The sequence below is a fragment of the Oncorhynchus gorbuscha genome, linkage group LG23, assembly GCF_021184085.1.
Source record: "Oncorhynchus gorbuscha isolate QuinsamMale2020 ecotype Even-year linkage group LG23, OgorEven_v1.0, whole genome shotgun sequence".
In the NCBI taxonomy this organism is placed as follows: Eukaryota; Metazoa; Chordata; class Actinopteri; order Salmoniformes; family Salmonidae; genus Oncorhynchus; species Oncorhynchus gorbuscha.
The window spans coordinates 18,784,257-18,924,468 of record NC_060195.1 but is presented as its reverse complement, the minus strand read 5'-3'; the positions used below and the strand labels follow the sequence as shown (position 1 = coordinate 18,924,468).

The 140,212-nt window shown below is 45.4% G+C and overlaps 10 protein-coding genes and 1 long non-coding RNA gene across 21 annotated transcripts; 3 read left to right on the top strand and 8 right to left on the bottom strand.

Moving 5' to 3' along the window:
- Positions 1-11,218: 11,218 nt before the first annotated feature.
- LOC124010380 lies at positions 11,219-18,505 on the bottom strand. Its single transcript, XR_006834423.1, has 3 exons — positions 18,253-18,505; positions 17,498-17,759; positions 11,219-11,340 (listed from the first exon to the last, which is right to left on the bottom strand). It is a non-coding gene; the product is annotated as an uncharacterized LOC124010380 (long non-coding RNA).
- Positions 18,506-21,169: 2,664 nt separating this feature from the next.
- On the top strand, positions 21,170-30,624 carry LOC124011116 (protein RD3-like). 3 transcript variants are annotated; one of them, XM_046324154.1, is made up of 6 exons: positions 21,170-21,336; positions 23,267-23,375; positions 24,694-24,801; positions 25,153-25,268; positions 25,445-25,749; positions 29,905-30,624. In XM_046324154.1, the coding sequence occupies exons 5-6, from the start codon at positions 25,445-25,447 to the stop codon at positions 30,269-30,271; spliced, it is 672 nt and encodes a 223-aa protein (XP_046180110.1). In that variant the 5' UTR covers positions 21,170-21,336; positions 23,267-23,375; positions 24,694-24,801; positions 25,153-25,268; the 3' UTR covers positions 30,272-30,624. The 3 variants fall into 3 exon arrangements, with proteins under 3 accessions (XP_046180110.1, XP_046180109.1, XP_046180111.1); XM_046324153.1 differs by lacking the exon at positions 25,153-25,268 and having other exon boundaries at positions 21,172-21,336; positions 24,694-25,121; XM_046324155.1 differs by lacking the exons at positions 21,170-21,336; positions 23,267-23,375; positions 24,694-24,801 and having other exon boundaries at positions 25,140-25,268.
- A 147-nt stretch (positions 30,625-30,771) lies between these two features.
- LOC124011115 (syntaxin-5-like) lies at positions 30,772-35,819 on the bottom strand. 2 transcript variants are annotated; one of them, XM_046324151.1, is made up of 11 exons: positions 35,684-35,819; positions 34,948-35,183; positions 34,757-34,827; positions 34,036-34,091; positions 33,860-33,930; positions 33,531-33,647; positions 33,358-33,414; positions 33,053-33,137; positions 32,817-32,923; positions 32,624-32,745; positions 30,772-32,509 (listed from the first exon to the last, which is right to left on the bottom strand). In XM_046324151.1, the coding sequence occupies exons 2-11, from the start codon at positions 35,008-35,010 to the stop codon at positions 32,350-32,352; spliced, it is 909 nt and encodes a 302-aa protein (XP_046180107.1). In that variant the 5' UTR covers positions 35,011-35,183; positions 35,684-35,819; the 3' UTR covers positions 30,772-32,349. The 2 variants fall into 2 exon arrangements, with proteins under 2 accessions (XP_046180107.1, XP_046180108.1); XM_046324152.1 differs by having other exon boundaries at positions 34,948-35,178; positions 35,684-35,801.
- A 12,960-nt stretch (positions 35,820-48,779) lies between these two features.
- LOC124011504 (snake venom vascular endothelial growth factor toxin VR-1'-like) lies at positions 48,780-79,305 on the bottom strand. Of its 6 annotated transcripts, XM_046324941.1 has the most exons (12): positions 78,379-78,795; positions 62,488-62,648; positions 61,529-61,613; positions 60,911-60,986; positions 57,692-60,728; positions 54,526-54,571; positions 54,135-54,331; positions 53,598-53,671; positions 53,323-53,355; positions 52,399-52,470; positions 50,086-50,271; positions 48,780-49,891 (listed from the first exon to the last, which is right to left on the bottom strand). In XM_046324941.1, the coding sequence occupies exons 5-12, from the start codon at positions 57,767-57,769 to the stop codon at positions 49,870-49,872; spliced, it is 708 nt and encodes a 235-aa protein (XP_046180897.1). In that variant the 5' UTR covers positions 57,770-60,728; positions 60,911-60,986; positions 61,529-61,613; positions 62,488-62,648; positions 78,379-78,795; the 3' UTR covers positions 48,780-49,869. The 6 variants fall into 6 exon arrangements, with proteins under 6 accessions (XP_046180897.1, XP_046180900.1, XP_046180899.1 ...); XM_046324944.1 differs by lacking the exons at positions 61,529-61,613; positions 78,379-78,795 and adding an exon at positions 78,828-79,305; XM_046324943.1 differs by lacking the exon at positions 61,529-61,613 and having other exon boundaries at positions 62,488-62,644; positions 78,379-78,796.
- nudt22 (nudix (nucleoside diphosphate linked moiety X)-type motif 22) lies at positions 78,094-86,068 on the top strand. Of its 3 annotated transcripts, XR_006834591.1 has the most exons (8): positions 78,094-78,503; positions 79,457-79,553; positions 79,679-80,417; positions 80,626-80,742; positions 80,906-81,003; positions 81,129-81,222; positions 81,407-82,189; positions 85,890-86,068. XR_006834591.1 is itself a non-coding variant. In XM_046324937.1 (7 exons), the coding sequence occupies exons 1-7, from the start codon at positions 78,383-78,385 to the stop codon at positions 81,521-81,523; spliced, it is 1,383 nt and encodes a 460-aa protein (XP_046180893.1). In that variant the 5' UTR covers positions 78,094-78,382; the 3' UTR covers positions 81,524-82,276. The 3 variants fall into 3 exon arrangements, 2 of the variants coding, with proteins under 2 accessions (XP_046180893.1, XP_046180894.1); XM_046324937.1 differs by lacking the exon at positions 85,890-86,068 and having other exon boundaries at positions 81,407-82,276; XM_046324938.1 differs by lacking the exons at positions 78,094-78,503; positions 85,890-86,068 and adding an exon at positions 78,819-79,106 and having other exon boundaries at positions 81,407-82,276.
- On the bottom strand, positions 81,328-92,805 carry LOC124011501 (heterogeneous nuclear ribonucleoprotein U-like protein 2). Its single transcript, XM_046324936.1, has 12 exons — positions 91,722-92,805; positions 91,225-91,360; positions 91,031-91,110; positions 90,690-90,935; positions 90,416-90,528; positions 89,957-90,223; positions 89,379-89,501; positions 85,949-86,050; positions 85,524-85,692; positions 84,949-85,269; positions 84,730-84,812; positions 81,328-82,051 (listed from the first exon to the last, which is right to left on the bottom strand). The coding sequence occupies exons 1-12, from the start codon at positions 92,632-92,634 to the stop codon at positions 81,935-81,937; spliced, it is 2,670 nt and encodes an 889-aa protein (XP_046180892.1). The 5' UTR covers positions 92,635-92,805; the 3' UTR covers positions 81,328-81,934.
- Positions 92,806-93,115: 310 nt separating this feature from the next.
- LOC124011503 (transmembrane protein 179-like) lies at positions 93,116-96,445 on the bottom strand. Its single transcript, XM_046324939.1, has 4 exons — positions 95,920-96,445; positions 95,446-95,583; positions 95,166-95,244; positions 93,116-94,631 (listed from the first exon to the last, which is right to left on the bottom strand). The coding sequence occupies exons 1-4, from the start codon at positions 96,240-96,242 to the stop codon at positions 94,407-94,409; spliced, it is 765 nt and encodes a 254-aa protein (XP_046180895.1). The 5' UTR covers positions 96,243-96,445; the 3' UTR covers positions 93,116-94,406.
- A 611-nt stretch (positions 96,446-97,056) lies between these two features.
- Positions 97,057-99,389, top strand: LOC124011215 (tetratricopeptide repeat protein 9C-like). The gene is made up of 4 exons (XM_046324348.1): positions 97,057-97,211; positions 97,965-98,314; positions 98,448-98,630; positions 98,847-99,389. Exons 2-4 carry the CDS (start codon positions 97,969-97,971, stop codon positions 98,987-98,989), a joined length of 672 nt encoding a protein of 223 aa, XP_046180304.1. The 5' UTR covers positions 97,057-97,211; positions 97,965-97,968; the 3' UTR covers positions 98,990-99,389.
- Positions 99,390-101,124: 1,735 nt separating this feature from the next.
- Positions 101,125-104,513, bottom strand: LOC124010632 (probable serine/threonine-protein kinase DDB_G0282963). Its single transcript, XM_046323302.1, has 4 exons — positions 104,137-104,513; positions 101,911-103,588; positions 101,328-101,808; positions 101,125-101,166 (listed from the first exon to the last, which is right to left on the bottom strand). The coding sequence occupies exons 2-4, from the start codon at positions 103,575-103,577 to the stop codon at positions 101,125-101,127; spliced, it is 2,190 nt and encodes a 729-aa protein (XP_046179258.1). The 5' UTR covers positions 103,578-103,588; positions 104,137-104,513.
- On the bottom strand, positions 103,627-111,394 carry LOC124010631. The gene is made up of 4 exons (XM_046323301.1): positions 110,980-111,394; positions 104,862-105,090; positions 104,137-104,403; positions 103,627-103,634 (listed from the first exon to the last, which is right to left on the bottom strand). Exons 1-4 carry the CDS (start codon positions 111,283-111,285, stop codon positions 103,627-103,629), a joined length of 810 nt encoding a protein of 269 aa, XP_046179257.1. The 5' UTR covers positions 111,286-111,394.
- Positions 111,395-127,028: 15,634 nt separating this feature from the next.
- Positions 127,029-138,189, bottom strand: LOC124011383 (EH domain-containing protein 1-like). Its single transcript, XM_046324701.1, has 7 exons — positions 138,061-138,189; positions 137,315-137,739; positions 134,061-134,158; positions 132,591-132,832; positions 130,253-130,423; positions 129,682-129,846; positions 127,029-127,944 (listed from the first exon to the last, which is right to left on the bottom strand). Exons 2-7 carry the CDS (start codon positions 137,701-137,703, stop codon positions 127,405-127,407), a joined length of 1,605 nt encoding a protein of 534 aa, XP_046180657.1. The 5' UTR covers positions 137,704-137,739; positions 138,061-138,189; the 3' UTR covers positions 127,029-127,404.
- Positions 138,190-140,212: the final 2,023 nt, after the last annotated feature.

Genomic DNA, 140,212 nt, shown 5'->3' with positions numbered 1-140,212 from the left:
CTCTCTTTCCTTTCCTCCTTCTCTCACTCCCCTCTCCCTGTCCTCTCTCCCCTCTCTTTCCTTTCCTCCTTATCTCTCTCCCCTCTCCCTGTCCTCTCTCCCCTCTCCCTGTCCTCTCTCTCCCTCTCTTTCCTTTCCTCCTTCTCTCTCTCCCCTCTCCCTGTCCTCTCTCCCCTCTCCCTGTCCTCTCTCTCCCTCTCTTTCCTTTCCTCCTTCTCTCTCTCCCCTCTCCCTGTCCTCTCTCCCCTCTCCCTGTCCTCTCTGTCCCTCTCCCTGTCCTCTCTCTCCCTCTCTTTCCTTTCCTCCTTCTCTCTCTCCCCTCTCTCTGTCCTCTCTCTCCCTCTCCCTGTCCTCTCTCTCCCTCTCCCTGTCCTCTCCCCCCTCTCCCTGTCCTCTCTCTCCCTCTCTTTCCTTTCCTCCTTCTCTCTCTCCCCTCTCCCTGTCCTCTCTCTCCCTCTCTTTCCTTTCCTCCTTCTCTCTCTCCCCTCTCCCTGTCCTCTCCCCCTCTCCCTGTCCTCTCTCTCCCTTTCTTTCCTTTCCTCCTTCTCTCTCCCCCTCTCCCTGTCCTCTCTTTCCCTCTCTTTCCTTTCCTCCTTCTCTCTTTCCCCCTCTCCCTGTCCTCTCCCCCTCTCCCTGTCCTCTCACCCCTCTCCCTGTCCTCTCCCCCTCTCCCTGTCCTCTCTCTCCCTCTCTTTCCTTTCCTCCTTCTCTCTTTCCCCCTCTCCCTGTCCTCTCCCTACTCTCCCTGTCCTCTCACCCCTCTCCCTGTCCTCTCCCCCTCTCCCTGTCCTCTCTCTCCCTCTCTTTCCTTTCCTCCTTCTCTCTTTCCCCCTCTCCCTGTCCTCTCTCCCCTCTCCCTGTCCTCTCCCCCTCTCCCTGTCCTCTCCCCATCTCCCCCTCTCCCTGTCCTCTCTCTCCCTCTCTTTCCTTTCCTCCTTCTCTCTCTCCCCTCTCCCTGTCCTCTCTCTTCCTCTCTTTCCTTTCCTCCTTCTCTCACTCCCCTCTCCCTGTCCTCTCTCCCCTCTCTTTCCTTTCCTCCTTATCTCTCTCCCCTCTCCCTGTCCTCTCTCCCCTCTCCCTGTCCTCTCTCTCCCTCTCTTTCCTTTCCTCCTTCTCTCTCTCCCCCTCTCCCTGTCCTCTCTCCCCTCTCCCTGTCCTCTCTCTCCCTCTCTTTCCTTTCCTCCTTCTCTCTCTCCCCTCTCCCTGTCCTCTCTCCCCTCTCCCTGTCCTCTCTGTCCCTCTCCCTGTCCTCTCTCTCCCTCTCTTTCCTTTCCTCCTTCTCTCTCTCCCCTCTCTCTGTCCTCTCTCTCCCTCTCCCTGTCCTCTCTCTCCCTCTCCCTGTCCTCTCCCCCTCTCCCTGTCCTCTCTCTCCCTCTCTTTCCTTTCCTCCTTCTCTCTCTCCCCTCTCCCTGTCCTCTCTCTCCCTCTCTTTCCTTTCCTCCTTCTCTCTCTCCCCTCTCCCTGTCCTCTCCCCCTCTCCCTGTCCTCTCTCTCCCTTTCTTTCCTTTCCTCCTTCTCTCTCCCCCTCTCCCTGTCCTCTCTTTCCCTCTCTTTCCTTTCCTCCTTCTCTCTTTCCCCCTCTCCCTGTCCTCTCCCCCTCTCCCTGTCCTCTCACCCCTCTCCCTGTCCTCTCCCCCTCTCCCTGTCCTCTCTCTCCCTCTCTTTCCTTTCCTCCTTCTCTCTTTCCCCCTCTCCCTGTCCTCTCCCCACTCTCCCTGTCCTCTCACCCCTCTCCCTGTCCTCTCCCCCTCTCCCTGTCCTCTCTCTCCCTCTCTTTCCTTTCCTCCTTCTCTCTTTCCCCCTCTCCCTGTCCTCTCCCCCTCTCCCTGTCCTCTCTCTCCCTCCCTTTCCTTTCCTCCTTCTCTCACTTCCCCCCTCTCCCTGTCCTCTCCATCTCTCCTGACTTTTATCTCAAGTTCAGCCAGTGCCTCCTTCAACCTCCCGTCTCTGCTCTCTCCTCTAACTCCCCCCTCCTCTCCTTCTCTCTGGAGGTCTCAGCCTGGGATGCGTGTTTGCGGCTGAGCTGCTTGAGCCTGGTCCTGGCCTCATCCTTAACATCCTGCAGCTCTGAACGCAGCTCTCTGTTCTCCCTCTGTAGGTCTCCCTCAGCCCCGGTGGTCTGGGCTCGGGGTTTGGAGTGGCTGGACAGGGTCTCGCTCTCGTAGTCTGTGTCGGAGCCAGCGGGGCTGGTGAGGTGGGGACTGTGGTCTGTGTCAGAAAGAGAGCTCTGTGTGCTGAGTGAGTTTTTGTCTTTGGTGGAAAGAAGAAATGATCAACAAAATGACTTATTATCGTTCAAACTGCCATGTTAATTCAACAAAATGTTAATCATTTGGATAATCAACCAAATAGCCGGGTGTAATACCGCTGAAAGTCAACAGGTGACAGCAGTAACAAGAATAACAGCTTGTGCAGCTCAAAGGAAATGAGTGACAACAGTTTGGTGTAGGAATGATGTCACTCTTTTGTTAAGTCAAACACATCCTGTTCAAATTTCCTAACATTGAACAGACAACAGCACTGTCTATCGTCTCTAGTCATAAAGGATAAACAACCCATTATCAACAACAGTCCTCTTTCCTCCCGCCTCCTCGCCTTCTATTTCTTTGATGCATCTGAGGGCCTCTGCCAGCTCCTCAGCCAGCTTCTTCACCTCCTCCTCCAGTCCTGTCTCTCTCCTCCTGTTCTGCTCCAGTGTTACATTCAGCCCCTCCCTCTCACACAGTGACTCCTATAGGACAGCAACAGGAGAGAAACAGCACATATTCATGAAGTCAATAACTATGTAATAACTATGCAATATCAACTACATAAACGTTTAATAACCAACCTATTCTTTATATAACAGCAGACAATTCTATAGCAAAAACCTATGGACTAAATGATTCAGTGATTTCATAATGTGGCCACAGCCTAGTTCATGCATATTAGATTGACATGTCCAGACCAAGAACACAAGAGTCTGTCCGTCTGTAGCTCATAATTGTATGTGTCACTTCCGGGTTGGAGCGAGCGGTCGCATCGTCACTTCGCTCCTCAGGTAGTATAACTTTTTCATTACATTTCATTACATTTCATTATAGCACAACGGTTTGTTTTGTCTAATCTTAGCAATTTTAGCAATTTAGCAATTTCTTCTTAGCTAGCTACATAGCCGTCTTTGTATCAAAGATAATTGCGTAATTATCGTATTTCGCCGTAATTATCGTATTTCGCCGTCCTAACGTAGTCTTCACTAGCCAGCTAGCTAACGCCCACCGATTAGCTGCACTGTAGAACTATTACACTCAACTGGTTGGTGGTTGAAGATTTCCCTCTAGTGGTGTGGGGGCTGTGCTTTGGCAAAGTGGGTGGGGTTATATCCTTCCTGTTTGGCCCTGTCCGGGGGTGTCCTCGGATGGGGCCACAGTGTCTCCTGACCCCTCCTGTCTCAGCCTCCAGTATTTATGCTGCAGTAGTTTATGTGTCGGGGGGCTAGGGTCAGTTTGTTTATCTGGAGTACTTCTCCTGTCCTATTCGGTGTCCTGTGTAAATCTAAGTGTGCGTTCTCTAATTCTCTCCTTCTCTCTTTCTTTCTCTCTCTCGGAGGACCTGAGCCCTAGAACCATGCCCCAGGACTACCTGACATGATGACTCCTTGCTGTCCCCAGTCCACCTGGCCATGCTGCTGCTCCAGTTTCAACTGGCCTGGGCCCTAGGACCATGTCCCAGGACTACCTGACATGAGGACTCCTTGCTGTCCCCAGTCCACCTGGCCATGCTCCTGCTCCAGTTTCAACTGTTCTGCCTTACTATTATTCAACCATGCTGGTCATTTATGAACATTTGAACATCTTGGCCACGTTCTGTTATAATCTCCACCTGGCACAGCCAGAAGAGGACTGGCCACCCCACATATGCTCTCTCTAATTCTCTCTTTCTTTCTCTCTCTCGGAGGACCTGAGCCCTAGGACCGTGCCCCAGGACTACCTGACATGATGGCTCCTTGCTGTCCCCAGTCCATCTGACTGTGCTGCTGCTCCAGTTTCAACTGTTCTGCCTTATTATTATTTGACCATGCTGGTCATTTATGAACATTTGAACATCTTGGTCATGTTCTGTTATAATCTCTACCCGGCACAGCCAGAAGAGGACTGGCCACCCCACATAGCCCGGTTCCTCTCTAGGTTTCTTCCTAGGTTTTGGCCTTTCTAGGGAGTTTTTCCTAGCCACCGTGCTTTTACACCTGCATTGTTTGCTGTTTGGGGTTTTAGGCTGGGTTTCTGTACAGCACTTTGAGATATCAGCTGATGTACGAAGGGCTATATAAATAAATTTGATTTGATTTGATTTGATTTGATTTGATTTGATTTTGATTTGAACGACTTGATTAGTGTAGTGTTAGCTAGCTACATAGCTACATAGCTGTCTTTGCTGTCTTCGTATCCAAGATAATTGTGTAGTTTAGAGTGTGTGGTCTTAGAGTGATTATCTTAATTTACCGAGGTTAGCTAGCCAGCTATTTGTCGTCCTTAACGTAGGAGACTCTGCTAGCTAGCCAACAGCTAGCCAACAGCTAGCCAACAGCTAGCCGACAGCTAGCCAACAGCTAGCCAACGTCTACCGAATAGACTCACAACCCGGTCGCATTCACAGGTAGTATCACATTTTCATCTCATTTCATTACAGTACAACGGTTTGATTTGTTTGATCGTAGCTAGCTACAGAGCTAGCTACATAGCCGTCTTTGTATCAAAGATAATTGTGTAGTCTAGAGCGATTTTCTAGGTTAGCTAGCCAGCTATTGTCGTTCTTTTAACGCAACGTAACGTAAACAACACTGCTAACTAGCCAGCTAGCCCCCGAATAGCAGCACTGTCAAAACTATTACACTCAACGGAACGACTTGATTAGTGTAGTGTCAACAACGCACCCACTGCCAGCTAGCCTACTTCAGCAGTACTGTATCATTTTAATCATTTTAGTCAATAAGATTCTTGCTACGTAAGCTTAACTTTCTGAACATTCGAGACGTGTAGTCCACTTGTCATTCCAATCTCCTTTGCATTAGCGTAGCCTCTTCTGTAGCCTGTCAACTATGTGTCTGTCTATCCCTGTTCTCTCCTCTCTGCACAGACCATACAAACGCTCCACACCGCGTGGCCGCGGCCACCTAATCTGGTGGTCCCAGCGCGCACGACCCACGTGGAGTTCCAGGTCTCTGGTAGCCTCTGGAACTGCCGATCTGCGGCCAACAAGGCAGAGTTCATCTCAGCCTATGCCTCCCTCCAGTCCCTCGACTTCTTGGCACTGACGGAAACATGGATCACCACAGACAACACTGCTACTCCTACTGCTCTCTCTTCGTCCGCCCACGTGTTCTCGCACACCCCGAGAGCTTCTGGTCAGCGGGGTGGTGGCACCGGGATCCTCATCTCTCCCAAGTGGTCATTCTCTCTTTCTCCCCTTACCCATCTGTCTATCGCCTCCTTTGAATTCCATGCTGTCACAGTTACCAGCCCTTTCAAGCTTAACATCCTTATCATTTATCGCCCTCCAGGTTCCCTCGGAGAGTTCATCAATGAGCTTGATGCCTTGATAAGCTCCTTTCCTGAGGACGGCTCACCTCTCACAGTTCTGGGCGACTTTAACCTCCCCACGTCTACCTTTGACTCATTCCTCTCTGCCTCCTTCTTTCCACTCCTCTCCTCTTTTGACCTCACCCTCTCACCTTCCCCCCCTACTCACAAGGCAGGCAATACGCTCGACCTCATCTTTACTAGATACTGTTCTTCCACTAACCTCATTGCAACTCCCCTCCAAGTCTCCGACCACTACCTTGTATCCTTTTCCCTCTCGCTCTCATCCAACACCTCCCACACTGCCCCTACTCGGATGGTATCGCGCCGTCCCAACCTTCGCTCTCTCTCCCCCGCTACTCTCTCCTCTTCCATCCTATCATCTCTTCCCTCTGCTCAAACCTTCTCCAACCTATCTCCTGATTCTGCCTCCTCAACCCTCCTCTCCTCCCTCTCTGCATCCTTTGACTCTCTATGTCCCCTATCCTCCAGGCCGGCTCGGTCCTCCCCTCCCGCTCCGTGGCTCGATGACTCATTGCGAGCTCACAGAACAGGGCTCCGGGCAGCCGAGCGGAAATGGAGGAAAACTTGCCTCCCTGCGGACCTGGCATCCTTTCACTCCCTCCTCTCTACATTTTCCTCCTCTGTCTCTGCTGCTAAAGCCACTTTCTACCACTCTAAATTCCAAGCATCTGCCTCTAACCCTAGGAAGCTCTTTGCCACCTTCTCCTCCCTCCTGAATCCTCCTCCCCCTCCCCCTCCTCCCTCTCTGCAGATGACTTCGTCAACCATTTTGAAAAGAAGGTCGACGACATCCGATCCTCGTTTGCTAAGTCAAACGACACCGCTGGTTCTGCTCACACTGCCCTACCCTGTGCTCTGACCTCTTTCTCCCCTCTCTCTCCAGATGAAATCTCGCGTCTTGTGACGGCCGGCCGCCCAACAACCTGCCTGCTTGACCCTATCCCCTCCTCTCTTCTCCAGACCATTTCCGGAGACCTTCTCCCTTACCTCACCTCGCTCATCAACTCATCCCTGACCGCTGGCTATGTCCCTTCCGTCTTCAAGAGAGCGAGAGTTGCACCCCTTCTGAAAAAACCTACACTCGATCCCTCCGATGTCAACAATTACAGACCAGTATCCCTTCTTTCTTTTCTCTCCAAAACTCTTGAACGTGCCGACCTTGGCCAGCTCTCCCGCTATCTCTCTCTGAATGACCTTCTTGATCCAAATCAGTCAGGTTTCAAGACTAGTCATTCAACTGAGACTGCTCTCCTCTGTATCACGGAGGCGCTCCGCACTGCTAAAGCTAACTCTCTCTCCTCTGCTCTCATCCTTCTAGATCTATCGGCTGCCTTCGATACTGTGAACCATCAGATCCTCTTCTCCACCCTCTCTGAGTTGGGCATCTCCGGCATCTGGATTGCGTCCTACCTGACAGGTCGCTCCTACCAGGTGGCGTGGCGAGAATCTGTCTCCTCACCACGCGCTCTCACCACTGGTGTCCCCCAGGGCTCTGTTCTAGGCCCTCTCCTATTCTCGCTATACACCAAGTCACTTGGCTCTGTCATAACCTCACATGGTCTCTCCTATCATTGCTATGCAGACGACACACAATTAATCTTCTCCTTTCCCCCTTCTGATGACCAGGTGGCGAATCGCATCTCTGCATGTCTGGCAGACATATCAGTGTGGATGACGGATCACCACCTCAAGCTGAACCTCGGCAAGACGGAGCTGCTCTTCCTCCCGGGGAAGGACTGCCCGTTCCATGACCTCGCCATCACGGTTGACAACTCCATTGTGTCCTCCTCCCAAAGCGCTAAGAACCTTGGCGTGATCCTGGACAACACCCTGTCGTTCTCAACCAACATCAAGGCGGTGGCCCGTTCCTGTAGGTTCATGCTCTACAACATCCGCAGAGTACGACCCTGCCTCACACAGGAAGCGACGCAGGTCCTAATCCAGGCACTTGTCATCTCCCGTCTGGATTACTGCAACTCGCTGTTGGCTGGGCTCCCTGCCTGTGCCATTAAACCCCTTCAACTCATCCAGAACGCCGCAGCCCGTCTGGTGTTCAACCTTTCCAAGTTCTCTCACGTCACCCCGCTCCTCCTTTCTCTCCACTGGCTTCCAGTTGAAGCTCGCATCTGCTACAAGACCATGGTGCTTGCCTACGGAGCTGTGAGGGGAACGGCACCTCAGTACCTCCAGGCTCTGATCAGGCCCTACACCCAAACAAGGGCACTGCGTTCATAATATAATAATATAATATATAATATATCTAATAATAATAATATAATAATATATAATAATAATATATGCCATTTAGCAGACGCTTTTATCCAAAGCGACTTACAGTCATGTGTGCATACATTCTACGTATGGGTGGTCCCGGGGGATCGAACCTACTACCCTGGCGTTACAAGCGCCATGCTCTACCAACTGATCTACAGAAGGACCACCTCTGGCCTGCTCGCCTCCCTACCACTGAGGAAGTACAACTCCTGCTCAGCCCAGTCAAAACTGTTCGCTGCTCTGGCCCCCCAATGGTGGAACAAACTCCCTCACGACGCCAGGACAGCGGAGTCAATCACCACCTTCCGGAGACACCTGAAACCTCACCTCTTTAAGGAATACCTAGGATAGGATAAGTAATCCCTCTCACCCCCCCCCCCCCCCTTTAAGATTTAGATGCACTATTGTAAAGTGACTGTTCCACTGGATGTCATAAGGTGAATGCACCAATTTGTAAGTCGCTCTGGATAAGAGCGTCTGCTAAATGACTTAAATGTTAAATGTTAAATGTTATGTGTATACCGTTAGTTTGGTTTGTGTTTGGGCCTCTTTCTTCTGGCTGTCCTTCAGTTCCCCCTCAGTCCATTTGACTTTCTCTTTCAAAGCGTCTGTATCCCTCTCCAGCGCCTGCTTCTGAAGGGTCAGCTGGTAGAGAGACAGGAATAGTCCCCCATCATGGAGGAAGGAAGTACTCACTAAGGATAAGGTGGGGACCGGGGAGGACTATGAGAAGATCACATATAAAAGGGACTCTTGAGAAAAAGGGAAGGGTGGGAGGGGAGTAGAGGCAGAAAGCAACAAACAGGGTCTCTGTCTCCCTCTCTATCTAAAGGACAGGTCCTGTCCTAAACATCCGTCTGATGAATCAGCCACGCCACATGCAGTTACCTACACAGCAGAGACAGAAGGGGAAACTAGCACACCCATCAGATACATATTAAACATGATCAAATATTTTTTGCTTACATGAGGTAACACATTCAAACATTTGGATGCACTTCCATGCCATGAATAAAAACAACAGATGAAATCCCCTACAAATTGATCAACCAATTTGAGGTTAATCAATTTGTGCAATGTCATTGTTTTCGCATGCACTGGTCTTAAAGCAACTATTCCCTGTTCATCTCCATGCTGTGAACACAAAGCCCTGAAGTCACAGACCTTCCAGCTTGGTACGTTTAACTCTCAAAGTGGCCACTTTAAAAGCAACGTGAAAGCATATTAAAAAGCTTATCAGTAATTAAACATGATGTCAATCTGATTTGAGGCAGCTAGCGAAACCATATGTACTGTAGCTCTATTGTGTTCAGTGTCTACTGGAGAGAAAGGAAGAGAATGGACGCTTCCCAAATGGCATCCTATTCCCCATCTATGGGTCCTGGTCAAAAGTAGTGCACTATAAGAGGAATAGGGTGCCATTTGGGATGAAACCAATGAATGCCTTATCAGATTGAACTAGATTAGATACAGTGTATTTGAAAGTATTCAGACTTTTCCCACATTTTAAAAAAACTTTACAGCCTTATTCTAAAATGGATTATATATATTTTTTCCCATCATCAATCTGCACACAATACCCCAAAATGGCACCTTAGAAAATCAAATAAAAATAAAAAGTTATTACATTGGAGCAAATTCATTAAAGAGAAAAAACTGAAATATGACATTTACATAATCATTCAGACCCTTTACTCAGGACTTTGTTGAAGCACCTTTGGCTGCTTCGAGTCTTGTTGGGTATGACACAACCAGTTTGGCACACCTGTATTTGGGAAGTGTCTCCCATCCTTCTATGCCGATCCTCTCGAGCTCTGTCAGGTTGGTTGGGGAGCATCGCTGCACAGCTATTTTCAGGTCTCTCCAGAGATGGTCATTCAGAGACTTGTCCCGAAGCCACTCCTACATTGCCTTGGCTGTGTGCTTAGGGTCGTTGTCCTGTTGGAAGGTGAACCTTCGCCCCAGCAGGTTTTCATCAAGGATCTCTCTATACTTTGCTCCGTTCATCTTTCCCTCGATCCTAACTAGTCTCCCAGTCCCTGCCGCTGACAAACATGCCCACAGCATGATGCTGCCACCACTACGCTTCAGCGTAGGGATGGTGTCAGATTTCCTCCAGACATGACACTTGGCATTCATGCCAAATGGTTGAATCTTGGTTTCATCAGACCAGAGAATCTTGTTTCTCATGGTCTGAAGGTCTTTAGATGCCTTTTGGCAAACTACAAGCTGGCTGTCATGTGCCTTTTACTGAGGAATGGCTTCCATCTGGCCACTCTACCATAAAGGCCCGATTGGTGGAGTGCTGCAGAGATGGTTGTCCTTCTGGAAGGATCTTCCATCTCCACAGAGGAACTCTGGAGCTCTGTCAGAGTGACCACGGCTTCTTGGTCACCTCCCTGACCAAGGCCCTTCTCTCCTGATTGCTCAGTTTGGCTGGGTGGCCAGCTCTAGGAAGAGTCTTGGTGGTTCCAAACTTCTTCCATTTAAGAATGATGGAGGACACTGTGTTCTTGGGGGTCGTCAATGCTACAGAAATGTTTTGGTACCCTTCCCCAGATCTGTGCCTCGACACCATCCTGTCTCGGAGCTCTATAGACAATTCCTTTGACCTCATGGCTTGGTTTTGCTCTGACATGCACTGTCAACTGTGGGACCTTACATAGACAGGTGTGTGCCTTTCCAGATCATGTTCAACCAATTTAATTTACTACAGGTGGAATCCAATCAAGTTGTAGAAACATCTCAAGGATGATCAATGAAAACAGGATGTATCCGATCTCAATTTCAAGTCTCATAGCAAAGGGTCTGAATTTAAGTATTTCTGTTTTTTATTGTTAATACATTTGCTAATCTGTCTAAAAACCTGTTTTTGCTTTGTCATTATAGGGTATTTTGTGTAGATTGATGAGGGAAAACATTTAGAATAAGGCTGTAACATTTTAAAACGTGTGAAAAGGGAATGGGTCTGAAAACTTTGAATGCTCTGTCTTTATTGAACATATTTGTCTTACTTTTTAAACTCTGCATTGTTGGGAACAGGCTTGTAAGTGCGCATGTAAACAATATTTTTATTTAGATTTTTATTTAGATACACTATTGTAAAGTGGCTGTTCCACTGGATGTCATAAGGTGAATGCACCAATTTGTAAGTCGCTCTGGATAAGAGCGTCTGCTAAATGACTTAAATGTAAATGTAAAAATCACACCTGGGTGTGTAGCTACATGGAGATATAAGACACCCCCCCCACCCACACCCTTTGGTTGTCCTTCTCCAGATCATCTAACGCACAGTGGAGGGGTGCATGCAACCCTCAGACACACCCACCCCCTCCTCACCCTCTGGTGTTGCTTGTCCAGGTCTCTGGTGTTGCTTGTCCAGGTCTCTGGTGTTGCTTGTCCAGGTCTCTGGTGCGTTGCTGTTCTGTGCCTGACATTTCAGTTCCTCCTGCAGCTGCTTCACACGCTGCTCCAACGACTGGGCCTGGAGAGGAGACACACAGTATAACTGAATGTGTGATAGATGTGACTGTGTCCCTCTGCCTTGCTGTCACACTCGTGTCTGTGTTTGGCAGTCACTCCCGCTGTGTGTTTCATACAGTGTGTGTGCATCCATACCCGATCACTCCCCTGTGAGATGCGCATGTGAGCGAGCCTCAGTTCGTCCTTGGCCCTCTGTAGACTCTGTTCTCTGGAGGTCAGAGAACAGAATAATTTTGCACGCCCAATTTTTCATTTGTTAAAAAATTGTGAAATATCCAATAAATGTCGTTCCACTTCATGATTGTGTCCCACTTGTTGTTGATTCTTCACAAAAAAATACAGTTTTATATCTTTATGTTTGAAGCCTGAAATGTGGCAAAAGGTCGCAAAGTTCAAGGGGGCCGAATACTTTCGCAAGGCACTGTACACCTGTTCTGAAAGGGCCCAGAGTCTGCAACACCACTAATCAAGGGTCACCACCAAGAAAGCGGCACTATGAAGACCAAGGAGCTCTCCAACAGATCAGGGTTGGGTTATAAAACAATAAGAAACTTTGAACATCCGACAGAGTACCATTAAATCCATTATTTAAAAAAAATGGAAAGAATATGGCACCACAACAAACCTGCCAAGAGAGAGCCGCCCACCAAAATGAATGGACCAGTGTCAAAGGAATTTTTCTGCTTTACCAAATGAGGAGAGTTACAAACTACACACCAGTCAGAGTTACACTTAAACTACATCTTTTTTAATAAGAGCTTTGTAATAGCCTTTTTATCTTTCAATGATGTGTCTTCTCTAATGAACCATTGAAAAGTACCAACAGAAAAGTATAAAGGTCTTTAATAGCCAAGATACAGCCCTCTCAACTTACACTGATGAACCACCGATTTTAGGAACAGTTCACAAAGGTTAACATTTGTATGAAAGATATCTATAAAACACAGCAGACAGTTACTGCCGTGTCAACAGCTCTCATTGTAAAGACCAGTGTCTGGCCACCTCACTCCAAAAGGGAACCGTCTCTCCCTGATACGGCATAGAACAGAACCATTAGCTCATGTTATCTGGAATGCTCTTTAGGCTTTATTACCCAAAGACATCGTAAATCTCCTCTGTCAGTGCTATCTCATAGAGGCCCATCCTCAGTGGAACACGCACACATAATACTCTATTCTGTCGAATGTAACAACTATTATAATGTAATACAAGCATTAAACATAATCTTGCAATTTTCCACGACACCAGGCAAGGAGGGCATTAATCAGAAAGACAACAAAGAGACCAAAGATAATACTGAAGGAGCTGCAAGGCTTCAGAGTGGAGATTGGAGTATCTGTCCATAGGACCACCTTAAGCCGTATACTCCACAGAGCTGGGCTTTACGGAAGAGTGGCCAGAAAAAAATAAACAAACATGTTTGATGTTCGCCAAAAGGCATGTGGGAGACTCCCCAAACATATGAAAGAAGGTACTCTGGTCAGATGAGACTAAAATTGAGCTTTTTGCCCATCAAGGAAAACCCTGTCTGGTGCAAACCCAACACCTCTCATCAACCTGAGAACATCATCTCACAGTGAACACAGTGAAGCATGCTGGTGGCAGCATCATGCTGTGGGGATGTTTTTCAACGGCAGGGACTGGAAAACTGGTCAGAATTGAAGGAACGATGGATGGCGCTAAATACAGGGAAATTCTTGAGGGAAACCTGTTTCAGTCTTCCAGAGATTTGAGACTGGGACGGAGGTTCACCTTCCAGCAGGACAATGACCCTAAGCATACTGCTAAAGCAACACTCGAATGGTTTTAGGGGAAACATTTAAATGTCTTGGAATGGCCTAGTCAAAGCCCAGACCTCAATCCAGTTGAGAATCTGTGGTATGACTTACAGATTGCTGTACACCAGCGGAACCCATCCTACTTGAAGGAGCTCGAGCAGTTTTGCCTTGAAGAATGGACAAAAATCCCTGTGGCTAGATGTGCCAAACTTGCAGCTGTAATTGCTGCAAAAGGTGGCTCTACAAAGTATTTACTTTGGGGGTGAAAACTTATGTACGCTCAAGTTAGGTTTTTTGTCTTATTTCTTGTTTGTTTCACAATCAAAAATATTTTCCATCTTCAAAGTGGTTGGCATGTTGTGTAAATCAAATGATACAAACCCCCCAAAATCCATTTGAATTCAAGGTTGTAAGACAACAAAATAGGAAACATTCCAAAAGGGCTGAATACTTTCACCCTCCACTGTAACTATCTCAGCTCTGCAGATGTTCTACCATAGAGACAGCATCAATAGATGACTTATTCTGGTGTTGCCCCATGTAGCTTGTTCACAGGTTCAAGAAAAGCAACAAACAAATGTTTTATTTAGTTAAAATGAACCCTACAAATAGCAATAGTCAATTGATCAACAATATAATAATACTATTAGTAAAAATATTGATCTTTAACTTACAAGTTGTAGATACTATGCGATTAAACCGGTTCAGAATTTATGTGAAACAGCACAGTTGGAAAAAAATATGTCCCACGGAAATCAGAAGAGGGCAGGTTTATAGAGATAGGTGGGATGGACAGAGTAGCTGAGGGGTGGGTTTATAGAGACAGGTGGGATGGACAGAGTAGCTGAGGGGTGGGTTATGGAGATAGGTGGGGTGGACAGAGTAGCTGAGGGGTGGGTTATGGAGATAGGTGGGATGGACAGAGTAGCTGAGGGGTGGGTTTATAGAGATAGGTGGGATGGACAGAGTAGCTGAGGGGTGGGTTTATAGAGATAGGTGGGATGGACAGAGTAGCTGAGGGGTGGGTTATGGAGATAGGTGGGATGGACAGAGTAGCTGAGGGGTGGGTTATGGAGATAGGTGCAATGGACTGAGTAGCTGAGGGTTGGGTTTACGGAGATAGGTGGGATGGACAGAGTAGCTGAGGGGTGGGTTTATAGAGATAGGTGGGATGGACAGAGAAGCTGAGGGGTGGGTTATGGAGATAGGTGGGATGGACAGAGTAGCTGAGGGGTGGGTTTATAGAGATAGGTGGGATGGACAGAGTAGCTGAGGGGTGGGTTATGGAGATAGGTGGGATGGACAGAGTAGCTGAGGGGTGGGTTATGGAGATAGGTGGAATGGACTGAGTAGCTGAGGGGATGCTCTAAAAGCTCATGTTCTGCAATATTTATGACTGAAAACATAATGTATATCAAAATGTCAAATGACTTTATTCTTGCTATGTAACTACTGTAAAAAATACAAATACAAATAAAAGGGCCATGTTCATAACATGTGTGTAGACTGTACGTGTAGCAACAAAAGAATAAGCTGTAAAAACAATGTTTATTTTGTTCTCTGAACAGTGGTGGTGGATGGGCCAAAAACAACAACACCACTGTAGCAACTGTTGGTGATTGTGGAAGTAGGACAATACATACAGATGTCCTTAGGGGAGTCGGTCAACTGTTGGTGATTGTGGAAGTAGGACAATACATACAGATGTCCTTAGGGGAGTCGGTCAACTGTTGGTGATTGTGAAAGTAGGACAATACATACAGATGTCCTTAGGGGTCAGTCGGTCAACTGTTGGTGATTGTGAAAGTAGGACAATACATACAGATGTCCTTAGGGGAGTCGGTCAACTGTTGGTGATTGTGAAAGTAGGACAATACATACAGATGTCCTTAGGGGAGTCGGTCAACTGTTGGTGATTGTGAAAGTAGGACAATACATACAGATGTCCTTAGGGGAGTCGGTCAACTGTTGGTGATTGTGAAAGTAGGACAATACATACAGATGTCCTTAGGGGAGTCGGTCAACTGTTGGTGATTGTGAAAGTAGGACAATACATACAGATGTCCTAAGGGGAGTCGGTCAACTGTCAATGCACTATCAGCTCTGTTTCCCAAATTACTTTGGGGTTTCACAATTCCAATGGATTCCAAGTCATGTGAAATCCATGTTGAGCTAATTTCACAGTACATTTGAGCAGTCTTGTCTCTGTTGAAGAACGCAGTGTCTGTACTGAAAGGCCAGTAATTCAATGTGTCTGGAGCCATACAGGATGACACAAAGCCCATCACTGCAGCCAGCTGTCAGCCGACCAGCAGTTAAGACAATGGGGGGTATTCAGGCTAAACACACTCTCTTTGACTCACACCTAAAGCAAACATTGGACTGTGTCTCCCTCTGCCCTCCTGCTGTCAAAAGGAAGCTAGCTGTCTTCACTGGTTGAACTTTAACTGCATCCTTCCTGCTCCAAACCAGCACTCAAAAAACAAATACAACCCATATATTATTGCCCTACTAAGGGAAACAAATACAACCCATATATTATTGCCCTACTAAGGGAAACAAATACAACCCATATATTATTGCCATACTAAGGGAAACAAATACAACCCATATATTATTGCCCTACTAAGGGAAACAAATACAACCCATATATTATTGCCATACTAAGGGAAACAAATACAACCCATATATTATTGCCCTACTAAGGGAAACAAATACAACCCATATATTATTGCCATACTAAGGGAAACAAATACAACCCATATATTATTGCCCTACTAAGGGAAACAAATACAACCCATATATTATTGCCCTACTAAGTGAAACAAATACAACCCATATATTATTGCCCTAATAATGGGAACAAATGCAACCCATATATTATTGCCCTACTAAGGGAAACAAATACAACCCATATATTATTGCCCTACTAAGGGAAACAAATACAACCCATATATTATTGCCCTACTAAGGGAAACAAATACAATCCATATATTATTGCCCTACTAAGGGAAACAAATACAACCCATATATTATTGCCCTACTAAGGGAAACAAATACAACCCATATATTATTGCCCTACTAATGGGAACAAATACAACCCATATATTATTGCCCTACTAATGGGAACAAATACAACCCATATATTATTGCCCTACTAATGGAAACAAATACAACCCATATATTATTGCCCTACTAAGGGAAACAAATACAACCCATATATTATTGCCCTACTAAGGGAAACAAATACAACCCATATATTATTGCCCTACTAATGGGAACAAATACAACCCATATATTATTGCCCTACTAATGGGAACAAATACAACCCATATATTATTGCCCTACTAATGGAAACAAATACAACCCATATATTATTGCCCTACTAAGGGAAACAAATACAACCCATATATTACTAAGGGAAACAAATACAACCCATATATTATTGCCCTACTAAGGGAAACAAATACAAGCCATATATTATTGCCCTACTAAGGGAAACAAATACAACCCATATATTATTGCCCTACTAATGGGAACAAATACAACCCATATATTATTGCCCTACTAAGGGAAACAAATACAACCCATATATTATTGCCCTACTAAGGGAAACAAATACAACCCATATATTATTGCCCTACTAAGGGAAACAAATACAACCCATATATTATTGCCCTACTAAGGCAAACAAATACAACCCATATATTATTGCCCTACTAATGGAAACAAATACAACCCATATATTATTGCCCTACTAATGGGAACAAATACAACCCATATATTATTGCCCTACTAATGGAAACAAATACAACCCATATATTATTGCCCTACTAATGGGAACAAATACAACCCATATATTATTGCCCTACTAATGGAAACAAATACAACCCATATATTATTGCCCTACTAATGGGAACAAATACAACCCATATATTATTGCCCTACTAATGGGAACAAATACAACCCATATATTATTGCCCTACTAATGGAAACAAACACAACCCATATATTATTGCCCTACTAATGGAAACAAATACAACCCATATATTATTGCCCTACTAATGGGAACAAATACAACCCATATATTATTGCCTTACTAATGGAAACAAATACAACCCATATATTATTGCCCTACTAATGGAAACAAATACAACCCATATATTATTGCCCTACTAATGGGAACAAATCCTCAGATCATTGGAAATACTAGAGAGAGATTTGAAGTCAGACTTCAGAATGTATCAAATATATGATATTGGGACATACAGTATATGATAAACCAAGGTGCTTGGAGTGGAGTGTGACATCAGAACACATGAACTGAGTTGCCACTGAACTGGCAATAAGTGATAACAAAGGTGACAAACTGACACGTACTGTCTGTCTCTCTCCCGATGTCCTCCAACATCCCACAACCCCCAGCATCCTGTCCTCGTCTGATGACATTGCTGGAGGGGAGAGGGAGAGATGGAGGAGGAGCGAATTAAGGCTTTTGGTCGTCCCGTTCCCACAGAAACACAGCCGAGGGAGTGGAGGAGTCTGATTGGTGGGACGGACACCGGTGGGGCGTGCCCTTGGCTTGTTGTTGTGGGAACATGGGCGTGGGCGAGACGCCAGGGTCTGAGAACTTGAGCTGTTGCTGAAGGTGGGATGAAAAAGGTGGGATGAGAAAAGAGGAATGAAAACAAGTGCAGCTACAACACTGGGTTATAGAACTGGGAACACATATGGTAGGATGACAGAGAATACAGTGTGGTCAGAACATGTGTGGCTGGTTGTGCTGAGAAGGCCTCAGTTTTAGGTATTGAACTCACTCTGACGTGTAATGCTTTATTGTCCCTCTCGCCTCTGTATCCCTGCCTCCCACCTACAGTTATTCTAACATGTTCAAAGTGCACATCAGAATTCGGTAAAAAGGACAGAACATCATTGCATCCTCGACTTGCATGTTCTGTTAATATGAATTGCCATATTATAACCCTTATTTCTGTCATTCAGAGCACCGTGGGTGGAAGCCCTAATCAGGTTACTGGACCAAATGCATATGGGTCCAGTAAATAAAAATGCTGCATGTCAAATGTCCGGTAAATTAAAATGTTGCATGTCAAATGTCCATAGCTGCTGCTACTCACCTTTTCACATCCTTTTTGAGGGTGTGTGTGAGAGTTCGTGCCAAGCCCAGCTGTCCCTCCAGTGATCACACCTGGGTGTGTTTCACTTGGAGATCCTGAGAGAGACGCTCCCGCACACAGACACCTACCTGCACCTCCTCACGAGCCCCCTGTAACTCCCTCTGTACACACTGCAGCTCCCCGCGCACCTCCTCATACTGAAGAAGAGAGGAGAGGTAGAGAGCAGATGGGCAAACAGAAGAGGGGAGTGAAGAGGAGAGAGAGAGGTAAAGGAGACGGGCTGACGGAGAGAGGAGGAGAAAGGAAAGGAGAGATGGAGAGGAGAGAGGAGAGAGGAGAGGTAAAGGAGACGGGCAGACAGAGAGAGGATAATAATAATAATAATAATATATGCCATTTAGCAGACGCTTTTATCCAAAGCGACTTACAGTCATGTGTGCATACATTCTACGTATGGGTGGTCCCGGGGATCGAACCCACTACCCTGGCGTTACAAGCGCCATGCTCTACCAACTGAGCTACACAGGACCACACTTGAGAGGAGAAAGGAAAGGAGAGATGGAGAGGAGAGAGGAGAGGTAAAGGAGACGGGCAGACAGAGAGAGGAGGAGAAAGGAAAGGAGAGATGGAGAGGAGAGAGGAGAGGTAAAGGAGATGGGCAGACAGAGAGAGGAGGAGAAAGGAAAGGAGAGATGGAGAGGAGAGGTAAAGGAGACGGGCAGACAGAGAGAGGAGGAGAAAGGAAAGGAGAGATGAAGAGGAGAGAGGAGAGGTAAAGGAGACGGGCTGACAGAGAGAGGAGAAGAAAGGAAAGGAGAGATGGAGAGGAGAGAGGAGAGAGGAGAGAGGAGAGGTAAAGGAGATGGGCTGACAGAGAGAGGAGGAGAAAGGAAAGGAGAGATGGAGAGGAGAGAGGAGAGGTAAAGGAGACGGGCAGACAGAGAGAGGAGGAGAAAGGAAAGGAGAGATGGAGAGGTAAAGGAGACGGGCAGACAGAGAGAAGAGAGGTAAAGGAGACGGGCAGACAGAGAGAGGAGAAGAAAGGAAAGGAGAGATGGAGAGGAGAGAGGAGAGGTAAAGGAGACAGGCAGACAGAGAGAGGAGAAGAAAGGAAAGGAGAGATGGAGAGGAGAGAGGAGAGGTAAAGGAGACGGGCAGACAGAGAGAGGAGAAGAAAGGAAAGGAGAGATGGAGAGGAGAGAGGAGAGGTAAAGGAGACGGGCAGACAGAGAGAGAGGAGAAGAAAGGAAAGGAGAGATGGAGAGGAGAGAGGAGAGGTAAAGGAGACGGGCAGACGGAGAGAGGAGCAGAAAGGAAAGGAGAGATGGAGAGGAGAGAGGAGAGAGGAGAGGTAAATGAGACGGGCAGACAGAGAGAGGAGAAGAAAGGAAAGGAGAGATGGAGAGGAGAGAGAGAGGTAAAGGAGACGGGCAGACGGAGAGAGGAGGACAAAGGAAAGGAGAGATGGAGAGGAGAGAGAGAGGTAAAGGAGTGTGGCAGACAGAGAGAGGGTAGATATCAGCTCAATAATGTCAGGAAACCAGGAAATAACCATTTAAAGAATACACCAGAAAAACACCATTTACTTCCTGACATAGTAGTAGTACACACTAGTCTAGGTGCCAGTCTGTTCTTGCTTTAACCAACTTGGCATGACAACAACATAGCATTTGGCTAAAAGCAACAACAGACAGGTGTTTAGGCTATAGCATGAGAGGAAAAGCATGTTAAGAGTATTAAACCAGCTGAGCAAAGTACTGTATTGTTGTTGTTTTACAGCTCAATATCCTTTCTCTACAGTAATCATCACCTAACTCAGATCACAACTTTGTCTGCCTCGTGAACTGAACACAATACCTTAACTTAACATAGGCCTCGTACCTTGATAGTCTGTTTGTTGAGGGAGGTCTGCGTGCTGTCCAGCTGCAGCTGTTTCTGCTGTCTCTCTCTGTTCAGCCTCTCCTGCTGGACCTGCAGCTCCTTGACCTTCTGCAGGGCCCGGCCAGGCAGGCCCACTGTCCAGTCCTCCTCTGCCCAGCTCATCCCCTCCCGATCAGGGTAGATTTCTCAGACACCAGGGTTGGTACACTGAGAGTAAGACCAATATGCCCCAGGAAGTTAAGGCTGGAATAGAAAGAGACAGTGATGTTGAATAAAGTAGAAAATAGGACAAAGAAACATCTGTCTGCGTGCTGTCCAGCTGCAGCTGTTTCTGCTGTCTCTCTCTGTTCAGCCTCTCCTGCTGGACCTGCAGCTCCTTGACCTTCTGCAGGGCCCGGCCAGGCAGGCCCACTGTCCAGTCCTCCTCTGCCCAGCTCATCCCCTCCCGATCAGGGTAGATTTCTCAGACACCAGGGTTGGTACACTGGAGAACCAGCCTGGTAAGACCAATATGCCCCAGGAAGTTAAGGCTGGAATAGAAAGAGACAGTGATGTTGAATAAAGTAGAAAAAATAGGACAAAGAAACATCTGAACATGTTTCAATCTATCTCACAGCTGGCCTTAGTTTCAACCGCGTAACCAAGCTTGTCAGTTTCCACCAGCACATTAACACAACACAGACAGCCTTCTTCAGGGACAAGATACTTTTCAGGAGGCATGCTGGATTCAAATCCAACTTAAATGAGTGTTTAGTCTTATGTTTATTGTTCTACACAACACCGTGTGCATGTTTTCACTTTTGGAGGAGCCTAAGGTTGAGACAGCTCCTCTGGCTTATGTATGGCAGGCATTGCAAAAACTATTGTTTCAGTCTTTCTCTAGTGTGACAACAATCACATTGTGGTTAGAATGAAAGGTATGCCAAGTAACGTGCTGTTTTTAAACCTTCCTTCATTCTAGGTAGAGGCCATAGTGCAATTCACAGCTCAAAGTTCAAAACTGTTTACAGTATTTAGATACAACTGATCATAGCAACAAAGTTACTTGGAAATACTGCTTGACAATAAATAATAACGTGTTTAGGAGACAGCAGCGGCAATGTCCCTCAGACGAACAAGACAGGAAAATATTCAGAATCGGTCTCTAGCCAGGATTGTCACGCTCGTCTTCAACCACCACTTGGATGAAATCAGGACTGTGGAGTAAGACAATATTGTTGTCTGTTTGATTCACTGAAACACACCATGTAACACTCAATGGCATTGTTTTGAATATTCAAATAGTAAGCTAGCTAGCTAGTATCAATGTATCTTTACTTTAGCTAGATATGTAATGACAGTAGAAAGAAAGGACAAAACGTTAGCCACCTAGACAGTATTGACAATCCTACAATGGGTTATCTTGCCAGCCAGCTAGTTAAAATTAGCCAATCCAGACGAACCATTAGACAGGTAGACATGAGTTACCATTTACAGTGGGGCAAAAAAGTATTTAGTCAGCCACCAATTGTGCAAGTTCTCCCACTTAAAAATATGAGAGAGGCCTGTAATTTTCATCATAGATACACTTCAACTATGACAGACAAAATGAGGGAAAAAATCCAGAAAATCACATTGTAGGATTTTTAATGAATGGTGGAAAATAAGTATTTGGTCACCTACAAACAAGCAAGATTTCTGGCTCTCACACACCTCTTCTTTTTAAGAGGCTCCTCTGTCCTCCACTCGTTACCTGTATTAATGGCACCTGTTTGAACTTTTTATCAGTATAAAAGACACCTGTCCACAACCTCAAACAGTCACACTCCAAACTCCACTATGGCCAAGACCAAAGAGCTGTCAAAGGACACCAGAAACAAAATTGTAGACCTGCACCAGGCTGGGAAGACTGAATCTGCAATAGGTAAGCAGCTTAGTTTGAAGAAATCAACTGTGGGAGTAATTATTAGGAAATGGAAGACATACAAGACCACTGATAATCTCCCTCGATCTGGGGCTCCACGCAAGATCTCACCCCATGGGGTCAAAATGATCACAAGAACGGTGAGCAAAAATCCCAGGACCACACGGGGGGACCTAGTGAATGACCTGCAGAGAGCTGGGACCAAAGTAACAAAGCCTACCATCAGTAACACACTACGGCGCCAGGGACTCAAACCCTGCAGTTCCAGACGTGTCCCCCTGCTTAAGCCAGTACATGTCCAGGCCCGTCTGAAGTTTGCTAGAGAGCATTTGGATGATCCAGAAGAAGATTGAGAGAATGTCATATGGTCAGATGAAACCAAAATAGAACTTTTTGGTAAAAACTCAACTCGTCGTGTTTAGAGGACAAAGAATGCTGCGTTGCATCCAAAGAACACCATACCTACTGTGAAGCATGGGGGTGGAAACATCATGCTTTGGGGCTGTTTTTCTGCAAAGGGACCAGGACGACTGATCCGTGTAAAGGAAAGAATGAATGGGGCCATGTATCGTGAGATTTTGAGTGAAAACCTCCTTCCATCAGCAAGGGCATTGAAGATGAAACGTGGCTGGGACTTTCAGCATGACAATGGTCCCAAACACAACGAAGGAGTGGCTTTGTAAGAAGCATTTCAAGGTCCTGGAGTGGCCTTGCCAGTCTCCAGATCTCAACCCCATAGAAAATCTTTGGAGGGAGTTGAAAGTCTGTGTTGCCCAGCAACAGCCCCAAAACATCACTGCTCTAGAGGAGATCTGCATGGAGGAATGGGCCAAAATACCAGCAACAGTGTGTGACAAATCTTGTGAAGACTTACAGAAAACGTTTGACCTCTGTCATTGCCAATAAAGGGTATATAACAAAGTATTGAGATAAACTTTTGTTATTGACCAAATACTTATTTTCCACCATAATTTGCAAATAAATTCATTAAAAATCCTCCAATGTGATTTTGGGGATTTTTTTTCTTCTCATTTTGTCTGTCCATAGTTTAAGTGTACCTATGATGAAAATTACAGGCCTCTCTCATCTTTTTAAGAGGGAGAACTTGCACAATTGTTGGCTGACTAAATACTTTTTTGCCCCACTATATGTCCAGATCCAGTTTATACTGATGTAAAATCAAAATGCTCCAACGCCACGTCAGATCCACTCACATTTGTTCCTTCACAGGTGGCAGCAGAATATAGGTTTAATGGAAGTATTTCTGCAGCAGCGTGACTGGTGATGGCTTCAAAATCTGCTAGCGTTTCAACTCAACAACTGCATGCTAAAAAAAAATGTGAGTCTCGTGCAGCCCAAGCCAACAAAAACTATTTGACACGAGGCGGCGGTCAGTGACGTGTGGTCAGAATGGAGGAGGAAATTAAGACCTCTTGGATGACACCTAGCGATGAAAGATTGTACTGTATGATGACACTATAAATAGAAAGAAAGATTTTCAAGAGGGGGTTTTAAGCTTTTCCTTAGTCTTCGACCACAAGTTATTATATTATCAATCATTTCAGACATTATAATCATTGCAGAAAATATGAAGAGATCCTTCATTATCTCTGGATACAGATTCTGTCCATGTTATGTCATATTATAATATTAGGCCCACTGACGAGTTTGTGAAACAGATACATATTGATAAATTGCCACGGTCAAGGACAACACATTTTTGAACATTTGATATGAAGACACATGCATCTGAAAGAAATGTTCAGACTATAACAATCATGTCCCGATTACATAACATGACTGTGTCATCCAGTATATGCCATCTGAGTGATGCTCCCCCCTACCCCCATCCACCCACCCATCCAACTCAGTCTCACTCATTAGTAGGCTACAGCAATCTCATCCACCAGCCGTCACTCTCTCTTCCTCACTCTTTCTTTCTCTCTCTTCCTCTCTCTGTCCCCCCCTTTTTTCTCTCTCTCTCTTTCGCTCTCCCTCCTTTTCTGCTTCTCTCTCTCTCTCTCTCTCTCTCTCTCTCTCTCTCTCTCTCTCTCTCTCTCTCTCTCTCTCTCTCTCTCTCTCTCTCTCTCTCTCTCTCTCTCTCTCTCTCTCTCTCTCTCTCTCTCTCTCTCTCTCTCTCTCTCTCTCTCTCTCTCTCTCTATATATACACATATATATACACATATGGGGATATGGTTACTTCTCTAACCCCCCTTGGTTTCCACACTACTCAGCATTGAGGCGGCTTTACCTCATGCGCAGACCTAATCTCAGATTACGCTCAAATCCAGACGACGATACCTGGAACTGCATCGGAGTTATTAGGACGATGATCATGATCTAAATATAATAGTTTTTGATGTTACTATTTTGTCACTAATGAGGTAGTTTTCCTATATGTGCCTAGGTCTTCCAGGAAGAGTAGAAATACCTTGCCAATGTCACACTCAGCTCACTATCGGTCTAGGGGTTCTATAAACATTTATCTGAGGTTTATCATTTCAATTTAATCAAATGCAAGTATCATTGACAAAACCCACACCATTCCTTTACCAACCAGCATCTAAGTAGAGTCATTAATCAGGATTCCTCGCTGAAGATATTGCTTGTGTTTTACTGTATATTTAAGGTCCAGTGTCTCTGTTTTGATTCACAGATGACAGAACAAAACTGCTGCTACCCCCTGCTGCTACGCTGCTCTAGTTGGCTGACTGGATATGTACAGACTGACACGTCTAGCAACACTTCCATGTGTGCTTATGAGGTTAGTCCTGTTGTGAGGTAAAATACCTGTCAATCACTCTGTATTTTAATACAGGATTACATTCATTGTCAATCCCGAACAAACACACACACCTATCTGCCACGGACCTTCGAGGTAGCAAGGTGGTCAGTTATCAGTGTGAAAGAGCTTAGATTTTTAGATTTTCTGTTTAACAGTACATTTTTTCCAGTTGCATACCAAAGACAACAGAAACATATTTTTATACTGTGAAATGATGTCATTGTCTGCATATTGATAAGAAGAGGATTTGTAACAAACAAAGAGACTATTCAATAATTGACTCATAGAATTTTGTAAAGGTAAGCTATCAAACTTCTGTTTTGACTACAGGTAAATGTACTTTTACATGGTGTCTTGAAAAGGGCAGGACATCTTAAGACAAAAATACGTTGTTGCAGTGATTCTAATTACCTGTAGTTGCAGTTCTCTCAATCAAGCATCCCCAGGTATGTTTCTTTACCGAATGAAGCACTTATCTGATTAAGATTTAAGAACACATTTAAACAATTAAGATGCATAAAACATTTACTTCAAAAATGTTTCGTATTAATATCCTGTATCGTATAGCATGAATTTGCAGCATGAAAACAGTTTCAAGAACATGTATTGGTCCCATCCCTAGATGTTCCCCTGGTCAGCAGTGTTTTCTCTGGAGCCGAAGGTGCCTGGACAGCGTACGGCAGAAGAACTAGTCACCAACACTCTGATGCTGGAGCTGGGTGCCATGGTGAAGCGCACCGAACGTATCCGCCTGGAGAGGGTGACACAAGAGGGCCGGCGCCGACGCAGCTCCTCCTCTGCTGATTATAGATGGCTGGCCACTGCCCCCACCCACCAACCCTACGAGCTGACCCCCCGAGATCTGATAGAGCTGCAGGACCTGTGTGAAAGGGTGCCACCATCTCAGTGTGGCCCTGTCATTGTTAGGTGGGACTTTGTACCTTATTAGTGTCAGAGAGGTGTATGTACAAATCAAATTGTATTTGTCACATCAAATCAAATTGTATTTGTCACATGCGCCAAATACAACAGGTGTAGACCTTACAGTGAAACACTTACTTACAAGCCCTAAACCAACAGGTGTAGACCTTACAGTGAAACACTTACTTACAAGCCCTAAACCAACAGGTGTAGACCTTACAGTGAAACACTTACAAGCCCTAAACCAACAGGTGTAGACCTTACAGTGAAACACTTACTTACAAGCCCTAAACCAACAGGTGTAGACCTTACAGTGAAACACTTACTTACAAGCCCTAAACCAACAGGTGTAGACCTTACAGTGAAACACTTACTTACAAGCCCTAAACCAACAGGTGTAGACCTTACAGTGAAACACTTACTTACAAGCCCTAAACCAACAGGTGTAGACAAAACACTTACTTACCCTAAACCAACAGGTGTAGACCTTACAGTGAAACACTTACTTACAAGCCCTAAACCAACAGGTGTAGACCTTACAGTGAAACACTTACTTACAAGCCCTAAACCAACAGGTGTAGACCTTACAGTGAAACACTTACTTACAAGCCCTAAACCAACAGGTGTAGACCTTACAGTGAAACACTTACTTACAAGCCCTAAACCAACAGGTGTAGACCTTACAGTGAAACACTTACTTACAAGCCCTAAACCAACAGGTGTAGACCTTACAGTGAAACACTTACTTACAAGCCCTAAACCAACAGGTGACCTACAGTGAAACACTTACACAAGCCCTAAACCAACAGGTGTAGACCTTACAGTGAAACACTTACTTACAAACCAACAGCCCTAAACCAACAGGTGTAGACCTTACAGTGAAACACTTACTTACAAGCCCTAAACCAACAGGTGTAGACCTTACAGTGAAACACTTACTTACAAGCCCTAAACCAACAGGTGTAGACCTTACAGTGAAACACTTACTTACAAGCCCTAAACCAACAGGTGTAGACCTTACAGTGAAACACTTACTTACAAGCCCTAAACCAACAATGCAGTTAAGAAAAATAAGTGTTAAGAAAGTATTTAAAATAAACTGCAGTAAAAAAGAAAGAAAGAAAGAAAGAAAGAAAGAAAGAAAGAAAAATAGAAAATAGCAAATAATTAAGGAGCAACAATAAAATAACAGTAGCGAGGCGATATACAGGTGGTACCGGTACAGAGTCAATGTGGAGGTTATATACAGGGGGTACTGGTACAGAGTCAATGTGGAGGTTATATACAGGTGGTACCGGTACAGAGTCAATGTGGAGGCTATATACAGGTGGTACCGGTACAGAGTCAATGTGGAGGCTATATACAGGTGGTACCGGTACAGAGTCAATGTGGAGGCTATATACAGGTGGTACCGGTACAGAGTCAATGTGGAGGCTATATACAGGGGGTAGCGGTACAGAGTCAATGTGGAGGCTATATACAGGTGGTAAGTCGCTCTGGATAAGAGCGTCTGCTAAATGACTTAAATGTAAATGTAAATGGGTACCGGTACAGAGTCAATGTGGAGGCTATATAGAGGGGGTACCGGTACAGAGTCAATGTGGAGGCTACATACAGGTGGTACCGCTACAGAGTCAATGTGGAGGCTATATACAGGGGGTTCTGGTACAGATTCAATGTGGAGGCTATATACAGGGGGTTCCGGTACAAAGTCAATGTGGAGGCTATATACAGGGGGTTCCGGTACAGAGTCAATGTGGAGGCTATATACAGGGGGTTCCGGTACAAAGTCAATGTGGAGGCTATATACAGGGGGTACCGGTACAGAGTCAATGTGGAGGCTATATACAGGGGGTTCCGGTACAAAGTCAACCTGGAGGCTATATACAGGGGTTCCGGTACAAAGTCAATGTGGAGGCTATATACAGGGGGTACCGGTACAGAGTCAATGTGGAGGCTATATACAGGGGGTTCCGGTACAGAGTCAATGTGGAGGCTATATACAGGGGGTTCCGGTACAAAGTCAATGTGGAGGCTATATACAGGGGGTTCCGGTACAGAGTCAATGTGGAGGCTACATACAGGGGGTACCGGTACAGAGTCAATGTGGAAGGCTATATACAGGGGTTCCGGTACAGAGTCAATGTGGAGGCTATATACAGGGGGTTCCGGTACAGAGTCAACGTGGAGACTATATACAGGGGGTTCCGGTACAGAGTCAATGTGCATCGGTTAGTCCAGGTAATATGTACATGTAGGTAGAAGTATAGTGACTATGCATAGAAAGAAGAATAAATTAGCATAAAAATGGGGGTGGGGGGGGTTCAATGCAAATAGTCTGGGTAGCCATTTGATTAGCTGTTCAGGAGTATTATGGCTTGGGGGTAGAAGCTGTTTAGAAGCCTTTTGGACCTAGACTTGGTGCTCCGGTACCACTTGCCTTGCGGAAGCAGAGATAACAGTCTATTTTTAGGGCCTTCCTCTGACACTGCCTGGTATAGAGGTTCTGGATGGCAGGAAGCTTGGCCCCAGTGATGTACTGGGGTGTACGCACTACCCTATGTACTGCCTTGCGGTCAGAGGCCAAGCAGTTGCCATACCAGGCATTGATACAACCAGTCTGGATGCTCTCAATGGTGCATCTGTAGAACTTTTTGAGGATCTGAGGACCAATGCCAAATCTTTTCAGTCTTCTGAGGGGGAATAGGCGTTGTTGTGCCCTCTTCACGACTGTCTTGGTGTGTTAGTTTGTTAGTTTGTTGGTGATGTGGACACCAAGGAACTTGAACCTCTCAACCTGCTCCACTACAGCCCCATCGATGAGAATGGGGAATTGCTCGGTCCTCCTTTTCCTGTAGTCCACAATCACCTCCATTGTCTTGATCACATTGAAGGAGAGGTGGTTATCCTGGCACCACACTGCCAGGTCTCTGACCTCCTCCCTATAGGCTCATCGTTGTCGGTGATCAGGCCTACCACTGTTGCGTCGTCGGCAAACTTAATAATGGTGTTGGAGTCGTGCTTGGCCATGCAGTCATGGGTGAACAGGTTAGTTCAGGAGGGGACTGAGCACGCACCCCTGAGGGGCCCCCGTGTTGAGGATCAGCGTGGCGGATGCGTTGTTACCTACCCTTACCACCTGGGGGCGGCCCGTCAGGAAGTCCAGAATCCAGTTGCAGAGGGAGGTGTTTAGTCCGAGGGTCCTTAGCTTATTGATGAGCTTTGAGATCACTATGGTGTTGAACACTGAGCTGTAGTCAATGAATAGCATTCTCACATAGGGGTACCTTTTGTCCAGGTGGGAAAGGGCAGTGTGGAGTGCAATAGAGATCGCATCATCTGTGGATCTGTTGGGGCAGTTTGCAAATTGGAGTGGGTCTAGGGTTTCTGGGATAATGGTGTTGATGTGAGCCATGACCAGCCTTTCAAAGCACTTCATGTCTACAGACGTGAGTGCTACTGGTTGGTAGTCATTTAGGCAGGTTACCTTGGTGTTCTTGGGCACAGGGACTATGGTGGTCTGCTTGAAACATGTTGGTATTACAGACTCGGTCAGGAACAGGTTGAAAATGTCAGTGAAGACACTTGCCAGTTGGCCAGAGCATGCTCAGGGTACAAGTCCTGGTAATCCATCTGGCCCCGCGGCCTTGTGAATGTTGACCTGTTTAAAGGTCTTACTAACATCGGCTACGGAGAGCGTGATCACACAGTTGTCAGGAAAAGCTGATGCTCTCATGCATGCTTCAGTGTTGCTTGCCTCGAAGCGAGTATAGAAGTTATTTAGCTCGTCTGGTAGGCTTGTATCACTGGGCAGCTCATGGCTGTGCTTCCCTTTGTAGTTCGTAATTGTTTGCAAGCCCTGCCACATCCGACGAACATCGGAGTCGGTGTAGTACGATTCAATCTTAGTCCTGTAGACGCTTTGCCTGTTTGATGAGTCATCGGAGGGCATAGCGGGATCAATGCCATACTTCTCAATGCCATGGGAAGAATTCCGGAACATATTCCAGTCTGTGCTAGAAAAACAGTCCTGTAGTTTAGCATCTGCGTCATTTGTCCACTTATCCTGAATGTCTCAGGTAGATAGGTCCTCAACAGGTCCACCTTTATCTCTCTATCAACATCAAACAAACTCCTTTTTTACCTTTGTCCTCTACCCAGGTTCAGGAATCTGGTGACAAAGACCGAGCCGGAAGTTTACGAGGTGGCTCGTCTGTTCCGCACGGTTCTACATGACTGTGTGGAGGGAGAAGAGGAGAACGAGGAGATGAGGATGAGGTCAGCCGGCTGGGACAAACAACGCAGCAAGAGCCTCTCCTTTGTAACCTTCCGCTCCAAGTTACGCCCCGCACCCTTCAGGGGCGGGGGCCTGTGCGGGTCGCGCGGCAACCTGCAGGAGGAGTCAAGCTGGTACGAGGAAGAGGTGGAGGAGCAGGAGGGAGCAGCGAATGTGGCGAGAGCGGCCAGGAAGGGGAGGAGCATGAGCATGCCTGATATCGCCCCCACCGAACAGAGTGCGCTTGGCTGAGAAAGGGAGGGACAACTGCTGATGTAAAAAGGGCTTTATAAATACATCTGATTGATTGAGGAAGGGAGGAATGGGGCAAAGAAAGGAATGTCGAGAAGTCAAATATGTCTCAAGGTGAGACATGCAACATTGACAGCTCACACCTCAGCAGATTTCCACTTACTCTTTAGACAAAAAGATGCAGCTGTATTAAACATCTACTAGATTGGAAATGCAAGCTTAGCCAGCAGATGTATGCCATAATATTTCAAACATTGTTTTTATTGTGAATTACATCTTCTGAACGTGTGAACACTTGAAATGCAAAATTAACTTGATTTTGAATGCATAAAATAAAACCTTATTTTTCAACAGATCCTTGATAATGAGTTTGTGTGGATTCAATACAATGAGTCCATTACTACTACTGTTCCAGTCCTTTGGTTGTGATTCTTACTCTATAAGTTAATTATATTAACCTTCTATAATACTCTTACTCAGTAAAGAATTAGAGTCCTTTGTACTTCCCCATAGTTATTTTTTAATATGCACTTATTTCCAATATATTAGCACTTTATACACTGTAGAAGTCAAGGCATTTGGCAAAAAAAAGGGAAGAAATAGGAGTGTTTCCTTATTAACAAAGTTCTGGTCGTTAAATAATGGCCTGTCCTCAGAGACGCCTGTCCCCAGAGACGCCTGTCCCCAGAGACGCCTGTCCCCAGAGACGCCTGTCCCCAGAGACGCCTGTCCCCAGAGACGCCTGTCCCCAGAGACGCCTGTCCTCAGAGACGCCTGTCCTCAGAGAGAGAGGAAGAGGACAGTCTCCAATAAAGCAGTAAGGTCCAAACTGGCCAGTTGCAGAGAGGATTGATAGAGTCACTTCACTAGTGTACATTCAGCCCTTCATACTGCGTCAGAACCATCAACATGTCACCTGTTAATAACAGCTGTTATAACCTGTTAATAAGGGTTTCTCTCAAGTGACAATACAAAGTAATGACATATGGTGCCATTTGAGACTCATCCGATTCCCTATTTAGTGCACTACTTTTGTCCAGGGCCCATAAAGCTCTGATCAAAGTAGTGCACTGTATAGGAAGTGGCATTTGGGACACACAACAGGTAACAGTATTCAAAGTGACCCCAGCTGACTTGCTGGCAGGTAAAGCAGATAATCTAAACTGTTCATTCTGCAATAACAGTGTTATGTAACTTGTTATAAAGTGTTTGGGTCGGACTCGTCACATTGTGTTTATGATTGGATCTATGAAGGGAATGTCCTCTTCAGGTTAAACCACCTTTAAACCTCCTGTATTTCATAAAACAACAGCTCATACCACAGGTGTCTTGTCACATTTCTTTGAAATTGAAAGTACCCATTTGTCAAATAAGGAAGCGTGAAAGTCCCCAAGCAAAACAAAAAATGTTTTCACTCATGCGTGGTGTGAATGATAGAGCGAGAAGTGCTTAAAGTCCCTCTCTTTAATAAGAGGATAATAATGAGGAACAAAAACTAGAATACATCATTACAATATGAGAAAGAAAACTCCAGTATTTTGTGTGCTCACAGACAGGAAGTTAATGAGTAAGCCCTTCCTGTCTTTCCACCAATCAACATTACGAGGCATAAAATCAAATGAACCAAAAACCAAAACTAGTTTGCAGAATCAAACCATTAAATAGCAATTTTTGATTAAATGTTTTATGATGATTTAGTCTCTAAAGTAATGAAGAACAGAATGACAAGAATTCTGGTCATACTATAAAGTGTTTCAATACCATATCCTTTTCATTACAGGTATTTCCTTAATCTCCGTGGGGGGAGAACTACTATAATTTGTTGGTCTGCTGAACCTCAAGTCCCAAACCGTCCAATAACACTCCATTCCCACTGTTGCTGTGGCAACCCCTCATCTCAGTCCAAGCTTTCCCATTGTCTTATTTCAGACAGCATGACCCCGCCTGAACTATTGCTCGACTACTGTTTTATAGGAGTGACAACCTATCAGAAGAGACACTAGGAGTGACACAACCTCAGACTTCCCCCTTCCTTCTCTTCTTCATGATTCCCTTCTTTCTCTGTCGTTTCTCCCTGGTCAGGCAAGGAAGACCACAAAGACGATGAAGAAGACGATGAGGACGAGGAAAATCTTGACCATAAGCCAGCGGTTGGAGGACACAGACTGGAAGTACTTTAGGATCTCTGTGTGAGCCATGTCCACATTGAGCTGAGTGTCCTCCACGTTAGCATCAATCCTACAGGAGAGGACAGGAACAAACACATAGGGCTTTAGATAAAGATCTGGCAGTGCTCAAGCATCTCAAAGTTCCTCCTCTGTTCCCCCCCCCACGTCTCTCTCCATCCCTCACCTCTGAACCGTCTCCTCCTGCTCCTTCACCATGTGCGCCAGCTGCTGGAAGATGGAACCCAGCTCTACGATGGTGCTCTCAATGTTCTGCATGGTGTCTGCACGGCTCTGGATGTATGAGTCCTGCACCACAGAGAAACAGCATTATAGTAACACTGACAGACACAATACAGGTGATAATAAAGTGTTTGTACCTGCTCATCAATGAGCTGGAGCTGTAGAGGGTTAGACTGGTTGTCCATGTTGATGGCCACCTCACCCCCCATACTCCTGGACTCATCCTGCATCAACACTGAACTCTCTGGCAGAGGAGATGGTCAGTTGATAGAAAATAAAAGTTTGGTGATTGAAATTCCAAGAGACATTTGTGAAGTTATCTGGTGTAGGAATGAGAGGTTGAAGGTGAGATAAACATGGTGTTCTATCTTACTGAAGTTGTTGGCGAGGAGAGGAGAAGAAGAGGAGACAGGAGGCTGAGAGAACTGTTCTCTCCTGCTCTTCTGCTGCTTCAGGTTCTAGGGACAGAGTATCATGTTTACTGTACATTTTTATTGTTTATTATCTACTTCACTTGCTTTGGCAATGTTAACATGTGTTTCCCACGCCAATAAATCCCTTCAATCAAATTGAAAGAGAACGAAAGAGAAAGAACGACAAACTCAACCTAGCGTTATTAGAATTCTTCAGGTTCAGTGGCAGAAAGTTCCAGGGGCTGGAAGTTCCAGTGAATCTTACCTCTGTTCTTACTTCTAGAACCGACTTGAAGTCATTGGACATGGATGCCAGTTTGGACTGCAACAAAACAAAAACCTGGTTGTTGATTATTAAAGCCTCAGGTTTCATATGGCTACATCATTTTACTCATCCACATCATTTACATAATGCAGTAGAAGCACTGGCAGTCAGACCTGCAGGGAGACGACGATGGTGTTGGAATGGGTCTGGATGTGTCTGCCGCTGGGAGCTCCGCGTGAACGAATCAGATCCTGCAGCTGGGCAATTTGCTTGTTCAGGCTGTTAATGTCCTGAGAGGGGAATAGTGGGAGACATACAGAAGAGAGTCAAACAGGGCACAAAACAGTTAAACATAGACTGCGCCCACTAAAACAGACAAGTTTGCCTCTGACTAGAGATTTCACCTGACTGACTGGTCATCATGTTTGCCATTTATAGTTAATGACGAGAGACAGCCGACTGTTTTTATGGTATCTGTGTCAACGCAAAAACAAAATCTCACCTGCTTGATGATGTAGGTTAACTCTTCAATCTCCACTGCCTTGTCATCAAATAGAGATTTTCTTTTAGCCACTAAAAAGGTCAAAACAGTCATATATCAAGAAATTTGACAAAACAAGTTACTCAAAATTGTTATTCATGAGAAATGTTAAAACATAAATATTGCTATATACTTACATATAGTGAGTTTCTCTAGTTTAGCAAACGTATTACTCAAGTCTTTTCCTATTCTCCTGGAAGGATTCAAAACAGGAGATTGGCATCAGTCATAGGCCAAAACATGTAAACAGTGAAAGGAATCTGCTAACGCATGTACATAGCTGCATGAAGGTGCAGGTACTTTACCCCGCACCTTAGAGACTTCTGCCCTATGTACATTGTCATGGAACACATACTGTTTTACCCACTTCATATGTATATACTGTATTCTAGTCAAGGCTCATCCTATATAACTACTCCTGTACACACTTTTTTTATTCATATACTGTCCATACACACCATTGTATGCATAAATATATATTTATATTCCGGAATCTGACCTTGGTCATTCTGATATTTCTTATTTTTGAGATGTGTGTTTTGTATTGTTAGGTATTACTCCACTGTTGGAGCTAGAAACATAAGCATTTCACGGGACCTGCCATAACATCTGCTAAATATGTCTATGCAACCAATACAATTTGATTTGTAAGATAACAGAAAAGAACAGACTGCATTCCAAAGAGATCACACTGAGCTACAATGTGATCAAAACACCATGGAGAAACTAACAGCAACAACTGGCCATTTACTAAACTTCAAACCAGACACACAAGTGTCAGCGACACCTCTGAGAACATGGGTTGTGCACTGTAAATGAGTTGGCTGGCTCTTTGGGTGAGATTGGTGGCGGACTCACTTGGCCATGAGGGTGAAGTCACTGCGTTGCTTGAGAGCACTAAGTGCCGGCTTGGTGGGCTGAACACCATTCTGCAGAACGAGAGAGAAGCATGAAAATAGTGATCATTGTTCCAGATTACATGAGGGAAAATGCATAATAAATTTGGCTACTTCAACATCACTGCCCTTGGGTCTCCCATACCTACATACCTGTCTGGTCTGTAGGGATTTGCAAGCGGACTGAAACTCATTGGTGCGATCCCTGCACGTCATCCTGGTGCAGGTATATCACCAGGAAGGGTCTGAATGATCTTGGTAGTGTCCTGGAGACGGTCCGTGCTCCGTGGAAAGTCGCTACACCTCCTGACGTCAACTCCTAACAGCGAGGCGTCGATCCGTGTCCATTGATGTTCACATATACAGAAATCAATGTACACACATCTGTACTGATAGGAGGAACAGAAACTAACTCAAGTAAAGTGACATTTTGCTAGGTGGTCACCGATGCCCCGCGCTGCCTAAATAACTTATCTAGTTAGATATTTACCAATACTACGTCTCGGTTTTATTTAGCAATTCAGCTCCCCCCCCCCATAATAGCTAGCTAGTAGCAAGTTAGCTAATGTTAGCATCGACAACATTACCACTGAAACAGAAACAAATGTTACCAGACACGAGCATGACAGTAATACCATATCAAATTATTGCTAAGATTAGCTAGAAAAAAAACTGTTGTCATTTACATGTTCTTAGGCATTGAGCTATTTCGTTACTCCAAGCTAACGTTATTTAAAGAGGCGACTCCATCACAGCTGATGATGTTTTGCTAACCCTAGCGACGTGGCTTGAATGTTTTCTTTGAAGAACGAAAACTTTATCTCATAACCACTCAAATCAAACGTATATATCTAGTTTTACTCGATAAACGTTATACAATTCAACTTACTATTCTCGAACTTCCACAAGACTTCACAGATATATCGATGTTTTTAGCAAGCCGAGTCTGATGGAATGAAAGTTTGAATCCGGGTCATTTCCGGATGCTGACGTCATTGCCACGTCCACCACTGCTTCAGCCCCAGCCAAAATACACCACCAGATGTCGCCATATGTTATGTTTTGTAAACAGATATGTCAACTAATGCAGTATTCAAGCCAACTTGCTGTTTTATTATTGTTTCTTCTAGGTTTAAAGGCGGTTGACATACAATACATTTTGCGTTACTGCCACCGACTAGGGTATAAAATCCCTTATACTTGGCTTGGAAAAAAAAAAAATAAATCATAAACAAATACCTTACCATCTAACCCACCCAATTCCACTACTTAAACCTATCTACTCCTACCTCAGGCAAAGGACCTGGAAGAACGGCAAACCACAACTCTACACCCTGTAACTCTTCTGATATGAAAACTCGTACACCCAAATACTTCTCTGCAGGTGCCTCTACAACCTTTATTTTCTGTGACTTACATTTCATCCAATCTTACTGATGCGGCAGGTAGCCTAGTGTTTAGAGCGTTGGAACAGTAACGAATGTTTGCTGGATCAAATCCCCAAGCTGACAAGGTCAAAATCTGTTGTTCTGCCCCTGAACAAGGCAGTTAAAACTTCTTCAGGATCGGAGGGTCCCCCACCGGACGGTTGAGCTAACGCAGGCTAATGCGATTAGCACGAGGTGGTAAGTGTAACAGTATAGCTTCCATCCCACTCCTCGCCCCTACCTGGGCTCGAACCAGAGACCCTCTCCCCATATAACAACTGCCTCCCACGAAGCATCTTTACCCATCGCTCCACAAAAGCCACGGCCCTTGCAGAGCAAGGGGAACAACTACTTCAAGGTCTCAGAGCGAGTGACGTCACCGATTGAAATGCTATTAGCACGCACCCCTCTAACTAGCTAGCCATTTCACATCGGTTACATAAGTAATAATACAATTTCCCAGGACAGACATATCTGATTTTGGCAGAAAGCTTAAATTCTTGTTCATCTAACTGCACAGTCAGATTTGGGTATGTCATTTTAGGTGAACATTTAAGGGGCAGATCCTCCCCGGTAGGCAGTCATTGTAAATAATACTTTGCTCTTAACTAACTTTCCTAATTAAATAAGGTTCCATTTTTTGTTGTTGTTAAATACATCACTAATTTCCCTATCCCTCTACTGGCATAGACCTACTACTCACACAAATCCTCTCAGGATCCCTCCCTTTTGACCCATCTTCCTCTACTTTCTTCACTGCCTCAGCATACGACACCCTCTGTACTACTCTGCACTAACCCTGGTAACCATCTTCTCTTGGACCAGACACTTCTGATCCCCAGCCCCATGGGCACTCCTACAATTAACACATACAGCTTCTTTCCCTAATAGAACACTTCCCTTTGTCTCATGCCCTTCTACACACTTCTCACACCTAGGAACCTCACCCCTACACACTAATGCCACATGCCCAGAAGCTTGACACTTGGAACAACGTAATGGATTCGGTACAAAAGCTCAGAGGATAACTGAAATATCCTAACATCACTTTGTGGGGCAAACACAAACAATTATCACAAGACCTCTTCGGGTTACCTTCACCAATTCCACAGCACCCAACTCCCTTTTCACCCACCTTGTAACCACATACAGTGCATTTGGAAAGTATTCAGACCCCTTGACTTCTTCCACATTTTGTTACATTACAGCCTTATTCTAAAATGTATTAAAATATTTATTTTTCCTCACCAATCAACACACGGACAAAGCAAGAACAAGTTTTTAGATTTTTTTGCAAATGCATTAAATATTAAAAACCAAAATACATGATTTACGTACCAATTCAGACCCTTGCTATGAGACTCAAAATTGAGCTCAGGTGCATCCTGTTTCCATTGATCATCCTTGAGATATTTCTACAACTTTGAGTCAGTCTGTGGTAAATTCAATTGATTGGACATGATTTGGAAAGGCACACACCTGTCTATGTAAGGTCCCACAGTTGACAGTGCATGTCAGAGCAAAAACCAAGCCATGAGGTCAAAGGAATTGTCCGTAGAGCTCCGAGACAGGATTGTGTTGAGGCACAGAACTGGGGAAGGGTACCAAAAACTGTCTGCAGCATTGAAGGTCCCCAAAAACACAGTGGCCTCCATCATTCTTAAATGGAAGAAGTTTGGAACCACCAAAACACTTCCTAGAGCTGACCGCCCGGGCCAAACTGAGCAATCGGGGGAGAAGGGCCATGGTCATGGAGGTGACCAAGAACCCAATGATCAGTCTGTGGAGATGGGAGAACCTTCCAGAAGGACAACCATCTCTGTAGCATTCCACCAATTAGGCCTTTATGATAGAGAGGCCAGACAGAAGCCACTCCTCAGTAAAAGGCACGACAGCCCACTTTGAGTTTGCCAAAAGGCATCTAAAGGAGAAACAAGATTCTCTGGTCGGATGAAACCAAGATTGAACTCCTTGGCCTGAATACCAAGCATCACATCTGGAGGAAACCTGACACCATCCCTACGGTAAAGCATGGTGTTGGCAGCATCATGCTGTGGAGATGTTTTTCAGAGGGTGGGACTGGGAGACCAGTCAGGATCGAGGAAAAGATGAATGGAGCAATGTACAGGGAGATCCTTGATGAAAACCTGCTGAAGATTGCCAACGACCTCAGACTGGGGCGAATGTTCACCTTCCAACATGACAACAACCCTAGGCACACAGCCAAGACAATGCAGGAGTGGCTTCAAGACAAGTCTCTGAATGTCCTTGAGTGGCCGAGCCAGAACCCAGACTTGAACCCATTCGAACATCTCTGGAGAGACCTGACAATAGCTGTGCAGTGACGCTCCCCATCCAACCTGACAGAGCTTTAGAGGATCTGCAGAGGAGAATGGGAGAAACTCCCCAAACACAGGTGTGCCAAGCTTGTAGTGTCATAACCATGAGGACTCAAGGCTGTAATCACTGCCAAAGGTGCTTCAACAGTAAAAGGGTCTGAAAACTTATGTAAATGTGATACCATTTTTTCATTTTTTGTAAATTAGCAAACATTTCTAAAAACCTGTTTTTGCTTTGTCATTATGGGTTACTGTGTATAGATTGATGAGGGAAAACAACTATTTAATCCATCTTTGAATAAGCCTGTAGCGAAACAAAATGTGGAATAAGTCAAGGGGTCTGAATACATACCAAATGTGCTGTATGGATCAGACAAAGGCAGGGATCCACTTTCTCAAACTCTCACTCCGACCATCACAGACTCATCTTTATCCTGACCAACTGTGCAAAGCCTCGGGCTTCGGGAACTTCCACACACCTGCCATCTTGGATAATTCACTTCGAGAACTTCAGTACACCTGCCACCTTGGATAATTCACTTCGAGAACTTCAGTACACCTGCCACCTTGGATAATTCACTTCGAGAACTTCAGTACACCTGCCACCTTGGATAATTCACTTCGAGAACTTCAGTACACCTGCCACCTTGGATAATTCACTTAGAGAACTTCAGTACACCTGCCACCTTGGATAATTCACTTCGAGAACTTCAGTACACCTGCCACCTTGGATAATTCACTTCGAGAACTTCAGTACACCTGCCACCTTGGATAATTCACTTCGAGAACTTCAGTACACCTGCCACCTTGGATAATTCACTTCGAGAACTTCAGTACACCTGCCACCTTGGATAATTCACCCTCATTCACTTTTATTTCTCCTCCAGATGTAGATCTGGCGTATGGCTTACTCTGCTTACACTTTCCTCCATTCTTCTTCGACAAACCATCTACCTCCCTCACTCTCTCCCTCTTCGACTCCTTTTCCCCTCCATTCCTCCTCCGTTTTCCAAGTATGTCTCTTTATGATAATATTGCACTTACTAACATACATCTCCTTCTTGCCCTCAAGGGACTAGACTGTATTCATTTGAAACCTGCTTCATACGGGAAAACATTTCAGTAATTGAAAATTAAATATTATGAACCAGTTAAATGTAACACTATGGTGAAAGGAAAGATATGTGAAGATAGTGTGGCCCTTACAGAGTATAGTGAAGATAACAGTGAATACCAAACTCCAGAATGTGAGAGGGGAAGGGAGGGAGACAAACAGAGGGAAGGCGATATAGCTACACAGATGAATACCGGTAGGGAGATAACATACAGGACTTGCTCAGATCTCATTCTATACCTACTGGCTCCCACATCTTTACCTCAACAAGAGCTGGCATGTTCAGACCACAACTATGTCCTCACCTATCTTCTCCCCTGCACCTCTCCTATACCCTCTCCTTTCTTTCCCTAAAACCTAGACTCTCCGCCCACCTCAACCCTTTCTGTGATAAAAGCCTATGTTCTCTGATAATGCAGGGGAAAAAACTAAACAATATCTGTGCATTTGAGTACATTAATATTGTAAATACATTTTAAAATATCACCCTACTAGAATCTGTAATTCATCTTCTATTGGCTTTTATGTTCTCTAAAATGATTCTTTTTAAACAATGAGTCAAAGCAGCACAGCGATGCATGTTTCCGTAACAGATAACACTGATTGTATTTTCTTTTGTTCACCAAAGTCACAGGGGACTTAAAACATCATTCATCTTCCTGTCAGAGAGACATGGTTGGCCATAGTCAACACACAGAATATACACACATTGTAGGCCTACAATGACATGCACTCTCTCTCCCTCTCCCACACACAGATACCATCTAACAACACACACAGTTCAGATACTGTCAACTACCTGCTTCAACACAGCTGCTGCTACAAAAGCAGAGGAAAACAAGCCTGAAGTTTATCATTAGAAAAATATAGCACTACTCCACACAGAGAAAATGGGAAAAATACAGGAAACCACTTTCACAGAGAGAGACAGAGAAAGACAGAGAAAGAGAGGGGGGTGAAATAGGGAGTGAAGGATAGAGAGAGAGAGAGAGAGAGAGAGAGAGAGAGAGAGAGAGAGAGAGAGAGAGAGAGAGAGAGAGAGAGAGAGAGAGAGAGAGAGAGAGAGAGAGAGAGAGAGAGAGAGAGAGAGAGAGAGAGGAGAGGAGAGGAGAGGAGAGGAGAGGAGAGGAGAGGAGAGGAGAGGAGAGGAGAGGAGAGGAGAGGAGAGGAGAGGAGAGAGGGGGAGTGAAGGATAGTGAAGGATAGAGAGAGAGCAAAAGCAATGTCTTCTCATTATTTGTTGATTTCAAAAAAGCTTTTGACTCAATTTGGTATGAGAGTCTGCTATACAAATTGATGGAAAGTGGTGTTGGGGAGAAATATACAACATTATACATCACACACATTTCTTTCCACATGGCCATGGGGTGAGACAGGGATGCAGCTTAAGCCCCACCCTCTTCAACATATATATCAACAAATTGGCGAGAGCACTAAATCTGCAGCACCCAGCCTCACCCTACTAGAATCTGAAGTCAAATGACTACTGTTTGCTAATGATCTGGTGCTTCTATCCCCAACCAAGGAGAGCCTACAGCAGCACCTAGATCTTCTGCACAGATTATGTCAGACCTGGGCCCTGACAGTAAATCTCAGTAAGACAAAAATAATGGTGTTCCAAATGGTCCAGTTACCAGGACCACAAATAAAAATTCCATCTAGACACCGTTGCCCTAGAGAACAAAAAACACTATACATACCTGGGCCTAAACATCAGCGCCACGGTTAACTTCCACAAAGCTCTGAACAATCTGATAGACAAGGCAAGAAGGGCCTTCTATGCCATCAAAAGGAAGATAAAATACTTGAATCAGTTAAGGAACCCATTGCCCTTTACGGTTGTGAGGTCTGCGGTCCACTCACCAACCAGGAGTTCAGGAGTTCACAAAATGGGACAAACATGAAATTGAGACTCTGCATGCACAATTCTGCAAAAATATCCTCTGTGTACAACGTAAAACACCAAATAATGCAAGTAGAGCCGAATTAGGTTGAAAACCGCTAATTATCAAAATTCTACAACCACCTAAAATGAAGCGATTCCCAAACCTTGCATAACAAAGCAATCACCTAGAGAGATTAAGCTGGAGAAAAGTCCCCTAAACAAGCCCCACAGAGCCCCAGGACAGCAACACAATTAGACCCAACCAAATCATGAGAAAAATACAATTACTTAACACTGTCATGACGTTGCCCTCTTTGGGTACAGCAAGCCCCATCCTCCTCTTCCTGCCTCCCTCTTTCCTCCTTCAACTAGGCTGCTGTGGTCAGAGAGAGGTCGTAGATTCCTGAGGATCTCCTCATGGCCACACAGTATAGAGATAGAGTAAAGTTTCATAGAGAACAAAGGAATTTCTTCCACCTCACAGAACTTGAGGTCTGAACAACGTTTACGTTCCGGAGAAGGTTTAAATGATCGGTGAAGAATCCAGCTATGAACTGGTCCGTTTGTTACAACTTGGGGAAGCTCATGGGAGACGGTGCGGCCACATTACCATAACGCTGTTTATATAATAGCCTCAGATATGAGGTTTACATCTAATTGTTGTATAAGATGAATGAGTGAGTATGATACTGTTTGTAAAATTGTGTCATGTGATTTTGGACTGTTTAATGAAGGAAACTCCAATTCCCTTTTGAGTTGAACTAAATCAGAGGACCGCCCATGAGCCCAGTTAGGGTCAGACATCCTGGGACAGCCCCTTTTCTGCAATTCCGAATAAAAACCCAATCTTGAGAATTCCTCAACCAGACCATGTTTCTCTCAATCAAGGGAGTACAAAGGTTGCAGACCATTGCTGAATCTTTTAAACTTGTGGTTAAACTCTTAGACTATCGATACCGACAGTGATATTCATTACTAGTCTGCAGCTAGGAATTCGGTATCATTGAACGCGAAGAACGACAACCGCTGAAACATTCATTCTATAACAAAACTAATTAATGTTACTCTGAACGATCCATCCTAACCACAGAGAGAGAGAGAGAGAGAGGACGAAAACTGTCCAACAGAAACTAACTTTTCAACAGCGATCAAGACGACACACTGAGCATAAATATATATATTGATTGCAATTGTTCCCGAATGAGTGAGCGTTCATGTGCAAAGGATTAGCATTTCAATTGTTATAATTATCACTCTGTAGTAACTTCTTAGTCGACCCCCACTTCCCTTTTGTCCACCAAGCCGCGATGCCGGTTCAGCCCACTAGGGCACATTCTCCTATCATTTCTTGTAACCATATTTACTTTGTTGTTTTGTTTATGCAATTCTGTGAATTACTTAGTTAGTAATAAATAAATGATTTAAGACAGTTGATGTATGGATGACTCATAGTGAAGACTGGGTTTGTGCAGATAACCAACCATTTAGGACGTTTGGAATGAGACTAACGTGAGGTAAAGTAAATCATTCATTAATCAGAAGACTATGGATCAGATATGAAAATATCTGAAAAGTTATTTTAGGAAATGCTAACTTTGTAATCTGAATATTATCCTTGGTGCCCCGACTTCCTAGTTAATTACAGTTATATGATTAATCAGTTTGATCGCGTAATACTAATTACAGAGAATCTGATAAAACCTAAGTCTTCAATTTAATGATAGTAAAGACACGACAACACACTGGTAGGAACTTACAAAAAAACAGAGCAAACTGGAATGCTATTTGGCCCTAAACAGAGAGTACACAGTGGCAGAATACCTGACCACTGTGACTGACCCAAAATTAAGGAAAGCTTTGACTATGTACAAACTCAGTGAGCATAGCCTTGCTATTGAGAAAGTCCGCCATAGGCAGACCTGGCTCTCAAGTAAGTCAGGCTTTGTGCACACTGCCCACAAAATGAGGTGAAAACTGAGCTGCACTTCATAACCTCCTACCAAATGTATGACCATATTAAAGACACATATTTCCCTCAGATTATACAGACCCAACAGATCCAATTTGGATAAACTCCCATATCTATTGGGGGAAATACAACAGTGTGCCATCACAGCAGGAAGATGTGTGACCTGTTGCCACAAGAAAAGGGCAACCAGTGAAGAACAAACACCCCTGTAAATACAACCCATATTTATGTTTATTTTCCATTTTGTAATTGAACTATTTGTACATTGTTACAACACTGTATATAGTCATAATTAGACATTTGAAATGTCTCTATTCCTTTGGAAACATATCTCCCATGCCAATAAAGCCATTTGAATTTAATTGAAAGAGAGGAAGAGAGGGGAGCGAGCGAGAAAGAAAGATAGGGAGTGAAGGAGAGAGGGAGAGAGAGGGAGAAAGAGAGAAAGAGAGAGAGAGAGAGAGAGAGAGAGAGAGAGAGAGAGAGAGAGAGAGAGAGAGAGAGAGAGAGAGAGGAGGATGAGGATTTTCAGGGACACATCACAACAAGTCATTGGTTCTCAGGGGCATCACCATCGTAGCAGACACAGTAAGTTCCATATTACTCTTCACCAACATGGCAAGGTTCTGGGGCATTTTCAGAGAGTAGACAACGTTTTTACAAAAAAAAGAGATGAATCCTTGTCTTCTGATGGATGAGTCACTCTCTCCTCCTCCCTCTCTCCCTCTGTTCCCCTAATCTTGTGCAGGCGTCTATATTTAGTCACTGGCAGGATGCCCTTCGAGACAGGTAGGCCAGGCAGCATCGGCCTTGAGCTCACTCTCACTGGAGCCCACTCTGTCTTTCTCTCAGTGTGGGCCCCAAAAGATGAACTGCATCACTGAGAGAGAGAGCATGAGAGAGAGAGAATGAGAGACAGAGACAGAGACAGAGACAGAGACAGAGACAGAGACAGACAGACAGACAGACAGACAGACAGACAGACAGACAGACAGACAGACAGACAGACAGACAGACAGACAGACAGACAGACAGACAGACAGACAGACAGACAGACAGACAGACAGACAGACAGACAGACAGACAGACAGACAGAAGAGAAAAGTGAGAGAGAGAGAGAGAGAGAGAGAGAGAGAGAGAGAGAGAGAGAGAGAGAGAGAGAGAGAGAGAGAGACTGGATTGGAAAGAATTACTCCTCGTAGAAGCCAAGATAACATCTGCTAATGGAAATTGCACTGTCACTGCCTCACAACCTCTGACATGAAAAGTCAATATGAGGACGATTGAGTATATTCCCATAAAATCACATTATCATCACTCGTTTGAAGATGAAAATAATTGCCACTCAGCAGTACACACACAGACAGTGACGTAGACACCCCCCCCCCCCCACACACACACACACACATGTGGCTGATTCAGCACAGTTCATGTGAGGAGGAGAGGCAATATTATTTCTCATATCACGTCACTCACACACTCTATATCCCTCCGTCCTTCACTCCCAGGGTGTCACTCTAATCATCAGCCTGTTTATCTTTCATTACTGCTCAGGGAGATGAAAGGGAAGAGAGGAATGAAGAAAAGGGAGGAGGCAGGGTGGCAAAAGAGGGATGACGTCAGAGTGTTTACGGCAAGGACATTGGAAGCATTGGAGAGACTACCAATAACAATACCTTTTACCAAAAATAAGACGTTTCATTTAATAATATCTGGAACATTGTATCATGGTTGTTTTGAACATTTCCTGGTAATATTAACATCTTCAATAGGACAGTATGCTTTGTTTACGTAGACATCGAGTTGATTAGTCAGACATAATATAGGCCTACTCTGCATGGTACAGACAGTTGCACACTTAAATCAGATTGGGCACAAAAGGTGTAGCAGCATAAATAGTATCAGTGATATACACATCACAACGCATTTGTACAGTCTAACATGGGAGTATAGTTGGAATGAATTACAAGACATTCTAAAGTATGCTCTACATCATACACAAGATGGTGGTTGGATATAAGACATAATATATTATTATGTATGTTTAGTCAGGGTCTGCCTGCTATAGCTGAGTATAAGACCATGTGGGCTAGAATAGGTCTACCTGGACAGTCTACAGTAGATAGGGTATCTGCCACACTCGCTTTGTCCAACTCGTGGGTCTACAACAAGGTGGTTGAGGGAAGACTAGGTGCGTGCAGACAAGAGGAGCAACCAGCACATTCATTTAGACTATGTCATGGACATGGGTAGTATACTACTGCTTGAATAGAGCATTTAGTCCCTTCTAGAAGTGTCTTTCTGTAACTGGCAAGTTTCCTGTGGACCAACACACAGCTAGACGATGCCGCTTTGCGAAATATACCTCGGGGGTTTTGGGTTGGCATTCTTGGCCGCCATTCAGAGGAGAGGAGCTCACAGATGATTCCAGCTATAGGGAGGGGAGGCACATTCAGTAGAGCTGTGTCTGGTCTGACTGCCCTCACAGGACCAACCTCAGAGCCTGAATTCAAACACACGTCACATACAGCTCACAAATCCCTCAGCTATATCTGTTAACAGGCAGACTTCAGAGGAATCGCTGATATGTTGTCAGAGGTTTATCTTATATTTTGGAGAGGAATCTGCTACAACTTCAGCTAAAATACTCATATGATCATCTCAGTCTCTGAATCAGAGACCATACTTATTGCTTACTGAAAAGAGACTTTTCAGACTGAGTTTGAAATAAAAGGCCAATATAAAAAGGAATGTCAGTGGAATCCCATCTGGAATGTGACACAGGCTCAGGAATTACATTAGTGGGGTTCCAGCACTGCTAAGAAGAGGTACAGATTGGAAGCTTGAACAATGTTAAGTAGAAATTAACCATTTTTAGTGTTGAATGGGGTTCTAACCAATATTGTAGCTGTATCCTAACCCCACAGCTCTACATATCCCACACAAACAGAGAACTAAATGGTTTATTTTTACTGCAGTGGGAATGTGTATTTGCTCTGTTCTGGTGATTATTTTAGTTACCCATTAGAGTGTATAGTGTGTCCTATTTTGTGGCCATGGAGAACTCTCTCCCTGTTTAAAATTCTACACAGGTGGCGATATGTTTAAATGCCTGATGTCTACCTAGTGGTCTTTGTCGGCCACCCAGAGGGACTCTTTATGTAGACGGATTATGGACAAATAAAAACAAAACAAAGAAACATTCCACAATATACAACATCTAATAAGTCAACTGGACAAAATTATGCCAAAATATAACAAATTCTACAAAGACACAAACATTTGGACTTATTTAGACTCTTATATTGCATTCATTTCTAATCAGAAGTGTGTGTGTGTGTGTGTGTGTGAACCCTTGGACCATAGCCAAGCCTCATCATTGTCATTCCCCTCACTGCCCTGTCGGCATGAACAGCTCATTCACTCCAGAGCGGAGAGATGGAGACAAAAACCAAATCAAACAGATGACAGAACACCCCTCAGTGATCCAGCCTGTACAACCCCTCAGTGATCCAGCCTGTACAACCCCTCAGTGATCCAGCCTGTACAACCCCTCAGTGATCCAGCCTGTACAACCCCTCAGTGATCCAGCCTGTACAACCCCTCAGTGATCCAGCCTGTAAAACCCCTCAGTGATCCAGCCTGTACAACCCCTCAGTGATCCAGCCTGTACAACCCCTCAGTGATCCAGCCTGTACAACCCCTCAGTGATCCAGCCTGTAAAACCCCCCTCAGTGATCCAGCCTGTAAACCCCTCAGTGATCCAGCCTGTAAACCCCTCAGTGATCCAGCCTGTACAGTGATCCCTGTAAACCCCTCAGTGATCCAGCCTGTAAAACCCCTCAGTGATCCAGCCTGTACAACCCCTCAGTGATCCAGCCTGTAAAACCCCTCAGTGATCCAGCCTGTAAAACCCCTCAGTGATCCAGCCTGTACAACCCCTCAGTGATCCAGCCTGTAAAACCCCTGTACAACCCCTCAGTGATCCAGCCTGTAAAACCCCTCAGTGATCCAGCCTGTAAAAGTGATCCAGCCTGTACAACCCCTCAGTGATCCAGCCTGTACAACCCCTCAGTGATCCAGCCTGTACAACCCCTCAGTGATCCAGCCTGTAAAACCCTCAGTGATCCAGCCTGTAAACCCTCAGTGATCCAGCCTGTACCCCTCAATCCAGCCTGTAAAACCCCTCAGTGATCCAGCCTGTAAAACCCCTCAGTGATCCAGCCTGTACAACCCCTCAGTGATCCAGCCTGTAAAACCCCTCAGTGATCCAGCCTGTAAAAGTGATCCCCTCAGTGATCCAGCCTGTAAAACCCCTCAGTGATCCAGCCTGTAAAACCCTCAGTGATCCAGCCTCCCTCAGTGATCCAGCCTGTAAAACCCTCAGTGATCCAGCCTGAAACCCTCAGTGATCCAGCCTGTGAAAACCCCTCAGTGATCCAGCCTGTAAAAGCCTGTACCCCTCAGTGATCCAGCCTGTACAACCCCTCAGTGATCCAGCCTGTACAACCCCTCAGTGATCCAGCCTGTACAACCCCTCAGTGATCCAGCCTGTAAAACCCCTCAGTGATCCAGCCTGTAAAACCCCTCAGTGATCCAGCCTGTAAAACCCCTCAGTGATCCAGCCTGTAAAACCCCTCAGTGATCCAGCCTGTAAAACCCCTCAGTGATCCAGCCTGTAAAACCCCAGTCAGTGATCCAGCCTGTAAAACCCCTCAGTGATCCAGCCTGTAAAACCCCTCAGTGATCCAGCCTGTACAACCCCTCAGTGATCCAGCCTGCCTGTAAACCCCTCAGTGATCCAGCCTGTACAACCCCTCAGTGATCCAGCCTGTACAACCCCTCAGTGATCCAGCCTGTACAACCCCTCAGTGATCCAGCCTGTACAACCCCTCAGTGATCCAGCCTGTACAACCCCTCAGTGATCCAGCCTGTAAATCCAGCCTGTACAACCCCTCAGTGATCCAGCCTCAACCCCTCAGTGATCCAGCCTGTACAACCCCTCAGTGATCCAGCCTGTACAACCCCTCAGTGATCCAGCCTGTAAAACAGTGATCCAGCCTGTACAACCCCTCAGTGATCCAGCCTGTACAACCCCTCAGTGATCCAGCCTGTACAACCCCTCAGTGATCCAGCCTGTACAACCCCTCAGTGATCCAGCCTGTACAACCCCTCAGTGATCCAGCCTGTAAAACCCCTCAGTGATCCAGCCTGTAAAACCCCAGCCTGTACAACCCCTCAGTGATCCAGCCTGTACAACCCCTCAGTGATCCAGCCTGTACAACCCCTCAGTGATCCAGCCTGTAAAACCCCTCAGTGATCCAGCCTGTAAAACCCCTCAGTGATCCAGCCTGTACAACCCCTCAGTGATCCAGCCTGTAAAACCCCTCAGTGATCCAGACTGTAAAACCCCTCAGTGATCCAGCCTGTACAACCCCTCAGTGATCCAGCCTGTAAAACCCCTCAGTGATCCAGCCTGTTAACCCATCTGTGCCATTCAGTGTGTAGACCACACAGATACAGTCTATGCAGCTATTCAACTGACTTAGCTATAGGTCCATGGGGTATCCCTGATGGCTTTATACACACAACAAATAGCTGGTACGTGTGTATGTGTGTGTGTACATGTGTGCGTGTGTGCATGCATGTTCATTCACTATTCTATATCCTTACTGCACTTTAATGACTTGATCCTGGAATCATTCTCCTATCGGGGGTCTCCCTGTACACACAATATAACACACGTATCAATATCAGGATCATTATGTCTGTTGCCATTGTCTTTCTGCAAAACAGTCCAATAGCAGTTCATGGGCAAAACTGACCCACCGTGTCTATGAAGACAACAAAACTCAACACGAACACGTCTGTTAAATCTGATCTGTGATCAGTCTTTAAATCCTCTTCATGTCCAAAGTCCCAATGTCCCATACAGCATTGGAGGTGTGAGTGTTGAATTCTGTCTGGTCCACAACTAACGTCCTGGCGACTCACTACCTCACATCGCCCTCATGTTACCAGACATCTAAACTGTGCTTTACATTTGGTCCCATCATTTATTCTTGTGAAGGAGAGTGTTACATACACGTTGACTGGACGATAGCAGCTTAGCGCCTGAAGAAGCTGTGTGATGAGACTGACTACACATATACAGCTCTACACACAGGTACATATATTTACGTTGTAATACTGCACTGACTTGGTGGTTCTGGAGGACAAGGAAGAGGAGAGTTAGGGGTACATCCTCCACTCCTCTTTGTTACCCAGACTTCTGCTTAGCATGGATGAGAGTGGATGAGCATGGATGAGAGTGAGTCTGGAGCCAGCAGAGAGAAAGAGCATCACCGCCTCCTGGCCTCACATCTAAAACAAAAAATGAAACAAGAGAGAGAGTTTCGATCAGATTGATGAAATACGTCATGTTGGGATGCTGTTTAGCCAGGTTTGAATGTGGTTGTGATGCATGGTCACAGTTGATACTACATCTCTGTTAATGGTTCAAGCTCTCCTTCTATAGCTCTGGTTCTGAAGGTGGTTTGCTGTCACTGGACACTGACCTGCAGAGGTGCTGGTTGAGCCCCCTCCCTTTCTGACTGCAGCTTTCTGTGGTCACGTTGCAGCGACACCGACATGAATGCAAATCGAGTGTCCACTTCCTCCCAGGACAGGGGGTACATCGAGGGCCTGGCAAGGGAGACGGGGTGGTCGGGGGAGGAGAGGGCGTAGTGGGGGGAGAGGAGGGTCTGTGGCGGTAAGAAGAATAGAACAAATACTGCAACTTTAAAACAGACACCAGTGGCTTTCAAACCTGATGTTCCACATAGGATTCAAGAGGAATAAAGCTGTCCCTGTGCCCATTGCAGTAGACATACTCTTGTCTGAGAGACCCTTTAATGTGCCATTGGCTGGGATTCCCATTAGGGAGTTAACCTCAGTCTGTCTAAGTGAGTCCATCCATGACTGAGTCAACTCACCCTGGCCTGTCTGGGAGGCTAATGGACTTCTTCAATGAAGTGATTTAATTAATGAAGCAGCTACAGAGAGGCCATCTTTGTGTGGGCCTGGCTGAGTGGTCATGACTGGGTTGCCACAGAGAGAGAGGGAGGAGGTGGTGGCTGTGTTGCCACAGAGAGAGAGGGGGGATGTGGTGGCTGAGTTGCCACAGAGAGAGCTGGAGGAGGTGGTGGCTGGGTTGCCACAGAGAGAGCTGGAGGAGGAGGTGGTGTCTGGGTTGCCACAGAGAGCTGGAGGAGGTGGTGGCTGTGCTGCCACAGAGAGGGGGAGGAGGTGGTGGCTGTGCTGCCACAGAGAGAGGGGAGGAGGTGGTGGCTGGGTTGCCACAGAGAGAGAGGGAGGAGGTGGTGGCTGGGTTGCCACAGAGAGAGAGGGAGGATGTGGTGGCTGGGTTGCCACAGAGAGAGAGGGAGGAGGTGGTGGCTGGGTTGCCACAGAGAGAGAGGGAGGATGTGGTGGCTGGGTTGCCACAGAGAGAGAGAGAGAGGAGGTGGTGGCTGGGTTGCCACAGAGAGAGAGAGAGGAGGTGGTGGCTGGGTTGCCACAGAGAGAGCGGGAGGATGTGGTGGCTGGGCTGCCACAGAGAGAGAGGGATGAGGTAGTGGCTGGGTTGCCACAGAGAGAGAGAGAGGAGGTGGTGGCTGGGTTGCCACAGAGAGAGCGGGAGGATATGGTGGCTGGGCTGCCACAGAGAGAGAGGGATGAGGTGGTGGCTGGGTTGCCACAGAGAGAGAGGGAGGATGTGGTGGCTGGGCTGCCACAGAGAGGGGGAGGAGGTGGTGGCTTGGTTGCCACAGAGAGAGAGGGATGAGGTGGTGGCTGGGTTGCCACAGAGAGAGAGGGAGGATGTGGTGGCTGGGTTGCCACAGAGAGAGAGGGAGGATGTGGTGGCTGGGTTGCCACAGAGAGAGAGGGAGGATGTGGTGGCTGGGTTGCCACAGAGAGAGGGAGGATGTGGTGGCTGGGTTGCCACAGAGAGAGGGGAGGATGTGGTGGCTGGGTTGCCACAGAGAGAGGGAGGGAGGAGGTGGTGGCTGGGTTGCCACAGAGAGAGAGGGAGGAGGTGGTGGCTGGGTTGCCACAGAGAGAGAGGGAGGATGTGGTGGCTGGGTTGCCACAGAGAGAGAGGGAGGAGGTGGTGGCTGGGTTGCCACAGAGAGAGCGGGAGGAGGTGGTGGCTGGGTTACCACAGAGAGGGGGAGGAGGTGGTGGCTGGGCTGGGCTGGCATCGAGAGGAGGGAGGAGGTGGTGGCTGGGTTGCCACAGAGAGAGCGGGAGGAGGTGGTGGCTGGGTTGCCACAGAGAGAGAGGGAGGAGGTGGTGGCTGGGTTGCCACAGAGAGAGAGGGAGGATGTGGTGGCTGGGTTACCACAGAGAGAGAGGAAGGAGGAGGTGGAGGCTGGGTTGCCACAGAGAGTTGGGAGAGAGGGAGGACGTGGAGGCTGAGCTGGCACAGAGTGAGAGGGAGGAGGTGGTGGCTGGGCTGGGCTGGCCCTGAGAGGGAGGGAGGTGGTGGCTGGGTTGCCACAGAGAAAATGAGTCACCAAATTAGGCAGATTACACACCTGCCAGTAACTCAATGGGATCTGATCTGAGTGATGGATGGGCCTGAGAGACACTGAGGGAACTCTGACCCCTATAAGACATAGGACATAGCTGACAGTAGCATGATGGGTGGAGAATTGAAGAAGAAAGACTGAATTCACAATTTCTGCTGTGTGTGGAGTGATATTTCTTGGAATTACTTGTGCGTACCCACAGAGAAACAGATAGTTGCTTAGACTTGTTCATAAAGCTTTATGTAAGTAAAGAAGCAACAACTCAGGAGTTAACTTAGCATGTTTAGTTGAACTTACATAGTTCCACTTTTCTTTCGTTTGGATTTTCCTCTGTCCCTTTTCCTGCCTTTCCTCAGAGGCTTTGCTGGCCTATTAGTCAGAGACATACATCTGTGTCAAACAACAATACATCACAATAGCAGATCAAAATCTAAATAGATACATTATAGAGTTAAATGCCTCTAATTCCATTTTTTGTGGGATACATTTAAAGTCCAACAGCCTTATTAGAAAATAAAATGTCTGCCTCAGTCTCCCTTTCAAGCTTTCACTCATGGGCCAGTAACTGAAAGGTTGCTAGATCGAATCCCCGAGCTGACATGGTAAAATTCTGTCGTTCTGCCCCTGAACAAGGCAGTTAACCCACTGTTCCTAGGCTGTCATTGTAAAATAAGAATGTGTTCTTAACTGACTTACCTAGTTAAATAAAAGGTTAAATAATAAATACATTTAAAAAAACTATTTTTACTCTCTCTCTATCCCTCTGTTTTCACTCTTTCCCTAACGTTCCCTCTCTGTGGGCCTTGACCTCTGTCCAGCTCTGTTGGTCTAACGCCAGCTAGTCACTCTGCCACTAGGCCAGGGGTGGGCTGGGGCTTCCAAACATGTGACAGAGCAAAAGTAGCCTTGCGTTAGCGTCTTCTCAGAAATACCATAAAATAACATGGTGTAATAATAATGTTGTATAGATATAGAAACTTCGACCTGCTTTGGTAATTGCTCTCAGAGCACTCACTCAGCACAAAGGGTAAGGTATCTCTATGGAGACAGTGGCAGGTGAACTGTCCCATGGGATATTAGGCTAGCGCTCGAGCATCACAAAGACGCTAACTCACTAAGCTAGAAGTACACCGAAACAGATACCCAAACACACACAGACAAAACACACACACAGACAAAACACAAATGTACACAGACAGCCACATACATACAGTACTGTACCTGGTAGGGGCTGATTGAAGATTCTCTTTTAGTCTACAGGGAAAGAGAGTGGGTTATTTGAGGACACACACAGAGAATGCAGTCATGCATAGACCGTGTGTGTGTGTGTGTGTGTGTGTGTGTGTGTGTGTGTGTGTGTGTGTGTGTGTGTGTGTGTGTGTGTGTGTGTGTGTGTGTGTGTGTGTGCGTGCGTGCGTGCGTGTGTGTGCGTGTGCGTGCGTGCGTGCGTGCGTGCGTGCGTGCGTGCGTGCGTGTGTGCGTGTGTGTGTGCTCACCTGCACTCACACTGGCTGTGCTCAACGAAGTCCAGCTCAATGAGCTCATGCTTCATGAAGGAGGTCTTCATTAGCTGCAGAGTACAAAGACACAAACTACGGTTACAAATCATTCTGTGTGTGAGAGTGTGTACTTCCATGGTGATAGAGTGTGAGAGCGTGTACTTCCATGGTGATAGAGTGTGAGAGTGTGTACTTCCATGGTGATAGAGTGTGAGAGTGTGTACCTTCATGGTGATAGAGTGTGAGAGTGTGTACTTCCATGGTGATAGAGTGTGAGAGTGTGTACTTCCATGGTGATAGAGTGTGAGAGCGTGTACTTCCATGGTGATAGAGTGTGAGAGTGTGTACCTTCATGGTGATAGAGTGTGTGAGTGTGTACTTCCATGGTGATAGAGTGTGAGAGTGTGTACTTCCATGGTGATAGAGTGTGAGAGTGTGTACTTCCATGGTGATAGAGTGTGAGAGCGTGTACTTCCATGGTGATAGAGTGTGAGAGTGTGTACTTCCAATGCGATAGAGTGTGTGAGTGTGTACCTCCATGGTGATAGAGTGTGTGAGTGAGGGCACACACTCCAATGCCTCGTCGGAGCAGCACCCACCACAGCGGCGGACCGACACACAGGAAGGCACGAAGAGGTGATGCGTCTCTCCCGGCAACTCCCGCCACACCTCCACCAGGGTATCCCTGGGCTCACACCCACTCCGAGAGTACACCTCCAACCACCGACGCACTGGAGGGAGGGAGAGACAGAAATTTCAGATGAATAGGTTTGACAAGGTCACTAACACATCACAAATCTAGTCATAATGTATTCATTCTCACTTTATGAATCTCAACTCTGTTATTCATACACACACAGTTACTCATCATCAGCCTGTTCATATATGCTGGTGTGATTATCACGGGGGGGGGGGGGGGGGGTACCTTCTCTAGATTTGGGGGTGGTGTCCGCAGGTCTCCAGTGGGCTAGCTGGAAGAGCAGAGGCAGAAGAAGAGGTGTGTCAGGTGGTAAATCCCTGCATGTTTTTAACCTTATATACAGAGACGACCCCTAGTACCCCACAGCCCCTCGTTCCCCACAGCCCCTCGTACCCCACAGCCCCTCGTACCCCACAGCCCCTCGTACCCCACAGCCCCTCGTGCCCCACAGCCCCACGTACCCACAACCACTGCCCCGGCCCCTCGTGCCCCACCCCCACAGCCCCTCGTGCCCCGTGCCCCACAGCCCCACGTGCCCCACAGCCCCTCGTGCCCCACAGCCCCACGTGCCCCACAGCCCCACGTGCCCCACGCCCCTCGCCCCACAGCCCCACGTACTCCACAACCACTCGTACCCCACGGCCCCTCGTGCCCCACGGCCCCACGCCCGGCCCCTCGTGCCCCACGGCCCCTCGTGCCCCACGTGCCCCACAGCCCCACGTGCCCCACAGCCCCTCGTGCCCCACAGCCCCACGTGCCCCACAGCCCCCACAGCCCCACGTACCCCACAGAGCCTCATACCCCACAGCGCCTCGTACCCCACAGCCCCACGTACCCCACAGCCCCTCGTACGCTCTCATGCTCTACACTGATACCGAATACCTTAGCTAGGTGAGTAACACACAAAAAAAATACTATGTAGTTTACACGCACACACACAAAACACAAGCACACACAGACGCACGCACGCAAACACATCACACCCACCCACCGTCATTATTAGATCTGAGTGGACCAGGGCCACTGCTGAGAGAATGTAGACTTCGCCCAACCGCCCAACCCTGTCCCTGTGCTCTCTCTACAGTTTCGGGTTTGGCCCCATTTCATTTAGAGTTCACCGATGTGTGTGTGGCCATTTTGTGAACACATACTGTAGTGTCTGAGCAACAAGAAACATGGCAGATCACATGGGTGTTTCATTCATATCACAAATCAATCAGCGCAACACATCTCCAGGAGTAGGGCGGGCTATAGCTCCACAGGCCGGCCCCTAGGAGAAGTAGGGTGGGCAATAGCTCCACAGACTGGCCCCTAGGAGAAGTAGGGCGGGCTATAGCTCCACAGGCCGGCATCTAGGAGAAGTAGGGTGGGCTATAGCTCCACAGACTGGCCCCTAGGAGAAGTAGGGCGGGCTATAGCTCCACAGACCGGCCCCTAGGAGAAGTAGGGTGGGCAATAGCTCCACAGACCGGCCCCTAGGAGAAGTAGGGTGGGCAATAGCTCCACAGACCGGCCCCTAGGAGAAGTAGGGTGGGCAATAGCTCCACAGACCGGCCCCTAGGAGAAGTAGGGTGGGCAATAGCTCCACAGACCGGCCCCTAGGAGAAGTAGGGTGGGCAATAGCTCCACAGACTGGCCCCTAGGAGAAGTAGGGTGGGCAATAGCTCCACAGACTGGCCCCTAGGAGAAGTAGGGTGGGTAATAGCTCCACAGACTGGCCCCTAGGAGAAGTAGGGCGGGCAATAACTCCACAGACTGGCCCCTGTGGAGGAGTAGGGTGGACGAATGGCTCCACAGACTGGCCCCTAGGAGAAGTAGGGCGGGCAATAGCTCCACAGACTGGCCCCTAGGAGAAGTAGGGTGGGCAATAGCTCCACAGACTGGCCCCTGTGGAGGAGTAGGGTGGACAAATGGCTCCACAGACTGGCCCCTAGGAGAAGTAGGGTGGGCAATAGCTCCACAGACTGGCCCCTAGGAGAAGTAGGGCGGGCAATAGCTCCACAGACTGGCCCCTAGGAGAAGTAGGGTGGGCAATAGCTCCACAGACTGGCCCCTAGGAGAAGTAGGGCGGGCAATAGCTCCACAGACTGGCCCCTAGGAGAAGTAGGGTGGGTAATAGCTCCACAGACTGGCCCCTAGGAGAAGTAGGTTGGGCAATAGCTCCACAGACTGGCCCCTAGGAGAAGTAGGGTGGGTAATAGCTCCACAGACTGGCCCCTGTAGAGGAGTAGGGCGGGCAATAGCTCCACAGACTGGCCCCTGTGGAGGAGTAGGGTGGGCAATAGCTCCACAGACTGGCCCCTAGGAGAAGTAGGGTGGGCAATAGCAGGCTGGCCCCTGTGGAGGAGTTGATACTGTCACCCCAAGTGTGTGTTCGTTGTACTGCTCCCAGAGAAGACTATTCCCCTCCAGGCTGGTTGCATTTGTTCCTGGCTGACACTGGCACAGTCTCACTCTCTCTGTGTCTCCCTCTCTGACACACACACAAGTAATGTAAACAGTGCCAGCCAAGCTCTTGCAGCAGCCCACACAGTGCCAGCTGCAGCATCAGTCTTAGACCTTCTAACTGCCAAAATTAACCCAGCTTTCCCCCAGGGGGACGAGTAGAAAAAGCCGTTGTGACCACTGTGTGTGTGTGTGTGTGTGTGTGTGTGTGTGTGTGTGTGTGTGTGTGTGTGTGTGTGTGTGTGTGTGTGTGTGTGTGTGTGTGTGTGTGTGTGTGTGTGTGTGTGTGTGTGTGTGTGTGTGTGTGTGTGTGTGTGTGTGTCAGAGAGAGAGAGAGATGTGGTCCCCAATACAACATGATTCCCAGGACCTGCAACCTGATATATCCCACGGCCACGCAGCTCAATCAGGGCAGCTTCAGGTCACTTCATGTTCTTGATATAAAACCAATCTGCCATGTGAAGAGTTGTGTGTCTGAGAGTCTATTATGTTGGCTAATTATTATCCATCCCCATATGTCACTCATGTACAGTACATCTACCTTGTGTTACAAAGAACATGTCAGTCATTCTGACAGAGTTGTGCCACATTGTGCCTATCCATACATGGTACATGAGTCTACCATTAGTCAACATGGTACATGAGTCTACCATTAGTCAACATGGTACATGCTCTAGGAAAGTGAGAGGTGCACCACAGAATTCTGTAAACCTTCATAAGCTCAGAGCGTCAATGACCGTGGGGGTAAGCTCCAAACACACAAGGATCCGTTAGAAACATAGACGCTATACTGCTCCTAAAGTCACTGTATTCCCATCTTTATTTTCCCTTCAAATAAACCACATGTTTTGTTGCATAATACAGGCAAAGGAATAAAAAAATCTAAACTCCTGAGATTTCCATGTAAACAACTGTCTACCAGAGTGTAGTGTGTCAGATAACTAACCTTAGCATGGGACGTGGGTATTCTGGAGAGCAAGAGGAACTGAAACATTCCTAGAATAACTTGAAGCATAATCCCCATTGTGCAGAACTCCAAAAAGCCGAATTTTCCGTAAATTAATTGATGATTTTCTTTTGTCTTTTCACTCAACTCAATCAATATTCAATCTGCAGTCCTTAGGTTCCATGTTATGGATTGACAACCGGGGTGGCATTCCCTTTCCGTTTGTTAAGAACGTGAAATATATTCATGTATACATACAAGTAATTATGAATCCGTCTATGGCAAATGAGTAGGCTAACACTCAAATGAGTGGCTTGAGATTGTAACTTAATTCATCAACAATTGCACAATGTATTTGGCTACAATATAACAATTTATAATCGAATGCCATCAATCGGCCAAATCATTATTGGCAATCAAGCGCACACATATGCATTTTGCATATTGACAAATAGCCTGCAGATTGACAAATAGCCTAGTTTAATAAATCTCAGTCGTTCACGTTCAATTCAATACAGTTTGGTTGCATCTATTTTACTGAGAGTTGTGTGAACTTTGAATGACGGCCCCCAATATTCCAAAGCCAGAGGTTCGGGTATGTAAACCGGTTACATTCGCCCATTGTTGGCCAGAAACCCATGAAACGGTCCGTGGTTGAGCGTCAGTAGTAGCGTGACAACAGGTCCATTTACAGTCCGGATAAGATATTTTGCAATATTGTATCCTTGTCTCTAAAAACGATTAAAAAGGACAAAAAGCACTTATTTACGATCCAACACTAATGTCTTGAATCACAGAGGGTACGGTGCCGAACGCACATCTCATGACACTGCGCAGCCTATCCACAGCCGTGTCTCGGAGAAAGATGACGTTTCGTTGAAGACTCATGTGCCGCCGCGACTTATCCTTTTGTCCTCTTTGATAATAACATATAGAAGTTAATGGTGCCAGAGCAGTCCACAAAGAGAAGGGTCCTTGACAGCGTCTCTTGGTCTGTTATGATTGGTTGCTCATGTCCTTTGCCCTTCAGATCACAATTAAAAGGCGCACTCCACTCGACGCACTCCGAATTCCGCGTAACCTTTGCACTGCCAACTTTTTCAAAATGACATGGACGCACCCGCGCACTGGACACAGGTGAACGTCGCCCTTCAATTCGTCATTCAGCAGGTCAATCAATAATTTACCACTCCACTTTCTCAGCCACATAATACATTTTATAATAACGATACAATAAAGGGGGTCATTTTATTGCACTAAGATCTCTTTATATCATATTCACCCAAATCCACATCCAAGCTCACAGACAGACACATAACACACACAGACCACTAACTGATCACCCCCAGTCAATTGATATTAATCATTTATTTGGTTGGAATAATACATTTGCACAACTAATTTAGGTCACAGTCAGAGGCTTACAAAACCTTGATCAGCAGCACAGACCATACAGTGAACCCTGTCTCCCATCAGTTTGTCTTTACGTCGACAGAAGAGTCTCTGTCAGTTTGGTGTGTTTTGGTTATGAGGGGGCACTTGTGCACTACATAGGGGATGTCGGTATGCAGGGACCTGTTATCTCCTGTGGTTTCAGCTAAGGGCTTGAGAAACAACACAAGGCCATAGAGTCATTAACAAACACTGCACCACTCGCTCACTCCCAAACCTGACAGGACATGCGAGCGTGGAATCAGGTGAGAAACAAACTCAAAATGAAACATTGGAGGTTGTTGGTTGAGATCAGAGGAACAGTGTTTACTAAGTTATTCATCATTGCATGACTCCACGACACTGTGAAGAGTTAAGGCTGTCATTAAACATCACTGAAACACAATCTGTGACTTATGGTAAGTGTCGGTTGGCCGTCACCACAGCAATAAATTAAATACATTTCTAATCTCAATAAATCTGCCTGCGTGGCACTTCAGTACTTTCCATAGTATAATTACCATTCCTAAAATGAATTCTTCAACATCAGAGAAGTGCACAATTAAATACCATTTTAAAAAGTCCTAATATGACTTAATTTTCAAAATGTCTCTTGATTCCATGTCCTTTCAATGGGAAAGTATATAGTATATCTAGGGACAGTTGTTCCTCATCACATAACCAGGAAAAGCAGAAGGCCCTAAATATTGCATGTAGGTAACATTGTCAGGAAAAACTCCTGTCCCGAACAGTATATTTTTATGACTGTATTTGGGTTCACCATGGGCCCAGTAGCAGAGTCAAAAGATCCATGGTATCATTGACACACAGAGCAATAACTGAATCCCAGTGGTTCAAGGGCAGCTGTGCAGAGCACCCCCTTTCTGTCATTAAGGGATTCTACCTTTGATTAAAGTCTTTACAGTACGCAGTCATAGACTTACATTACTGAACACTGAAGTTTACAATATCTGGAATGCCCCCATCTCCAGTGGGCAAATTCACACAGTCCCATGAATCTTGCTGAGACTGCCTCTGAACGGCCGTGGGGAAACCATCATGTCACGGGTATGCAAACCAATTAGCAACTGGCTAACAGGAGTCATGGTTCCATCCAATAGAGGAAGAGATGTGCTGCTAATGACCTACTGCTGTTAGTCTTGTGATACCAGACCAAACCTCCACAACGTATTCTCCTCCTGGAGAAACCTCGAATGGCTGTGTGGCGAGGCTTTACTGTGACAAAGACATGTACCCCATTACTGTCTCCCTTTCACCCAGGTATTACACTCGTGTTTTTTAACTCCTTGGCTTAGTATCCAAGGTCCAAGGCTTAGTATCCAAGGTCCAAGCAAACGAGAGCTGTGCATATCATCAACGTCTGCCACAAACCAGTGGAAAAGTTAACTACTCCTATAACTCCATCAACTGTTCACCCCCCTTCCTGGATGACTCCATTCCTCTTCCGAGGTGTTCGGCCAAATCAATCCCCCATGTTTTACGATGTGCTCGTATTCTACTAAACTCCTACTTGTTGCAAGTGATTTTGTGTTTCTCCTGAGAATTCTGTCTGAGAATCTCTGTCTGCTTCTTAAACCCGTTTACGCTGTAAATCAAAATGAAGAAATATATAAATCAGTTCCAGCCTCAGGTATTTCACACCAACAAATCATATTAATACATATTCCAGGCAATGTTGATTATTACTACTACCCTAACTAGAACAGTGTAAGAAAACATGTAATAAGTTATAATACATGCAATATGTTTATAACTTCTTTCACACACCTTGCCCTCATTGTAGATCTGCTCATTGTAGATCTTCTTCTCGTCCGTGAAGTTGTTATGGACAGACTCCAACTGTCTGTGTGACCGGAAGAGAGAGAGACACCTGTCAGACATACGCACAGAGGAATATCGTTGGCAGTTGAATTGGCATTTTGAGTATTATTCATGTTTTATTATTCTGTACTAGTACAAATGTAAGTCATATACCAGGAAAAGTTGAATCTCTACAATCAACAAAAGTGCTGCCAAGTCAACGTGCAAAAACACAGATTACTAGATCTATGACAGCATAACCTGGGTCTGAGCCAGGGGCACCTGTGCCTACAGACAGACAGTTATCTGAATTTACAGGCTATTTAGTCTAGACTATGAATGAGTAACAAAATAGTAATAGCAGTAATAGGCAATTGTGACATTTTGGCACAGATGTTTGTCATAATTCAGAAATGCTTTAGGTTTAGGAGTGACAGATTACGTTCCTAGAACGTGACAAAAATCACTGCATTTCTTATTTAACTATGAGAGATACATACAGAATCAATGTCCAATCATCAATTTCACTCTGATCTTTCCTCATGATGTTACCTGAAGAGAAGCTCAGTCACATGATGAGCATACAGTAGCTAATTATTCTAAAGTTCATCTTCCTCCCTCACTTCTCAGGTTGACAGGGTTTGAACTGATCCTAGTAGCGCATACTCTCCTGAGAGAGAGAGACAGAGACAGAGAGAGGGAGGGAGGGAGGGAGGGAGAGCCAGAGAGAGGGAGACAGAGAGAGGGGGAGACAGAGAGACAGAGAGAGGGAGGGAGAGGGAGGGAGAGAGAGGGAGACAGAGACAGAGAGGGAGGGAGAGCCAGAGAGAGGGAGACAGAGAGGGGGAGACAGAGAGACAGAGAGAGGGAGGGAGAGGGAGACAGAGAGAGAGCCAGAGAGAGGGAGACAGAGAGGGGGAGACAGAGAGACAGAGAGAGGGAGGGAGAGGGAGACAGAGAGAGGGAGACAGAGAGAGGGAGGGAGAGAGGGAGAGGGAGAGAGGGAGAGGGAGACAGAGAGAGGGAGAGGCAGAGAGAGGGAGACAGAGAGGGGGAGACAGAGAGACAGAGAGAGGGAGACAGAGAGAGGGAGACAGAGAGGGGGAGACAGAGAGGGGGAGACAGAGAGACAGAGAGAGGGGGAGACAGAGAGAGGGGGAGACAGAGAGACAGAGAGAGGGAGGGAGAGGGAGGGAGAGAGAGGGAGACAGAGACAGAGAGAGGGAGACAGAGAGGAAGAGACAGAGAGAGGGAGGGAGAGACAGACAGAGGGAGAGAGGGGGAGACAGAGAGAGGGAGACAGAGAGGGAGACAGAGAGAGGGAGACAGAGAGAGGGGGAGACCGAGAGACAGAGAGAGGGAGGGAGAGGGAGACAGAGGGAGAGTGGGGGAGACAGAGAGAGAGAGGGGGAGGAAGAGAGAGAAGAGAGAGAAACAGAGAGAGAGGGACAGAGAAATAAATAAAAGGGAAATAAAACTATTTTTAAAAGTGTGTATGAACTCTGGAGGGCTGTGTGTGTGTGTGTGTGTGTGTGGTTACATACCTGGGGTTGTGTGGAGGTGGGTCTGAAGGCCTGTTCCCCGGTAAAAGGGTGCTGTAGCCGCAGGTCGTACTCTCTCTGGGACACCTCCTTACTCAGGACCCTGTAGGCCTCGTTCAGCTCCACAAACTGGCCATGCAGCCCCGGGTTAGACAGGGCGCTGTCTGGGTGCATTTGGTAGAGAGACAAGAAGCAATGAGGATTACTGATGAAAAAAAACAGACACCAGCACACTGGTGACTGCTCCCGCTGTTTCAGTCAGTGCTAGATGGATGTGTGCACACTACTTTCGAGCAGTCAGGATAAGGATTAGGACAAATCAGGGTTACTACAGTACCTGCACACAGACAGCACAGGAGGCTGCTGAGGGGAGGACGGCTGATAAGACTGGCTGGAACGGAGCAAATGGAATGGCATCAAACACCTGGAAACCATGTGTTTGATTTATTTAATACCATTCCACTGACTCCGCTCCAGTCATTACCACAAGCCCGTTCTCCCAAATGAAGGTGTCACCAACCTCCTGTGACAGACAGACACCTACTGTGCTACTGTGTAGCTTCAAACTGGAGAACCTCATGTACTGACTAGAGGTCGACCGATTATGATCTTTCAACACCGAACCAATTATTGGAGGACCAAAAAAAGCCGATACCAATTAAATCGGCCGATTTTTATGTATATATTTGTAATAATGACAATTACAACAATACTGAATGAACAATGAACACTTATTTGAACTTAATATAATACATAAATTAAATCTATTTAGTCTCTAAATAATTAAACATGTTCCGTTTGGTTTAAATAACGCAAAAACACAATGTTGGAGAAGAAAGTAAAAGTGCAATATGTGCCATGTAAATAAGCTAACGTTTCAATACTTTAGTATTGCCAGCCTAATCTCTGGAGTTTATATGCTTGAAGTCATAAACAGGGCTGTGCTTCAAGCATTGCGAAGAGCTGCTGGCAAACACAGTAAAGTTCTGCTTGAATTAATGCTTACGAGCCTGCTGCTGCCTACCACCGCTCAGTCAGACTGCTCTATCAAATCATAGACTTAATTATAATATAATAAACACACATAAATACGAGCCTGTGGTCATTAATATTGTCAAATCCGGAAACTATCATTTCGAAAACAAAACATTTATTCTTTCAGTGAATAAACATTTATCTTACAAAGTAGTTGTTTAATCTAACTACTAAACTAGTTATCTGTACATGGAATTGCATATTTGGTATATTTGACCATTTCTTTATCTAATCTTTACAGGAAAATACCACTAATGTAGAAGGAAAATGTCACGCCCTGGTCGAAGTATTTTGTGTTTATCTTCATTTATTTGGTCAGGCCAGGGTGTGACATGGGTTTTTGTATGTGGTGTGTATGTTTTGGGATTGTAGCTTAGTGGGGTGTTCTAGGTAAGTCTATGGCTGTCTGAAGTGGTTCTCAATCAGAGGCAGGTGTTTATCGTTGTCTCTGATTGGGAACCATATTTAGGCAGCCATATTCTTTGGTTGTGTTGTGGGTGATTGTCCTTACCGTGTCCTTGTTCCTGTCTGTGTTAGTTTTCACTAGTATAGGCTGTTTCGGTTTTCGTTACGTTCTTTGTTTTGTAGCGTTTGTATTTTAGATTCGTGTTACGTTTTTTTTGTTCATTAAACATGGATTGCAATCTACATGCTGCGTTTTGGTCCGACTCTCCTTCACCACACCTAGAAAATCGTTACAGAATTACCCACCCCAACCGGACCAAGCAGCGTGTCAACAGGCAGGAGCTGCAGGAGAGGCAACAGAGGCAGCAGCAGCAGGAGCAGCAGCAACTACAGTGGGAGAGGCTGCACTACTTGGAGAAATGGACTTGGGAGGAGATTCTAGACGGGAAAGGACCCTGGGAACAGCCTGGAGATTATTGTCGTCCCAAAGCCGAGCTGGAGGCAGCAAAAGCAGAGAGGCGGCATTATGAGGAGCTAGCACGGCAGAGCGGATGGAAGCCTGAGAGTCAGCCCAAAAAATTTATTGGGGGGGGGCTCACAGGGAGTATGGCTATGCCAGGTAGGAGATCGGCGCAAACTCCCTGTGCTTACCGGGTGGCTAGAGAGACCGGGCAGGCACCGTGTTATGCAGTGGTGCGCACGGTGTCCCCAGTGCGGGTGCATAGCCCGGTGCGGTATATTCCAGCTCCTCTTATCGGCCGGGCTAGAGTGGGCATCGAGCCTGGTATAGTTGGGCAGGCTCGGTGCTCAAGAGCTCCAGTGCGCCTGCACAGTCCGGTCTATCCAGTACCACCTCCACACCCCAGCCCTCCGGTAGCAGCTCCCCGCACCAGGCTTCCTGTGCGTGTCCTCGGTTCGGGACCACCAGTACCAGCACCACGCATCAGGCCTACAGTGCGCCTCGCCTCTCCAGCGCTGCTGGAGTCTCCTGCCTGTTCAGCGCAGCTAGAGCTGTCAGCCTGCATGAAGCAGCCAGAGCTGTCAGCCTGCATGAAGCAGCCAGAGCTGTCAGTCTGCATGGAGCAGCCAGAGCTGCCAGTCTGCATGGAGCAGCCAGAGCTGCCAGTCTGCACGGAGCAGCCAGAGCTGCCAGTCTGCATGGAGCAGCCAGAGCTGCCAGTCTGCATGGAGCAGCCAGAGCTGCCAGTCTGCATGGAGCAGCCAGAGCAGCCAGTCTGCATGGAGCAGCCAGTCTGCAAGGAGCTGTCAGTCTGCAAGGAGCTGTCAGTCTGCAAGGAGTAGCCAGAGCTGTCAGTCTGCATGGAGCAGCCAGAGCTGTCAGTCTGCAAGGAGCTGTCAGTCTGCAAGGAGCTGTCAGCCTGCATGGAGCAGTCAGAGCTGTCAGCCTGCATGGAGCAGCCGGAGATGCCAGTCTGCATGGAGCAGCCAGAGCTGTCAGTCTGCAAGGAGCTGCCAGTCTGCAAGGAGCTGCCAGTCTGCAAGGAGCTGCCAGTCTGCAAGGTGCTGCCAGCCTGCATGGAGCAGCCAGAGCTGCCAGCCTGCATGGAGCAGTCAGAGCTGTCAGTCTGCATGAAGCAGCCAGAACTGCCAATCTGCAAGGAGCTGTCAGCCTGCATGGAGCAGCAAGAGCTACCAGCCTGCATGGAGCAGCCAGAGCTGTCAGTCTGCATGGAGCAGCCAGAGCTGTCAGTCTGCATGGAGCAGCCAGAGCTGCCAGTCTGCAAGGAGCTGCCAGTCTGCAAGGAGCTGCCAGTCTGCAAGGAGCTGCCAGCCTGCATGGAGCAGTCAGAGCTGTCAGTCTGCATGAAGCAGCCAGAGATGTCAGTCTGCAAGGAGCAGCCAGAGCTGTCAGTCTGCAAGTAGCAGCCAGTCTGCAAGGAGCTGCCAGTCTGCAAGTAGCTGTCAGTCTGCAAGTAGCTGTCAGTTTGCAAGGAACCGCCAGTCTGCCCAGTGCCGCCAGTCTGCCCAGCGCCGCCAGCGCCGCCAGTCTGCCCAGCGCCGCCAGTCTGCCCAGCGCCGCCAGTCTGCCCAGCGCCGCCAGTCTGCCCAGCGTCGCCAGTCTGTCAGGATCAGTTAGATCCGCCAGTCAGCCAGGATCCGCCAGTCTGCCAGGATCCACCAGTCTACCAGGATCCGCCAGAAGTGCCAGTCTGCCAGGATCCGCCAGAAGTGCCAGTCGGCCAGGATCCGCCAGAGGTGCCAGTCGGCCAGGATCCGCCAGTCGGCCAGGATCCGCCAGTCGGCCAGGATCCGCCAGTCGGCCAGGATCCGCCAGTCGGCCAGGATCCGCCAGTCAGCCAGACTCTTCCAGATCTGCCAGTCAGCCAGATTCTTCCAGATCTGCCAGTCAGCCAGATTCTTCCAGATCTGCCAGTCAACCAGACTCTTCCAGATCTGCCAGTCAACCAGAATCTTCCAGATCTGCCAGTCAACCAGACTCTTCCAGATCTGCCAGTCGGCCAGGATCTGCCAGTCAGCCAGAATCCGCCAGATCCGCCAGTCAGCCAGGATCTGCTGAGACCGCAAGCCAGCCAGGATCTGGTAGATCCATCAACCTGCCTGAGCTTCCTCTCACTCCTGAGCTTCCTCTCACTCCCGAGCTTCCCCTCACTCCCGAGCTTCCCCTCACTCCCGAGCTTCCCCTCAGTCCCGAGCTTCCCCTCAGTCCCGAGCTTCCCCTCAGTCCCGAGCTTCCCCTCAGTCCCGAGCTTCCCCTCAGTCCCGAGCTTCCCCTCAGTCCCGAGCTGCCCCTCAGTCCCGAGCTGCCCCTCAGTCCCGAGCTGCCCCTCAGTCCCGAGCTGCCCCTCAGTCCCGAGCTGCCCCTCAGTCCCGAGCTGCCCCTCAGTCCCGATCTGCTCCTCAGTCCCGATCTGCTCCTCAGTCCAGTGGGGTTCTGGGTGAGGACTACTAGGCCATGGTCGGCGGCGAGGGTGGACTATCCAAGGACGCGAGGAGGTGGGACTAAGACAGTGTTTGAGTGGAGTCCACGTCCCGCGCCGGACTCCGCCACCATGGACAGACGCCCACCCGGACCCTCCCTATTGTTTTGAGGTGCGTTCGGGAGTCCGCACCTTAGGGGGGGTTCTGTCACGCCCTGGTCGAAGTATTTTGTGTTTATCTTCATTTATTTGGTCAGGCCAGGGTGTGACATGGGTTTTTGTATGTGGTGTGTATGTTTTGGGATTGTAGCTTAGTGGGGTGTTCTAGGTAAGTCTATGGCTGTCTGAAGTGGTTCTCAATCAGAGGCAGGTGTTTATCGTTGTCTCTGATTGGGAACCATATTTAGGCAGCCATATTCTTTGGTTGTGTTGTGGGTGATTGTCCTTAGTGTCCTTGTTCCTGTCTGTGTTAGTTTTCACTACTATAGGCTGTTTCGGTTTTCGTTACGTTCTTTGTTTTGTAGTGTTTGTATTTTAGATTCGTGTTACGTTTTTCTGTTCATTAAACATGGATCGCAATCTACACGCTGCGTTTTGGTCCGACTCTCCTTCACCACACCCAGAAAATAGTTACAGAAAAGCTGTGTACATTTGCAAATACTGTGCCAAATCATATATGAAGAATGCAACAAAGATGCAGAATCATCTGGCCAAGTGCATAAAGTTCCCTCAGCGCTGACAACAAGCAACCTCTTACGAAAGTCCCTCTACTTCTTTTCGAGGTGAAAATTATTAATCGGACACCTTATCGATAGCAACAGCTCATGGTCCTCCTCGAATCAGAAGTTTTTTTTACTCAATGGAGGAACGTAGTCAGAGAAATGCTGATGCATGTGTGATGATATGACCCTTTTTGGGTGTAGATCAAACTCTCTTGATTAGTCTCTCTCTCCGAAACCAGGTTTAGTACCTCAGGTCATAAACACTGGATATAAACTACCATGCAGTATTCAGAGAGCGAGAACAAAGAACTTCACTTGGCCAAACTCCTAAATCCCCAAAATGTGAGAATTAAACATTATTTCTATTTTTGAGAATGTGGGAATGAATGTGGGAGACACTTAAGGGACATTTATGTTGAGTGTGTTTCATTTGGTGATCTCATGAAGGACAAGAAACACACATAATGGTATCTCTTAGTGTGAATTTCCCAGCTGTATGGTTTACATCTAAATATTGCGAAACGTATGTGATTAAACATGGAACTATTTGTGAAAATATGTAATGTGATGTTAAGCTTCTAAATGAGAGTATGGGTTTTTCATATCAATATTAACTAGCCAGTGGCCCCACCTACGTGAGCAGAGACATTACGTCAGTGTCATGGAACCGCCCTTTTCTACTGAAACGTATAAAACCCACTCCTGGTGAAATTCACACCAAACCACACAAACCCAGGTGTAAGCTAAGGTTGCAAATGGTTGAATTTCTAAGACCAAAACATGCCGGGGGACGCTGGTGTGTGAAGTGGTTTAAACTACAACTCTGCCAAAGGACAAGACTATACCACATGGAGCATTGGCTACACGGCTGGAAATAGTTAAACTTGAGACTATCGATCCCTACAGAATAAGAGCAAATCTTAGACGTATAATTACTAATCTGACACTAAAAATTACGTAAACCTAGGACGAATATAGACTAGCGCCGAAGCACCTATTCTATGAGAACATTTCTGAATGGTACTTTGAAGTATCCATTCTAACCAGGAAAGACTGTGACTTCAATGAAAGTTAACGAGAGACTCTGATGAACCCTACAGCACGATTGAGTATTCCAACAGAGAAGACAATAACAACATACAGGCGTAAATATATATACACATTACATTTATTCTCGAATGAGTAGCCGTTCATGTGCAAAGGATTAGCATTTCAATTAATATAATTATAGACTGTGTGTAGTGAATCCATGTTGTCTTTCCCGCTCTTTCTCAGGCCACACCCCCTTCCCTTTGTCTACCAAGCCATCATATTGGCTTAGCCCACTAGGGACTTTTCCATCATGGTTAGTAACCAATATCTACTATTTGTTTTTATGTATTTCTGTGATTATTTAGTTAGTTAGTAAATAAATAATCAACCAAATTTGTATATTGGTGATTCATAATTTATGCTAGGGTTTGTGGAGATAATCAATCATTTTTACGACATTCAGATGAGACTGACAGAAGGTAAAGAATAATTAATGATTGACCGCTATTGATATAAAATATCTTCAGATCTTTAAGATTGGATTCAGAAGATAGCCGCTCTATATAATCTAATGCTTCCGTGGTGCCCCGGATTCCTAATGAGTTAGTTATTGCCTGATTAATTTAATCAAATAATTCAAAGTTAGGTCATCGATTTGAAAATAGCATGTTATTTAATTTAATCACTGTAAAGACACGACAAATTTTCTTGCTCGAGCTGTGTACGCAACTGGTTCACCTAGAAATTACGAAAACCTAGGACGAGAACAGACTACCGCCGAAGCATCTATTCTATGAGAACATTTCTGAATGGTACTTTGAATTATCCATTCTAACCACTTTGTCTATATGCTATGTCTTGTTTGTCCTATGTTGCTCTGCGTGTGCTCACTGCTCAATGATTGTCTATATTGTAATTATTTTAATTATTTTTAATAACGTGCCCAGGGACTGCGGTTGAAAATTAGCCAGCTGGTTAAAACCGTCACTTTTAGTGAAACGTTGATTAATGTGCACTGTCCCTGTAAAAATAAAATAAACTCAAACTCAAACCTCTGCTGTGATGCTCACAGGCATTGTGTATTGGAAGAGATTTATGAATGTTCTTCGCCCAGCATACACCCCTCCAACCAGACATGCTTTATCTACTCATTTGCTGGATACAGAGTTCAACAGAGTTCAAGGGGTCAAGCAAATCATAGAGAAAGCAGACTGTATTGCAATAATCTCTGATGGGTGGTCAAATGTTCGTGGGCAAGGAATAATTAACTACATCATCTCCACCCCTCAACCAGTATTCTACAAGAGCACAGACAAGGGACAACAGACACACCGGTCTCTACATTGCAGATGAGCTGAAGGCAGTCATCAATGACCTTGGACCACAGAAGGTATTTGCACAGGTGACAGACAATGTTGTGAAAATGAAGGCTGCTTGGTCTGAAGTGGAGGAGTCCTACCCTCACATCACACCCATTGGCTGTGCTGCTCATACATTGAATCTGCTCCTCAAGGACATCATGGCACTGAAAACAATGGATACACTCTACAAGAGAGCCATGGAAAGGGTGAAGGGTCATCAAGTTATAGCAGCAATCTACCTCACCAAACATAGTGAGAAGAATAAGAGCACCACATTGAAGCTGCCCAGTAACACCCTTTGGGGTGGTGTTGTCATCATGTGTGACAGTCTCCTGGAGGGGAAGGAGTCTCTCCAAGGAATGGCCATATTACAGTCTGCCGATATGGACAGCCCCATCAAGAGGATCCTCCTGGATGATGTATTTTGGGAGAGAGGTAAGCAGCCTGAAACTCCTAAAACCTAAAGCAGTAGGCAATGCACGGACTGAGGGAGACAATGCCATCCTGACTGATGTTCAGACTCTGCTTGCAGATGTAAGAGAAGAAATCTGTACTGCCCTGCCCACTTCACTGTTGCTCCAAGCAGAGGAAACTGCAGTTCTGAAATACATCAAAAAGCGTGAAGACTTCTGCCTGAAACCCATCCATGCCACAGTGTACATGTTGGACCCCAAGTATGTTTGCAAGAGCATCCTGTCTGGTGCAGAGATCAACAAGGCCTATGGTGTCATCACTTCCGTGTCTCTACACTTCCGTGTCTACACTTCCAAGCAAGGGCTTTGGGAATGAGATGCAATATGGCAGTCATGCCAACATATCTCATCAGCCACCTGGTGGAAGGGACTTTGTGGATCTGAGGCTCTTTCCCCTGTTGCCTCCATCATCCTCCAAATCCCACCAACATCAGCCGCCTCAGAGCGCAACTGGTCCTTGTTTGGGAACGGGAACACACGGGAACGGGAACACACGGGACCACACACACACACACGGGCACACACACGGGCACACACACGGGCACACACACACGGGAACACACACACACGGGCACACACACACACGGGCACACACACACACGGGCACACACACACACACCCACGGGAACACACACACACACACACACACACGGGCACACACACACACCCACGGGAACACACACACACACGGGCACACACACACACACGCACACACGGGCACACACACACACACGGGCACACACACACACACGGGAACACACACACACACGGGAACACACACACACACACACGGGCACACACACACGGGCACACCACGCTGACCAATACAAGGGTTGAAAAATTGGTGGCCATCTGGGCAAAATTGAGGCTTTTTGAGCCTGACAATGAGCCATCCTCAACAAGGTTGAAAAGTGACAGTGAAGATGAGGCCTCAGAGTCTGATGTTCAAGAGGTGGACATTAAGGGGGTTCAGGGAGAAGACATGGAAGCCTGAGAGGAAGACAACCAAAGCTTTAGTTTCTAGACTTTCATTTTACAGATGTATTTTTAAAAGGTTTTTGGGAGATGCAATGGATCATTGGGGATCATTCAATATTCCCATTCTTTTGTTGTTCAGTAAAATCATCCCATGTGAAGAGTCAACTCATTTAATTAAAGTTAAATTCTTAACAAATGTTTTATAAATTTTTTCTATTGGAAGGATTTAATAATTTGCAATTATATTTACTTAAGGTAAAAGGTTTGTTTGTCTCCATATGATATGGTAAATATATCCAATAGAAAAAATATCTATATTTAAAATGGTATTAATATTCATTTGCATATATTCCTGTTAATTCCCACGGAAAGTTTCCACCTCGGACTATTCCCCAAAATGTGCAACCCTACTGGGGAGGGGCTTTGCTGGTGACACGGAGGGTGATTGATTTAGAATTCAAGTTACACTTAACCAGCATGGTTACCACAGCATTCTGCAGCGATACGCCATCCCATCTGGTTTGCGCTTAGTGGGACTGTCATTTGTTTTTCAACAGGACAAAGACCCAACACACCTCCAGGCTGTGTAAGGGCAATTTGACCAAGAAGGAGAGTGATGGAGTGCTGCATCAGATGACCTGGCCTCCACAATCACCCAACCTCAATCCAATTGAGATGGTTTGGGATGAGTTGGACCGCAGAGTGAAGGAAAAGCAGCCAACAAGTGCTCAGCATATGTGGGAACTCTTTTAAGACTGTTGGAAAAGCATCGCAGGTGAAGCTAGTTGTGAGAATGCCAAGAGTGTGCAAAGCTGTCATCAAGGCAAAGGGTGTCTACTTTGAAGAATCTGAAATATATTTTGTTTAACACTTTTTGGGCTACTACATGATGTGTGTTATTTCATCGTTTTGATGTCTTCACTATTACTGTACAATGTAGAAAATAGTCAACATAAAGAAAAACCCTTGAGTAGGTGTGTCCAAACTGTTGACTGGTGCTGTATATTAACAGTTGAAGTCAGAAGTTTACATAAACTAGTTTTAATGACTCCAACCTAAGTGTTTCAACCACTCCATAAAAGTCTTGTTAACAAAATATAGTTTTGGCAAATCGGTTAGGACATCTACTTTGTGCATGACACAAGTAATTTTTTACAACAATTTACAGACAGATTATTTCACTTAATCACAATTCCGGTTGCTCAGAAGTTTACATACACTAAATTGACTGTTCATTTAAACAGTTTGGAAAATTCCAGAAAATTATGTCATGGCTTTAGAAGCTTCTGATAGGCTAATTGACATCATTGGAGTCAATTGGAGGTGTACCTGTAGCTGTATTTCAAGGCCTACCTTCAAACTCAGTGACTCTTTGCTTGACATCATGGGAAAATCAAAAGAAAACCACCAAGACCTCAGAAAAGAAATTGGAAACCTCCACAAGTCTGGTTCATTCTTGGGAGCAATTTCCAAACGCCAGAAGGTACCACGTTAATCAATACAAACAATAGTATGCAAGTATAAACACCATGGGACCACGCAGCCGTCATACCGCTCAGGAAGGTGACGCATTCTGTCTCCTAGAGATGAACGTACTTTGGTGCAAAAAGTGCAAATCAATCCCAGAACAACAGCAAAGGAACTTGTGAAGATGCTGGAGGAAACAGGTACAAAAGAATCTATATCCACAGGAAAACAAGTTCTATAGCGACATAACCTGAAATGCCGCTCAGCAAAGAAGCCACTTCTCCAAAACCGCCATAAAAAAGCCAGACTACGGTTTGCAACTGCACATGGGGACAAAAATCTTACTTTTCGAGAAATGTCCTCTGGTCTGATGAAACAAAAATATAACTTTTTGGCCATAATGACCATCGTTATGTTTGGAGGAAAAAAGGGGAAGCTTGCAAGTCGAAGAACACCATCCCAACCATGAAGCATGGGGGTGGCAGAATCATGTTGTGGGGGTGCTTTGCTGTAGGAGGTTCTAGTGCACTTCACAAAATAGATGGCATCATGAGAAAAATATTACCTGGCTATATTGAAGCAACATCTCAAGACATCAATCAGGAACTTAAAGTTTGGTCGCAAATGGGTCTTCCAAATGGACAATGACCCCAAGCATACTTCCAAAGTTGTGGCAAAATGACTTAAGGACTCCAAAGTCAAGGTATTGGAGTGGCCATCACAAAGCCCTAACCTCAATCTTATAGAAAATCTGTGGGCAGAACTGAAAAAGCATGTGCGGGCAAGGAGGCCTACAAACCTGACTCCGTTACACCAGCTCTGTCAGGAGGAATGGGCCAAAACTCACCCAACTTATTGTGGGACGCTTGTGGAAGGCTACCAGAAACGTTTGACTCAAGTTAAAGAATTTAAAGGCAATGCTACCAAATACTAATTTAGTGTATGTAAACTTCTGACCCACTGGGAATGAGATTAAAGAAATAAAAGCTGAAATAAATCATTCTCTCTAGTATTATGCTGACATTTCATATTCTTAAAATAAAGTAGTGATCCTAACTGACCTAAAATTGAATTTTTACTCGGATTAAATATCAGGAATTGTGGAAAAACTGAGTTTAAATGTATTTGGCTGTAGGTGTATATAAACTTCCGACTTCAACTGCATATATTTATTTTTGCATGTTAATTTGGCCTTAATATGTGTCACACTTCAGTTTGCAAACAAGGTTAAAAAAAAGTTTATAAATCACTGAGTTAATAAAGCTGCACACAAACATGGTCGCTCTTTTGCTTTCTTAAGGCAGCTCGAACATGTAGGTGTTCTAGCCTAGCTCAGTGCTTTCTGTGGCGGTGGGACAGCCCGCGGAAAATACGGAGCGTAGGGGTTGATCATGTTTTTTAGTTGCGCTGTGATTGGCTCAGTGTTCTGTCACTCATGGGGACACCACGTCACTGCAAAATCTACGGGGGGGGGGCTCGAAAATTCAAGCCCCTTGGGTGCTTCCATAGAGTTACATTAGAATTGCCCATCCAAAAAGGCTCAAGGTCATTGGCCACAGATTAAATGACAAAATCATATTATATCTACCGTAGCTTTGATTGGACTGATCAAACTTAGCTAGCAAGCTAGCAGTCATTATCATAAATCAAATTGACAATCTACTGGCAAATCACTTTCAAACCTTGTCATATGAAGATAAAACACAATACAGATACAAATGTATCGGTGTTCAGAAATATTACACAAGTTGGAAATCGCAAATACAACAATGAGTGGTTTGGAAGGAATCAGTGGCTAACTGCAAGCGTTGCAAAGCAATCACTAGCCTGCTATTCAGTGGAGTGGGTGTGTGGTCCAAGTCTGGGCTTAAGGGTCTCTTTTCCAAGCTTAAAATAATAAACATTCAACACAGGTCATAATGTCCATCCAACATCAACATGACTTCTGCCGTGTTCAAAACAACTGGAAACTCGAAAATCTCAGACTTCACTGAACTCAAGCCAACTGTGAACTTAAATGGTCATCCAACTCAGAATTCCAAGTCAGAAACTCTGACCTCTTTTTAGAGCTCCGACCTGAAGATTCCTGATTCCTGATTCGACCTTGTTTTTTTTCAGTTCCCTGTTGTCTTGAAAGCGCCATAAATCCAGAGAATGCCAGACTTGGATGCAAAAGTTTGCCCTTAAGGACCGCCGTGCCACCTTCCTGTTCAAGTGAGCACAGCACAAGGTGCTGCTGCATAAATTATGTGATATGCCAGGGAGATATGTATACTGTACCTAAGAAAGTAATACTAAGTGTATGGTGTGTAGTAAGCGGTTATTAGCCTTACCCTAATCATTTGGTCCCTTTTTCCCTCCTAACTTAGCCTACTGTTCTGACTTGGTGGTGCACATGTCGCCTGTAGCCTGTTTTAGAGAAATGTCATCATTGAATATTGTAAGAGCGTTTATTGTCTGCTTATATGCCCCCTTTATTTATCCTACAGTTCTGACTTGGTGTACAGGGAGAATACTGTAAGAACGGCACATGTTCTGAATTCTGTTGCTGTACATTTAGAAAGTGCTGAACCAATATTGACTACGTCCATCCTAGCTCGCTTATTAATGTCTTTATCAAAATTACGGATTGCCTCTTATCCGCTCGTCGTCCCTTATGCCATAATTTGTACATCTTAACTGTCAGTATAAACCACATTTGTTCATGCAAGTCAGCCATATCAGCATTTTTTTAAAGGCAGTAAATGTTTAAAAGGCTGAATTAACCGTTGTCGCTGCCAGACAAGGCTCGGCTGATAACGTGGTGTAGTCGTGGTAAGGATTCACTCCATGGTGCTGAAAATAAACATCTGCTGTTGGGACAGCTTTATGTAGGCCCTAATAGTTTGTGGGCACCGTTTGTTATAGTGCAATTAATATATCGTTTAGTGTTGTGTCCTGTAGTGCCTTTGCTGGCATGCATCGAAGAAAAAATGTGGCGTTTTCCCCACCAAGACTTACATGCTAAAATTGCCACTGCTCATATTTAGGCTGGTAAACATACTGTACAGCCCTGTTAACATAGAGATCCTCACAACACCAACATATAATATTCATGAACACCGTGGGAATGCCAAGTTGGAAGAAGGTAGAAAAATACTGTGCAATAGTGCACTCGTGTGGTTGGACAGAGATGCTGCAATATAAACCATCATGCAGCAAACCCTAAATCTGTGCTGCTTCAACTGTGTCTTTCCTACATTTACTAAGTATATGAATCTTTAAAATGGCAGACTAGGAGATTGTCGTACCTTTTTTGATTTGTCAAAAAATGCATTCTTTATTTGCTCCAGTGAGGTATCAGGTTTTACACTAAGAAGGTTGTAATAATTTACTGCCACTAATTAAACAGAATGACCACACAGTGCTTGGATCACAGGCCTGGACTGGCAAGCTTTTAACAACGGAGGAATCATTATTGTGTAAGACAAATCAGAAAGGCTAAATCAGATTATTATGTAACCGCTTATTCAGATTGTAATGGGAACCCTGCAAAATTCTGGAAAACTGTCAAATCTCTTAAGGGTTCTACTTCCTCCTCTCTGCCACAACAAATGAATTCAGACACTGGCCTCATTATGGGGGAAAATTTACATCATTGATGCATTTTATCACCATTTTATTTCGGCGGGCTATCTCTTTGAAATAACTTCTAAGCCTATTCACAATGATATTGGGCTGGATGCTGATAGTGTAAACTTTCTGCATGATCACAGAAATTATAGTTGGTACAGCTTTTCTTTTTGGCTATTTATAGAAAAAGGAGACCTGGATGCTTTGTGGGCAATAGACAACAAGAGATCCACAGAGGCTAACCAATTGAATCCAGGTCTGCCTATCATTGTTGGCTCAATAACTCCCATTTTTTATTTAACATTGTTATCAGGAAATATTCCAAAAGTATGGAAATCAGCTCTTGTGCAGCCACTCCATAAGGACGGGGATAGTAGTGATTTTCATCATTATCACCCCATTTCAAGGATTCCTTTTCTAGCTAAGATTCTTGAAACCTTGGTAAATGTACAACTTTGCTATTTATTATCAGAAATTATTTTTTTTTGGAATGTAAACCAATCAGGGTTTAGGCCTGGACACACCACTGTTACATCAACCACTTTAGTTGTTCATGATCTTGTCAATTGCCTTAGACACTAAAATGAAATGTGCTGCTTTGTTTGTGGACCTGTCAAAGGCTTTTGATACTGTTGATCATGCTATTTTATTGAATAAGCTGTCCACAATAGGCCTGAGCTCTGACGCCTGTTCTTGGTTTCAGGATTATCGTAATGACAGAACTCAGACCATCGTGATTGATGGGGTTAAGTCTAAACATCTTGAAGTAAATAAAGATGTACCACAGAGGTCGATTTTGGGACCTTTTCTCTTCCCTATTTATATAAACACCATTGGTCAATCTGTTAAAAATGGTGAACTTAATCTATATGCGGATGATACTATTATGTATGCTACTTCCCCAACCTGCTGTGCTAAAACTACAGTCAGATTTTATAGCTATGCAGAAATCCCTTGCTGGTTTAAAACTTGTGCTTAATACGGGCAAAGTGAAATACATGTTGTTTTCAAACTCTCATAAGAATGTTTCAGATGAACTACATGTTCACTCATTAGATGGTTCTCCAATCGAAAGTGTTCCCACATATAAATACTGAGGCATTTGGATTTATGTGTATTTGACATTTTTAAAAACATATATACTGAACAAAAATATAAACACAACATGTAAAGTGTTGGTCACGTTTCATGAGCTGAAATAAAAGATGTTCCATAGGCACAAACATGTATTTCTCTAAAATGTTGTGCACAAATTTGTTCGTCAGCATTTCTCCTATACCAAGATAATCCATTCACCTGACAGGTGTGGAATAACAAGAAGCTTATAAAACAGCATGATCATTACACAGATGCACCTTGTGCTGGGGTCAATAAAAGACAACTACAAAATGTGTAGTTGTCATACTGCCACAGATGTCTCAAGTTGAGGGAGCTGCAATTAGCATGCTGACTGCAGGAATGTCCACCAGAGCTAATTTCATGTTCATTTCTGTAACATAAGCTGCCTCCAAATTCGTTTTAGGGAATTTGGCAGTACATCCAACCAGCCTCACAACCGTGTATTAGATCCTGTGGGCGAGCGGTTTGCTGAAGTCAACATTGTAAACAGAGTGCCATTTTGAATTAACAAAAATACCGAGACGAGATCCAGAGGCCCATTGTGAGATGCATATCTGTATTGAGAAATCCATAGATTAGGGCCTAATGAATGTTTTTCAATTTCCTCATTAAATTGTTGCATGTTAAGTTTATATTTTTGTTCGGTATTAGCGGTGACTATAAGCTTGCTAGCTAACTCGACTAAAGACACTGGGCTAAGCTTTTGACCTATGATGTCACGTGGCAAAACAAGTATTTGAACAACAAAAAAGCAATGGTGAATTGCAAGGGTAGAGAAGCATAGACGTACCGAAATGTTGTACTTTCTTCGCATCATAACAAATATACTGGGGATTGTGCTGGTGTGTAATCATTATACCGATTCTGTTGCGTTTACGCCAAACGCAAACTATAGTTTATATTGGACAAATCCAGATAGGTACCTCCCCATTTCGTTCCGTTTGCAACTGAAAACAAAATATCTGTTCTTAGTGGACACATTCAGGACGTTAGCGCAGTTTCACTCCTTTTCAGATCGTTTATTCCATACTGAACACGACCACACACTACTGCACGTTTTGGGGTTAACCCTTCCTTGTCTTTCTATTCTCTACAAGATGCCTCGTTGTTTCTCTTCTGACTAATAACAAAAAATACGCACATTTAATGCATTTCACACACTTTTTAGTTTTTCTTCAACACCCCAAAATAGTATTTTACTCATCAATGCATTCACAGCAGTTTAATTCATGTACTCACCAACCTCATGCCTCCGCCAATCAGCTGTAGAAGTGGGCGGTGCTGACCTTATTGTTATGACTCGTCCACTAAATCACTTCCTGGACTTTTCAGACCACATATTTTGTCAGTTACTAGTATCTTTGCATTTATGTCTCTCAGCGACCAATTTTTAAATATGTTTCTAACTTTACCAAACGCTCGAGGCTTTGGTTCAGTCAGCGTCCATTCCATAAAAGTAATCTATATGTTCGTTAAGGCTTGACTTGTTTATGCTATAGCAGTGGAAGGAAGCTATTGGTAAGGATCAATCTTTCAAACTATGACCGTGTTTGTGTCATTGATAAATTAGCTTGTCAGAACAAGGTGCTGGGTTCAAACGGTCAAACTAACTTTAGCGAGAAGCTGATTGAACTAGCTAGCTACTAGCCTAAGATGTCCTCTTACGGAGCCTAACGTTACTCCTTGGTTGCCAGAGCCAGTAATACCTCTGAAAATAACCTAGAAGGTCCTTGGACTTAAGGAGTAACGTTAGACTCTTTTAGTCCAATATTGGGCTAGGTAAAACTATCCTTCCTCAATCTGAAAATGATCTTAATTTATTCTACACAAACATGAGAGCTGATTTTATATGATTCCGATTTGATCAGGCTTAATCAGAATGGATCCTGAGGTCTCTGTGCTGTTGCACTGCACCGCCTGGGGAGGACTCCTGGAACCACAAGTGCAGGTGGAGCTTTCTGCCAGGTAAATTCAGAATTCATTACTTTCAATCGATAGTTGGTTGTTAGAAGTAGTCTAATTATAAAACCAGTTATCAAACACAATGAATCTATTGTCCTCTCACTCCATCTCTCTCTCTATTCATCAAGGTTTAACCGTCAGACAGAGCCAGCACTGGAGAGTCACATAGAGGAGGTGTGGACAGAGAGGGTGACCATGGAGCCATGGCTTTTCAATGGGGCCAAATTCAGGCTGCACTCTTTCAGTCTGGCCTCACCCCAGCCCTCCTGTCCACCTACACCCCAGCTTCCCTGCATGAATGGAGAAGGAGACAGATATGGAAGGCAATGTAGCATTCAGGAGGAAGAGGGCCAACACGAGACAAAGGGGAACGCGGACTCTGAAAGAGCAGAGGTGCTCAGACACCAAAGAGATCAAATAGACAGAGTCATAGGCGAACGACAGCATAATGACAAGGATTTGATTAGCTATAAGCAGAGGGAAGGGAACCTCAGAGACACGCAAACCTCCACCCCAGGGTGCAGAGACCAACATCCTGCTGTCCGAAGCAGTGCAATAGAAGCTCAACCCTTCCCACAGAGCGATGTCGGTGGGAAGTGTGAGGGGGCCACTCCCATCCTGACCCTGAGGTTGGGCCTGACCTGCTATAGGGACTTCCTGGGCACCAACTGGTCTCAGAGAGCAAGGAAGCTACGCCAGCGTGCGGAGGTGGAGTATGGGGATCCTCTGGCGCTATTGGCCCAGCCGCTGGGGGTGGGTGGGGTCTTGTGTACGGCTGACAGACAGGTGGTGCTGATCAGGAGGAGCCAGCAAGTGGCGGAGGCAAGGGGGCTGCTGGACATCCCTGGGGGGCACCCAGAACCAAAGGTGAGACGGGAGAAAGAGGTTGAAAGTTAAACCAATACTGTATGAAATGTGGTATTGTATCCTCCATACTTGTGAGGTTGGTTGAATTAAGTTGACACTTATTCAAAAGGACTGTTGAACTGCATTCTATTTCCATTGTTTGCCATACTTATGGCACCTTACTTATGGTATCTAATTACCTTTGCTGCCTCCTCCCCCTTTCCCCCAGGCTGTGTTTAAAGGCCTCGATGAGGAGGACAGGATCAGGGTGGAGATGCTGCAGTGGAGGGAGGAGGCTGTGGTCAGAGAGCTGTTCTCTTCGGTGTGCGCTGAGATCAGAGACGAGGTGAGACAAAGAAACATAGCTGCTGGCCATGAGACTGAGTGGTCAAGGACAGTCTGTTTGTTTATCCCCTTTCTTTCTCTCTCCATCTATCATTTTCTTTCTCCATCTCTTTCATTAAGTTTGTCTTCATTCCTCTCATTACGACCCCACTGTCTGTCTGCAGGTAAATGTTCCTCTGTGTTCTCTGGGTGAGCCGGTACTGATGGGCATCGCTCTGAATCACACCAGTGCAGGCAGACCCAGTGCAGAGTTCTACATCAGGTACTCAAAGGAAATGACATCATAGAAAATAGCCCTTCATTATCAGGCCCATGTTTGATAACTGACCACAAAATGATAAGACATTCAGTATTATACAATTCCTATGTTGTGTTGTCTGTCCCCAGTTGTTCACTGACTTCCACAGAAGTTCGAGAGCTTTACTGGCAGGGGGGCATTGAGGCCCAGGAGTCTACAGATATCGTGTTCGTGAGCCAAACAGTAAGGAGCGCCACAACAGTTACTGTTATCTGTGCATAAAGAAAATGTAATGTCTAAGAACAGAGAAAAGAATATGGAAAGTTCATAATTGAAACATAGATATTGAACAATGTCATACAAATAGTTTATTACACATTAACACCTTGTGTAATGAATCTCTTAACGTTTGTCTTGTGATTTGAAGGAGGTGCTACGGCTAGACCAGAGCACCCCCCTGTGGTCAGAGTTGTGTCCTTCAGCCAAGGGTGCTGTGCTGCTCTATCAACTAGTGCTGCCTGACCGAGAAGACAAAAGCAATTGATCAAACTCCAGCTACTGCACCGGATAAAATTTCCAGATGATGAAATTAATACAATATACATTTTCTTCAACGAAAAAGCAGCGATTTAATGTTGTTGTTGCTTTAGAGACAATACTGTTGTAGAAAGTTAAGCCCCCCGCTATGAAAATGTCTGAGGAAACATTCCCTGAATATAAAGTTCCAGCAGTATTTCAGAAAAAGATAACTCCATTACATTTACATTTAAGTCATTTAGCAGACGCTCTTATCCAGAGCGACTTACAAACTCCATACAAACGTTGCTTGATGTTTGACACTTAGGCACAATATTTCCCAACTTTGCATACAAATGCTGTAAGATAATGTAAGATATAACCTGTATAGTAAATCTTTATAAAACCACCTGCAGAATTTGCTGATCTCTTTAGATGTTTAACAGTAACCCTGGTAACGGTAACTATCGTAAGCGTAGTTCCTGTTACCATAGTAGTCCTGGTCTTGGTAAACCTGATTCTCGCTGCCGTAATAGTCCTGGTAACTCTGATTCCACTAAACAGAGAGGGGGAGAGAGAGAATAGAATACATAATTCATACCTTAACAGAAACATTGACTGTGAGACTTTTAACATGTGAGACTGTCTAAGGTGCTGCAAAATCGGACTGTACTTCCTTGAGCTCTGTACACAGGTATGCTCTCTATCCTACCCTGTCTATAGCATTTACCTGTTTTGCACTCACACACCGGTATCAGGGTCTCAGAAAAATGTGGAGCAGGACTTTTGACTGGCAGTATTTTGATTTACCAGACATTTAAGAAATGTACCGGTCCCATGTGCATTGGGTGTGCGTAACCACCCACGGTGCTCAGAATAAAATAAATCACATTTAGATTATGGTAATTCATTTTAACAGAACATGAAACTCTGATGCAATGGGCTCCTTACTGAATTCCGATGCAGAATTTCAAGAATAACTGTTCACATTTACTTTTCCTCAGCCAAGTAGACCAGTAAGGAACAGCAACATCACTAGCCTGTGTCAATCTACTATCTCCCATAGTAGAAACGTTAACCTATTCTATTGGTCAGCTAGTCATTCTGTGCGAGAAAGAAATAGCCCATTCCAAACACTCTGGGACAGTTGTGGGACGACAGATCCGAAATTCATACAACCAGTAGGCCTAGGTTACATCCAAAACAACATTAAAAAGCAAGGAGTCTGATGCAACAGATAACGATTAGCTTAAAATGTTGATCAACTATTCTTTCAAGGCAGTAGGCGACGCGTGAATGTTCGTACCAAAATGTAATTTAGCGGGGAAAAAATGTTAAAAGCCACTGCATATGAGAGCGTTTTTCATGAGACCGGGATGAAATGACCGTATCTTTTAGAAATGGAGTTAGAGTTGAGATAAAGATGAAACAACTAGCATGGGTTGCTAATATGACTAGGATTGGGCCTTTGGCTAACTCAACAATGAAATACGTTTGAAAAACAACAGCTAAATAGGCTACTGTTTTCAATGGCATATGGAAGTGTTTATAGTTTGATTGGGTTTTGGCTAAGCTACTTTGAAGCAAGGTAAGACATGCCTCAGTGTAAAATGTTCAGGTTTCAAACAGTTAAGTATATTTTTTTCAAAATACATACTGCCTCCAGCTCATTGCAAAGTGGTGTGAAGCCTGCCAAATTGCCTATGCACTTGAATAGAGAATGGGAAGCACACTTCCATTACCAGTTGAGAAATAAAAATAGTAGCTCTTTTTAGTCTTTGCCATCAATACAGTTCTCAACATGCATTTGCATTTAGAATTGTTGAACAATGATTGGGCTTATTATAAAAGCACTTTTCACTCCACCAGCAATTAACAAGATGTTTGATGAGCTGTAGCAGCAACTCTCATGTTACATTGACAGGTATTTCAATCAATAGGCTAAAATACATTTTCGCAATGGGATTTGTTTTCTTCTCCTGGACAATTGGCCGGGGACATTTTTATTTATCTGCTTTTTTTAAATGACTTTTCTTGTTGCCAAAAGCCGGCTATTACCGCTAATGGAAACCCTGACAGATACCCAATGTGCATGCCTGTTTGTGTGCGTGTGTACCACTACCTGTCTGTAGCATGCTTCCTGTCTGTAGCATTCTAGCTGTTTGTTGTAGTTTAGCTGTCTATTGTACTCCCTGCATGCTTCATGATTAAAGTCATGGCTGCGGTACTGGTAGTTCGCTCCATTGAACGGTTCATCCTGCCAGATAAATATCACAGAAATGGGTCGCCTAGGCTCTAGATCCTATAGCCCTGCCCCTAGGTCCTATAGCCCTGCCCCTAGGTCCTATAGCCCTGCCCCTAGGTCCTATAGCCCTGCCCCTAGGTCCTATAGCCCTGCCCCTAGGTCCTATAGCCCTGCCCCTAGGTCCTATAGCCCTGCCCCTAGGTCCTATAGCCCTGCCCCTAGGTCCCCCTGCCCCTAGGTCCTATAGCCCTGCCCCTAGGTCCTATAGCCCTGCCCCTAGGTCCTATAGCCCTGCCCCTAGGTCCTATAGCCCTGCCCCTAGATCCTATAGCCCTGCCCCTAGATCCTATAGCCCTGCCCCTAGGTCCTATAGCCCTGCCCCTAGGTCCTATAGCCCTGCCCCTAGGTCCTATAGCCCTGCCTCTAGGTCCTATAGCCCTGCCTCTAGGTCCTATAGCCCTGCCTCTAGGTCCTATAGCCCTGCCCCTATATTATCCTGTAGATTATATACCCTTGCCTCTAGATTATATACTCCTGCCTCTAGATTATGTACCCCTCCTTGTAGGTTATATACCACTGTCTCTAGATTATTTTCACCTGCCTCTAGATTATCCTCTAGATTATGTACCCCTGCTTCTAGGTTATATACCACTGTCTCTAGATTATTTTCACCTGCCTCTAGATTATCCTCTAGATTATGTACCCCTGCTTCTAGGTTATATACCACTGCTTCTAGATCATATACCCCTGCTTCTAGATCATATACCCCTGCTTCTAGATCATATACCCCTGCAGCATGGTATCCAATCTGCTATATCAGCAACTCTCTACTATATCATTCCAGTCTTTTTCTGTCCTATCCTATAAACGAATCATTTTAAATCAATAAAATATCCCCAAAATGCATGAATTAATAAGGCGGAATATAAGAAAACTATGTAAAGGTGAAGTATGTTTATCAGAGGTTGATTGGATAGACGAGGACTCACATGTCTGAGCTGCTGTGGTGTCCAGTACTGCTGATGACCATATGGGTATGGCTGCTCCTGGTTGAACCATGTGCGGTCCCAACCTACAGGCAAAAAATGTTATTACTATAACCAGAAGAACCCCAAGGCGTGACATATCACCAGACCAAACACATTAAGGATAATTACACAGTAATAGCGCCACTCAGGTTTTTCCCCCCATCAATCATTCTCCCTGACCTCTCAAGTCACCAGCCGCCACTGGATGGTACCCCCTGTCCATCCGGCCCTTGATGAGGGGTTTAGTGGGGTTATAGTCTTGCGTGGCCATCCTTCCAAATCTGGTCTTGTTAAGGTGATAAGACTGAAGTCCGAGGCTATGGGGGTTATTGTATCGGACGCGGGGTTTCTTCCGTTGTTTGGGGGCGGAGGGGACAGGGGGGAGCAGGCTTTTTGACTCTTTTTTGTACCCCTCCAAGAGAGCCTGTGCTTCCTCTCTGGCTAGCTCCACAAACAGCACCTTCTCCAGCAGGTCTCCCTGCTCTGGCAGAGTGCAGCTCACTGGGGAGGAGAGGACATCAACACAGCATCAAAATGCAACCATACCTTCAGTTAGGTTCTCCTTTCACTGTATAGGCTTGCAAAGTATGTTACTACATTAAACTGAATCTGTGTGAAAATTATGCAACTCAGAACAACTCAAAGACTGATATGCTGCGACTCTATAAACATTTTTGAATTGTGTGAATGCTTACGAAATTATACTTAAAAAGGTCACTGCTCATTGGTTATCTTCTGTATTGTATTTCCCTGACCTTTGACCTTGTGGAGATCCGTTTCAGGGATCTTGTCCCCCTCCTCCTCCTGTTGCTCCTGCAGACGCCTCTTCCACTCCTCTTTAGATGGGAACACCACCACCGCCCTCCGCCTGAAACCCACGAACCACAGCAGCCTCTGGCGCTGAGCTGAGGGGTGGACGTTGGGCTGGGGATGAACAACAATACATTATTGTCCAATTGTCTTTACGGATAACTCAAATTCATATGTTTTGCTTGGTGGTATGCAGGAGGAGGAGAGGAAACAAAGAGAGGAGTGGCAGGAGAGAAAGATTGTCTAAACTATCACCTTTAATTATGAACAGATTTGATTCCTAACCAGTTAATATACCCTCACTCTTTCAGGGAGCTAGCCAATCAGCAGACACTGCCTCCCCTTGCTGTCCTATCAAATAGCTACCTACCTGGTCCAGGATGTAGTTGCGTGGAGTTTGAGCCGCCACCTTGATCAGCTCACTGAGACACTGAGAGGCCTGCTGCAGCCTGCTCTCTCTACGACCCTGCCCCTGTGGAGAGGAACACACAGGTTTTTAATTTTATTTCACCTTTATTTAACCAGGTAGGCAAGTTGAGAACAAGTTCTCATTTACAATTGCGACCTGGCCAAGATAAAGCAAAGCAGTTCGACACATACAACAACACAGAGTTACATATGGAGTAAAACAAACATACAGTCAATAATACAGTAGAAAAATAAGTCTATATACGATGTGAGCAAATGAGGTGAGATAAGGGCGGTAAAGGCAAAAAAAAAGGCCATGGTGGCAAAGTAAATACAATATAGCAAGGAAAACACTGGAATGGTTGATTTGCAGTGGAAGAATGTGCAAAGTAGAGATAAATAATGGGGTGCAAAGGAGCAAAATAAATACAGTAGGGAAAAGATACAGCTAACAACATACAGACACACACCTTTGGAATTGATATAATCAATAGATGAATAACACTATGAATAGTGTTAGTGTTATAATGGTTATAATGGTGTTGTGTTATAATGGTGTTATAGTGTTATAATGGTGTTAGTGTTATAATGTTTATAATGGTGTTATAGTGTTGTTTGTAATGGTGTTGTGTTATAATGGTGTTATAGTGTTATAATGTGTTATAATGGTGTTGTGTTATAATGGTGTTATCGTGTTATAATGGTGTTAGTGTTATAATGGTATTATAATGGTGTTATAGTGTTGTGTTGTAATGGTGTTGTGTTATAATGGTGTAATAGTGTTATAATGGTGTTATAGTGTTATGTGTTAGTGTTATAACGGTGTTAGTGTTATAATGGTGTTATAGTGTTGTGTTATAGTGTTATAATGGTGTTATAGTGTTATGTGTTAGTGTTATAATGGTGTTAGTGTTATGTGTTAGTGTTATAGTGTTATAATGGTGTTAGTGTTATAATGGTGTTATAGTGTTAATGGTGTTAGTGTTATAATGGTGTTATAGTGTTATTGTGGTGTTATAGTGTTGTACAAAAACACCCTGTGACGTACTGCACTAGCATCGAATAGTCCCTGCAATTTGAAACTTTTCAGGGAAATCAGGAACCAATACACACAGTCAGTTTGGAAAGCAAAGGCTACCTTTTTCAAACAGAAATTTGAATCCTGCCGCACTAATTCCAAAAGGTTTTGGGACACTGTAAAGTCCATGGAGAATAAGAGAACTTCCTCCCAGCTGTCCACTGCACTGAGACTAGGAAACACTGTCACCACCGATAAATCCACAATAACCAAGAATTTCGATAAGCATTTCTCTACGGCTGGCTATGCTTTACACCTAGCTACCCCAACCCCGGCCAACAGGTCTGCACCCCCCACAGCAACTGGCCCAAGCCCCCCCCCCCCAAATCCAGACAGCTGATGTTCTGAAGAGCTGCAAAATCTCGATCCCTACAAATCAGCAGGGCCAGACAATCTGGACCCTCTCTTCCTAAAATTATCCGCTGCCATTGTTGCAACCCCTATTACTAGTCTGTTCAACCTCTCTTTCGTATCGTCTGAGATTCCTACAGATTGGAAAGCTGCTGCGGTCATCCCGCTCTTCGCAGGGGGAGACACTCTAGACCCAAACTGATACAGACCAATATCTATCCTACCCTGTCTTTCTAAAATCTTTGAAAGCCAAGTGAACAAACAGATCACTGACCATTTCGAATCCCACCGTACCTTCTCCGCTATGCAGTCTGATTTCCGAGCTCGTCACGGGTGCACCTCAGCCACGCTCAAAGTCCTAAACGATATCATAACCGCCATCAATACAAGACAATACTGTACAGCCGTGTTCATCGACCTGGCCAAGGCTTTCAACTCTGTCAATCACGTATTCTTATCGGCAGACTCAACAGCCTTGGTTTCTCTAATGACTACTCGCCTGGTTCACTAACTACTTCTCAGGTAGAGTTCAGTGTGTCAAATCGGAGTGCCTGTTGTCCGGACCTCTAGCTAGCGGTCTCTATGGGGGTGCCACAGGGTTCAACTCTCGGGCCGACTCTTTTCTCTGTATACATCAATGACGTCGCTCTTGCTGCTGGTGATTCTCTGATCCACCTCTATGCAGACGACACCATTCTGTATACATCTGGCCCTTCTTTGGACACTGTGTTAATAAACCTCCAAACGAGCTTCAACGCCATACAACACTCCTCCCGTGGCCTCAAACTGCCCTTAAATGCTAGTAAAAACAAAATGGATGCTCTTCAACTGATCGCTGCCCGCACCCGCCCGCCTGTCTAGCATCACTACTCTAGACGGTTATGACTTAGAATATATGGACAACTACAAATACATAGGTGTCTGGCTAGACTGTAAACTCTCCTTCCAGACTCACATTAAGCATCTCCAATACAAAGTTAAATCTAGAATCGTCTTCCTATTTCGCAACAAAGCCTCCTTCACTCATGCTGCCAACATACCCTCATAAAACTGACCATCCTACCGATCCTTTACTTCGGGCGATGCAAACTGGATGCAGTCTATCACAGTGCCATCCGTTTTGTCACCAAAGCCCCATATACTACCCACCCCTGCGACCTGTGTGCTCTCGTTGGCTGGTCCTCACTACATATCCGTCGCCAAACCCACTGGCTCCAGGTCATCTATAAGTCTTTGCTAGGTAAAGCTCCCCTTATCTCAGCTCACCGGTCACCATAGCAACACCCACCCGTAGCACGCGCTCCAGCAGGTATATTGCACTGGTCATCCCCAAAGCCAACATCTCCTTTGGCCGCCTTTCCTTCCAGTTCTCTGCTGCCAATGACTGGAACGAATTGCAAAAATCACTGAAGTTGGAGACTTATATCTCCCTCACTAACTAGATCCTAGCTGTACACACTCATCCAACCAACCAACTACCTACCTCATCTCCATGTTTGTTTTTCTGCTCTTTTCACACCAGTATTTCTACTTGCACATCATCATCTGCACATCTATCACTCCAGTGTTACTTTCTAAATTGTAATTACTTCTCCACTGTGGCCTATTTATTGCTTTACCTCCTTACTTCATCTGCACACACTGTATACCGATTTTTCTATTGTGTTATTGACTGTATGTTTGTTTATCCCATGTGTAGCTCTGTGTTGTTGTTTTTGTCGCACTGCTTTGCTTTATCTTGGCCAGGTCGCAGTTGTAAATGAGAACTTGTTCTCAACTGGCGTGCCTGGTTAAATAAAGGTGAAATAAAAAATGATGTGTTAGTGTTATAATAGTGTTATAATACTATTATATATAATGGTGATATAATGGTGTTATAATACTATTATGGTGTTATAATAGTGTTATAATAGTGTTATAATAGTGTTATAATAGTGGGTAGTTGTGTGTCTGGGGGTCTGACCTTCATGCAGGGTAGGAGGCCTGCGGTGCCCAGCAGGGTGTATCTCTTCTCTGGGTATTGCTTCATGTGAGCCCTGGCCCAGTGGGTCTTACCTGCCCCTGGCATACCCACCATCATCAACACCTGAATAGGAGAGAGGAGGCAGAGGGGTAGAGAGAGGAGGGAGAGGGGTAGAACAATGAGGGGGAGGGGTCGAGCGAGGAGGGAGAGGGGTAGAGTGAGGAGGGAGAGGGGTAGAGTGAGGAGGGGTAGAGAGAGGAGGGAGAGGGGTTGAGCGAGGAGGGAGAGGGGTAGAGAGAGGAGGGAGAGGGTAGAGGGGGGGGTAGAGCGAAGAGGGAGAGGGGTAGAGAGAAGAGGAGAGGGGTAGAGAGAAGAGGGGTAGAAAGAAGAGGGAGGGGTAGAGAGAAGAGGGAGAGGGGTAGAGAGAAGAGGGAGAGGGGTAGAGAGAAGAGGGAGAGGGGTAGAGAGAAGAGGGAGAGGGTGGAGAGAAGAGAGAGAGGGGTATAGCATGAATAAAGTGCACACAGGCCAGCAAATAGAGTTCATGTTAGTGCTGGCAGCCATTGCTCTGCTCTCACCTCACACTGCAGTTTGGAGGTTGGTGGGGTTGGGGCACTGAGCCTTTGTCCAGCAGGCAGGGAGGAGAGGGGGGTGTACCCTGCAGGGCTGGGGTACCAGGGGGGAGACGTGGGGTCCAGGTTGAGGGTGATAGAGGTGTTTTTGCAGAGGACGTGGGGGTACAGCACAGAACCGCAGAGAGCAGCCGGACTCAGGTGGAACGCCATTCCCATAAGGCGACCGTTCTTATGGAAGGAGAGCTCAACTCCTTCCTCCTTAGAGAAAGACTATGGGTGGAAAGATGCAGGGAGACAGGAACAAACCCATAAACACAAAGCGAGGCAGGGATTACTTCAATAGTAAGGTTTGTATTTTTTAGATTTGGATTGTTATTATCAAAATGGCATTTCAACATGTCCTGCATTCAAGAAAGTGAGGGAGGGGTAAAAAAACTTTTTTAAAAAACTAGTGTCACTCACAGCATAACAGCCAATGACATCGCCCTCTGAAAAGGGCTCTCCAAACTCCTCCTCTTTCCCAGCCGTCACTTTTCTGCCCCTAGCGTCGTAACCGTAAGACAAGTCCTCGTCACCTGAATGAGGGGAATGAGAGAGAAATCAGCACAAATCATACAGAAACATTTCATTCATAAGACTCAATGAAGTACCTCTGCTAAACCATGGGACATTTATAACCAGAACATATCCACATAATTGGCACGTTTCTTTGTTGGGAAAAAAGTTTGGTGCTTACCGAGCATCAAGTTGGAGTTCCAACGCTCCACTGACCAGCCCAGTCTCAGACCATGGTGCTCAGGGTCCTCAGAGTCCAGTGATGGAGACACCAGCTTTTTCTCAAACATAGCCTCGAAGCCCACCCTCCCCTGGTGAGTTCCGTGTGTCAGTCTGCATCCAGACCACAGGAGAGGGCAACGCTCCCAGAACCTTGGCTGGCCGCTGCAGCCGTCCCGGCCCACCTCAAAGTGCAGGTCACCGCCGTCTGTGGAGATTAGAGAGGATGACCAACTGACCATTAACACCACACTGGTCAACCAGGGCAATGAGAGAGAGGTGATCCCTCATAATTAAACTCACAGGAGTCTAGTCTGACCCGCCCTCCGTCTTTCTCGGCATCAACACCATTACTCTCAGGCTGAGGCGGTGGGGATTTGGCCCTGTGTGGAGAGAGAGTTTGGTCATGTTTAAAGACACTGTCTGGTGGGTAGAGGATCATTTGCCCAGGCTCACTCGGTAAACCCTGCAGAGCTTGAGTCATGGAGGAAAGGTACCTGTTGTACTGGATCTCCTCCTTGAATTCGTAGTAGGCCCTGCCTCTGGTTCTCTCACCCTGAGCAGGCCTCTTTACCCCACGCTTCTCCCCTCCACCTCCAGACCTATTTTCCTCGTCTTTGTCGATGTGAAACACTGCAACGAGAGTGGGGAAGGAGGGGATTCTGATTGATTGATTACTCTAAAAGTGTAGGCCAATGTACAAGATGGGATTCTGATTGATTACTCTAAAAGTGTAGGCCAATGTACAAGATGGGTTATAAACCTGTAACATATGGATACCAGGGTTGGGGTCAACTTAATTTCAATTCCAGTCAATTCGGGAAGTACACTAAAATTACAATTCTCTTCAATGCTTTTCAATTAGGATTTGTTTTTAATTGGAGTTTGCTTCACTTTTAGAATTGACTGTAAATAAAATGGAGTTGACCCCAACCCTGAAGGATACAATAAAAATAATCATGACATTATTCAGTGTGTGTCATATCATATCTACCGGTGTCCTGGTTGGTCTGGTCACTGGCCACAGATCCCAGGCTGAGGCTGGATGCAGTGCTGCTCCCTCTCTGGGCCACCATGGAAACACTGTCCTCCTCCTCAACTCTGTTCTGCACAGCTGATCCTGCATGATCTTCTTTAGACTGCCCAACAACCAACATACTTGTGTCTTGATACACGATGTCTATCCGTGATATCTGTGATGTATTAAATGTGTTTTTAATGGGCCTGGTGCTCATGCTTGTTGTGTTTAGCTGGTTTGATGTCGTTTTATCCTCCTCTGCTTCCTGTGTGGCAGTCCGTTTGGAGACTCCGTGTGCATGTTCTCCTTCACCCTGTTGTTCTTGAGCGCTCTCTTCTTGGGTGACATGTTGCTGTTGCTCTACTTGTTGATTTAACGAGGTCTGCTCCATCAATCCTTCTTTGTCTGCCGTGGTTTTTGCACACGGGCTCATGGTAAAAGTGCTGATTACACACACGTCTTCCAACTGACTTGTTGACGTGTTATCAAGTTTGGCTGCTGAAATTGCAAGTGCCTCGGTGTCTGCACCGATAGGAGAACAATCAGCTCTAGGTCTCACCATCATCTCTGAACTTGCGGCGCCTGCAACGTCTCCATCGTGTCTAGTGGCTTTCGCCTCCTCGCCCGGTAGAGGGACTTCTCTCTCCATCGCTAACACTGTGGATGCTCTGGGTGAATCGTCATCTTGTGGCTTCGACTCTTCTCCAAGACCAGGGACTCCCTTGTCTTGTCCAAGATCGCTTGATTCTGGAGCTTGCAATTCAGCTTCGAAAGCTGACATCAAACGCCCAACGAGTTCTGCCTTCAGTCCTTTGATGTCCAGTGCTCGCTCTTTGAGCATGACTCGTAGTTTGGCCACTTTTAGTTTTTTGACTTCTGACAGTTTCATTTTCCACTGAAATGTGCGTTGCTTTTATCAAGTAAAAAACGTTACTTTACCTCATGAGCTTCCAAATGATTGTTCTGCAGTAAAAAAATATAAAAACTTTAGCAAAAGAAAGCAACTGCTCGAACCAAAACACACCCAGAGACTGCTGTCCTGTAAAATTCAATATACGGTTCTACTCTCTGATTGGTCCATAGGGAAAATAACCCCGCCTTGATATCCAAGCTCTACCAGCTATTGGTGTAAATTGAGTCCGCCCATAGACACGTTTCATTCCGATGGTCTGGGTTGACCAATCACGCTTCCTTTATTCACCAAATAAGCACAGATCTAGGATCAGCCGACGTTACTCAACCAATTCAAATGTTTGTCTACGAATGATCTAGAAACAAACAAAACTGATCTAAAATCAGCACTGCAGGCCAACTTCTAGTTCCATGCCCAGCGCAATGTCAACAAGTTATAAACATTGTAAGTCCCAAAATGAAACGCTTTTTTTTATTCATAGGAAGATATTTTTTGATTTACACAAACAGGATGCTAAATAAAAACATTAACATAAATAACCAGTATAAAACATCATCAATATTGCCAGTAATACTCCAAAATGCAATAGATTATAGACAGTCTATCTCTCTTCCGGTTTATTTTTCCGCTATCTGTGTGTCACCACGACTACTGAGGTCAGAGTTCAGAGTTTGAAGGTCAAGACAAGTTGGAATACGTGTTTTTCCGAGTGTATTTTGTCTCTATCCTATACCTCCCTAAACCTTTTTGGCTCAGCCTAGTTCACACATATACTTGTTCTGATACAACTATCATCAAAGCTATATATTTGTGAAAAATCTGGAGGCTTCAAATGCCTTGAAAGCAGCTGCACCTACACAAATAGCATCATACAACAACCTTCACTAGAGGAAGAGAGTGATTCTGTGACACAATAAAACATTAATGTGTCTTTCTCACACAGTGATCCTATTTGAATATAGTGTCTCTCTTTCAAAAAAATACTATATGCTTCTCAATGAAAGCGCCTCAGTACAAATGTTAATTTACTCAAACAATTAATTACTTTTGCCTTGAGAGCTATTGCACACAACATGCAAATGGTACATTTGCCAATTTTGGAACTGTTGGATATAACAGACATACATATTGAACAAACACTTTTAGGTAATGTTTTGTTGAAACAGACAACCCTGTAAAATAATAACTTATTTATATGTAACTAATTTGGCACAGGTCAGTCAGTCAGCTACCTTGTTATGAAGTTAGTGAGCTATGCACTGATGAATGTCACTAATATCATACTGATTGTGATCACATATTAAACCATATGTCTAAGACTCTAAGATAAGACGGTACTAGTTAAACATCTAATTAATAAATGCAATAACATTACTTCATTTATTCCTTTTTTAGTTACCGTACGTTCAATGAATCCCCTTTGGTCTGAAAAATAATTGGTAGATGACAATTTGTGGTTGGAGGTTGAACCCTGTTAAATAAGAGGCTACAGTAAGTGGTGAATGGTGGTGGTGATGAGATTTAGCAGAACAAAGGTCTTGGGGTTCAACAAAAACACTGGGTGTTGGTAATGACGGGTTATGAGGGATGGAACTCATATAAATTCAAATGGGTTTAAACAAGGGTTCAATCAAACTACAAACTGTAGTCCAGTCTCTTGAATCAATACATTCTCAGCTTCTTTGTTTCATATAGATTTCCACCCCTCATAATGTGTAGCTGCGTTGGGTTCCATTGGCATTAGGGGTTTAGACAAAGATGATGCTGGGTGCTGTTGATAGGGGTTGTGCGGGTGAGGGTGAGCCCCAGTCTGATCCTGATGAGCCTGAGGAGGAGGAAGAGTGACCGAGGAGATGCTCCTTCTCCCTGGGCAGGCAGGGCCCGCTGATGTGCTCGCTGTGGGAGTGGTAGAGACGCATGAAAGACAGGATGGAGTGGGTCAGCCACAATGCTGTCACACTCCACAGAGCAACCTGGAGAGAGAGAGAGAGAGAAGTTCCATTGGCATTAGGGGTTTAGAGTTTAGAGTGTAGCTCAGTTGGTAGAGCATGGCGCTTGTAACGCCAGGGTAGTGGGTTCGATCCCCGGGACCACCCATACGTAGAATGTATGCACACATGACTGTAAGTCGCTTTGGATAAAAGCGTCTGCTAAATGGCATATATTATTATTATTATTATTTAAGATTATTATCAGTTCAAGTATATATTATAAGTATTATTAGAATAGAGAAACAAAAAGAGAAAGAGTTATTACACAATAATAATAATAAGAACACTAATAATAATAATAATAATAACAACAATGATCATAATAATAAGAATAATAACAGCAACAATAATAATAACAAGAGGGTGTAAGGGGAAATAGAGAGCAGAGACGGATAGAAAAACTGCAACTAAATCACAAGTACACTGACTCACTCATGCTAATGCAAAGCAGACAATTTCTATTTTGAGCAGGGAAAGCCCACTGGCATGAGATATGGGCTATGGGGGACTACATACCTCTGCCAGAGTGAGCTCAGTGTAGAAGGAGGACGTCTCTACATCCAGGTACATGGGGACGGACTGGGATTCTGCACAGCTGCACGCAAACAGACAGAGACAAGAAACTGTCAATATTTAACAAGGCAACAGTCAAACCCCTGCAGCTTGACCGTCACACTCACTGCAATGTATGCAACACACCGGTCGATGCACAGAGATTTTCCTGACCAAATGATCTGGCCTGGAAGACCCTAAAGTACGACCTGTTGATATATATGTCTCAGTATATGAACATTACCTGTGGGGTCTGGTGTTGTCGTCTGTGACAGTGTTGCACCAGGAGGCCAGCCCCAGGGAGAGGGTGACACTAGCCCCCCCAGATAGGAACAACACACACAGACTCAGGATCAGGGTCAGGAAGGCAGAGAACAAGGTGCTGGAAAATAAACATAGTAATAACATTGGTGATTGTGAACTACTGAAAACATAGTAATTTAATGTAAACTGTTATAACTATGTAATAGCAGTTACCGATGACACATATGACTAACAATGCATTGCACAATTTGATATTTCATAATGGTCATTATTATTATTATTATCAGGCTAGTTATGTCATTTATGTTTCCATTTGTATCGTTGTTTTTTAAATATTTATATTTATTTATTTATTTATTTTTAACAACAAAAACAACGATATATATATAGGCCTACTTTATGTACTATTGTACTATTGATTAACTATTTCAAAGCCCATGGAAAGCCTACTCACTCGTCAAGCCGTCCGTGGAGATAGAAGATGCTTCGCCAGCCCTGCGCAGCACCATACAGCACCGTGAAAACACCGACAAAAGTTGCGAACTGGCATGCAGACGGTGGACCCCATTGCTGTATCACCAAGTGTGAAATCTCACCCTGTTCCACAGAAATGTCGGTTCGATTGTCCGTCCTCCAAGAACCAGTGGTGAAAAGCGCACAACGCCCTTTGAAAGCTGATCCGTTTAGCGCCAGCGGGACAACCACCATCAACCCGGCCAGTACTGACAGGGTGTGGGCTGCGCAGTGAGCCACCAACAGTCGCCGATCAAGCTCCATACCCTAAATCCAAAAGATCGATCAAAACGAACTAAATACAGGATATCTTCAGGCAGTACCGTCCCGTTTATTCGGTATTTTCTTGAATTATTAAACTACCATGTGTCATATTTCTGAAAGAAAACAGGATATTTAAAGAACAGCCTGCACGCAAACTAGCATTACAACACTCCCTTCCCCTTACAAATGTACCAGTGACGCACTTGCATACGACACATACTGGAGCGTTGGACACATTTCCTAGATCAGAGATGCAGTGAATGCTGTCAAAACGTTATCATTTTGCAAATGTATTATTTGACTCAATCAACTGAGTGGTACTTTTCAATCGTGGTACTTTTTAATCATGGTACTTTTTAATCAATCATATCCATAATAGCGACAAATATGTTTGTTTTTTAGTTATGTAAAATGCATGGGACAGAATGTACGCCAGGTTCGAAAGGGGGGTACAAAGCCGACCCCCACCTCTTGTCATTTAAAGTCGGTCAGTTGGACAACATTAATCCGATCAACCTTCCTAACAATGGACCATTTCAAAAGTCTGTCCTATAAATCATTTATAGGATTATGTCATATAAATAAGACATACTGCAGCCTAGGTCATCTACAATTTATGAATTATTTTATTTCATCCAAACAAACTTCTACAAACTTCTAGGACTCTTCATTAATTCACCAAAGACATAAACATTACACAATTTTACTTTACAGTATTGATGAACGCTCTTTCATTGATGGATGCATCACATAGTAATGTCCATGTTACTACAGCAGGTGGCGCTAAAAAAAACAATCAAATCAGTTCCGTAGCAGTCAAATAGGTTGGGTTACTCTCACCACAGAAGAAGAAAAAGCAGGAAGTGCCTGTCTGAACACCAATGTTGTGATTGTTTGGATGTGCTCTAGCTAGGTGGACAAGTTCAAGTATTTTATTTGTCTTTTGTGTAAAGATCAATATACTGTAAGGTGAGTCGCTATTACAATTTTTTATAACGGTCAACATATGACCATGTCAATTGGAAGTTACTTTGCGTCTTGTTCACTCACATGCGTGTCTATCGCGCAAGCTAGCATAAAAAACACGTTTTTTCTTGTTAGCTCGTACAGGACCTAGGTAGGACACTCCATATAACGTCTTAGTGAATAAGTTGAAATGACTAGCTAGTTTTTATTTTACAATATATTGTGATTAACATCAAGGGAAGGTTTCAGATTTCAGGGCAATAGCACCTCCAGTTCTTTACTCATAAGAAATGACACGTTTTATTGGTCACATACACATATTTAGCAGATGATATTTCGGGTGTAGCGAAATACTTGTGGCCCTCGCTCCAACAGCGCAGGAACGTTTAGTATCTAACAGTTCACAAAAGTACACACACATCTCAAAGTAAACGATAGAATTAAGAAATATATAAATATTAGGACGAGCAATTTCGGAGTGGCAGTGAGTAGAATACAGTATATACATATGAAGTGAGTAAAACATTATGTAAAAATTATTCAAGTGAACGATGTTCCATGTCTATGTACATAGGGCAGCAGCCTCTAAGGTGCAGGGTTGAGTAACTGGGTGGTAGCCGGCTAGTGACATTGGCTAAGTTTTGTCTTAAGATTTAGTGTTGGGTGTGTACCACCCAAGTAACACAACAATGTGTCTAGTCATCTAATATCATGTCTTCTCGTGTACTTCTGTTCCCATCTCCACTGGCCATCAAGTACCATGGCGAGTCCAGAGCCACCAGGTGGTGAGATTATGGAGCTGGGGGCCGGGGCTGCAGTGGCAAGCTGTTCAGGCTCTTCTACCAGTCCTGGCCCCTCAGGTGCCAAAGTAGACTCCCAGCTCCAAGATGCTATCCACCTAAAAATGGAGGGGAACAAATTCTACAAAGAGAAAAACCTTCGGTCTGCCATTGGACGTTACCACCGTTCGTTGCTCATTCTGCGTAGTTTAGACTCTGATGTCACTGCGGCAGTGAAGGGGTTTGGTCCTGAGGCTCCTGTACTCACCGCAGGACAGCAAGAACTACTTAGGAACACACAGGTCGACTGCTACAACAATTTAGCAGGTATTACAGGCCTCGATACCTGGCATGCAGTGAATAACCCTTTTAAAGTCATGTATAATGCTGAACACAATGAACAACCCCCCCTCTTTCTTGACTGACTTGTCTCCCTTTTCTGTCTCACCCCCTTTCTTAGCCTGTCTGTTGCAGAGAGAATGTGTAGACTACACGCGTGTCCATGAGTACAGCTTGCGGGTGTTGCAGTGGCGTCCGGGTGACATCAAGGCCCTGTACAGAGCAGGAGTGGCCTCTCTGCAGCTGGGAAACGCACAGAGTGCCAAGCAATACCTCACTCAGGCCAGCAAAGGACAACCCAATGGTAGCTCAGCTTTTTGACTGCTCTCCCTACCACAGCCTTTGAGTAAAACAAAACAGTTTATTGATGTGTTGTGAGGGCGTGTTATAGGAATACTATTCTATTCCCCAACAGAATGAAGTAGATCACAATATATTGTATTATTTTTGTGTCTATATGCTATGCCCATTCCCCTAATGTTGACTGAAATTTGAATAACTTTATTTGTCACTGTAACAGACACTAATGTGAGGATGCACCTGCAGCAAGCGGAGGATAGGCTGAGCACAGAGTACCAGAAGGAGAAGGCTCTGTACCGAGGCATGTTCTCCTCCAGTCAGAGAGCAGGGGAGGGGGCCAGTGGAGGAGTCACCCAGAAATAAGTTCCCACCAGGAGGGATGTTCTGTTGTTTTGACCCTGAGGATTGAGAAGAGCACTGGAGGAGAAAGAGGAAACAAACCTAGACTGGACACTAAGAAGAGCTACAGCATGTTAGAGGGAATCGGCCTAAGGAAGGCTGGTTGGCTAATATTGATCACATAATATATTGATCACATAATGAGTAGATATTGTCCTGATGACCAATAGGAAGCTATGTCGTTGGAGGTTCAAAAGGGTTGAAGGTCAAAGTGAGGGTTCTAAAGAGACTGTTTTGTGCACTGTTCAAACTCAAAGTCCTATTATGCCTTCTGAATGTGGTTGTTTCTGGTCTAATGATCAGTCCTGTTACTTTTTGTGTACAAAATGTTTTGATTCAACTTAATAAATATTTTTTGAAATGACAGCGGTACACTGGTGTTACTACTGCTGCGGTATACTGGCGTTACTACTGCTGCGGTACACTGGCGTTACTACTGCTGCGGTACACTGGTGTTACTACTGCTGCGGTATACTGGCGTTGCTACTGCTGCGGTACACTGGCGTTACTACTGCTGCGGTATACTGGTGTTACTACTGCTGCGGTATACTGGCGTTACTACTGCTGCGGTACACTGGCGTTACTACTGCTGCGGTATACTGGCGTTACTACTGCTGCGGTATACTGGTGTTACTACTGCTGCGGTATACTGGCGTTACTACTGCTGCGGTATACTGGTGTTACTACTACTGCGGTATACTGGTGTTACTTCTGCTGCGGTACACTGGCGTTACTACTGCTGCGGTATACTGGCGTTACTACTGCTGCGGTATACTGGCGTTACTACTGCTGCGGTATACTGGCGTTCTACTGCTGCGGTATACTGGCGTTACTACTGCTGCGGTATACTGGCGTTACTACTGCTGCGGTATACTGGTGTTACTTCTGCTGTGGTACACTGGCGTCACTGCTGCGGTACACTGGCGTCACTGCAGCGGTACACTGGCGTTACTACTGCTGCGGTATACTGGCGTTACTACTGCTGCGGTATACTGGCGTTACTACTGCTGCGGTACACTGGCGTCACTGCAGCGGTACACTGGCGTTACTACTGCTGCGGTACACTGGCGTCACTGCAGCGGTACACTGGCGTTGCTACTGCTGCGGTACACTGGCGTCACTGCAGCGGTACACTGGTGTTACTTCTGCTGTGGTACACTGGTGTCACTGCAGCGGTACACTGGCGTCACTGCAGCGGTACACTGGCGTCACTGCAGCGGTACACTGGCGTTACTACAGCGGTACACTGGCGTTACTACAGCGGTACACTGGCGTTACTACAGCGGTACACTGGCGTCACTGCAGCGGTACACTGGCGTTACTACAGCAGTACACTGGCGTCACTGCAGCGGTACACTGGCGTTACTACAGCGGTACACTGGCGTTACTACAGCAGTACACTGGCGTCACTGCAGCGGTACACTGGCGTTACTACAGCAGTACACTGGCGTCACTGCAGCGGTACACTGGCGTTACTACAGCAGTACACTGGCGTCACTGCAGCGGTACACTGGCGTTACTACAGCAGTACACTGGCGTCACTGCAGCGAGGTGGATGGAAGTATTCAGAGTCAAATAAGTTGTATTAGTTGCCTTTTATTAATAATAATCCAAGATACACACATTTGTTTCAAATAACATTTTATTGTTAATGATTACTTTACTGATATCCATTTCAAAATCCTGAGCACAATATTCATTTATACAACATTTTGTTTGCTGATTTTGGTCTTTATAGCCAATATGATTATACTTCAAAGGCAACATACAGTGTGTAAACTTCTATTTGATATACACTCCGAGAGGAGAACAAGCTCAGACTACCGATAGCTGTGACCGTCCACAGAGCTGCATGCAAAAGGGACCACTCACACAGACACACACAGACACACAGTCACACACAGTCACATAGTACTACTGAGAGTCAAGTTCAACAGAATCAAGTTTCGAAAGGGAAAACAATGGCACCCCCTTATCAGCCAAAATACAACTGCCTGAATATTGACTAACTTTGTGGCAAAAACACTTTCTGTGATTTTTCTCACTTCCTTGACGTCTTGCGTTTCAAACTGAGAGACCTCACTGAGCTAAACACCCTTCTACTCAGGTCCCTCAGCGAGCGTGAGCGTGTGAGGGGTGCCCTACTTGGAGGGGATGGAGAGGACGATGGGGAGGAGAGAGGAGGAGAGAGGGAGGGACAGCTATCCTCTAGGCTCTGAGAGCTAGAGAGGTGGAAGAGGCTGGCAGTAGAGGACAAGCACTTTTCTTCTTCTGCTCTTCCTCCAAACACCAACGGACGAACCCCCTCCACACTGAGCTCCATGCCTCTGCCGATGTCCAGGGAAGAGGTCCACTGTGCCCCCCTCAGATGCTCCTTTTTTAGGGCTCGAGGATCCAGCACTTCCCCCTGGGACTCACTGCGGAACAGAGCCTGTCTGGACAGCCTCAGGCTGGAGCTACGCTTGTCCCAGCCACCACCACCACCCTTCCCTCTGCGTTTTGAGGCACTGCTCTCTTTCTGTCGCCTATCTGTCTCTTTGTTGGCCTGCAGCTTCTCCTTTTGGTAATTTTCCTTCTTTCTCCTGATCCCCTCTCTCTTCCACCTCTCCTTGTTCTCCTCCTCAGCTTCTTTCCCCCATGAATGCCCTTCGAAGTCCCAGAGTTTGTCTGCCCCCTTCTTTGGCGTCTGGGCCATGTCGTGACTGCCTTCCTCTCCCCAGTTGCTGCTGTAGCACCTCTGTTTCCTGTGGAAGCTGCTCACCGTCGATGCCCTCACCAACTCCCTGGACACATGCTTCCCCTGGTAGAGCCCCTCCCCATCCACCCTCTTCCATCCTTCTCCCTCCCCATCTACCCTCCATCTACCCCCTCCACCCCCTGCACACTGCCGTAGCGACCCCCCTCTGGGCCGGATGCCGCCCCCTTGTAGTGAGCTGCTGTCACTGATGCGAGGCAGGGAGCACTGGAATGGGTCATCCCGCCGGAACACAGAGAATGGAGTAGTGGCGAGGGGGGAGGGCTGGAGAGGGCGGGGTGGGGAGTGTACCCTGGGGTGGTCACGAGACGAGGGGGAGGAGGCAGTAGAGGAAGAGGGGTCGGATGGGGAAGGGGTTTGTTGGCAGTGGAAGGTATGTGTGTGGTGGTGGGTGACATGATGATGGGTAGATGGATGGGTTGAGGTGGACTGGTAAGGGTGATTGGGGCTACTGGAATGGGAACTGGAGGAGTTGGTGACACTGAGGGACTGATGGATCGTCTTCTGGGGGTCGAGGTCAGTCTCGTTACTGGCGTGGAGGTGGCGGACACTGGAATAATCATGATGATGAGACTGGTGGTCATTCCGGGCTGTCTGGCGGGAGGAAGGGGAGGAGCTTTGGCCTTTAAACTCTGACCCCTGACCTTTTCTCTCGGTGTCGCTCTGGAAGCAGTCAACATCCAGCTCCACACCCTGCTCCATCAGCCCCACCACCACAGCCCGGGGCAGGCCAGAGAGACGGGAGATCTCCCCCACCATCGCTGAGTCCTCGCTGAGCATACCAGGGCTGGTGTCCGGGGCATTGACGTTAGGTTGACTCATTGTCACTTTCCCTGGTGAAGAATCCAATCTACTCCAGTCCAGTGAGCGGGAGAATTCTAGACCTGACCCAGCCCCTGACCCGGTGACCTCCAAAGAGCTCCGGTGATTGAGGTTGGAGGGACAGGTTGAGATGCGTGGCCTCACCCTCAGGGCAGGGGTGGGAGTGGCGGCGCTGGAGAGGGAGGAGGTGGAAGGAGAGGGGGAGGCAGTGGGGGTAGCATGGTCACTCCTTAATACACCACTAGTGCTAATACCTTCATTGGAGTTTGAGTCTAAACCCAGGTTTTTGTTCAGATTGGGGCTGAGGTTGAGACTGAGGTTGAGATGGAGGTTGATTTTGAGATCTTCTCCTGTCGCTGAGGGCAGGTGGCCCAGGTTAATGGAGTTCCTACTGGCCTTCTTACTGATACTGCTGAGGCTGACCCGTGCAGAGTTTCCCAGAAAAGACTTGCAGGGCGTCACACTGCCCCCTGTCAGGTTGGAGGGGGTACTGCGGTTCTCAAAGGCCGACAGCGACTGAGTGGAGCCGTGGCCAGGGGTTCTGGGGCCCCTGTGGGAGCCTTGCCTGGGGATGGAGGTAAGGGTGGTGTCAGGGGGGGCAATCCGGCTTCGGTACTGGCGAGCCAGCCTGGTGATGTACTGCTCCAGCTGGGTGAAGGTGGAGGGCTGAGGAGTCTGGGGGGACCGGAAGAGGGGAGTGGACTGAGATTCTTCAGCCTGGGTAGAGGAGTCCGGACTCGGCGAGAGGCGAGAGGAGGGAGAGGGGTCCTGACTGTAGGTGAAGAGGGGGCTCTGGAGGGCCACGGCATGGAGGGGGCTGGGGTACGGGTACACCTCCTTGGTCCTCCGGGACACCAGGTCAGAACAGAACCTGGGGTCGAGTTGGGGTCGGAGGTCAGGCAGCGGGAGGAGGGAGCCGTCATGGGGGTCACCCAGGCTGGCGCACAGGTCAGAGAGGAAGAAAAGGCTGTTCATTTCCAGGTCAACTGGGATCAAAGGACGAGAGACAGAAAGTTGATGAATGTCAGTCAGCTTATGAAGAAGCAAATGCATTTATCTAGGACTATGGTCCCAGGACTCCCTGGAAAGCAGTGACATTTATCTAGGACTATGTTTCCAGGACTCTCTGGAAAACAGTAACATTTATCTAGGACCATGGTCCCAGGACTCCCTGTAAAACAGTAACATTTATCTAGGACCATGGTCCCAGGACTCCCTGGAAAGCAGTGACATTTATCTAGGACTATGTTTCCAGGACTCTCTGGAAAACAGTAACATTTATCTAGGACCATGGTCCCAAGACTCCCTGTAAAACAGTAACATTTATCTAGGACCATGGTCCCAGGACTCCCTGTAAAACAGTAACATTTATCTAGGGCCATGGTCCCAGGACTCCCTGTAAAACAGTAACATTTATCTAGGACCATGGTCCCAGGACTCCCTGTAAAACAGTGACAATTATGTCTGAATGGCCTATACTGGTTAAATACAGATGAACTGTACTGAAGAGTGAGTGCATTTATATTTATCTGACCCGTAGACACTGGTGTCCTATCAGTGATCTCTGTGGTCTCCTCAATGCTCTGAGTTCTTGGATGCTGCGTGGCCTCCGGCCACTGTCTGTCTCTGTGGTCTGCAGAGAGAGCCCGCTGCTCCCACAGCCTGAAGGCTCCCCCTGAGGGTGGTCCTGGTCCAGTCCGGACTAGCCCAACTTTTACTGGACCCCCCTGTGCCAGGGATGCCTCACTGGACACAGAGTAGCAGGAGTCTGATAGGGAGCTGCCACTGACTGAATAAAAACCTACAGAAGGATGGAGGGTGGGAGAAATAAAGAGGGAGGAAGAGAGATGGGGAGCAAGAAAGGGAGAGAGAGTGTAGGCTCAGAGAGAGAGTGAGAAGGTGGTCATCAGAAAGAGTGATTAAGTGGTGTTAAGAAGATAACAAGAGAGGGGTAAATAAAGGAACAGGGAGAGGAGAGGGTTAATATTTAGTATGGCTTTTCAACATGGTGTCTCACAAAGTAAACGAAACTGTGTTATTGGCCAAAGCCAGGCCCAGGTTACAGAATGGGCATGCAGGGCTGGAGGTCAGGGCCCTTTCAGATAACATATGAACACATCACAAGCCCCCTCGAGGTACTGTAGGTGCCCCGGGGCCCCAGAATTGGTAGTCCGGCCCTGGCCAAAGCCCTATGGGTGTCACAGACCACCCCCAAATTACGCCCCCATGGTACGATCACACAACCACACAGCCCATTACCTGAGCTGGGCCTGGAGTAATAGTCCAGCTGGACTGCACCATCAAGGTCTGGGGGTAAGAGCAGTTCAGATGAAGCATCCCAAGAGAGGGTGGAGCAGCGTGAGTTATCCCCACCATTCCCATCAACTCTGGAACGAACCGGCCCATCTCCTCCAGAGTTCCCCCCACTGTCCCTGTCCAACGTGCTGGTGTGGCATGGTAACACTGTTTCTGAAGGAGAAGAGAGAACCTGAAAGACAGAAAACAGGGGTATTCAAGTCACAACTTGTCTTTAAAGAGATGATAATTAGAGAGTGGTGTAGAATGGATCTATAAGGTTCTTATTTACTAAACACTGATGTCATCAGCCTTACTGGAAGGTCTAGAACACTCGTGAACATGATGTGTTCTTTCTCCTCAAAAGCCAATACATGACTTTCTTCTTACTTAGATGAATGCGATGACCCTTGACCCCTGCGGTGATGCCCAATATTAGCCGGATAGGGTTATGGGGTGGAGGGGACAACAGAGGGCATTGTTCACAGTCAGGCCTGATCAATCCTCCGTTACTACGGAGATAAACAGGAGACAAAACAGGTGACTCATACTGCCTAACTGAGAGGGGAAGAGAGGTCTGTGTCCCAAAAGGTACCCTATTCCCTATGGGGCCCATAGGGCAATGGTCAAAAGTAGTGCACTACATAGGGAATAGGGTGCCTTTTAGGATGCACACTCCCTCGGAGGGGGAGAGAGGGGGACTTTAAGGAATAATAGGGGAAGACAGATGACTTAACAAAGAGCAGTGAAGGCAGGAGGAGAGGGGGATAAGGGAGGATGACTGGGGGTGGGGTCAGGAGGAGAGGGGGGATAAGGGAGGATGACTGGGGGTGGGGTAAGGAGGAGAGGGGGATAAGGGAAGATGACTGGGGGGAGGAGAGGGGATGGGGTCAGGAGGAGAGGGGGATAAGGGAGGATGACTGGGGGGTGGGGGCAGGAGGAGAGGGGGATAAGGGAGGATGATTGGGGGGTGGGGGCAGGAGGAGGAGGGGGATAAGGGAGGATGACTGGGGGGTGGGGTCAGGAGGAGAGGGGGATAAGGGAGAATGACTGGGGGGTGGGGTCAGAAGGAGAGGGGGATAAGGGAGAATGACAGGGGGTTGGGGCAGGAGGAGAGGGGGATAAGGGAGAATGACAGGGGGTTGGGGCAGGAGGAGAGGGGGATAAGGGAGAATGACAGGGGGGGATTGGGGCAGGAGGAGAGGGGGATAAGGGAGAATGACAGGGAGTCGGGGCAGGAGGAGAGGGGGATAAGGGAGAATGACAGGGGGTTGGGGCAGGGAAAAAACTTTGATCCTGCTTATCTCTTCTTCTTCAGCTTACAAGCTTTGCTTCATTTTCTCTCTCTCTCTGTGTCTCCTTCTCTCTCTCTCTGTCTCCTTCTCTCTCTCTCCTTCTCCTTCTCTCTCTCTCTCTGTCTCCTCTCTCTGTCTCCTTCTCTCTCTCTCTGTCTCCTTCTCTCTCTCTCTCTCTGTCTCCTCTCTCTCTCTCTGTCTCCTCTCTCTGTCTCCTTCTCTCTCTCTCTGTCTCCTCTCTCTTCTGCTACTTTTAGTTAGAAAAGTCCTTCTCTAAGGGTAAGTGAGTGGGTGCTTGAGAGTGGGGGAGCTAAGGGTGAGCGAAAAGAGGAGAGTGAAAGAGTGAGTGAGTCAGGGAGAGAACCAGTGTGATGAATACCCCGCTCAACCCCCATAATATCTTAAAACTACCCCCTCTTCACCATAGCTACAGCTGCTCTCAATTCAATTGAAAGGGCTTTATTGTTATGGGAAACACATGTTTACATTGCCAAAGCAAGTGTAATCGATAATATTACAAAAGTGAAATAAACAGTCAAAAACAAACAGTTAACATTACACTCACAAAAGTTCTATAGGAAATGAGACATTTCAAATGTCATATTATGTCTATATACAATCTTGTAACGATGTGCAAATGCTCCGGTTCCTGCTCACTCTCCACCCACACAATAGACCTAGCAGAAGAACACTCAACGCATCCAGAGCCTGCCTGCCTGCCTGCCTGCCTGCCTGCCTGCCTGCCTGCCTGCCTGCCTGCCTGCCTGCCTGCCTGCCTGCCTGCCTGCCTGCCTGCCTGCCTGCCTGCCACACTCTAAAACACAAATAGCAAATGCCCTAAGATTCGCTCGCACACTAGCGTGCACATGCACACAAACAAACACATAGAAAGCGAGCTCATACACACAGTTGCGCAAGTGTGCACGCATACACACACTGATAACCATCAGGGCCATGTACAAACACACATCAGGGCCATGTACAAACACACATCAGGGCCATGTACAAACACACGTCAGGGCCATGTACAAACACACGTCAGGGCCATGTACAAACACACGTCAGGGCCATGTACAAACACACGTCAGGGCCATGTACAAACACACGTCAGGGCCATGTACAAACACACGTCAGGGCCATGTACAAACACACATCAGGGCCATGTACAAACACACATCAGGGCCATGTACAAACACACGTCAGGGCCATGTACAAACACACGTCAGGGCCATGTACAAACACACGTCAGGGCCATGTACAAACACACATCAGGGCCATGTACAAACACACATCAGGGCCATGTACAAACACACGTCAGGGCCATGTACAAACACACGTCAGGGCCATGTACAAACACACGTCAGGGCCATGTACAAACACACGTCAGGGCCATGTACAAACACACGTCAGGGCCATGTACAAACACACGTCAGGGCCATGTACAAACACACGTCAGGGCCATGTACAAACACACGTCAGGGCCATGTACAAACACACGTCAGGGCCATGTACAAACACACGTCAGGGCCAGGGCCATGTACAAACACACGTCAGGGCCATGTACAAACACACGTCAGGGCCATGTACAAACACACGTCAGGGCCATGTACAAACACACGTCAGGGCCATGTACAAACACACGTCAGGGCCATGTACAAACACACGTCAGGGCCATGTACAAACACACATCAGGGCCATGTACAAACACACGTCAGGGCCATGTACAAACACACATCAGGGCCATGTACAAACACACATCAGGGCCATGTACAAACACACGTCAGGGCCATGTACAAACACACGTCAGGGCCATGTACAAACACACGTCAGGGCCATGTACAAACACACGTCAGGGCCATGTACAAACACACATCAGGGCCATGTACAAACACACGTCAGGGCCATGTACAAACACACATCAGGGCCATGTACAAACACACGTCAGGGCCATGTACAAACACACGTCAGGGCCATGTACAAACACACGTCAGGGCCATGTACAAACACACGTCAGGGCCATGTACAAACACACGTCAGGGCCATGTACAAACACACGTCAGGGCCATGTACAAACACACGTCAGGGCCATGTACAAACACACGTCAGGGCCATGTACAAACACACGTCAGGGCCATGTACAAACACACATCAGGGCCATGTACAAACACACGTCAGGGCCATGTACAAACACACGTCAGGGCCATGTACAAACACACGTCAGGGCCATGTACAAACACACGTACACCCCCACTCTTCCATGGGCATGAAGTTACCACAGTGTAAACGTACAGTATGAGATCAGGAAGAGAGAGAGAGGCAGGTGGGGGGTGGAGGCCCCTCAGTTCTAACACTACTGTAATACGATGTCCTATGTGAGACAGAGACTCAGTCATTTTCCCTAAAGGTACAATATGTCCACACAATGCAAAGACAAATGACAGAAAATACTCCATGAAGAATAACGGACCACATGATGTGAACGGTAACATACTTTTGTGACGTACTTTCATGAAGCATCTATGTAGAGCTTACGAACACTTTATGAATACTCTATAAAGCCTTTAGAAGTTATTTTCAAAATGGGAAGCATCTTTTTTGAGACGTTGGGAAAGATAGGCTACATTATTAACAGCACTTGCAGGCAGATATTGGTTATACACCTGCATACTATGCATTATTAATGAATTCTGTTGACTGGAAGTGAAGAAGCAGAGGAGCCTGACGTTTCAATCCAAGATAATGCCCTCTGACGTCATGTTTCTCTGTGTGGGCTGGAGGTTGATATAGGGCCAGCAATACATGTCATGGTGCAAATGTACATAGAAGAATGCTGGTGAGGGTGATCACAGTGTGGGCTTTGGCAGCAAATCAAGTGTTGATGGGGTGCAACGGTACTGTACTACTGTTACCCCACTGTGATAGTTCAAATAGCCACAGAGAGAGAGAGAGAGAGAGAGACAGAGAGAGAAAGAGTGACTAACTGCAGTCTGTATATCCAGTCACATTTCCCCTCTATCCTCTTCCCTCTCTGCTCCCCCTCTCCTCTTCTCTCTCTCTTCTCCTCTCTCTCCTCTCCTCTTCCCTCTATCCTCTCCTCTTCCCACTCTCCTCTACCCTCTCTCCTCTTCCCTCCTCCTCTCCTCTCCTCTTCCCTCTCCTCTCTCCTCTCTCCTCTCCTCTTCCCTCTCTCCTCTCCCCTCTCCTCTACCCTCTCCTCTTCCCTCTCTCCTCTCCCCTCTTCTCTTCCCTCTCCTCTCCCCTCTCCTCTTTCCTCTCTCCTCTCCCCTCTTCCCTCTCTCCTCTCCCCTCTCCTCTTCCCTCTCTCCTCTCCCCTCTCCTCTACCCTCTCTCCTCTACCCTTTCCTCTTCCCTCTCTCCTCTCCCCTCTCCTCTCCCCTCTCCTCTTCCCTCTCTCCTCTCCCCTCTTCTCTTCCCTCTCCTCTCCCCTCTCCTCTACCCTCTCCTCTTCCCTCTCTCCTCTCCCCTCTTCTCTTCCCTCTCCTCTCCCCTCTCCTCTTCCCTCTCTCCTCTCCCCTCTTCTCTTCCCTCTCCTCTACCATCTCCTCTTCCCTCTCTCCTCTCTCCTCTCTCCTCTTACCTCTCTCCTCTCTCCTCTCTTCTCTCCCCAGTGGGCAGAATTGGAGAAGTGATAACGTGTCATGTTGAAAATAACAACAGCAGAAGTAACTTGTCTCTTCATTTGTTGTTTAATATGCAAATCAGGTCTGCGTTGGCGGATGGAAAGGCAGCTACAGCGCTAGTCTCTATGGTGTGGGTGATGACTAATACCATTTAACATAGCTTAGGATGGATGCTGCTGAAAGCCACAGGGAACCAAGAGAATAAATCGATGCAGGGTTTCTGAGAAGGAAAAGGCAGTAAGTAGAATGCTGTGCTGATTCATTCCCTCGGGATATGATGACCATGCTCTATTTGATTAATAAAAGGGAATGACTTGAGTTGTCCCTTTTACTGGAGCTAAGTGACTGTTCACCAAACACTGTCACAACAAAGCAGCATGGTAGCCTAACCTACATGAGGTCAGGGGGTTCACAGACTATCAGGTTCAACTTCAGACTTCAAACTCAGGCTATGTGTAGGGCTATGTGTAGGGCTATGTGACCTTCTGCATTCTATTCTTAGTATTGTACCAACTATGCAAGTGAATAACAATAACTTTATTCAATAGGTCTACAATTTACACTTGCACCAAGTTGTTTTACTATGGGGCTTTCCCAATCAAATAATCTTATCTCCCACAAAAACATCAACATATTCCCATACTACAATAGCCTACTTACAAGACGTTTGTTCTCTACAGAATATAGAACTCTGTAGAAATCTACAGAATGCCCTGACCTAGGAGTAGAATTGTGTCTATGGGGTGTGTACCACAGTGTACATTCTTTACACAGATACATTTCTATGAGATGTCCTTGGGGGAACCTGGAATGTGAAATAGATGTGGGCAATGACACTCATCATATTAGATCCAGAAGGGGACAGAACCACAACACCCGTTGTCTTCTTAACCTTGACTGATACAAGACGGAATTAGAAGCAGTAGAGGCAGATGAATTGCTGTCAATTCTATGAGAATGATTTACACCTTAGTGTAATCAATGTATCTCCGTGCTTATGACTCCAGCGCTCAATCAGTGGAGAAGCGCAGCGCAGCAGTCTGTTGGATGGAACGGGATGGGAATGCCTTACTTACAGATCAGCATGCATTCATATTTAATAACAACCAATCTTGTCAAGAGATCTGGGTCTACACACACACTGACCTGTTGCCTGCGGGATGTCGCAGAGCCATCCGAGGCTGCGCTCTCGAGGTTTTCCTCCTGTTTATCAGTGATGACAGTCACCGTTGTATCGGTGCTGCTGGTGTCTTTGAGGTCTAGTTCCGCATCGATCATGTCTAGATGTTGTCCCCGGAGCAGGTCCAGCTCTAGGATTCCGGCCAGGGTCGCTTTCAGCCGCTCGCCAATCCGAACCCGCTCGGTTCCCGACCAGAGCGAATTCACACAGCTGCGGCGGCCAGCCATTGTGGCGGATGAATCGGCGGTGCTTGAAGAGCTTGATGAGCTCATGAGCTTGGTCTCAATCACAATGGGCTACGGTCCAGCACAAGTCAGTGCAACATATGTTCTGACAATCAACAATAGCAACATTGTATCCTCCCGCCCAGCTCAACCAATGATTTGTTGGCAAAATTGCCGAGCCTACTTAACTATATCTCACCCATAAGACTATAGGCTACATTGAAGCATGCTGACTAAAGATTCACATGTATAACACTAAGGAGATTATCAAATCATATTCCATCTTAATCCTCTATTGGTTTCATATTATGATCACCCAACTGTAACCGACCAACAGGGAAGATGTCAGAAACCTGGTAGTGTGGTGCTGGGACAACAACCTCTCCCCCAATGTCAGCAAGACCAAGGACCTGATTGGGGACTTCAAGAAACAGGGGCTGCAGTGGAGAGGGTCAAGAGTTTCAAGTTCCTCAGTGTCCACATCACTGAGAACTTAACATGTCCCTCTCACACCAGCACTGTCATGAAGAAAGCATGGTAGTGCCTCTTCTCCCTCAGAAGGCTGATACGATTTGGCATGGCCACTCAGATCCTTAGGAACTTTTACAGCTGCACCATCGAGAGCATCCTGACTGGCTGTATCACCGTCTGGTATGGCAGCTGCACCTGTAAGGTGACCTGTAAGGCCCTACAGAGGGTGGTTTGGGCGGCCCAGAGCGTCACTGGAAGTGACCTTCATGCCAGACGGTGTCTGAGAAAGGCCTGTTCTCCATGCTGTTGCCATAAGATTGTTAAAAGACTAACAACTACTGCCCCCCCCCCTGCGCTTCTGCTATATTATAATATATATAATATATGCCATTTAGCAGACGCTTTTATCCAAAGCGACTTACAGTCATGTGTGCATACATTAAAATGATTATTGATTGGATTTATGATTACCACTACGCTTCTGCTAAAATGATTATTGATTGAATTTATGATTACCACTACGCTTCTGCTAAAATGATTATTGATTGAATTTATGATTACCACTACGCTTCTGCTAAAATGATTATTGATTGGATTTATGATTACCACTACGCTTCTGCTGAAATGATTATTGGTTGGATTTATGATTACCACTACGCTTCTGCTGAAATGATTATTGATTGGATTTATGATTACCACTACGCTTCTGCTAAAATGATTATTGATTGGATTTATGATTACCACTACTCTGCTGTTTATTGATTATTGATTAGATTTATGATTACCACTACACTGCTGTTTATTGATTATTGATTAGATTTATGATTACCACTACACTGCTGTTTATTGATTATTGATTAGATTTATGATTACCACTACACTGCTGTTTATTGATTATTGATTGCCATTACTTTTAGTATCTTTCTATTTCATCTTGCTACTGGTTACTATTACTTCAGTTTACATGTACACTATAAATTACCACTAGTATATTACCACAGTATATTACCACTAGATAATTACCACTAGTATATTGCAGCTAGTATATTACAACTAGTATATTGTCACTAGTATAGTACCACTAGTATATTACCACAATATATCAACACTAGTATATTACCACAGTATATTACCACTAGTATATTACCACTAGTATATTACCACAGTATATTACCACTAGTATATTACCACTAGTATATTACCACAGTATATTACCACTAGTATATTACCACAGTATATTACCACTAGTATATTACCACTAGTATATTACCACTAGTATATTACCACAGTATATTACCACTAGTATATTACCACGGTATATTACCACTAGTATATTACCACTAGTATATTACCACAGTATATTACCACTAGTATATTACCACTAGTATATTACCACAGTATATTACCACTAGTATATTACCACAGTATATTACCACTAGTATATTACCACGGTATATTACCACTAGTATATTACCACTAGTGTATTACCACTAGTGTATTACCACAGTATATTACCACTAGTATATTACCACGGTATATTACCACTAGTATATTACCACAGTATATTACCACTAGTATATTACCACGGTATATTACCACTAGTATATTACCACTAGTATATTACCACTAGTATATTACCACGGTATATTACCACTAGTATATTACCACAGTATATTACCACTAGTATATTACCACTAGTATATTACCACTAGTATATTACCACAGTATATTACCACTAGTATATTACCACTAGTATATTACCACTAGTATATTACCACAGTATATTACCACTAGTATATTACCACTAGTATATTACCACAGTATATTACCACTAGTGTATTACCACTAGTATATTACCACAGTATATTACCACTAGTATATTACCACTAGTATATTACCACTAGTATATTACCACAGTATATTACCACAGTATATTACCACTAGTATATTACCACTAGTATATTACCACTAGTATATTACCACTAGTATATTACCACTAGTATATTACCACAGTATATTACCACTAGTATATTACCACTAGTATATTACCACTAGTATATTACCACAGTATATTACCACTAGTATATTACCACAGTATATTACCACTAATATATTACCACAGTATATTACCACTAGTATATTACCACTAGTATATTACCACAGTATATTACCACTAGTATATTACCACAGTATATTACCACTAGTATATTACCACAGTATATTACCACTAGTATATTACCACTGTATATTACCACTAGTATATTACCACTAGTATATTACCACTAGTATATTACCACAGTATATTACCACTAGTATATTACCACTCTTATATTACCACAGTATATTACCACTAGTATATTACCACGGTATATTACCACTAGTATATTACCACTAGTATATTACCACAGTATATTACCACTAGTATATTACCACTAGTATATTACCACTAGTATATTACCACAGTATATTACCACTAGTATATTACCACAGTATATTACCACTAGTATATTACCACAGTATATTACCACTAGTATATTACCACTAGTATATTACCACTAGTATATTACCACAGTATATTACCACAGTATATTACCACTAGTATATTACCACAGTATATTACCACTAGTATATTACCACTAGTATATTACCACTAGTATATTACCACTAGTATATTTCCACTAGTATATTACCACTAGTATATTACCACTAGTATATTACCACTAGTATATTTCCACTAGTATATTACCACTAGTATATTACCACTAGTATATTACCACTAGTATATTACCACTAGTATATTACCACAGTATATTACCACTAGTATATTACCACTAGTATATTACAGTTAATATATTATTGTTTATCCTGCTACCAGTGACTTTCTCCTCATCTCCCACCTACATGTAGATTTCTACCTCAGTATCTCTGCACATTGTACATGTGGTATTGGCACTGACCCTGTATACGGCTTCCTCTCTTATGTCTCATGTTTTCTTTATTATACAGTGCCTCTGGAAAGTATTCACACCCCTGGACTTTTTCCATGTTTAAATCATCTACACACAATACCCCATAATGACAAAGTGAAAACAGGTTTTTAGAAATGTTTGCAATTTTATAAAAAAATTAAAACAGAAATACCTTATTTACATAACTATTCATACTCTTTGATATTAGAATCGAAATTGAGCTCAGGTGCATCCTATTTCCAATGATTATCCCTGAGATGCTTCTACAACTTGATTGGAGTCCACCTGTGGTATATTCAATTGATTGGACATGATTTGGAAAGGCACACACCTGTCTATATAAGGTCCCACAGTTGACAGTCCAACTGAGCAATCGGGGGACAAGGGCCTTGGTCGGGGAGGTGACCAGGAACCCGATGGTCACAGACAGAGCTTTAGAGTTCCTCGGTGGAGATGGGAGAACCTTCCAGCACTCCACCAATTGGGCCTTTATGGTAGAGTGGCCAGACTGAAGCCACTCCTCCGTAAAAGGCGCATGACAGCCTGCTTGGAGTTTGCTAAAAGACACTTAAAGACTCTCAGACCTTGAGAAACAAGATTCTCTGGTCTGATGAAACCAAGATTGAACTATACTATACTTTCCCTGGATACTAGTCAGGATCCAGGGAAAGATGAACGGAGCAAAGTATAGAGAGATCCTTGATGAAAACCTGCTCCAGACGCGCCGTTTCGTCCGCGCGCAGACTAAGTCCTATCCTCGCGCTCGAGAGGTTCTCACGCTTTCATTCCCCTCGCTTCCTTCCGCTAAGCTAGACCGGGTTAAATCATTATTGAGAATGTATTCAGGTTCAGGACCTCAGACTGGGGCGAAGGTTCCCTTCCAGCCGGAAAACGACCCTAAGCACACAGCCAGGACAATGCAGGAGTGGCTTCGGGACAAGTCTTTGAATATCCTTGAGTGACCCAGCCAGAGTCCGGACTTGAACCTGATCAAACATTTCTTTAGTGACTTGAAAATAGCTGGGTAAGTTCTGTCCCTTTGGGTTACAGTATGGGGTAAGTTCTGTCCCTTTGGGTTACAGTATGGGATAAGTTCTGTCCCTTTGGGTTACAGTATGGGATAAGTTCTGTCCCTTTGGGTTACAGTATGGGATAAGTTCTGTCCCTTTGGGTTACAGTATGGGATAAGTTCTGTCCCTTTGGGTTACAGTATGGGATAAGTTCTGTCCCTTTGGGTTACAGTATGGGATAAGTTCTGTCCCTTTGGGTTACAGTATGGGATAAGTTCTGTCCCTTTGGGTTACAGTATGGGATAAGTTCTGTCCCTTTGGGTTACAGTATGGGATAAGTTCTGTCCCTTTGGGTTACAGTATGGGATAAGTTCTGTCCCTTTGGGTTACAGTATGGGGTAAGTTCTGTCCCTTTGGGTTACAGTATGGGGTAAGTTCTGTCCCTTTGGGTTACAGTATGGGATAAGTTCTGTCCCTTTGGGTTACAGTATGGGATAAGTTCTGTCCCTTTGGGTTACAGTATGGGATAAGTTCTGTCCCTTTGGGTTACAGTATGGGATAAGTTCTGTCCCTTTGGGTTACAGTATGGGATAAGTTCTGTCCCTTTGGGTTACAGTATGGGATAAGTTCTGTCCCTTTGGGTTACAGTATGGGATAAGTTCTGTCCCTTTGGGTTACAGTATGGGATAAGTTCTGTCCCTTTGGGTTACAGTATGGGATAAGTTCTGTCCCTTTGGGTTACAGTATGGGATTCTGTCCCTTTGGGTTAAGTTCTGTCCCTTTGGGTTACAGTATGGGATAAGTTCTGTCCCTTTGGGTTACAGTATGGGATAAGTTCTGTCCCTTTGGGTTACAGTATGGGATAAGTTATGTCCCTTTGGGTTACAGTATGGGATAAGTTATGTCCCTTTGGGTTACAGTATGGGATAAGTTCTGTCCCTTTGGGTTACAGTATGGGGTAAGTTCTGTCCCTTTGGGTTACAGTATGGGATAAGTTCTGTCCCTTTGGGTTACAGTATGGGATAAGTTCTGTCCCTTTGGGTTACAGTATGGGATAAGTTCTGTCCCTTTGGGTTACAGTATGGGATAAGTTATGTCCCTTTGGGTTACAGTATGGGATAAGTTATGTCCCTTTGGGTTACAGTATGTATTATGTCCCTTTGGATAAGTTCTGTCCCTTTTACAGGGTTACAGTATGGGATAAGTTATGTCCCTTTGGGTTACAGTATGGGATAAGTTCAGTATGGGATAAGTTATGTCCCTTTGGGTTACAGTATGGGATAAGTTATGTCCCTTTGGGTTACAGTATGGGATAAGTTCTGTCCCTTTGTATCGGACAGATGCACCTCCCCCTGTCTACTCTGCTGAACACCACTCTGTTATGTCAACCTTCAACCAGCAGAGCGCAATCTTTGCCTACGGGTATACAAATGTGGTTCATTCCAAGAGCCGTTTTGGTTTGGGTCTACAGTAGCTTCTTTGCTCTCTAGATCAATTCTATAATTCATGTATTCTCACTGTACAACAAAGGTGAGAGCATTTCAAAGGGGATTGTTCTCTAATTGTGTAGGTGGAGCAACATTCTCCTACCTAGAGAGCAAGATAAACAAATCCCTAAAGCGCCACTTTATCCCCTTGGGCTTTTCAAGGTGCATACAATGCAAAGGGAGAGACAGAGTTGAAATGTTACAATTTTGAATTTGCATCCCAATATTATACATCACAGAAGAATAAAAATAAAAAAAATGTTTGACATAGAAACGGGATTTTCTGAGGGTTTTTTAAACTATGTTTATTAGTTATAAAATGATGATAAATAGGAATCCCTGAGGCCACAAGGTCATTTGACTGCAGGAAAGAGCTATGGCCTCTAGAAGTGTCAATGATATAAAACACAAAATATGAAGTAATATGCTGTAATGTTTGTAAACACTTTACCTAGCAGCCAACCTGCTTGCACCAATCCCTTGTAATTAAAGTAAAATACTGTTGTCAGGACCCGGTTACGAACCCGGGTCTCCGGAGTGAGAAACAGTCACTTAACCAACTGAGCCACGAATAGTCGGCAGAACCCAGAAGATGAGGCAGACACAGCAGTATTTGAGACGGTGAAGTAATGAAGTTTAATGAAGTAAAAACTTAAGTTGTTCAGGAAAACATGTAACTCCACAACCTCAAAAGGAATCCTACAAGAACAAAGGTAATCCTCCAAGACAAAAAAGGTAAATCCACAAGGTGGAAGGTAAAGCACAAAAAGCCTCAAAAGATACTCAAAAAACAAAACAAACATGAACAAAAAAACAGAATTCCACAAGAGAGTCCACCGGGGTCAACAAGAGTTCACAGAGTACTAGGGCTGGGTGCTAACATACAAACACAGAGCAAAGAACTGAGGAAAACAAAGGGTTTAAATACAATCAGGGGAAACAAGGCACAGGTGCAAATAATAATGGGGATCAAGGGAAAACAAAAGGTCAAAAAGCACAATGGGGGCATCTAGTGACCAAAAACCGGAACAACCCTGGCCAAATCCTGACAACTGTGAAATATAAACCCCCCCCTTCTACTAATTTCATTCAGTCATCCATTAATTGATTCATTCCAATTATGGTAGCATTGACCTTTTTCAGTATAATACAGTACATTGTACAATATTGTGTTGTGTCATTACACAGTACTTGCTTTGATACCATATTCATATTACAGTAGGTGTACAGTAATATAAAATACAGAATTTTACTTGCCACCAAGCTGCCTGTAAGCTACTGTCAAAATCACAGTAACCCCTTCACAATGTATATCCCCGATAATTATGTGTGTGTGTGTGTGTGTGTGTGTGTGTGTGTGTGTGTGTGTGTGTGTGTGTGTGTGTGTGTGTGTGTGTGTGTGTGTGTGTGTGTGTGTGTGTGTGTGTGTGTGTGTGTGTGTGTGTGTGTGTGTGTGTGTGTGTGTGTGTGTGTGTGTGTGTGCACAGAGGGAGGGAGTTAGAGAAAAGGAAAGAGATTGTGAAAACTTCAAAAACAACAAACTCATGCAGACCAACAATGGGCGTTGTGCAATGGTAGTGTATGTTCCATTCCCATCATTCCAGAATGCTGCCCCCATATATCTGTTTTCAAATGTACCCTGTGTGTAGTAAGAAACATGAATACAGTGTCACATTCGTTATAAGGATCGGACCAAGGTGCAGCGTGGGACCAAGGTGCAGCGTGGGACCAAGATGCAGCGTGGGACCAAGGTGCAGCGTGGGACCAAGGTGCAGCGTGGGACCAAGGTGCAGCGTGGGACCAAGGTGCAGTGTGGGACCAAGGTGCAGCGTGGGACCAAGGTGCAGCGTGGTATGCGTACATTCTTATTTATTAAAAGAATTAACACTGAACAAAATAACAAAATAACAAAACGAACCGTGAATCTATACAAACGAGTGCTGACAGGCAACTACACATAGACAAGAATCCACGAACACAAAAGGGAAAATGGCTACCTAAATAATGTCCCCAATCAGAGACAACGATAAACAGAAAGAAGAAAAATCACCCCGAGAAGAAAAATGCCTCCCTTCGAGAAATCTATGGAGGTGATGCCTTTCAAACTAAAAGAAATCCTTGGTTGGTTCTTCTATTATAGTCTATTGTTCTATTCTATAGTCATTCTAGTGGTCTATAATAAGGTGGTAATGTTCTTCTGTTATGCTTTTTTGAGTGACAAGAAAACATGAAGTGTATTTGTATTAAATTCCCAAACAAGTTACCTGTGAGCAATTTTGCTGCTCTTAACATTATGGTAAATTATTGCGTCCAATAAAATGCAAGGAATGCTAACAGTTGTCTATTTGTGTGCTGTAACTGCAAAGGTGAATGTAGAGCATTACCCCCGTGAGAAGACCCTTCCCCTACTGGACAAGACCAAATTCCTAGTTCCATTCCAGCTGACCTTGGGTCATAGGCTGCAAGAGGCTGCAAGAGGTTACTTAAGGACATTTCCAGAGGCTCACTGACACACCCAACTATGGGCTCCTTCTTAACTGTCTGAAAGATCTGTCCTCACCTTGCTTCCTCTCTTTCACTGCACTGTTCTGGAAGAACTCACCAGGAGAAGCCAGTCCAGGCAATGATGAGCTTCCACCATATTGTTTTCACCTGTCAAGTCTTTGACGAGGAAGTGACAGTGTAGGGGAGGAAAGGTTGGATTTTCAATCAATTGAGATTAAACTATGGATTCTGTTCTCCCACCCTTCTACCTGATGAATGGCCTGTGAATCACTGTACTGCACCTCCGTCCTTCTCTTGTTTAGTTTCTGACCCGTTCCTGCTCTGCCGGAGTTGGACTGAGATGATTGGACTCTATTTGATTTATTGATTTATTCAATGAGATTTAAGAAATAGAAAGAAACCTCTATAATAACTCTCTAATAATTGAGCAAAATATCAATAGAGATCATTAGTGTAACAGAAGAGAGAAATAGGTTGAAGAGGGATGTCCTAGCTTGTGGGTACTCACCCTGAAATTCCATCCTATTGGGATATTGTATCACGTCCAGGAACCACTGAGGTCTGTTGGGTGATCTGGGGTCCCTCCCAAAGAAACATGTTGAAACTTGCATACTCCTTGCATCCTCGCTCCTCGTCTCCTTCTCAAAACCCATTGGTGGAGAAGGTCAGAGGGGCGGGACCTTTGGCTTTCAAATCAAATGGGTTTTGAGAAGGAGACGAGGAAATAGGACGCGAGGAGTATGCAATTAAGATCTTCCCATCGTCTGGTCTTACGTTTTAGGCACTTAGCTCCTTTAAGCTCTCCTTTCTGTCTTCCTCATAAAACATTATCATCCCTTTCTGTCTTCCTCATAAAACATTATCATCCCTTTCTGTCTTCCTCATGAAACATTCACATCCCTTTCTGTCTTTCTCATGAAACATCATTCCTTTCTGTCTTCCTCATGAAACATCATTCCTTTCTGTCTTCCTCATGAAACATTATCATTCCTTTCTGTCTTCCTCATGAAACATTATCATCCCTTTCTGTCTTCCTCATGAAACATTATCATCCCTTTCTGTCTTCCTCATGAAACATTATCATCCCTTTCTGTCTTCCTCATGAAACATTATCATCCCTTTCTGTCTTCCTCATGAAACATTCTCATCCCTTTCTGTCTTCCTCATAAAACATTATCATTCCTTTCTGTCTTCCTCATGAAACATTATCATCCCTTTCTGTCTTCCTCATGAAACATTATCATTCCTTTCTGTCTTCCTCTGTTATTACACACGTTATCACGGTCTGACCATCGTTCGTATGTGTTTTCCTTGTTTTAGTGTTGGTCAGGACGTGAGCTGGGTGGGCATTTTATGTTGTGTGTCTGGTTTGTCTATTTCTATGTTTGGCCTGATATGGTTCTCAATCAGAGGCAGGTGTTAGTCATTGTCTCTGATTGGGAACCATATTTAGGTAGCCTGTTTTGTGTTGGGTTTTGTGGGTGATTGTCCTTAGTGTCCTTATTCTGTGTGTATGTGCAACAGTATTAGGCTGTTTCGGTTTTCGTTACGTTTATTGTTTTGTAGTGTTTAATATAGATTTGTGTTACGTTTGTTGAATAAACATGGATCGCAATCTACACGCTGCATTTTGGTCCGACTCTCCTTCACCACAAGAGAACCGTTACACACGTTACAAGTTTAACAAAGTGTTACATGTGTTATTATTAGATGTGTTCATGTTGTATATCTGTGTTTTGTCAAATGTAATCTAATTGAAATTCCTAAATGAACTCCCTGTCCTTTTAGTGTATACTATGGTTTGAGTTTTGGCTAGTCAAACAAGCTTGCAATTTACTATTCCCCATCCTAACAGCCTTGTGATCATGTAACAACATGTCTTTTTTTGTTCAAGGACACAAAGTCATGACTTAACATGCATCACCCGAACCTCAGTAACTTCAGGGAGTCATGAGTTATATTAGTCATGTGTGGGAAAGAGGGATAGCTAGTCAGTTGTACAACTGAATGCCTTCAACTGAAATGTGTCTTGTGCATTTAACCCAACCCCGCTGAATCAGAGGTGGGGGGGGCTGCCTTAATTGACATCTTTGGCACTGGGAAAACAGTGGGTTAACTGCCTTGCTCAGAACTACAGATTTTACGTTGTCAGCTCAGGGATTCGATCCAGCAACCTTTTTCCTTACTGGCCCAATGCTCTAACCACTATGCTACCTGTATGGTTACTGGAACTAGACATGCGCCCCAGACATAACATACCATCTCTCTCTCTCTCACGCACGCACACACACACACACACACACACACACGCACGCACGCACACACACACACACACACACACACACACACACACACACACACACACACACACACACACACACACACACACACACACACACGTGTTACAAACCCCCCTGGCTGCTTCTAGTGCCATTTTGAAGTAGTCGACTGGGTGGGATTTTATATGGGTTAAAGACGGATCACATAATTCCATCCAGGTCATCAGGAGGGATCAGCCAATGAATGATACTGGTGAGGAAACATTCCAGAACTGCAGGTGGCAGTAAATTGCCAACCTTGGCTTTATACCTGTTCTAACAACACACTATAGATGGCAGTGCACCCTTTCAGTTGGTTTGCCAACTCATAGAAGTAGTAGAAGAAGAAAATGCATGACTTTCAAAATGATGTGCAACATCAATGGCCTCAATGGCACTGCCCATGCTTTCACAGACTGCATAATGGAACCGATACAATGTTGCGATGTCTATCTAGGTCTATGGGGCCGAGGTACATTCAGAGAAGGACAGTGTGACAGAAATGGACTGATGGAGGTAGAGAGATGGCCTCAATGGCACTGCCCATGCTCTCACAGACGGCATAATGGGACAGATACAATGATGCAATGTCTATCTAGGTCTATGGGGCCGAGGGAGAGAGACAGGGGAAGAGAAAGACAGAGGGAGAGAGACAGGGGAAGAGAAAGAGAGGGAGAGAGAGACAGGGGGAGAGAGAGACAGAGGAAGAGAGACAGTGGAAGAGAAAGACAGAGGGAGAGAGAGACAGGGGAAGAGAAAGAGAGGGAGAGAGAGACAGGGGAAGAGAAAGAGAGGGAGAGAGACAGGGGAAGAGAAAGAGAGGGAGAGAGAGACAGGGGAAGAGAAAGACAGAGGGAGAGAGACAGGGGAAGAGAAAGACAGAGGGAGAGAGACAGGGGAAGAGAAAGAGAGGGAGAGAGAGACAGGGGGAGAGAGAGACAGAGGAAGAGAGACAGGGGAAGAGAAAGACAGAGGGAGAGAGAGACAGGGGAAGAGAAAGAGAGGAAGAGAAAGAGAGGGAGAGAGAGACAGGGGAAGAGAAAGAGAGGGAGAGAGACAGAGGAAGAGAAAGAGAGGGAGAGAGAGACAGGGGAAGAGAAAGACAGAGGGAGAGAGACAGGGGAAGAGAAAGACATAGGGAGAGAGAGACATGGGAAGAGAAAGACAGAGGGAGAGAGACAGGGGAAGAGAAAGACAGAGGAAGAGAGACAGGGGAAGAAGAGCAAGAGAGGGAGAGAGAGACAGGGGAAGAGAAAGACATAGGGAGAGAGGCAGGGGAAGAGAAAGACAGAGGGAGAGACAGGGGAAGAGAAAGACAGAGGGAGAGAGACAGGGGAAGAGAAAGACAGGGGAAGAGAGACAGGGGAAGAGAAAGACAGAGGGAGAGAGAGACAGGGGAAGAGAAAGACAGAGGGAGAGAGAGACAGGGGAAGAGAAAGACAGAGGGAGAGAGACAGGGGAAGAAGAGCAAGAGAGGGAGAGAGAGACAGGGGAAGAGAAAGACATAGGGAGAGAGGCAGGGGAAGAGAAAGACAGAGGGAGAGACAGGGGAAGAGAAAGACAGAGGGAGAGAGACAGGGGAAGAGAAAGACAGGGGAAGAGAGACAGGGGAAGAGAAAGACAGAGGGAGAGAGAGACAGGGGAAGAGAAAGACAGAGGGAGAGAGAGACAGGGGAAGAGAAAGACAGAGGGAGAGAGAGACAGGGGAAGAGAAAGACAGAGGGAGAGAGACAGGGGAAAGAAAGACATAGGGAGAGAGAGAAAGACAGAGGGAGAGAGACAGGGGAAGAGAAAGACAGAGGAAGAGACAGGGGAAGAGAAAGAGAGGCAGTCGGAGGATAAGGGTTGAGTTAAGAGGACGATATGCACATCGACTCACTTCACACCACCGTAGCCATTCTAGCACCCTTTGCACAATGTGTTCTAAAACTGAAATACTGCTTTTGAAGAGTGGTTTAAACCGGACAACTGGGTGGGTCTCTCTCGGCTGTACATTCAGGCCATGGTGGAGTCAATGTTATGAGTGGCAAGGTTATTTTTGACATACTCTACTGTGCATGGCGTGTTATCTGTTCTATTTAATCAAGAGTGTGAAGAACACCAAGCGATGCTAAGGAAGATGTTTGAAATGGCTAATTAGTGTCTTGTCACATGTCTTACATAATGTGCTGTTGGTTTACTTTAGAATACTGATAGCTTTCTACTACTATTGTTATTATGATGACTTTGAAGTATAGAAGCAAGATCATTTGAGCGGTTAACAGATTGTTCTAGTTTAAGTGTGCTGTACAGATGCTTTCAACACAGACATACAGGGGCCGATTACAAACACGCCACAAGCACTGGATTGGTGGAAACTTTTGCAACAGTATCTCACCCATATCCATTACTCACAAGAGGAACTATAGCATTTACAGGTCAGTCAGTAGAACAGTAACATATACATCGCGTGTAGGAATAACTCAAGAGATTGGCCAAGTCCCAATCAAAATGAAAACAGTGTAAACCAGTTCAAACCTAATCCTGTCTCACCAGAGGCATGTTGTTGGGATCATGTGGAACAGGGTCAGAGCATGACAGAGTATCACACAGTCTGAGTTTCATGCTGGGCCCCTAGCTGACTGTTTGACACAAGGCGTGTGTGTTTGATGCTAGCGAAAGATAACATAAACCCTCAAAATCAGGTTCTAAAGGGGATAAAGATGCAGACAAATTCCGAGCTGTCATGGAGACACAAAGGAAACATAGAAGAAATCAAGTGCAGTCACCATTGTGTAGTAGGTATAACCTTTGTGTGGAATGGGCATCAAGTTCAAATATTAAGAGGTGAAACAGAGCACAAAAACAAGCTTCAAGGTGTAAAGCCACAGCTGCTTCTACAGATGTAAAATAACCCACGTGCTGCATTCAAACAGCAGATGAGTCTGTTATACAGTAAACATACATGCACAGACTAACACACAGGAAATCAGATCAGAGTACCTCTGCGTAACTCATCATAATGGTATGTGAGTTGTGAAAAAGTAAACATTGTCAAGTGCAATCAATCAAGTACATAAACTCAGCAGAAAAAGAAACGTCCTCACTGTCAACTGCGTTTATTTTCAGCAAACTGAACATGTGTAGATATTTGTATGAACATAACAAGATTCAACAACTGAGACATAAACTGAACAAGTTCCACAGACATGTGACTAACAGAAATGGAATAATGTGTCCCTGAACAAAAGGGGGGGGGGTCAAAATCAAAATAAGTCACTATTTGGTGTGGCCACCAGCTGCATTAAGTACTGCAGCGCATCTCCTCCACATGGACCGCAACAGATTTGATAGTTCTTGCTGTGAGATGTTACCCCACTCTTCCACCAAGGCGCCTGCACGTTCCCGGACATTTCTGGGGGGAATGGCCCTAGCCCTCACCCTCCGAACAAACAGGTCCCAGACGTGCTCAATGGGATTGAGATCCGGGCTCTTCGCTGGCCATTGCAGACCACTGACATTCCTGTCTTGCAGGAAATCACGCACAGAACGAGCAGTATGGCTGGTGGAATTGTCATGCTGGAGGGTCATGTCAGGATGAGCCTGCAGGAAGGGTACCGCGAGGGAAGAGGATGTCTTTCCTGTCACGCACAGCGTTGAGATTGCCTGCAATGACAACAAGCTCAGTCAAATGACGCTGTGACACACCGCCACAGACTATGACGGACCCTCCACCTCCAAATCGATCCCGCAACAGAGTAGACCTTATTCCTTCGACGATAAACGCAAATCCATCTATCACCCCTGGTGAGACAAAACCGCGACTCGACAGTGAAGAAAACTTTTTGCCAGTCCTGACTGGTCCAGCAACGGTGGGTTTGTGCCCATTGGCGATGTTGCCAGTGAGGATCTGCCTTACAACAGGCCTACAAGCCCTCATTCCAGCCTCTCGCGGACAGTCTGAGCACTGATGGAGGGATTGTGTGTTCCTGGTGTAACTCAGGCAGTTGTTGCCATCCTGTACCTGTCCCACAGGTGTGATGTTCGGATGTACCAATCCTGTGCAGGTGTTGTTACACGTGGTCTGCCATTGCGAAGACAATCAGCTGTCCGTCCTGTCTCCCTGTACTGCTGTCTTAGGCGTCTCACAGTACGGACATTGCAATTTATTGCCCTGGCCACATCTGCAGTCCTCATGCCTCCTTGCAGCATGCCTAAGGCACATTCACGCAGATGAGCAGGGACCATGGGCATCTTTCTTTTGGTGTTTTTCAGTCAGTAGAAAAGGCCTCTTTAGTGTCCTAAGTTTACAGAACCATGACCTGAATGGCCTACCTTCTGTAAGCCGAGTGTCTTAACAACCATCCCACAGGTGCATGTTCATTAATTGATGGTTCAAGCATGGGAAACAGTGTTCAAACACTTTACAATGAAGATCTGTGAAGTTATTTGGATTTTTACAAATTATCATTGAAAGACAGGGTCCTGAAAAAGGGACATTTCTTTTTTTGCTGAGTTTAGTTTGAGTGGAAGTGTAAACATTTGGTTACTCTCTCAAGTGCTCACAGTTTGAATCAAATATATGGAAATAAGAAAATTTGAATTATGCTAAACTGGCACATCTAGACATGCCAACAATATCTAGGGTTGAGGTAAAACCAGTCTAGTAGTTTAAAACCTGCTTTTGAAAGCTTCAATAGTTTAAACCCAAAAGTTTCTCTTTATATGTGTCAAAGTTCTGGAACTTTCTCAATTGTGCTTCCAGATTTCTAAATGATCTCCACATGTTCACCATGAATGTGTTCCAGAATCTCAGAATCACTTCCTTCTTTCTCTGTCAGTATCTTCAGTTGATCAGTAGGCCTACAGCTGTATCTCTACACCCTTGGTCAAAACATTTAACAAGCAGATACACAAGTGGAGTCCTGTCCTCAGGTGCTTGTGTCCAGCTCAGCTGACAGTGACCGGTTCTCACCTACAGGGGGCACTTATGTATTCAATTCAATATAGGTAAACATTTCAAAATAAGAGTTTCCAACATACACTACTTAATTGGGATAAATATTAAATGTTTATTAAATCGGAGAAAATAAAACAGAAGCATTTGAAAACATCTCATAGTAAACCGACAGGAAATACAAAAATATAGATAAAACAATTCTAAGTTAGAATCTTTTTTTCTCCAAAAAGAACAAGTTCATTATGTTTCTTTGGATCAACATATGGACAGTATATTTTAAATGTCTTTAACCCGTTTCCCATCTCCTCACGCAGCTTCAACACATTATGTTGCATTACTCTGCACCCGCCCAACCCTCCCTCAGCAAATATTCATTAACATTTCCCCCACAACGCAAAACAACCCCTCCCTAACCCAGCCCTCCCCAGGTTCAACAGATTGAGTCCCCCCCTTCCTCCCAGCCCCACATCACTCTCCCATATCAATCTCCTGGTGGCGTTTAGAAGGTGGCACCAGGTGTTCCGGAAGTTTACCCGGCAGCTCATGTCCCTCCAGCTTCACTCTGATCAGGTGATTGGCCAATGCAAACTCCTCGTCGTCTAGGTAACCATCCTTATCCACGTCGGCCAGCTTCCAGATCTTGCCCAGGACAGTGTTGGGCAGCTTGGACTTCACCATCTCTTTCTTGGCTGCCGCGCCCGACACTTTCCCATTAATCGGTGACAGCGTGTAGAAAATCTCATCGTACGAAGGTTTGTCCCGGGCCACCACCCACTCCAGCTCATCGATGCCTTCCCCAGCACCCTCTCCGTAGCCGTGACCGAAGGGGCCGGACATGGTGCCCTCAAAGGCACCTCCGTGGACAGCCTGGCAGGGCATGGCGGCTTCCTCCTGGCGGACCAGGGTCATGAGGCGAGCGATATCGTTGGCCAACATGTCCTCCACAGCCTCCAGTAGCTTGGGCTTCATGGTAGGGAACTTAGAGAAGTCGTGGCCAGCCAGGAGTTCCTATAGATACGAGGGAGAGTGGAGTTGTTTACTACACTGCTCAAAAAAATAAAGGGAACACTAAAATAACACATCCTAGATATGAATTAATTAAATATTCTTAAATACTTTTTTCTTTACATAGTTGAATGTGCTGACAACAAAAATCACAAAAATTATCAATGGAAATCAAGTTTATCAACCCATGGAGGTCTAGATTTAGAATCACACTCAAAATGAAAGTGGAAAACCACACTACAGGCTGATCCTGTAATGTCCTTAAAACAAGTCAAAATGAGGCTCAGTAGTGTGTGTGGCCTCCACGTGCCTGTATGACCTCCCTACAACGCCTGGGCATGCTCCTGATGAGGTGACGGATGGTCTCCTGAGGGATCTCCTCCCAGACCTGGACTAAAGCATCCACCAACTCCTGGACAGTCTGTGGTGCAACGTGGCGTTGGTGGATGGAGCGAGACATGATGTCCCAGATGTGCTTAATTGGATTCAGTCCATAGCATCAATGCCTTCCTCTTGCAGGAACTGCTGACACACTCCAGCCACATGAGGTCTAGCATTGTCTTGCATTAGAAGGAACCCGGGGCCAACCACATCAGCATATGGTCTCACAAGGGGTCTGAGCACATGGAGGGCTGTACGGCCCCCCAAAGAAATGCTACCCCACACCATGACTGACCCACCGCCAAACCAGTCAAGCTGGAGGATGTTGCAGGCAGCAGAAAGTGGTCAACGGTGTCTACCGACTCCATCACATCTGTCACATGTGCTCAGTAGGAACCTGCTTTCATCTTTGAAGAGCACAGGACGCCAGTGGCGAATTTGCCAATCTTGGTGTTCTCTGGCAAATGCCAAACGTCCTGCACGGTGTTGGGCTGTAAGCACAACCCCCACCTGTGGACGTCGGGCCCTCATACCACCCTCATGGAGTCTGTTTCTGACCGTTTGAGCATGCACATTTGTGGCCTACTGGAGGTCATTTTACAGGGCTCTGGCAGTGCTCCTCCGGTTCCTCCTTGCACAAAGGCGGAGGTAGCGGTCCTGCTGCTGTGTTGTTGCCCTCCTACGGCCTCCTCCACGTCTCCTGATGTACTGGCCTGTCTCCTGGTAGCTCCTCCATGCTCTGGACACTACGCTGACAGACACAGCAAACCTTCTTGCCACAGCTCGCATTGATGTTCCATCCTGGATGAGCTGCACTACCTGAGCCACTTGTGTGGGTTGTAGACTACGTCTCTACCACTAGAGTGAAAGCAACGCCAGCATTCAAAAGTGACCAAAACATCAGCCATCAGCCAGGAAGCATAGGAACTGAAAGTGGTCTGTGGTCACCACCTGCAGAACCACTCCTTTATTGGGGGTGTCTTGCTAATTGCCTATAATTTCCACCTGTTGTCTATTCCATTTGCACAACAGCATGTGAAATGTATTGTCAATCAGTGTTGCTTCCTAAGTGGACAGTTTGATTTCACAGAAGTGTGATTGACTTGGAGTTACATTGTGTTGTTTAAGTGTTGCCTTTATTTTTTTGAGCAGTGTATGTTAAAGGTCAGATGTCAGTAACAAATAATATATTCATCATTGGATGGTCTTCATTACTTCAACAACATAATAGAGGACGGGATAAGACCTCAGTTTATAGTCACATTGATTAACCTGTGGTGTGTACGGAAAATATTCCAGCAACATTTCTCTGAGGAAACAAAGGCTAAACTAGATGTGGATTCAGAGGCTCCATCTCACCTGCATCTTCTTGAGTTTAGGGAAGTCTCCAGGGGAGATCTGATGTTCCCTCTCTATCTTCAGGTACGTCTCTCCCAGGTTGGCGATCAGTTCCTTCTTCTTGTTCTCCTTTCCAAACACACTGGGCATCTCCTTCTTCAGAGAGATAATGATGTAGGCATGGACCTGGACAAAGGTTAAAAGTTCACACAACCTATAGAAACAAGCTATTGACCAGACTGATATTCTGCCATAATAAACCATCTAGTTGAGGATGTAGACATGGACAAGGGTTCAAACATCTTGGAGAATCTACCTGTTGGCCCACAACAAAATACTACTAGCTTTAACGCTGCTCCTCTCTGCAAAAGTGCCCTCTTGGATATTCCCTTATTCCAAGTCCCATTCTTTTCATTTAGCTTAATTAGAACAACGAGTTAATAATGGTGAGCGAGTGTTACACCTTTTCAATAATATATATTTTTTTAAATAAATGTTGCACATCGACTCCCGTTGGTTGAGTGCCCTCCACTTCCTTCGCTTTTCCTATACCCCCATACATTCCTACAAAGATCTGGACCCCTTCCCTCACCTTAGCCAGCCGTGCCCTTTTGATGAGGTCGTTGAGTTTCCGTATCGCTGCGTTCCGGGGCAGCCCCTGAATGTCCTGGAACAAGTCCTGTTCCTCAGCCTCAAACAGCTTCCTGTTGTCAGCGATCAGGAGAGGCTGGGCCCAGAACGACCCGATGTACACCCTGACCACCTAAGGACCACAATACACATAAATCAATAAAGACAAATAAATATATGGGCTCCTGAGTGGTGCAGCGGTCTAAGACACTGCATCTCAGTGCTAGAGGTGTCACCACAGACACCCTGGTTTGTTTCCAGGCTGTATCACAGCTGGCCATGACTGGGAGTCCCATAGGGTGGTGCACAATTGGCCCAGCGTCGTCCGGGTTGGGGTTTGTCCGGGTACGGCCGTCATTGTAAATAAGAATTTGTTCTTACCCGACTTGCCTAGTTAAATAAATCAAACATATATACCCTACCAGTCAAAAGTTGGACACCTACTCATTCAAGGGTTTTTCTTTATTTTAATTTTTATACGTTGTACAATAATAGTGAAGACATCAAAACAATGAAATAACAAATATGGAATAATGTAGTAACCAAAAAGTGTTAAATCAAAATGTATTATATATATTTGAGATTCTTCAAAGTAGCCACCCTTTGCACACTATTTGCATTCTCTCAACCAGCTTCATGAGGTAGTCACCTGGAATGCATTTTAATTAACAGGTGTGCCTTGCTAAAAGTTAATTTGTGGAATTTCTTTCCTTCTTAATGCGTTTGAGCCAATCAGTTGTGTTGTGACAAGGTAGGTTTGGTAAACAGAAGATAGCCCTATTTGGTAAAAGACCAAGTCTATATTATGGTAAGGACAGCTCAAATAAGAGAATAAGAGAAATGACAGTCCATTACTTTAAGACATGAAGGTCAGTCAATCCAGTAAAATTTCAAGAACTTCTAAAGTTTCTTCAAGTGCAGTCGCAAAAACCACCAAGCGCTATGATGAAACTGGCTCTCATGGAGAACCACCACAGGAAAAGAAGATCCAGAGTTACCTCTGCTGCTGAGGATACGTTCATTAGTTACCAACCTCAGAAATTGCAGCCCAAATAAATGCTTCACAAAGTTCAAGTAACAGACCTCTGAACAGTTAATGTTGAGATGGGACTGCGTGAAATCAGGCCTTCATGGTCAAATTGCTGCAAAGAAACCACTACTAAAGGACACCAATAAGAAGAGAATTGCTTGGGCCAGGAAACACAAGCAATGGACATTAGAGACAGGTGGAAATCTGTCCTTTGGTCTGATGAGTCCAAATGTGAGATTTTTGGTACCAACCACCATGCCTCTGAAACGCAGAGTAGGTGAATGGATGACTTCCGCATGTGTGGTTCCCACCGTGAAGCATGGAGGTGGTGGTGTGTGGGGGCTTTGCTAGTGACACAGAGTGATTTATTTAGAATTCAAGGCACACTTAACCAGCATGGCTACCACAGCATTCTGCAGCGATACACCATCCCATCTGGTTTGAGCTTAGTGGGACTATCATTTGTTTTTCAACAGGACAATGACCCATCACACCTCCAGGCTGTGTAAAGGCTATTTGACCAAGGAGAGTGATGGAGTGCAGCATCAGATGACCTGGCCTCCACAATCACCTGACCTCAACCCAATTGAGATGGTTTAAAATAAGTTGGACCGCAGAGTGAAGGAAAAGCAGCCAACAAGTGCTCAGCATATGTGGGAACTCCTTCAAGACTGTTGGCAAAGCCTTCCAGGTGACTACCTCATGAAGCTGGTTGCTTTGGTTACTACATGATTCCATGTGTTATTTCATAGTGATGTCTTCACTATTATTCTACAAATGTAGAAAATAGTAAAAATAAAGAAAAGCCCTGCGTGTCCAAACTTTTGACTGGTACTGTGTGTCTGAGATAGAGATATAGATAAGTACTCAGATCCAGACTCATTGAGAAAAAACTAACATCCATGGGTGTGGGGGAGCATTTGGCCGTAGCAACGAGTCTGGGTAGCCGGGCACGGCCCCAGCAGGACCACAATGGAAATAAGTTGGTTGACTTTACGGTAAACTTGACGGTACACTTCACATCCTTAATGCTTGTACTGTAGTCTGATGACTAAGGCAACTCTATATGCATTTTAAATTGTCTGCATCTGAAATGGCACCCTATTCCCAAAATAGTGTGCTAATTTTGACCATGGCAAAGTAGTGCACTATATAGAGCATGCCATTTGAAAGACCTATGTGGACCCTGTTTAAAATAGGTGCACTATATAGGAAATAGGGTGCCATTTGGGACGCACATTTGTCGAAATGAATGTTTTTCAAATTTTACCTCAGGGGTGTTAATGATCTTTCCCAGCGACCACATGAGGGCGCCGTAGACCCTCATCAGCTGCTGCGTGTTGATCTGGTCAGCCTTGTTCAGCACCACGCGCATCTTGTCCTCGTGGTTCTTCAGGGCGCGGATCACCTCAGAGAACTCGTCTGAGATGTCCAGCTTGTGGGCGTCAAACAGGAGGATGATGCGGTCCACGCGCTCCGCAAACCACTCCAGTACCGCCGCAAAGTCATACCCTTCAGAGATGCAACGGGAGGAGGGTTATGGTACACACACACACACACCAATAATTATGTTGAGGAGGAACCCCAAATGAGACTGAGGAGAAAGATGAGATGTTGGAGACAAAATAAAGGGTTTGGGGTCTTGGATTGTGGTGTATTCTGAGGGTTGGACACGAGCATGATACTATAATTCACAATAACACACTGAAACTATAGACAATATACAACATGTTTCAAAACGTTGCTAATGCAGCAATGAGACAAGATCGTAATTGGGGGGGGGGGGGTAAAATACATACATATAAAAATAAATAACGTATTCAGTTCCATCCTCTTTGACCTATTTAAACAACAGGAAACAGGCTGAAAAACAATTGGAACAGAGAGGCCTTTTCCTTTCTGAACAGAAGCCTGGGGAGTTCTGGCACAGCGAGCCGAGGCTCTTTAAGAAGAAAAGAAAATAAAGAAATAGAGAATGATGGTTTTGATTGGTGCTGGTGTCATCTGATCTGAGAAGAATGCAGTCAGTCTGTCTAAAAATCTCATCTACGCAGCTGACCACACAATCAGCACCAGCTCTGCTGCACATGCATTGCAGGGGGACACTTTGGGCGTGTGTGTGTCGTGGGGGGGACCAGGGGAAAGTGTGTGTGGGAGACAGTGTACCAAGTGTCCCCACAATGACAACTACACCCCTGCTCTACAGTCTACCCATGTTCAGGCCTTCCCCACTGTCGCCGCACAATGCCAAGTGTTGCTTCTAACCCAGTCCCCGGCACGGTCATACTGCTGATGGACAATACAGTCAGCCCTGTGTGTGGAATCATAGCCGGGAGGAATGCAGTATTCCAGTATCACGACCCCCCCGTAGGATCCCTCTCCCTCTTTCACTTGTAGGGGGGAAAAAACTGACCCAATAATGATGATTTTACAAAATCAGCAGAATCAGCCAATAAGGAAAACATTGGCGGAGCAATATCTGAGGAATGCAGAATAAGGGGATATGGGGAATTTCAGTCATCTAGTCAGCTCCCCTTCCTAGGACCAATGTCATACAAGACAGTTGGATTAGATGCACTCCTCTTGACAGAAACAAAAAAACAGTATTTGATACTATTCTCTCCTCTTAGGTGAGTTTTAAATGGCGTGTGTTAACTCTGACCTGCTTTGAGTGGTTGACACTGTCAGGCTTAACACATTTATTGAGATATCAGTGATATATTGTTTGTGTGTGGCTGACCTCTGCTTATTCTCTGTTTCTCTCCTGACAAGATTCCAGGGGTATCGATGATACTGATGCTCTCCAGGACTGGGTTGGGCATCTGAGCACACATAAATCTGCAAGGAGAGAGAGAGGTGAGGATTTTGAAACTAAACTAGGCATTAATAATGTAGGCCCAAACTATGCTTCCAGTCAACCGGTCACTGCTGGAAATGGAAACTGAATGGTTTGACTGGAAGTGGAACAAAGCTCAATTCAAACAAGGAGAGAACTGTTTTCTGTTTGAGTTGAATGCTGCATAATTTCTTCAATTGTCCATAGAATAACCTTGATTCACTGTCCAAGCCCATACAACACATGATGTTGTCATCTTGCATTAGTCACCCCAAAGGTAAAGGTTTTTCAACAAAGTTGGAGCAAACAATGACAGATATAATCACATGTTTTGTATCTGGAGAGAGAGGTCAAGGTCAGTCAAACATAAAACTGCAGTTTCCTCAAGCAGGAACAAAGAAGGGGATTGTTACGCTTTACAATTTATATTCCTTCTCAACCCAGAACTCTGCTGTCACACCGCTCCCTCGGGAACAGACATTCCCAGACACCGCTCCCTCGGGAACAGACATTCCCGGACACCGCTCCCTCGGGAACAGACATTCCCGGACACCGCTCCCTCGGGAACAGACATTCCCGGACACCGCTCCCTCGGGAACAGACATTCCCGGACACCGCTCCCTCGGGAACAGACATTCCCGGACACCGCTCCCTCGGGAACAGACATTCCCGGACACCGCTCCCTCGGGAACAGACATTCCCGGACATTATGCTACAGGCATTAGGTTACAAGACTACTAGAACTAAGCTCTTAACTTTCATTTTGCCAGGAGAGCAGATCTATCCTACAACTGGAGAGGGGGAGGGAGAGAACCTTTAAGGCCAAACAACAAGTCAAAGAAATATGGGGGAGGGTAGGAGATCATGTGGTAGAGTAGTATCATATTACAACGAGAATATTTGCCAAGTATAACAAAAATGTACATTTTTCCACTTCAGCTTTTCGTATGTTATACATTCTGTGGCAGTCTGTCCAAGCCTTCCCGTTTATCTAACATTTTCCACACAATTGGGCTAACCTCAGAATCTCTCTCCATCACACACTCAAATAGTAACTCACATCCTGCTGTCCCCCTCACCCCGAGCCCCCACCAGTCAGACCTTCAACTTCCCAAAGTGAAGAAATACTATCAGCATTGCCATTCATTGTATGAGTGATGAGGACGTGGTGGAGTGTACTTCTGTGCAAGACAAGTAGGCCTGCGTACTTTACAACACATTTCACTTTGAGCTGTTACTGGAAGCCCGCATGCAGAAATGTGCAGTCAGTCAGTGTCCTGAAATAACAGGCTGAGTTCAGTAAAACGGAACCCCAACCCATTCCCGCTGACTCTTACTACTCCCTCTCGGTTACAAAAGTCATCAGTCTTGTTGTGAAATAGCCCGTCTCATGGGCCTTGTGATGCCTTGTTCATCTCATCAATTAGCCTCTAAGCAAGGCTAATTATCAATTGACTCTCATTGACCTTCACGGCTATGAATCAACAAAAATCAATTGTACATATGCATCCTGGGAAATGTAGTACCCTAGAACAGGGATGAGGAAGAGTTTAATCCAGCATCAGTGTTGACCCATGTGTCTTGAGCTAGCATATGGCGGTGTGTGAGGCACCACAGCTAATCTGGGGTTGAGGAAATCCCCCATCATCGCCAGGTTGAGCACAGGACTTCCTCTAAAACCTGTAGTCAGTCAGTCTGTGTCTCTCCAACATGGAGAGAGACAAGGCCAGGGTTATCAGACCATCTGTTTGAATGCTGTGTATTGTGGTGCCAGCAAAGCTCTCACAGAGGGGAGATAGACCTTCTCTCTAGAGGATACTTCAGCAAAGCTCTCACAGAGGGGAGATAGACCTTCTCTCTAGAGGATACTTCAGCAAAGCTCTCACAGAGGGGAGATAGACCTCTCTAGAGGATACTTCAGCAAAGCTCTCACAGAGGGGACAGAGGATACTTCAGCAAAGCTCTCACAGAGGGGAGATAGACCTTCTCTCTAGAGGGAGGGGAGATAGACCTTCTCTCTAGAGGATACTTCAGCAAAGCTCTCACAGAGGGGACCTTCTCTCTAGATAGACCTTCTCTCTAGAGGATACTTCAGCAAAGCTCTCACAGAGGGGAGATAGACCTTCTCTCTAGAGGATACTTCAGCAAAGCTCTCACAGAGGGGAGATAGACCTTCTCTCTAGAGGATACTTCAGCAAAGCTCTCACAGAGGGGAGATAGACCTTCTCTCTAGAGGATACTTCAGCAAAGCTCTCACAGAGGGGAGATAGACCTTCTCTCTAGAGGATACTTCAGCAAAGGACACTACAATAAATACACAATCCATCAAGGTTGTGTTTGAAGCCACAGAACAGACAGACTAGTCGATTGCTGTCATAATGCCACGTTGAACAACTGACTGTGGTGTCAGAATGCGCCATAGAGCAGTCTGGATTGCTGAATCACTTTGATGTATCATGATAATGAGTAACTCAACACACAAGACCAGCTGAGACCTGAGAAGCCATAGCCTAGATGCTGACTGACTGTGCTGTCACACTACCATAAAGAACATACCAGCACTGCAATTTGACTAGGATTTCCTAATGCCTCATAACAGGCAGAAGCCTCAGTGAGAGTTGGCCAGCTGTTACTACTGATGTGGCAACTGTAGCCTGCCCTGGGGTGTGCAACTAAGGAGAAGACAGATAACACACTTTTGCCTGGCTACTTTTGCCTGGCTACTCAAAACACGAACCATTATTTTCCATTTACCTTACAGTGCTGCTGCAGGCTAAACAGGCTAAACAATGCTGACAGACTAGGTCGTGACTATAGTTTAGATTAGGCTAGGTATTGTTATACTGTTCAAACAGCCCAAGGGTAAAAGGATGTCTCAACTTGGCAGGGTGACTTTTACAGATGGGTTAACAGACATGGTGGATGGAACAGATACTACAATCTGTTGTGGTGATGAAATAAAGGGGAATGAGAGGAGGAACAGTAGAGATCGTTTTGTTTCAAAGAGTCCCTACATGCAGAGGCTTGTGAGGGAGGTATTATGGAATGTTGAGAGAGGTGTTACCATAGAGATCCTATTAAATTCCTCATTTATGGGTGTCTCCTGACAGCCATAAGCTCCCCTGGGGCCTGGGAATTTGGCATGAGTATTTATTTACCTGTTGAGGAACGCGTTACCAAATGCGTTGAGTTTGCGGAAGGGTTTTTTGGGGTCGACAACCAAGGCGTTTCCAGGGATCATCCCGTCCTGGTCACCGTGCATCACGGCTATGAATGAGTCTGTCGTCGGCTCGGGACCTATCCTCATACCGGGAAAGTCCTGCTCCATCAGGTGCCGAATAAAGGTGGTTTTCCCGGTCGAGTACTGACCGACCAAGAGAACCATGGGTTTGTTGTCGAAGTCGGCATCTTCGAGCGACGGTGAGTGAAAGTCGTGGAATTGGTAGGTGTCCTCCAGGGGAAAGAGTTTAGTCCGATATAGTTTTTTCAACCCTTGCGAAACATCCTGGAACTGTTCAGGCGTTTTTTTGTCCCTACTGCGGAACATGTTGAGCTGGTTTGACACAGCAGTGTCACTTTCGATCTGAAAACAAGAGAGAGATGGCGAAGTAGCTAGCGCAACTCTATCACATAAAACAGTAGTAGAGTAACATTAGCTAGAGATGCTAAAGTAGGCGAGGTCTTGAAGTGTTGATCGTTCCTCCTTCCTGACTAGCCAAACACGCCCCCGCTAGTTATTACTAGTAGCCAATCAACCGCCAAGAACAAATCCCACCCCATTACCTTGAGAATTAATGTATCTAGACAGCTATCTTTGTAGGAGTTGAGAGCGTAATTTATCTTAAACGTTTAATAAAAAAACACACGCTATCCGTTAAAAGGAGGGATATCTGTCCTCTTTTACCTGTCCTTTTGTGTTCTGAGGCCGCGTTCACCGGCTGGCTGACACTTGCCTGTGTGTGAGACACGCAGGAAGTGGAATGTGAACGTCAAAAATAAATGTCCCAGCGAAATAATGAAGTGCGTAGGCCTATGATTGCTCATTCAGATGATGGTGAGGAATCATGATGAAGTAACAGCCAATTAATACCTGACTTCTCGTCGTCTCACCCAGTCTTGTGACAGCTGCTGCACATTGCTGGTTTGGCCTCCCTATTCTGCAATTCATTAAAAGATGGACTCAGCTTTGTAGTGGCCCATCTGATAGCCAAATAAACATCTGCTGTGAATGATTGTGTGTGTATGTGCGTGTTCATTGTTGGCCCAAATATGTGGTAGGCTGTGTTAAAGACCAGATACCATGACAAGGAGAGATAATTACCATAAATACCAGTATCTTTATTGTGAAAAGAAACATTATACAAATACATGAGAATTGAAAGTGCTATTCAAGTACATACAAGTACATAGACAACGTCACATACAGTAGATTTAGGTCTACACCGTACATCCAGGGTGACGACCAGAGGTGTCTCTCCGCCCATAACAACAGCTCCACTGGAACTCTGAGCTATTCCATATGGAGATGCTGTTACAGCCAGCGAGCACCAGACACTGGAGCTACACTACACCTTATCACACAGCCATAAACACACAATATTCAACAGTAAACCATTTAAGTACTGTTATCACAAGTCTCAAGGAGTCATGTCATATAGTGTGTGTGTGTGTGTGTGTGTGTGTGTGTGTGTGTGTGTGTGTGTGTGTGTGTGTGTGTGTGTGTGTGTGTGTGTGTGTGTGTGTGTGTGTGTGTGTGTGTGTGTGTGTGTGTGTGTGTGTGTGTGTGTGTGTGTGTGTGTGTGTGTGTGTGTGTGTGTGTGTGTGTGTGTGTGTGTGTGTGTTTATTGCAGGCCCATTGTTTAGGTAGCATCATTGCAGATAGGCTGTGATGTACAAAGACCAGATACAGTGAACAGGATACTTTGTGAAGGGTGCAATGTCACATCCACATTACAATGGAAAACAATTTACTTTACTTACAATACCAGTCAAAAGTTTGGACACACCTACTCATACAAGGTTTTGTCTTTATTTTTTACTATTTTCTACATTTCTAAGGATCCTGGAACTAAACACCTCCCTCTGCAACTAGATCCTGGACTTTCTTCCTGAATAACAACCTATCCCTCAACGTAATTGTGATGATTGTGGACTACAGGAAAAGGAGGACCGAGCACGTCCCCATTCTCATCTACGGGGCTGTAGTGGAGCAGGTTGAGAGCTTCAAGTTCCTTGGTGTCCACATCAACATCCAACTAGAATGGTCCAAACACACCAAGACAGTCATGAAGAGAGCATGACAAAGACTATTCCCCCTCAGGAAACTAAAAAGATTTGGCATGGGTCCTGAGATCCTCAAAAGGTGCTACAGCTGCAACATTGAGAGCATCCTGACTGGTTGCATCACTGCCTGGTACGGCAATTGCTCGGCCTCTGACCGCAAGGCACTTCAGAGGGTAGTGCGAACGGCCCAGTACATCACTGGGGCTAAGCTGCCTATCATCCAGGACCTATACACCAGGCGGTGTCAGAGGAAGGCCTTAAAAATTGTCAAAGACCTCAGCCACCCTAGTCATAGACTACTGCATGGCAAGCGGTAGCGGAGTGCCAAGTCTAGGACAAAAAGGCTTCTCAACAGTTTTTACCCCCAAGCCATAAGACTCCTGAACAGGTAATCAAATGGCTACCCGGACTGTTTGCATTGTGTGCCCCCCCAACCCCTCTTTTTTTCACTGCTGATACTCTCTGTTTATCATATATGCATAGTCACTTTAACCATATCTACATGTACATACTACCTCAATAAGCCTGACTAACCGGTGTCTGTATGTAGCCTCGCTACCTTTATAGCCTCGCTACTGTATATAGCCTGTCTTTTTACTGTTGTTTTATTTCTTTACTTAACTATTGTTCACCTAACACTTTTGTTGCACTATTGGTTAGAACCTGTAAGTAAGCATTTCACTGTAAGGTCTACTACACCTGTTGTATTCGGCACACGTGACAAATAAACTTTGATTTGATTGTAGAATAATAGTGAAGACATCAAAACTATG

What these genes read in the sequence shown, in the direction of transcription:
- LOC124011504 (XM_046324944.1), bottom strand. Translation starts at nt 57,769, where the DNA reads ATGGGGATTATGCTTCAAGTTATTCTAGGAATGTTTCAGTTCCTCTTG. An exon ending in CTTCAATCAGCCCCTACCAG is followed by an intron (nt 52,471 to 53,322) that starts GTACAGTACTGT and finishes TCTGACTAATAG; the next exon opens with GCCAGCAAAGCCTCTGAGGA. An exon ending in CTCAACCAGCACCTCTGCAG is followed by an intron (nt 49,892 to 50,085) that starts GTCAGTGTCCAG and finishes TTTTTGTTTTAG; the next exon opens with ATGTGAGGCCAGGAGGCGGT.
- LOC124011501 (XM_046324936.1), bottom strand. Translation starts at nt 92,634, where the DNA reads ATGAAACTGTCAGAAGTCAAAAAACTAAAAGTGGCCAAACTACGAGTC. An exon ending in GCAACTACATCCTGGACCAG is followed by an intron (nt 85,693 to 85,948) that starts GTAGGTAGCTAT and finishes GTTCATCCCCAG; the next exon opens with CCCAACGTCCACCCCTCAGC. An exon ending in CACCACAGCAGCTCAGACAT is followed by an intron (nt 82,052 to 84,729) that starts GTGAGTCCTCGT and finishes CTCTCTGTTTAG; the next exon opens with TGGAATCAGAGTTACCAGGA.
- LOC124011383 (XM_046324701.1), bottom strand. Translation starts at nt 137,703, where the DNA reads ATGTTCCGCAGTAGGGACAAAAAAACGCCTGAACAGTTCCAGGATGTT. An exon ending in AGATCATTAACACCCCTGAG is followed by an intron (nt 130,424 to 132,590) that starts GTAAAATTTGAA and finishes TGTGGTCCTTAG; the next exon opens with GTGGTCAGGGTGTACATCGG. An exon ending in AAAGGGCACGGCTGGCTAAG is followed by an intron (nt 129,847 to 130,252) that starts GTGAGGGAAGGG and finishes ACCTTTGTCCAG; the next exon opens with GTCCATGCCTACATCATTAT.
- LOC124011116 (XM_046324154.1), top strand. Translation starts at nt 25,445, where the DNA reads ATGTTCCCCTGGTCAGCAGTGTTTTCTCTGGAGCCGAAGGTGCCTGGA. An exon ending in TGTGGCCCTGTCATTGTTAG is followed by an intron (nt 25,750 to 29,904) that starts GTGGGACTTTGT and finishes TCCTCTACCCAG; the next exon opens with GTTCAGGAATCTGGTGACAA.
- LOC124011115 (XM_046324151.1), bottom strand. Translation starts at nt 35,010, where the DNA reads ATGACGTGCAGGGATCGCACCAATGAGTTTCAGTCCGCTTGCAAATCC. An exon ending in ACTAGAGAAACTCACTATAT is followed by an intron (nt 33,931 to 34,035) that starts GTAAGTATATAG and finishes TGACCTTTTTAG; the next exon opens with TGGCTAAAAGAAAATCTCTA. An exon ending in TCCAGCTCATTGATGAGCAG is followed by an intron (nt 32,746 to 32,816) that starts GTACAAACACTT and finishes TCTGTGGTGCAG; the next exon opens with GACTCATACATCCAGAGCCG.
- nudt22 (XM_046324937.1), top strand. Translation starts at nt 78,383, where the DNA reads ATGTTGTACTTTCTTCGCATCATAACAAATATACTGGGGATTGTGCTG. An exon ending in TTTATATTGGACAAATCCAG is followed by an intron (nt 78,504 to 79,456) that starts ATAGGTACCTCC and finishes CGATTTGATCAG; the next exon opens with GCTTAATCAGAATGGATCCT. An exon ending in GCGCTGAGATCAGAGACGAG is followed by an intron (nt 80,743 to 80,905) that starts GTGAGACAAAGA and finishes GTCTGTCTGCAG; the next exon opens with GTAAATGTTCCTCTGTGTTC.
- LOC124010631 (XM_046323301.1), bottom strand. Translation starts at nt 111,285, where the DNA reads ATGAGCTCATCAAGCTCTTCAAGCACCGCCGATTCATCCGCCACAATG. An exon ending in CGACATCCCGCAGGCAACAG is followed by an intron (nt 105,091 to 110,979) that starts GTCAGTGTGTGT and finishes TCTGTCTTTCAG; the next exon opens with GTTCTCTCTTCTCCTTCAGA. An exon ending in TTACTCCAGGCCCAGCTCAG is followed by an intron (nt 104,404 to 104,861) that starts GTAATGGGCTGT and finishes ATCCTTCTGTAG; the next exon opens with GTTTTTATTCAGTCAGTGGC.
- LOC124011503 (XM_046324939.1), bottom strand. Translation starts at nt 96,242, where the DNA reads ATGGAGCTTGATCGGCGACTGTTGGTGGCTCACTGCGCAGCCCACACC. An exon ending in CTCCACGGACGGCTTGACGA is followed by an intron (nt 95,584 to 95,919) that starts GTGAGTAGGCTT and finishes TTTATTTTCCAG; the next exon opens with CACCTTGTTCTCTGCCTTCC. An exon ending in GACAACACCAGACCCCACAG is followed by an intron (nt 95,245 to 95,445) that starts GTAATGTTCATA and finishes GTTTGCGTGCAG; the next exon opens with CTGTGCAGAATCCCAGTCCG.
- LOC124010632 (XM_046323302.1), bottom strand. Translation starts at nt 103,577, where the DNA reads ATGAACAGCCTTTTCTTCCTCTCTGACCTGTGCGCCAGCCTGGGTGAC. An exon ending in AGAGGGGGGTCGCTACGGCA is followed by an intron (nt 101,809 to 101,910) that starts GTGTGCAGGGGG and finishes GCATGTGTCCAG; the next exon opens with GGAGTTGGTGAGGGCATCGA. An exon ending in TGGAGCTCAGTGTGGAGGGG is followed by an intron (nt 101,167 to 101,327) that starts GTTCGTCCGTTG and finishes CCCTCCAAGTAG; the next exon opens with GGCACCCCTCACACGCTCAC.
- LOC124011215 (XM_046324348.1), top strand. Translation starts at nt 97,969, where the DNA reads ATGGCGAGTCCAGAGCCACCAGGTGGTGAGATTATGGAGCTGGGGGCC. An exon ending in CTGCTACAACAATTTAGCAG is followed by an intron (nt 98,315 to 98,447) that starts GTATTACAGGCC and finishes CCCCTTTCTTAG; the next exon opens with CCTGTCTGTTGCAGAGAGAA. An exon ending in CAGCAAAGGACAACCCAATG is followed by an intron (nt 98,631 to 98,846) that starts GTAGCTCAGCTT and finishes TCACTGTAACAG; the next exon opens with ACACTAATGTGAGGATGCAC.